Here is a 119386-nt window from a genome sequence, read left to right as displayed (position 1 = left end):
GTTAACAAATCTATAAGAATCAAAGAAAATAAGATAAATATAAGAAAAGTAACAAATAAAACTTCAGCCTATCCAGGCCATTGGGTTTGCAGTGGCTTAATGATCCAACAATCCCATCCAGCCATTTCTTGAAAGATATCAGAATTCACAACGTGGCTGAGCTTTTAAATTGCTACCCTTTCACCCTCAGCACACACACATTCAAATTACCAGCTGTTCGTCAACCTGACTTTACCATTACTCCTCTCATACCATCACATGGTACCTACAGGTGAATTTACTTCAACTGGAGGGGCGATGCAACTCTCACTGACAGAACTGCAGGCCTGCAGGTACCCTACCTACAGTAGCAAACCATTAGGATTACTGTTGCAAAGCAAATTTGGGGGCCTCAGTGTTCTGTCTCCTGGACTAGCCAAGACAATAGCTGAGGAATTCAAATCACAGTTGATCATAGACCAGAATTAAGCAGGTGATCTGAGGCTGTATGAGGAAGGTTATACAGTATATGATAACTCAGGAAGTGAACTGCTGTTTTTCACTTCAGCAAGGTGCTTCATTCAGGTTGCTTCAGAAAAATTCCCAACTATATAAATGGATACCAATGTTAGCTGCATTGGTTAAAAGCATCAGCCTAATTAATTGATTCCAGTTGCACCTGTTCTCTGAACAAGCACATCTATTGTTTGAGCCTTTGGGAAGCTGACCGAAGGTAATATTTTTAACCCTTTTTCCTAGTATTTCTAACTGTTTTTCTTGATCATAACATTATTTTCCAAAAATGAAAGAGATCTGCTACTCTTTTTTAATTAGCATCACAAGCGACACTGAACAGGGCTGTACTTTAGCCACAGAAACTTTAGGTCCTGCAGGAGGTTCAGTTGACTGATCAGTGTCAGAGGAATAAGAAAAAGTGGCTGCAAGATGAGGCAAAAGCATTGTGGATGTGGACAAAGATAAGCAGATGACTCAGAGGGCAGGCTTGCTTTTCAGCGTTAGTCCTCCAGCAGTGTGTTACAGGAACTGAACCACAACAAATAAAGGATTAGGGAGTTTTTTCAGATTAATTAGCCCATTAACTATTCACGCCATACCATACATTCTGTTTTTTTAACAATTGCATAATATGAGCTGAACACAGTGTATGTCCACCAGCTGTTCAGTATGTGTTCCTCAGCTTTGAATGTGGAGGGTATGACTGTACACGTGAAATGCCCAGGATTTCAACAGTGTTTCAACTAAACAGGCAGACACACATGGAGATAGAATGAGACATGAGAGCTGCACATTTCATCAGCTTGCGCGTGTCCCCAGATTATTAACGCCCTTCTACATTTAGCCGTTCCAGGCCCTTGACGGAGTCACATGCTCAGCAGAGTAACTGGGCAGAGGACGTGAAGTGGCCTACTGTACACGTTGCTGTTGAAAAGCACCTGCGATGCGTGTTTTTGCACGTGTTTGCAGGGCACGAACAATCCCTAATTTCATTTGACCCCCCACCCCCACCCCGTGAGTCAATGCAAAGCGAGAGGCGCGAGTCTGAGGACGGAATGTTCCAGATTGAACATCTGCTCTTTCACCTGCAGTTGCTGCAGCTGCACAGTCACGACCGCTTTCCCGAGAAATAAAAACATGCATATTTATTTAGAATGAAAGGGTTTGTTAAAATGGCATTTGGATTGGCTGTAGCATGACTTTTACATTTTACAATTATGGTTCTCAGGAGCAAATGACAGGCATTCCAAGAGTCAACATGACACATCACACCTCACAGCCTGATGGCGCCTCTGTTTGTACAACTGTGGTCCTTAGGGAGCCCGATAAAAACAGAATCGCAGCTGAAGTTTTCAAACTCTCCATTAAATTAAATTACTTTTAATTGTTTTATTTCATGTTAGGACATGTATTAATATTTTTGAGCCATCATTTTCAATCCTGCTAAATTGGAGTTTTTCACCTTTGTTTAAAGAGATTTGCAGGAAGCAGAAGGCAGCACACATTTTAATCACTTTACTCATCCCTTTCTCTGTTACCAAATTATACATGTGAGGCAGTAGTTAATTAAACTGCACTATCTGACAAGGTATAGCATCAATATATGCAGTGAGCTGAAGCCCATGTTGGTACAACAGAATAAAATCATGGTAAAGATGGTAAAGTGCAGATAGGTCTGATGAAGTATAGCAAAGACTGAAAAACAATGGCAAAATAGATGCATAGTGTTAGCTCAGACTCATGAGCTTTAAATGTTTCATAGAGTGTTGCTGTATATTGTGTCTTTCCTGGTACATCATCTCACGAAAATGAAACAAATCAAGCAATAGAGACAGGTATACGCAAATTTAAACAGTAAATGACTGAAAGGCTAGGGTATAAAAATGAGTTTTAAGACAAAATTTGAAGATATTGACATGCAGGATCTCACATGAACTGGTCATTGCACAGTCTTGCAGCACCAGGTCTGAAAGCACAGACTCCACAGGGTCAGAGTGTTGGTTTGGGAACTGAGAGAAGGCCAGAGTCCGAGGAGCTCAACGGATGTGCAGGCGTGCAGGGAGTCAGCCCGTGCAAGCCCTTTATGGGAGAGCAGCTGGATTTAAAATCGTGTTCTGAAATCCAGTGACAGAGACAGCGTATCTTCCAGCAATTTAATTTGTCTTAAAACCCAAACGTCTTAGTTCTGAACAGGCTTCAATTTGTTAAGGACAACAGGAAGCAATGTACTCCAATAATGTAGTTTGGAAAGGCTTCCACATAAGCAATGGAGATGTGTATGAATATGCACTATGAAGGATTAAAAAAGACACTGCAAACACACGATTAAAAAGGAAGGCTTGTGTCAAATATGACCCCAAGATTCCTCACCTGAGTACGTCTATTCTAGGATAATACATTAAAGGATAAAGCTCATGAATGTATGTCTTTTGTACAGTGCCGGATTATTTCTTTGTTTAAATTCTCACAGCATCTTGTTTTCCCCAAATCCCTCTCCTACTGTACAGCTTGTCTGCATAATCCGTTCAGCAGCCTAGTATCTCCACCAGCCTTGTGTCAGCCACAGGGCAGATACACAGACGTTGCCCCTCAGTGAGGCTCAGAGGCATTGACAAGCTGTAAAACTGACAGCTGCACACTTTTGGTGAGTGACTAGCTGTTAACAAATCCCGTGACGTCTATCTGCAACAGCAAGGAAGAAAGATCACAACGTGCTCGTTAGCTAGCTGGTTTCTCTCTGAATGCCTGCTCAGACAGCACGCCCTCTTTGTCTGAAGATGTGAATGACAGACAGAGTGCACCTCTTGCTAAGGCAGTGATAATAGTGCAGAGTGTAACGGTCTTATCTCTTGCTGAAGGACACATAAACTATCTCTGCCAATGCAAGATACCTTGAGATTTAGTGACCGGCAGTGGCCTGTGTATGTCTTTTTAAGACCAATTATATGGTCTCTCTGGGGGAGAGCAGATACGCAAACACACAGGCAGCAGGAGACCCCTGAAAAGGCCACAGAGCACAACAGCTGAGGTTTGTAAATCTCAATATATTGTTCCCAGTGGCCAGGCTGTTTCTGTAAGACTACCAAGCACACATTGAGTGGCAGGGATCTCACCAGAGGTTGGGAGGTGGGAGTGAGAAGGCTGAGAATGACTGGAGAGACAATATACCAGGATACTCCTGGGATTCCACAGACCACAGGGCACACAGCACCTGCTCGTTATACTGCACAGTGAGGAGCCCACCTGCCCCCAGCACACTGCACACCCTGCCACTACAGAATTGACCTGGATCACTGGGACCTGCTCTTGGTTGTGCTCTCATGTAAAAATTCACTTTGTTGCTTTTTCGATGTGCCACAACAAACCTTCTTTGTAAGGCTGAAAGACAAAATCTATGCAGCTGCATTCTTGCCATGCAAGCCGATCTACTGCAGTACACTCAATCTGACTAGGTAAGTCATCGCTGTGTCCAGGATTCAGCAACATCATGAAAAACTTGCAATTGAACCTGAGCCTGCGACGGTCCTACCACTAACCAGCACTTGGGAAAATTACACTCCTTAGCACAGTATTGCTCAAAGAGACTTTATTCTAACAAAACATCTTAATATACTGTACATAAAACAAAGACTTACTCTAAACACCCAACACCACCACCATGAGTACCTTTATATACTAAACTAGCCTGAACTAACACCATGTGAAAATATGTATCTGAGCCTCTTCGCAAATTATCTCATTGAGTAACCTGCACCGCAGGTGAACTTATATACAAAAAATAGAGGTCTTGATGATCTCTAGTGGCAGGTGAGCTGAAAATAACAACCTCATTACCACTGGCCTGCAACACTGTGCCATTGGAGATTGAGGTCAGGCTACAGTCATCAAGGCCGATCCCATCAGATCTTAGGAGCTCAGCACGGATATCCCTGTTCAGTACTGGGATACGAGACAGGAGTTCATCATGAATATCCCTGGTCTGTACTGGGACAGAAGACCTCCAGGGAAAACCACATTGCTGCTGCAGGGTTTGCAGAACTCCCAAACAGATGCCCAAGGGTGGTGACTGGGGACAGTGTGCTGTATTTCAGAGGTAATGTTAAATAGCTGGTCACTTGAAGATGCCATGGCACTGTCTGTAAAAACAGAGCTGTTAACTCTGGTGCTCTGGCTATCTTCCACTGCAGATTTGAACAATCAGGCTTCCACAAAGTTTCCTATTAATTAACACAATGCAGCTTTTCTGTTCTCTGCCTGATCTACAGTGTTGTGGGCTGCTGGTGCAGAGTGGGAAACTGGTTGCTGCACTTCCAGTAAGTAAAGAGCTTTGGAATGCCAAGAGCTATAGAAACACAAGGAAGTTTTTGATACAGTTATGTATAAGCTTAGCTTAGCTTTTTATTTTAATTGTGTGTACATACACGCGTTTGAACAGTTATTTCTGAAAATTTGAGAACTGAAATGAGTACACTGGAATTCAAATACGTTGTGTATTAATATCATTAATACACGAAATGGTAACACGAACTGGTAGCTGCTGTTGCTGGTTGTTCCAGTTGTCCGTGAGCGCCATCTGCTGACCTGACCGTGCTGTGAATTGAACCTGTAAGCAGCTGTTTGTATTAAAGTACTGTGACGAGGCATATACAGTATATCTGTTATTTATACATATATTAGTTTATGCATATATGTATATTGTGTGTACATATATACACGTTATGTGAACATGGTTATTTATGATTGGAATGATCACCGATTTAAAAAAGGAATTGCGAGTACGGTTTTGTAGAAATGAGTTAATCATTCTTTAACTAACCCTTTAAAACCCTTTAAAAACTAACCCTTTTTAGCCAGCAGCCATATCACCCTGCAACTCACAACTGGCAACCCACTGAAGCTAAGCAGGTGTGAGCCTGGTCAGTACCTGGATGGGAGACCTCCTGGGAAAAACTAAGGTTGCTGCTGGAAGAGGTGTTAGTGGGGCCACCAGGGGGTGCTCACCCTGTGGTCTGTGTGGGTCCTAATGCCCCAGTATAGTGATGGGGACACTATACTGTAAACAGGCGCCGTCCTTCGGATGAGATGTAAAACTGAGGTTCTGACTCTCTGTGGTTGTTAAAAATCCCAGGACGTCTCTCGAAAAGAGTAGGGGTGTAACCCTGGCGTCCTGGCCAAATTTCCCATTGGCCCTTATCAATCATGGCCTCCTAATAATCCTAATAATGAGTGTTCTGGCACACTATGGCTGCCGTCGCATCATCCAGGTGGATGCTGCATGTTGGTGGTGGTGGAGGTGAGTCCCCATTACCTCTCAAGCGCTTTGAGTGGAGTGTCCAGAAAAGCGCTATATAAGTGTAAGCAATTATTATTAAAACAATAAGCAGCCAGGCAACCTGTGAAGTGTTAGGGTGCTAAATGACCGCCAATTGGCGGCTCTCAGAATTTACATAACCTATAACTGCATTGACGCTCACTCCCCAGATGATGTCGCTGTTTCACAAATAACTCGGAAGGAACAGACACCATTTGCTCTGGAAAACCTAGTCTGAAAAGTGAGATCCCTTCCTGTGATTAAATGCTTCAGCGCTATTCCTTGCAGATGGTCTCAATGCTCATCTCTATGGTATGATATTGCTCAGACTGCTTGTGAGTTCTGTGGACACAAAGGCTGAAACATGTCTGGCGCTTGTCCTGCGCACATGCTGTCTGTTGAGGAGACTGCCCTGCCTGATAAACCGGGGCTCCCATCTGCTTCAGCCAGGAGCTAGCCTTGGCCAGGAGGGGCTCTCCAACTGCCTAGGGTGATGCCTCCCCTGGTCCCCGAGCTCTCTTCTTGTGCGCTGTGAGTGGAGCTTGCACCCTGCTGCCTCAAAGACGAACCAGAACATGATCTGTATCAGGCAGTTGCTAATTCACTTTGTGCTACATTTCTCAATAAAATACATTATCCTTCCTTTCATCTTCTAACCGCCTTAACCAATACAGAGGTGTGGGAGAGCCAGAGCCTATCCCAGCAAGCACCTGGCGCAAGGCAGGATACATCCTGGACAGGACATTAGTCCATCATAGGGAAGACAGACACATACACACTCACACTAGGGCCAGTTTTCCCAGAAGCCAGTTTACCTACAGTGGTGCCAGTGGTGCCACTGGTGTTTATGTATGTTGCTCCTCTGTTTCTCTGTATTGGATAAAGCTGTTAGAAAATGAATAACCCAATCTCGCTGGGGTATCTAAATCCTGGGGTATCTAGTCATTGAACAAAACTACAGTGTGTCCCGAATTCAGCAGCCAGAATCCTGACCAGGTGATCACATTATTCCTATCCTGGAGTCTTTGCACTGGCTTCCTATCAGTTTTTGTGTCGACTTCAAAATCCTCATGCTCACCTATAAGGTTCATCATGGTTTGGCACCTCAGTAGACGTCTGATTTACTATTGTTCAACTCCCCACCTCGCAACCTTCATTCATTTAATTCTGCTCTCCTGTCTGTCCCCCAAGCCTGTCTACACTCTATGGGTGACAGAGCTTTCTCCTGCTGTGCCCCAAAGCTCTGGAACTCTCTCCCTACGGATATCACAGAGTCACGGTCTGTGAGCTCTTTTAGACTCACAACCTTCTTTTCTAGAAGGGGTTTTATATATCTGGTTCTGTGTCTGCCCTTTGCTTTTCTACTGTGTTCCAAACCCTAACTGTACCTGTATAATTATACTGTCTCCTCTCATGATATATATTTTTTTCTATAAACTGCTTTGAGAAGCCACTATATCAAATGCTATAGAAAATAAAGTATATGATTATTATAGTTTCCCAGAAGTCTACAACCTTCAATCTTTGAACACTGTCAGAAAACCAGAGCACCCAGAGGAAACCCACGTGAACATGAGGAGAACTTACAAACTCCACGCAGATAGCTCCCCAAGTCCAGAATTGAACCCAGGAACCCAGTGCTGCGAGGCCCTGCATAGTGCCACCATAAATGCAGTAATTTAGTACCTATTTCACAGCAAGTAGTTGACATTTGCCAGCAGCCATATCGGCCTGTGACTCACAACTGGCAGCCCACTGAAGCTAAGCAGGTGTGAGCCTGGTCAGTACCTGGATGAGAGATCTACCGCAAAAAACAAAGGCTGCTGCTGGAAGAGGTGTTAGAGGGGCCACCTGGGGGGGCTCACCGTGCAGTTTGTTTGGATCCACTAACTTGTAAAAAGGAAGGTGCCATCTTTTGGTTGAGAAGTAAAACCGAGGTCCTGACTCTCTGTGGTCATTAAAAATCCCAGGGTTCTTCTCGAAAAGAGTACAGGTGTTACTATGGTGTCCTGGCCAAATTACCCCCTGGCCTTTACCAATCCTGTCCTCCTAATAATCCCCTTCAATGAATTGGCTTCATCACACTGTTCTCCTCCCCACTAATACCTGATGTGTGGTGAGAGTATGGCTGCCATTGCATTATCCAGGTGGGGCTACACATTGGTTGGGATGGGAGTCCCCATTGCCTGTGAAAGCGCTGAGTGGAGTGTCCAGGAAAGTGCTATAGAACTGTAAGGAATTTTAAATATTACATAGACATCAATGCTGAAGTCTGTGAAGGGTGGCAGACAGTGGCACCAGCAGCACACAGCAATCGGCAGCTGGCTCGTACACAACAGGGCATTGAAACCTGCGCAGCACTGAAATATGTCCTCCACCTCATTGCCTCACCTCACCCACACATTCAGGGAAACAGAACCCTCAGCACGGCACACAGAGAGACAGAAGCTGATTCACAGAGGCAGGCCGATGTGAGAGGATGACTGAGAGGCTTGATAATGGAGGTGGGGGAGCAGAGTACATCATCTGCCTGTCATAACAAGTATGCTTTCAGAATATCCGAGAGGCAAGGTGAGGAGCCCAGCCTTTTCTCTGTTTCCCACTTTCAGACATCTTCAGGGGTAGTTATTTAGTCTGTGGCCGCACCACAAGCCCCCCTCCCGAGTCCCCAGAACAGAACTTTCCAGGGCTCCGCACCTCCTCGGCCCGCCTGGTGACAGAACCGCGCTCGCTCGCACCCTCTTGGTTTCCGAAGCGCCGCTGCCGCCGCGGCGCACCTCGCTGTTCCGCCTGACAGGGCCCAGACCCCCGCCTGGCCCACGCACGCAGCTACCAGCCGGCGGTTTCGACGGAGCAGGAAAATAACAACAAGAAGGGAGAGGGGGGAACGATGTGCTCTCCCACACGGCTGTTTAGTCTACCGTTTATCTTGTATTGTGACTAAAAGTCCCACACAGCGATACCACAGCTCCCCTGAGTGCGAGAAGCTCTTGGCGGCCTACAGGTTTTTCTGCAGGGCCTGAGGCGGACAGGAGCGTTGGAGTGGGTGGCAGTTTGTCATCCGGCTGCCGCTGGGCCTCTCCTGCGCCGTTTGTGTGATTTTCTGTGGCTTGTGCTCCGTCTCGCTGCCTGTCATCCACACGAGCTCCGGCAGCCTGACTGTGGAGACGTGGGGGAAACGGCTGCTTCTGACGAGTCCTCGAGCCTGGCAGGAAGTGGAGTCGCCCTCTCTGCCAAGGCCTCTCGCCGAGAGAAGCCTGCACACCGGGGGGAAGACTGACCCCAGCCCGCCCTCTGCGCTTTCAGCCTCAAGGATTTTCTTTTTAAAGGGTAAGAGAGGTGACAAATGAGAGCAGACAGTATAGCGCATGTTGGTTGCTAGTAATTGAATACTCCTAGTCCTCCATCATGGCTTGGGAGCTGGGACCAAGCCTTCACAAACCCCATGTGAGGAGGTGTTTCCTGGGTTTTGGTGTGGATTCTTTAAGGAACCTCTGTTCCTTATCTTTCCATTACCATTTCAATTACCATTTACCTTTTCAACCATGAAATAAGCAAAAGTGGCCATCCCAGCAGTAGTAATACAGTGAAGCTAATGTTGGTATAAAAACAAACACAAAAAAGTCAAGACTTTTTCCTATAGTTTCTGTGCTCACACCACACTTTTGCTTTCCAAAGACCAAGCGTTTTTCACACCCCTTCTCGCTATAACCTTAATTTAATTTCGCTTGACTACTACTTTACTGTCGCTCTAATTTGGGGTACCACAGCAAGCCTGTAGTTTATACCGCAGAGCGCCACTGGAGGAAACTGCTTACGTTTCGCTTACGTTACTGGGCGTTTCGAAGAGACGCGGTATCAGGTGACGAGCAAGCCCGAGCGTGTTCTCTTCAGCCACTTCTAAAGACTGTGCCCTTCTGTGAGCACAAACCGGCCTTGCCCCACTGACAAACACTGCTCGCACTTCACGTTAAAGGCTGGCGCAGGCATATCAGCGTTTGCCCGCCGAGTATACACAGGCGTCGCAAACTCCGGCTGTGTGGTCACTCCGTGTGCCTCTGATCCCTGCGGCCGTCACGTACGGAGGCAGCATGTTCTTGCATGAAGGTTTAAGATTAGATAAAACACAGGGTTTTCTTTAGCCTACAAAGTCAGATCGGCAATCTGAGGCATCAGTCTAACATTAGTTCAATTAATTCAGCAGGCTGAAGTAAATGCATTTTGTCAATACATTCTCAGTGTATTTCTCAATTCATAACATCTCGATCATCGTTTACAGCATAGGAATGTTTGCAAACAACATGAGGCCATTCTGCCTACCTAAGCTCATTTGTTTGCTGAAAGATGGTATCGGTTTGGACAGCATGAACGTGTAGCTTTGTTCAATACTGTCACAACCCTGGTGTTTCGTTAGTTCCCGACAATCAAAGAAAACAAGGGAATCAAACTAACGATCTATTGGCGCAATAACCACATTTCTTTTGGCATTTGGATTTAAATTTCTTGAAAGGATACTCCGTGAGAATTCACGTATCTAAAAATATTTAAATTTAGCAGCGAAACAATAAGACAAAGCACCCCTCCCCCCCCCCTCATTTGCCATTCTGTACTCCGGACGAGGGAAGGGTGGGATACAGAGGTTAATTCTGTGTACAGTAATTGAGGAGTGGAACTGGTTTCTCAGGTGTGAACATTTGGCGCCTCCCTTTCATTTCCTCCCGCCGTGAAGATGAAAGCCCTGCTCCCCAAGACATTGTTAGACGACACTTGACCCGAGCCCACTTTGCGCCATGTGTAGTATAACTGTAAACTCTTCTGAGACACTCTGCCATTCACACGTTGGCACTCATGTTTGTACAAACGTCTTTCGACCCCCACAGCCTATCATTTAAGAAGATAGTCGTACCTCTGCCTCCAGACAGTATATTTTATTACAGCTAATCAAAAAAGACATTTTGAAAGAAGACTGTCATCTCGTAATTTTCCAACGCCTTCAATCTGAACTAAGTAAGGAAGAAGGCTTCACAGCCGAAACGTTGTGTTTTCTCTCTTCTCTTTTCAGCATGGATTAAACCTATTACTTCCCAGCTAAACCAAGTAAAGATGTGACGTGGACAGTTTTAAAAAAGAAAATCCACGTCGGTCTGGTATATTTTAAATATTTAAAAAATTAAAAAACATTGTACTTCAAAGAACAAAAATACATTGCTATCCCCTTTTTTGCGGTTACAAGTCCAGAGGTACGGGTTAAAAACCCAAATCCACACAGGAAAGAAATCACAGAGGAAGAGAAACCAGTGACCCGTACAGACGACTTTCGACACAGCCGGCCGGTCTCGTTGGAACTCAAACCAGAGACTTTCTTTTGCGTCATCCAGCCGAAAATTGCAGAGTCTGACCGCAGCTGGCTTTTATTTTAGATTTTTTTATATTAAGTGTGTTATTAAGCGCTCATCCCTGTGATTTGGGTGTGCCTTCGCCTGGAGTGGCCACTGATGACCGTTTCCCCGCTGTCTCTAATGGCAGGGCGAGCTGGCTGCTCCTCTGTACAATGCTTTTGGGGCTTCAAATATCTTAGGTTTTGTTTTTCGACTTCGGTCGAGCTCGGACAATGCCGTGTGGTCTGGTTTCTACCAGAGGCGGCGCCAGTCTCTTCTGGTGCCTGGAGGTGGTCTGGAATATGAACTACGGTGGGGGTAGGAAGCACATCTCAGGTTTGGAGAGACTATTTTCAAAATTGCTCTCTCCCCATTCCCTTACATCTAAACTTCCTCTGGCTTGCATGCTTAGCTGCAAATTTAGATTTGACAAGTTCCCAAAGCATCTAACACGTCGGTGGCGTACAGCGATATAGATAATCTGCACAGTTTGTGCTGGAAAGTGAGCCTCGGGGGGCGTCTGTTTACTTGCGTTCACCCCCTGAGCGCCTTTTGTCGTCAGCGCAAAATTTAGGCCTTGGCGCTGGCTCTCGGAACAAGCCCTCGGCTCCTTCCCAGCACACACTCAATCCCAGAGGCTGCGGGCCAGCTTCCTGCTGCTCACGCCGGCCAAGGCAGCGCGCAGAACAGCGCGTACCCCGAGCGGAATGCGCCGTGCGCGCCGCGCTCGTTCCGCACGTCACCTTCGCTCCCCGCGGCCTGGTGTTTTTCCACAGGAAGAGGTGAAAAGGGGGAGAGCGCAGTGGATGCGAAAGATATTATAGTTATTGGAAGCCATAGCAACTTGGCGCCGGGTCAAACTATTAACTCTGCTGGTGAAAACAAGGGGAATGCACTAATCTGGGTTTGACTGTGGGATCTGTTTATTAACCACGCTTACAAAAACAGCTCGTTGAAGTACTGCTGACTTCAGAAACCCCCGGAAGTAAACTGAGTGTTTAGTGATTTGTTAAAACCTCACGAATGTGGTATTTTTAAAAACAGTGTTCTGGTACTCGAAAGGTATTAACTATTTCCTAACTATTGCAGTAAATACAATTATGTTGTTGATGAAAATTGTGACACGTAGTTTGAATGAAACGTTATAACCTTGTTAGCACTACCCACTCTCTCCTTTTGAGTACAGTGAAATATATTTTTTTCAACCTTGTCAAAACCCGAATGAGTTGTCGGAAAGTGTTCTATGTATCTTGTATAAGTGTATATATAAAACCCAAGCAATTTTCCGTGTTCAGTCGTAGGTGATGTGTGTTCATTTTTCGGTAGGTATAACGGATATCCGCCCTAATCCTTCCTGTAAATGTAGTTGCTTTGCTTCAGTAAACAGCTTTTGTTACACAAATATCAAAATGCGATACGAAAATACTTCAAAAAGTGTAGTTTTACCAATTAGGCTGATGTTGTACAGAGAAAAGACCGAAAATTTTCTATATTTAAGTGTTAATGTCCTATCTAAACGCGAAAAGTATTTTGAAGACATACGTGTAAATAAAATATTTTTAATTTTTAATTTAAACGTGAAATAGAAGATATGTAACGCGCCAAGGACTGGTAATCTGATCAGCTTCGTGAGCAGATCACAAACATTAACCAGTCATCTCTCCCGAGAGACTGCGTGGTCACGACTTCAGCTGGAAAAATATTCCTTTGTGATCAGTAGAAAACGAGCTCGACAAAAGACGGGGGCTGTTGTACAGATTAAATCTTTGGCCATCATTCAAAAGACCAGACGCTATTGTAAATGAATCAGATACGCTGCGTTAACTTCAAGCCCCAACCTCACGTTATTATTTTTTTAAACTGACCACAGAAAAACAACAGCAGTCCCAAGGAATGATACTATTATTTTGCCAGGATAATTTAAAGAGCCCTTAGTATCAGTAGTATACTGTAAATATACTGAATATGCTTGTTTTCACCCGCGAGCAGGTTTTCAGGTTGTTTAAACAAAGTTATTTTGTTTTTAGTACGCTTCATTATAATGTAGTGTAGCGTTGATGCCGCATTCATTCACGCTGGCTGTGCGACGTACTGATAACTCGATCTTGAAGGATGCTGTATTGTACAACAAGGATTATTTATTAGCTGAAACTTGGGACACTTAATAGGAAAAAAAATAATTAACTATTTTAACACGACTCCTTCAAAATTAGATTTTACTGTGCTCAAATTGTAGACAACTAAAGTTGAACGCAGGCTTTAGGGGGTGTTTCGGTTTAACGCCTCCCTATAAGGTTATGTTTCACGCAAAAAAGTAAACTTGCTTTGAAATCTAACACGAGGAAAAAAAACTTCCCAGTAGTGTCGTCACCAAACACGTTGATACGTTGACGTCAGTTTCTCCACTCGGCCAGCGGAAGTTTATTTGCATAATCCCGCCCCTCGACGCTTCAGGGCATTTTCCGTAGTTCCCACGCCCCCTCGAACTCTACGGGCCAATCAGATGCTCGACACTGGTAGGTGGGTCAAGTTCCGAGATATTAATTGGCCCGCTACACACGCCTGTCACTGTGCCTCTTAGTTTATGTCACTTCTTTGTGTTCCCCTTTCATAAATAGGCGAGGTAGCTGCGAAGAAATTAGTCTTTCAGGCGGTTGTCGTCGTTGCACTTATTATTACCCTGTTTTTATATGTACAGTCTTTTTTTTAACTCATTAATTTCTTACGTCGGGGAGAAGAATGCACCTCTGAACCAGCCAAAGAGAATACTGTTCTTTTTAAAACTTCAAAACACGGCGGGAGGAAAAAGCAGACACGGGTTCGCGTCAAAGGAAAGGCCCTTTTCGGAGGAAAAAGAAATCATTTTCACGCACCATCGACAAGGCAGCGTGGAGGAGTTAACGAGAAGAGAAGCGCTCTAGCCCCGGCAAGTTTCGAAAGCTCTTAACCCGTTTCCAAACGTGGGGCAGAATAACCCATGGATCACCGCTACAGCACCAAAGGCGACATGATCCCCGAGCTGTCTGCCGCCGCGGAGTTCGTCACGAGCCTGCTGAGGACCCGGGGCTTCCTCCACGAGCCGCGGCTGCAGGTCTTCAGCGCGTGCCTGCAGGAGGCGTTGGCAGGTGAGCGGACGGTCCTCTGGGGTCCAAGGATTTGGCCAAGAGCTCGTAATCGCGAAACGAACGGGCGTCTGAAAGGAGTGTCTTTGTTATCCCCGAGGGGAATCATTGGTGGGGCCATTTAGTGGCAGCGGTTTGTAAAAATAATGCTTCTACTGACTATTTCGGTTAAAAAGAAAAAAAAATATGCTTGGGTTGATTTAGACGTACGTTCTGAGAGGCATTCAATTCGGGACCAGTTAGCCTTGCTTAAAGGATTCCAGTTTTTCTCGAATTGGTCCTCGTTGTAGACGATGACGTTGCTTCGTCTACTGCTAGGTTACAAAGTTCCCCTATTTACAATGCCTTTCTCAGACGTAAATATTTGCTTTCTTTCCTTGTGTGAGAAGTTTTCATTTCTGCTCGCTCTCCGTGGGTAATCGGCGTCCATCTCCAGATCTGAATGCGAGCTGTAGCCTCTGTCTGCGAGGCCGGTCCTGACGTACGCGGCTTTGTTGTTCTTTCCCCAGAGCACTACAAACAGCACTGGTTCCCCGACCGGCCGCAGAAGGGCTCCGGCTACCGCTGCATTCGGATTAACCACGAGATGGATCCGATCATCAGCAAGGCCGCGGGCCGAATCGGACTGAGCAGCCAGCAGCTGTACCAGCTCCTGCCCAGGGAGCTCACCCTCTGGGTGGACCCGTACGAGGTGTCGTACCGCATCGGCGAGGACGGGTCCATCTGCGTGCTGTACGAGGCGCAGCCGCCGGCCTCCAGCCACTCTCCCAGCGGCGGCAGCGCCGGCGGCGGCGTCGGCCCTTACAACCCCCTGTTCACCTGCAAGAACCAGTACCTCATAGGGCGCACCAGCCCTCCCAAAAATTACCTGATGACCGTTTCCAGTTAATGTGCATTAGAGCGTCGTGCAGGAAGAAGACAGGCAATGCGTTTTTCATAGGGAGGATTCAACCAGCGTTCACCCTGTAAGGAAGTGACTTTTTATTTTTCGTACAGCTGGGTATGTAATTCTTTGCCCCCCAAATAGGCCTATTTTCAGTTACTGGGGCTCCGTTACCCCCCTCCTTGTAGGGGTTTAGCTTTAGCACCCATTAAAAACAGCCCAGTGAAGAATAAATCAGGGGATTTTTTTGCATTAAGATGTAGCTTCTTAACAAAAAAAAATAGTTGCCTTGGACGGGCCAGTCCATGAGCACTTTTTGCACTGCCAAGGCATTTCGTATTTGTATATTTGTGTCCTTTTTAAAATTTAACTGCGCGAATCTTTTTCATGCTGAAGAAGCATTGTATTTTTTTATTTATCCACGTGATCTTGACACTGCGTAATATATCTGGGGGAGGGGGGGTAACATGTCTGTGCCCTCTTGAGGAGTCAAAAAAAAGGTGCAATAAAGGATAAAAAAACTCCCACAACACAGCTGTTTGCTAACGTGGTTAACTCCAGCAGGTGTGTGTGTGTGTTTTTAACAGTTTTGTAGTGATCACTGTAACCACGTAGCCCTCTACGCCACTTTACAGAAATCCTGACAGCGTGGCCTGTTTTTTTGGAGAACCGGGAGGTGATTGTAAAACAAAGAAGCTCGAGTAATGCACTACTGGTTTCAAATTTGGAACTGACATTTTTGTTTTTTGTAAATTGCACCCCCTTGTTTTACAGTCGTCGCGCCCACCTTTTTCGCTGTAATTTTCGGGTCGCGTGTGTGTGTGGGGGGGCGGGGGGTTACCGTTCCTGCTGTAGCTGCCCCCTGTTCGTTCCACGCAGCCTTAGAGCAAGCCAGTGTTGTGGGAGTTTGTGCTCCTCGAAAGGGGTTAAGAGAAAAGCTTTTCCTGCTGTTTTCTTCCGTGCAATAGGACCCCAGTTACACAAAGAGCCGCTCTCCGCGCTTGAGGGCGACCGGCACTGAACAGCTTTATTTGTTCTCCAGTTTTTGTCCTGGATGAAAACCTTCAAGGGTTCCTTCCTAACAGTTCTTGTGCTGTGAACCTGAAACCTGTTGGGAAGGACGATGGTTTGTCTGGAAAGAGCCTGATTTAGACTGGGTTGGGGGGAGAGGGGGGGTGGGCTGCTGGGGGGGGGGGTCACATCTATGGATATTGTGTCCAGTGGCCACTGAACTTCCTTTTGGAATCTCCATTGCCTGTTGGAATAAGCTGTGAGACAGGAGGCCGTTGTAAATTTGTAAGCGCCAAACTGACACGTTGTATCCTAATGCTGGAGTGTAATTATGTTCTTAATTTTTTTTTTGATGGGGCTGTTGACCAGCTGATGTTTACCAGTTTCTATTTTTTGGGGGATTGGGGTTGAGGGGCTGTAGACTTTCTAAGCTGCAAGAGGAGATGTATTCCATGTACATTTTTTTTATAGATTGTGTACATAGATAAATGTACAGTTTTGTACTCTACACAAAGTCATTTTAAGGAAATAAATTTTTACAAATTTGAAAATTACCCAGTCTTTGGAATTATTATTCCGTGCCATTTCTAAACGTCTGACCAAGTGATTGTTGAAACTGATATACAGATGCAAAAACCCCAAAACACATCCTGTTATGTTAATTTCCCTCAAAAGCCAACCTGGAACTATATCGATCTGTTGAAAAGAAGACCAGTGAAGGAAATACCTCTAGGAAATGGAGCTGGTTCACTTGGATGATGGATTGCTTTGGGGGAGCACTGTTTGAAAATAATCAGTTCTGTCCTGTAGTTATCAAATACTACTTAAAATTTTTCCCCCCTCAAAGAATGAATGGGAATAGGCCCCAGTTGGATTTGTTTTGGATAACACTGACATTGCAGCGTTTTTCCGAGGATGGCAGTTGTTTCCCTTCATGATATTGTGGGCATGCTGTACTGGATTCTCTCTGTGGATCCTTTAGTGCACCTGAAAACAATAACCCCGATCGTCCACATCCTTGCTCGGAATTGGGAATGGGGTTCGGGTTTTCTCTGGTGGACCACCAAGATCTTGACGCTTAACTCTTGCCTTGGTGCTCTCTGGCACACACCTGACCCAAACTGAATATAAAGGCTGTAGATTACCCAGCATCACACAAGCTGCTCACAGGGGCCCGACATGTCCAGGTTAAGGTAAGCAAGTAAAAAAAAAAAACAAGTTCAGTCACTCATCCTAGCAGAGGAGAAGCTATTTATTTAGGCCAGACTGACACTTCGCAGCAACAAAGCAGAAAGACCGTTTTTTTTTTCTTTTACTCCTCAGTTCGGAAAAGCCCCAGTGCATGCTCACAAAAGGACTTGATTGTTTTGTCTTTTGTGGTTAAACCTTTTGTATTGGAAAGTCCCATCGTAATCTTCGGCAAGCTAGTGCAGCTGGTATCATGCTTCTTGCTACCTCAGATTTTCGACAAGGCCGCTTGTCTTTAAAGGCAGGTAGGGTGTCTTTAACTTTTAGTAGTACGCTTATCAGTCCTTACCACACCTTAACGCTGCTTTTCCTTGTGATAAACCAGCTGAAACCTTTGTACGCCATAGACCACACCCAGTGTGCAAAAACATGACTTTCAATATAGTCTTGTGACAAAGGGAGAAGTTGAGGGACTTTATGTTTTAAGTGGATGGTTGTAGGTTCGAGTTCCTGAGCAGCTGCTACTGTTTCTCATGAGCCGGGTGCCATATTCCCAGTTGCTCCAGTCAACTGTAGGATTGGGTGCCAGTATTGCGGGGGGATAACCCTGTAATGGACAACTGTCCCATGTGGGGGTCACTCTCTCAGTCTAATAGCGCAGAAGCCAGGATAAGCTTTAGTCTGAAGAGCCTGCAGGCTGGAGTACAGACTACCACGAGAGAGAGTTGCCCCCAAGACCCAAGAGTAACTCATGTCACACATTCTGCAGTGTCGGCCATTGTTTATGCCATTGTCTTCGCTTCAAGGCCCCAGCCCTCTGTGTGTGTGTGTGTCATTGTGTTTTGTTTTCAGTAATGCTTTCTCCAGTTCACCCAGAGCCTTAAAATAAAACCGGAGAACAGGCAATGCCAAGGGCTGGGTTTCCTCTCCCGTCTCCTACAGAAACCCTGTCAGAGGAAGCAGATGGAGCCCTCGTTCTGATTGCTGACAGATATTCGGGTCTCTATCCACCCACCATGGACAGTGCAGCTCTGATCATTACAATAGCAGAGACACTATTGAATGACAAGATTAATTCACTGGCATGTAATACAGTGGGTAGTTGTTAAGGTGTACTTGTTTCTTAGTGCACTGATTTCCCAGGGCTAGGATTGTCCAAAGGTCTTTAAGATGTGCTCAGTTGTCAGTGCAAATGTTTATGTCCACAAGCTTACAGTTGTCTTAATGAGAAAGTTGTGCCATGCCATATCTTTAATTATAACATCTTACAGCTTAATCACTTGAAAGGTTTAATGAGCATTCAAAACTAATCTTGATTCCTGGGAAATTAAGTGTTATTTGGAAAGGGGTAATAGACTTGATAACAGGCCTTGGACTTTCAGGGACTTGCCGATATAGCAAAGGGTGTCACTGAATGATCCACTCTGGCTGGGCTAGTTTGTGAAAAGGCGTTCTTTTGTTCATTGTATCACTTCAAAGGCGTTCGGTTTTAAAATAAAACACTTCTTACACTAGTGGAAAACCAAGCTGTGGTCTGCCCCCATGCAGTCCCAGTTTTCTGAAATACTCTTACTCTTCATCTGAAATGCAAATGCTTTTACATGAGCTTTTTTTTTAAAAAAAACAACAACAAAACTTTCCTCTCCTGCAACATCTCTCATATCACCTCTATCCATGTCGAGTGGAGCACATAACTTAGAGCGGTATTCATGCCACAGCTAAAGTGTTTCTTCAAAGTGTGGTGAAAGGGCTTTTCTGACTTCTTGTAAACATAAAGTCTGAATCTGGCAGATCAATGCAGAGGGTTGGACTGTGGCTTTTTTGGTGGCACACAGGTGTTCCTGGCAATAAGTGTTCTTCTGCATCTCTTGTGATGTGATGAGGTTCGAAAGCTCAAGCTGCGACAGGCGCTGGAGCCTGTGCTGTCGTCCCACATCTTCTGCAGGCTTTGTGGCAGGATACTGACACACGGGGCTTAGCCCGTGCACTTCACAGCCCTTGTGAGGGCCCAGGTGGGCCTGGCACAGCCAGCCTTCGCGCTCTGTCACTCGAGTCGCACAGATGGTTTCTCACCCCGCGCGTCTGCACACACGTTAAAACGAGCGAGGTGATGTCAAGGCGGATTTCAGACGGAGAATGCTTCCTGTGTGTCATATGTCTCATTAGAGAGCACTTGCTGTGCAGCAACAGCTCTTTTCTCAACTTCCCACCCCCTGAGAACCGGGCAGGTGTGGTCGGACCGCTCCTGTCATAATCTCACAATGACCATGTTGCAGTCAAGAAAAACTGCAAGCCAGTGCCGTCAGACCAGACAGGGTCTGCCTCCAAGCACCTGGAAGTAATATTTAAGTCCAATAATTATCACCCCTTGCCACTCTGTAAATATGGCTGGGTTACCTGTCATCTGTAGATAGCATTTGACAGCTGCAGACTCTTAACCGCACAACAGGTGACAAATCATACCTGTGGATCGACTGAGACCTCACTCTGTTATTACATTAGAGCAAAAAGTGGAGCTGATGAAACCATTCCGGACTAGTCTGAGAAGAGACCATTCTGTCACAGTTTCACAGGATGGTCCCTGGCTGGGACCAGCAGCCCCTGCAGACCCTTTCCGAAACTCAGCTGGACACTGCACTGCAGTGCATCCTGTACAGCATAGGCCATAGGCAGTTTAACAATGGAGAGCAACAGGAATCATGAGGCAGACCTTGGAACGTGCGATTTTGTTCGCCAATAGACTCTCAAAGGAAAAACACTGGACAGCATGTTCTGATTAGCACTATTGTTGTTACTGTTTGGACTGCGTTTGGGAGTTTGGGGCCATCTTTTGTCTCTTTCTGTAAAATAAACATGTTGTTATGGGAAAGTTCCACCCTTTGAAAAGCTGGCTGTGGCGTAAACAGATGGAGGAGCTGCAGAGACACAAGGAAATGATGGCAGAGTCAGGGGGAGGTGTTTAGAGGTGCGGGAACGCATGAAAAAAATAAATGCAGTGAAAATGTGAAAAAACCTGGACGTCAATATGGTACAAAAGTATCAGTAACCAAAGAAGATGGGATAAAAATAGTAAGGAAGCATTTTTGTATCAGAGCCAAGTGACCACTGGCTTACTTTGGCACCAGGTCAGGCCCAGTACATGGGTGGGGCAGCTGAAGACATGACACCTTGCAAGTGGTGCTTTACAGGCAGTAGCATGATGCGGGTTCTTCTTGGCGCCTGAGGATGAGGGCTCAGCAGACCTGAATCCAGTAGGTCACTCAGGAGATGATCAAGCCCAGTTCCCAGCTCTTGGACCTTACCCTAGCGCATCCAGCTCAGCGCAATCTGAACAGCAGGAGAGCATTCCAGGGATGAAGCTCTTTTTTCCACCCTCGTTGTTAGTGCTACTTCCCTTGGAATCGCGTCCCATCAATAGCACATAACAGTAGCTGAAGCTCATCACTGCCATTTTTAGGCTATTCCTGTTCCTCCCCGAGTTTGTGTAATTTGTGGGTTTGGCTGTGCAACTGTGTGCTGATAGCCATGTTTTTCCAGTTGTTAGTGGTCTGGAATGTGCTTGGTGACCTGAAGTTTGTCAAGACGTGAAGCAGGGCCCCTCATTAGCAGTCTGTTTTCTTAAAGCCACACCTTAAACAGTCCCTTCTATTGGGGAAAGTGAATCTCAGGCTGGCCAGGGAACTGTTTTCACAGGCTCCCAGATAATGTCCTTGCCCTCATCACAGTACAAGATGAGTTCTTTGCATATTTCAATTTGAAGACTTGCGATGTTTTCCAGTGAGCTGTGGCAATGCCTGCACTTCTGTTAATTTATCTAGTGCGAAACTCTTATGTCCCGATGACTCAATCTTATAAGACAAGACCTAACAGCCAACCAAATGTGCTATTGTCGTTTTCTTGTGATGCTGGTAGAAACTTGTTCTGGGCCACAGAATTTGCTTTTCGTGTTTTCCGTGTTTTGGAGAGTTAGGCAGTTTGCTGGTTTTCATGCCAGCAGAGATCTTATGAAAATTTGTGTTATCTATCTTTTGGGTTAATAATTCAACACGAATGCAATATTTCTGCTATTGTTTGTGTGTGCTTATGAAGGTTCTAAACTTTGATATCACAGGATTGTGGTCATTACTGCAATGGTACTGGAATGGTTTATATTATTTATTTGCTATCACATAACAGTGAGAGACATTGTTCATAAGCATATTTTTTACATGTGTACACATATACAGTAAATATTTATTTTGAATTATTTTTGAAACATTAGATCTGGTTATTATTTTCTGGTTATTATTCCTATTGTTTTGTTATATAGTTATATATACAGTAATGGTGGATTTAGTTCTATCTTCTATACAGTAGCATTTCAATTGGACAAGATAATATTCATACTCATTAATTAATATTCCTACACTTAATCAGTTGTGATTTCATGCCTATATAGAAATTCTTAAAAAAGAAAATGGAAAAAGATGTGATAAGATATAGCAATAAATCATCCTCAATTTTGTATTAATGCATTGTAGTGTATCCTTGTCTTCCAGAAATCGTTAATGCTCTCACTAAAATAACTGCGATTAAATTTTATTTTAAATTCTCTCTAAAAACGTAAACCTTAAATCCAGATCTGTTTTAAGTGGCACTCATACGGTACATGATATGACATGCATCAGCAGTAATGACATTTTTTTTGTCTGCATCCCCGAGCAGATTATTACTAAACACCCGACTGAACATCTAATTCTTGAGCATTTGTCTTGATTTTTGTGTCTGGCCTTGCTTTGGTGTGGCTATAAAGAGGGGAAAATTGCAGGGCTTTATCCCATGAGCGTATTGGAGCCAGATAGCAGCTGCATTTATCTTCTGAACAGCCTATAACCATTTCGCAATGGGAGCAAATATCAGCCTGACTCATAAGTGACTGCAGGGTGTGTCCAGACCCACAGGGTTGTAAATTGCCAACTTGTCCTTTGTTATGTCCTATCAGAGCACCCAGCCTGTTATTAGACTTGCCAGAGTTTAGTAGGATCAGCAGAACAGACCACAAGGGCTCCTTGCCAAATAGTAACTGACAGATGTATTTGTGCAGCAGACTAGGTATGAGATTCAGAGATAAAAACTCAAAAGTGCACCAGGTTTTTTCAGATCCTGTGAAACTTCACACTGATCTTCATGGAATCTGAGGTGGCTGACCATAATCGTCGTGACAAGGAGGGTCGTGGACATTGCAAGTCTTAAAAAGTGTTCATTCTTTCAGTAAGGCCCCCTTGTCAGTGTTCTCTATACAAAACCATGAGAAGAGATGAAATCACAGTGAAATTGCAATAAATATGTGGTGAAGCTTGGAGAGAAATAGAAAGGCTTGATGTGAGCCATGTGAAACTGAAAGGATAGCAAAAACCTGCAAGGTGTAGTAGACATACGTAAACCACAGGGTGCAAAACACCATGGAAATTTTCTGTGGTAGTAATGGTCTTCCTATGTTGACCTTTCTCTCCAGAAAGTTTGGACTGTGAACTTCCCCTTCTTCTCCACTTGGATCAGTGCGGCTCATTATACTGATGATCTTGGTTTTTTTAAACCTTATTTTTATTAAGATGTTTCTCTCACACAACTTCCAGAGAAATAATGGGCTGCTTATCTGGAACTTCTTGATCTATCTCCAAAAATGACGTCTGGCACCGGTTTGGTGAGGTGTCTTTATGCTAATGTAAGAATGTGGAAGTTTAGTTCACCACGCATCGCCTTACGTGCTGAACTCCAGCGTGGATTTAGATTAGGAATAAAATCCAAAATGCATAACTACTGTATGTCCCTAAAGCTTGTGGAACCCATAACATGATATACAAATAATGCGAGATTAGAAGTCTCTTTACATGGTTCTGCCTTCATGCCATAGTTCATATCTATGTACATCAAGAGTTAGCTCATATCCATTCCTTTAATTTATACATGTCTTCTTTGGACTTGTTCACAACATAATAAGCACAAAACCATGAGATCTTCTTCACATTAAGACAAGCCGCCACTGACAGCTGTTTTGTCCTTGCTGCTCATCATTGTGGTATGGTTGTTTCTCCTTTCTAGCATTCTGAAACAGTCATGGGGACTAATTAACTTTCATATCTTCCATAGTTACTGCCTGTCTACAAAATGCCCTAGGATGCTCTAGCTTTTTAGCTAAGACAATGCAGCCTAACACTTGCATTAAGCGCCTCCTTTTCTTCGCCTATTTCGTGCCCCCGAAACTCTGCTCATAAAAATTAAAGAAGCAGACCGAAACATTTCTCCCTCCTCCCTGCTGATCAGGCAACAGGCTGTGTGTGTGGAAAGAAAGGAGCTGCCTGGATCAACACGTGACCAAAACAATTGGCGCTGGCTCCATGGGTTTTATGTGAGTGGGCATCTGGTGTTTTCAAGGAAGAAGACAATAAAATCCCCCCTCCTCCTCTTCCCCTCTCTCTCAGCCCCACTGCCATCTGTGCTACCACACTCAATACCCCCCCCCCCCATCACCACCAACCACCAAAAGAAGGAAGATGAAAGACTGTTTCAATAAGAGGGAGAGCGCTTTCCCCCAGACTCTGTCGAAACGAGTGAAAAACCTCGGGTTCTGTCATTAAAATCTTCACAACTTGCCACCGAGCAGCGTGTGCAAAAGACGCGCAGCGCTCCCCAAACTGTGTCGAGACAAAGGAAGAAAGGAGATTAGTTCGAAATAAGGAATCGGCGAATCACTGGGGGGGGGTCAAATCCAGTCCATTCTGAAAGCAGTCGCCTGAGGTGGGTGGAGGGGGGGGGGGGCATCTGGAAATCAGGCAAGACCCAATGCAGAGGTATTCAATTTCCTGGTGTGTTTGTCTTCGTTTAAACCAGGCAAGGCTTGAACAGGAGTAAAGGAAAACTGCAGCACAAAGACGTACATGCCAGGGAGGCATTGGAATTCTAATTGAATTGAATCATTTCAGAACCTTTGTTGGATTAGAGGCTAGACTAGTCAGCAATAAGAGCTACTGGACACACCTGGGAAGAGGAACACAGATGCTGGCCATGCAGGCCCTAGCTGTCATGGGAGTGGACAACCATGTAGACAAACAGCAGGTTTTGTTTGGTTTATCAAACCTGTTAAACCCCTTACAGTTTACAGCACAATAAACGGCAGTCTGAGTGTGAAAAATTTTCCCAGCTTCATTTGAAAGGCAGTTGGTCTTTGGACTATGAGGCAACCTTCATCACACAAACAACAAACCCATAGTTTTTACTTTAACCAGATAAGCACTCAGAACAATTTCTCATTTACCAACATTACTGTACTGTGAGTGAAATAGTTCCCTCAAGGATACAACAGCCACATCCTCAGCCAAGCTTCAAACCCACAGCCTTCCTGGAGTCCAGGACCCTGACCACTACTCCCCATGTTGGTGTTGTCTAAAATAAAGTAGCAAAAACATATTACAGTACCAAAACTAAATAACATTGCAGCAATATTTTTTCTAGCTCACAATTAAAGGTGGCTGGTTACTCATTTGAACCACTTTCAGGAAGGTGGTGGCGGGGCGCCGTTGTGTATTGAAGGCCAGAACAGGCCGAAAGGAAATTCTGGGAAGCAGTGAGTACCTGCAGACAAGGTGAAGGGGGAGCTGAGCGAGACTGAGATCAGGCAACAGCTGAGTGAGACTGAGACTTAGAATTCTTTTTGCCACATAGCAATTACTGGTGGAATTTGGTTTTAGTACAGCAAGAGAACACAGATGAAGCAGCCATACAACACATGGAATATTAATATTAAAAAAACGAATACAAACTGAAATGAAAAGACAAGCAAAACACAACCAAAAATCAAGGCCATACATAAACATTAACCTTACATTTGGCAAACAGATTTGTAGAAGAGAAGCTGACGGGAGGCTAAATATCTGAAGGGGGGGAGTTCAAAGCTCATAATGTAGTGGGAAAGGAGCTAAGGTGAGCATGGCACAACTGGGATATGTGACAGACAGAAAGCACAGGCTGGGGGAAAACACAAATATTTGCTTCAGCTCTGCTCCATTAATCTGGATGGGGGCAGGGGTATTGTTAAAGTCATTATTGTCTGTGTCTACCTCCTCCCCCACCCTATTAATTACCATTAGTCCTCCACCTTGCCCTCCCCCAGTGCCAGGCTCAGCACAGATACCCCTGTTATTATGCTACAAGTGGTTGAGTTGTCATTATTGAGGAGCTGATAAGATTGTTTGCCGTGTGTCTGTAAATCTTTTTTTAGAGTTTACTCACTGTTTATTCGCAGTGAATTTGGCTGGGTTACCCTTGTGTACAGAAGGAGCCAGACAGAGGGTCTGTATTTGTTCTCTGCGCACTTACTACAGTTCTCCATTTTAAACTAGAATCTGTCATCCCAAAACAGGCCCTTTTTATGGACCACTCTTGGAGTTGCTTTACTGTCCAAAAATGCCTTGGTCCACTAGAAAATTTATGTCTGGGAAATAAGTAATAATTATTAACCCTATTATTATAATTACTGTGGAGGGCCGATATGTGATTTTCTACACTACAAAGTTTTCTATTTTTATTTTTAGCTATGGTGATGTTGTGTATCCATGCTAGCTAAGTGAATCTAAGGATTTATTGGAACAACACACCCATTAAGGGTTGGATTGAAAATTTTTCAACCCCGTCTACATTATTTAACTGTTAATTGTTTGCTGGTAATGAGCCAAGGTATAAAACACAGTGACGCTCTGTCCTCAGTTTCTGCCAGCGTCTTACATGTTGGTCTAAAACACAGTTTCAGTGTTCAAAGACACAGAACCAAAAATAACTGGATGGAATGGCCACTCACGTTGCTGTTTTGCTTTGTTTTTCTAAAGCTGAAGTGATAAAATACATCTATGGACTTCTGACATAAAGAGCGTGGTCAACATTTGAGTTGACTTCCAGTTCTGAAACTGTTTTACAGTTCTAAGATTTTCTGTCTTTTTCTACACCCCTCAGTGCGCTAAGGTACATATATTGTGATGTCTTGACAGCGTAGCATTGAATCTACCATTTAGACCTATCCACTTCCAAAGAGAAAGAATGCAAATTCAACTGAAAATATGTTCTTTAGCACTGAAAATACAAAGAAAAGATGTCATGTGGTCTGTGTTTTCCTCCTCTGGCTCACTTGTTGAATTAGTTAATGGGTCTTGTGTTATTCTCTGGCACTGTTTCCTCTAAGATTGCTATCTGCCACAATAACAAAGTATCCCTTAAGCTATATCACCTGGAAAGACTGGTCCAGGCTGGCTGTTGGAAACTGTAAAGCAAACTGCTTAAAAGTAAACAAACACCAGAAGCAAAAAAAAACTTGTCAAACCTGAAATAAAGAGTGTTTTCTGGAGTTCGCGAATGCAGTGCAATATTGTTCTCACTTTTTTTTTAGTCCAAGTATTTGGAATAGTTTGAAGGTATAATAGAGGGACTGAAGAAAGAGAAATTAGAGGACTGTCTTGCACTGAAGCAAAAGACTTTGAATGACATCCTGATAATTGGACTGTATAAGAGCAAAACCTAAAAGAGGTTTTAGATGGTATACTCTATTAAAATAGAAAAATCTACAACATCTCTGTTTTTGTCTTGTTTGATCCTGAAAATCGTTAGCTCCTCTCTTTCCTTTTATTCTGTTAGGAATTAGGAATCTGTGGTAACAGTTCACCAACATTGCTAAAGGACTTCATCCAGCAGTTGTTTGTTTTTACCTTTTTAAACTGTAAAGGAACAAGTAATAGGTTTATGCCATGCTGAAAAGAGAAGAAAGAAAACGTAACATTTTGGCCGTGGAGCCTTCTTCGGGTGTAAGCTGCAAAATAGCTGCAAAAAGCTGCAAAAAAACTGCACATAACTGCAAAATAATCCTAGTCAAAAGACTAGTAGGTCAAATGCCTTCACTGTAGTACCTGAGGCTGATTTTATTAAATGTTAGATTTCGTCTGGACAGTATTTTGGTTTACCACGGGACATGCACCCAAAAAAAGCTTTTAGAGCACCTTTTTTTGTCCAATAAAATTTAGTTCTGATGAATCCTTCACCAATATAATGACATGTTGTTTCTGTAGTGCCTTTCTGCCTCATACTGAGTTCACCCTCCAATTATCCCTGATTAAAGCGGTTGGAGAACTTTGAAACAAACTAGCTGAACTTTGACCCTGGCAGCTGCTGCAGGGCTGCCTCCAAACTTTGTTTATTCAGTTCGTTCTCGCTTCTGATTGGTTGCTGTCTGTATCCAGGCAGGTTTTCTGCTCTCCAGCAAAAGTTTCCCTAAAGTTCAGGTCTACCAAGGCCGCAGTACATGCCAGATATCCAGGCCATCTGAAACTGGTTAAAAAGTGTAATTAAAAGAAAATGCTGCACAACCACTGTGGAACCAATTCATTCTTTTCAAATGCATGTCCGGGCCAGGTTGAGCATGAGTCTGCTCCAAGCACCACAAGAAACATGATTTTATCTGGAAATAGGATTTTAAAGAATTTGTTACAGTGGCATGGTTTTGTAAAAAAGAAAAAAGTCAATATCTGTCATTTTTAATTGCAGGCAAATATATGCGGTCTCCATATTACATTGCTCTATGAGGTGATAAATGAAGTCTGGACAAGTTATTGGTGGAGAAATACACCCGTATGTTCTAAGTCTATACTTCCTTGTAATTATTTTCTCATTTTGTAAATCTCCACTGGCCAGGAGTAACAGGGGATTTTACAAAGCATCACAGATAAAGTATGAGACAAAAACCCAGGCAGTGCGCTGTCTTCACTGATTTCCCCAAACAAAGTAACTCGGCAAGCTCTCTCCCTCTTGGCTTGAACACTGTAGTACTCCGAGAAAATGGAATAATCTGCAGGAAAGAGTGCGTACGTACGTGCCAGCTGACTGTCTCCCAAATCGCTTCTTTCAGAGGCCTGGCCCGGGCTTGGCTCGGGTTCGGCCCTGTCTTGGCAGGCGTCCTGCGTCACCTTGGCTGGGCTCGGCCCGGACTCGCCAAGGCCAGCCCCTCTAATCACCACAGCTCCCCCGAGGCGCCTTCCCCTGGGCTCTGTCAGCCAACTTCTCCCGTCCTCCCAGGCAGACAACAGTTGGGCCCTGAAGACAGATCTCCTTGTTGCCATTTGGCTAATCCTGCTTGCTTCGGCAGCACACATACTAAAATTGGCTAATCCTTTCCTCCAACTGTACTCTTATTTAACAGGACCCCACTTCTGTGCGGGGCTCAAAACACCACAGTACACCACTGTAAGATTTCTGAAGCAATCACAATCAAACAGTATGACGTAAGATGGGGCAGGAGCTTTGTTAACTTATTTGTTAGATTTATTTCAAGCAAAGATATTTGAAAAACAAAAAAACACCTCCTTTCTGACTTACAGGTGGTAGTTTCGCTTGTGAAGAATGTCTACGGATCTTAATGTGTTTCTGCAAATAGATTTTGACTACACGCGTGTGAGGACAGCTTTCATTGTCATCTGTGAGACAAAACTGTGACCTGCTGTCCCTTTTTTTGCAGCAGGGAACCAAAATGTACCAGTTTGTTGGGGAGCAGAATTACAGTTTAACACAACTAAGGTTTAGGAAGCTTAGAGGACAGTTGTTTGAAATGTCTGACGCCTGGGCCTTGTCTACTGCTTCAGCCTGGTTTGTTCTTCATGAACAGCCATTTGAAAGGACGTGTGAAGGCAGGCAGGCCCAGTGGTGCATTTATTGATTTATATGTGGCTTAAATTACAAAGAAAGGCCTCCTTTTCATTTCACCCACTGTTTATAGCTTCACAGCCCCCGTCACGCAGGAACTCACATGGTCTGGCGCAAGACTTTGATTTCAAAGAGCAGGGACAAATAAAAAGATTAAAAAAATAAATAAATTAAGCATTAAAAAAGAGAGAGAAGAAAAGAAGCTATGCTTTACACTCATTGGCTGGCTCTGCCTGTTGCTGTAGAGAGTCGTGACTTTTTGAGACCTAAAGGGCTCGACTCCCACTTACTTCCTGTGCAACGAATAGCGGAGCGACGCTGCCTCTCGCGGCCTGCCGCTGTCTCTGGGCAGAAAAGGCACACAGCTGCTCTGTAATCAACACCAGCCACTCCTGGTGCAGCTGAGGGGGTGTAAAAAGGGTGATTTGTTACATCTCATTCATACCTTGAAACTAAGTGGGTGAATAGATGCTTACAGATACATGGGTGGCTAAACTGCCCGTTTTTTAAAAAAGCAGGAGCCTGCAAGTATCTGTTTCCACCAGCTGTACTTCAGGGTTAGGCCCGGGGTTGGGTTACATTTAGGGTCACGGCTGGGACTGTGAGTAGATTCCTCAGGAGCCACAGCTGCTCCTGTAGAGACTGAACGTGTGTTTATGTCATAAACAGAACGTCGGGCGTAACTTCAAACATACCAAGGGAAGAGAGCAGAAGAAAAAAAAAACAGAAGTAAAACCCTGTTGCACCTACCTCTCTTCAAAAGATGCGTCTTCTTCAGCTTCAGAGGACATTTTTTTTAAAAGGTTTGAGTTGACTAATGGCGCTGGCTGTTTTATTTTTTTTTCCACAAGTTTTTAAACAGCCAGAAATGAAGCCTGTGTAAAGCTCTGAAAATAAACGACTGAGGTGGCTGCGATCTGAGTGTGGGAGGTGTGCATGCAGAAGGGCTTTGTCGTGGTTGTTTACCAAACGTTTTTTTACCCCCCACCCCCCCTTCTCGGAATACAGTGGCTTCAACAAAGTTCCCATTGTGTCTTTTCATTCTGCTGGGATGGCAGACAGGGATTCCTGCTCTGACAGCTGCCTGGGTGCCTGGAATCTGGATTACCTTCCCTCAACACTGTGCAGCCTGACCAGGGGAGGGGGGAGGAGACCCAGGCATTAACGCATGAAAATCCCCCTCCTCCTTCTCTCTCCCCTCCCAATTCTCTTTCTCTCTTTCAACAAACCGCAGCATTGTGACAAAACAAGAGGCCTTTCGCTCGATACCAAAACAGACAGCAGCTGTTTCCACTGAAAATAAAAAAACTGTCGCGCATTAACCCCTGCTCGCTTGGCAGCTTTTTAACTCCCATTCGTCCTGAGGCCTCTCTCTTTTCCTTTATTCCTTCAAATAAAAAATAAGAATTCCACTGAAAAATGATGAAAGTGATGAAATGGACTCGCCCAAGATAAACAGGCTTTCTCCCCCCTTTGTGACAGTTGGTACACTTGTTTTTTCCTCCCCTTCTTCTTCCTCGGCTGTGGCTGAAGAAACAAGTGACTGACTTCCCACCACCTCGCTCTGGGAGTTCTTGAGTCACAAAAGGGCAGCCATCATGTCCTGCAAAGAAAATAACCAGAGACGCACGAAAGGAAAAGGAAAGACAGAAACATTTAGCAAAAAAAAATTCTGTTGTGTTTGTGTCACTGGCACAGAGTGATTTCACAAATGAATCACTGGGCTGGGCCGGACACTAAGGTGCATAGGGTCCAGAATGCACCTCAGGCACTCTGAGTGGTGGATGAGCCTGCAGGGGATCAGCACCGAGGGGCATATTTACATATAGGTGTTGGAGAATGACAAGAGATTTTACTGAGCCTTAAGTCTGGTCCCACCCAGGCCCTCCATCAGCACAATCTCATAGACTGTTACTTAGTCACTCATTGCAGGAGGCAAGATAGGGCAGGAGATTAGATTGGGTGGCACAGAGGGCTCGGATTTCAGTAAGAGAGCAAGTCTTTATCACTCTAAAGCTGCAAATGAGTGGAGAGCATGTGGCCCATCTAGCCCATTGGTAGTTAATTGATCCAAGGATCTCATCCAGTGTTTCTTGAAGGAATCCGGGGTAGCACTTTTTAAAAACATGGCTGGGTAGCGTGTTCCAGACTCCCACACTGTAAAGAAGTGCCTCTTGTTCTCAGGTATAAACGCTCTTCCACATAGTTTCCTCTTGCGTGCCCTCTGGTTAATGGTTCAATGTTCACAACGGAAAAAAAATAACTCCACTGGGTTGACAGGTTGAGCAAAAAACCCTTTAGAAAGGCAGCAGTTTACAAATATAAACATGCTGCTGTCTGCTCATGTACAGATGCAAATGCTTTCTCTTTGCAAGGCGATATAATTTGCTCATTAGGCAAGTATTTGCCAATTGACCTTTAAGGAAGTTACTCATATACAGAGAGGTGGTTTTTGTGGAGACTTGATCAAAGCAAACCTGAATAAAAAATACTGACTGAGTGCAAAAAAAAAGCATGATTAAGAAATCAAACATGTACTTTTGGACCTGAGGGTAGGGCAGTGGCTGCTATTATACATATGAGTGTGCAGGAAATTCTCAGAAGTATTAGAAATGTGGAAGGACAGCACTAGCACCAGGGCACAGGCAAACTGCAGTGGAGCCGCATGGCTCCCTCTTTTGCTTTGTCCATGTCGCTTCAATTTCTGTTGCTTTTCTCCTGACTTGAGATTTACTGGCTTGAGGTGGCTTCCTGAATACAACACAAGACCCCTTTTGGTCAGGTGTCTTTATTTTTTTAACAGTTCAACGGTGCGAATCAGCATAGTGGCACTGCAGTTCGTTGTGCTGGAATGGGTGGGGAGTCCTTTCCCAGAAATATAATGTGTAACTTGGCTTCGGATGGCTAGCGACGGATTCATCACCCATATGAACTACACTAACCATACCAGTGCTGGGAGATGAAGGGGAAAAAAGGCAGACAATGTGATCTCTGTCTAACAGGGGTGAGGATGGGTTATCGTGTGGTCAGAGATTGCATACCGTTGTATGGACATATGCAAGCTGGAGGTCAGCTTTATATAGTGAGGAGATGCTAGGGTCTCTGATAGCAGGAAGCTCTGTTTTCCTCTCATTCCCTTTACCAAACAGCAATGTCTGTTGAGCTGTTTTGGAACAGAGGAATTTGCCAATTGTAATCTGTAATTCTTCACGGTCCTCTAGCGCCGAGTGGGGTGATGTTTTGGCGGTTAGTGGAATGCTTGGAAGTGCCGATGTATTTTTAAACCATCAGCTGTGCCAGAGAGTAAGACAGCTGCACCTCAGACTTTAAAGGATTTTACCAATCTTCCCTCCTTTAAAAGCATTTTAGCCCAGTGGCAGTTGCTTAAAATGGGGAAGAACCCGTTTAAGAATGAGTTCATTGCAAGTTAATATTCCCTGATTTCAACTTATTTCAATCGGTGTACGTGTCGATGCCGGTGCTGAAAATGGGAGTAGGGTGACCAGACGCCACCAGCATTGTTTACAGGACGGCTGCTCATTTTTCCAGATCCATTAATATGGTCGTTTAAGTTTAGTAATGGCTAAAAACAAAAACATGAACACTTTGCAGCTCTCATAGCTCAGGATTGACCAGAGCCCCCTCTTGACCTGTGTGAACAAGTCTCTGAAAACTGACAAGAAGTTTAAATCTGAGGCAGGCCCGTATAAAATAATGGTTTAGGTCAAGGGACTGATGATTCCTGTCCTTGAGGCCTTCAAGGTCTTCCGTGAACAAACTGTTTGCTTTGGATAAGAAGTCTAATGTTGTAGATTAAACTTCTAGGTCAACTATTGCTTTAGGTCTTTATCAGCTGCTAACTGGAAAACCTGCTGGTCTCTGTCCCTGGAGGTTTGGATCTACCCACCCTGGTTACCTACAGTGGTGGCTGGACTGAAAACCCGGAGTTCTTCAGGGCTGGGACTGGGACCTCCTGAGGTTGAGGTGAACAGTGAGGTGTCAGATCTGTCGATGACAGATTCTTGTGGTAGGATCGTACCTGGAGTGGAGGAAGTGAATAACAGAGGAGTGTTTCTTGTTGATATAAAAAATCCAAGAAATGGCTGTCTTATGCATTGGGCTCAACAGCCTGTTACACCAGCCAGCTCCTTAAAGGTTAGTTTGACATACCGTTTCTAATACTAACAATAACAATATCAGACAAGTACATGTACATAGCAGGGTGACGGTCATCTTATACAATAGATGTGACTATGACATAAATCTGGGTTGTTATTTCTCTACAGAAAGCAAACAAACTGGCAATATCTCCCCCCTTTTCAGAATGTGACGGTAAAGGAAGCCTTCATTGCACACCGCAATTTCATCTCTGTACATCTGCCCAGTACTTCCTCATTTTCCTTTCTTCTCTTGCTGCTGCTGCTGGTGGTGGTGATGGAGGGGGGGTGGTAAGCGTGTCTGCAAGCCAGCCAATCAGTGCTTTGTTGCTGGGGCAGGAATGGTCACATGACCACCACATGGGTGGAGTTTCCATTTGTTGTGAGTTTCAGAGAACCTGATTACCCAAACATAGTGTCCCAGTGACTGCAAGAAGCACCACCGAAAAACAGCAGATGTGAAGATGCTAGACTATGTTTTACAAGCAGGCACGCTTTCCTAAGAGCTATTGACACGATTCAGTGCCTTCAGCCACCCTACATCCAAGATCATTCATGTTAATTTGAGCACATCAGTGTTTGGTTTATACTTCATTTGTTGTGAAGAAGTAGTTATCAGAATGAATACACAAGTGCCCAAGCACTGAGCTTTTGTTCCTTGTGATAAAGGAGTCACCATAAAAGGCAGTGCAGTAGCCTAGTGTACGTGACTAGCCTAAGAAAAGAGCTGAACACAGAACATGTCAGTAATGATGAAAAACAAACCTCTCGACCTCTGGCACAACTGAAACATCGAGCACAACCCTGAGAGCCTGCTCTAGCACTTAGAAACACAGTAACAGGAAATACAAAAGCCTTCTAAATAGTGCGTGGGTGTGATGAGAAATGAGGTTTCATATTTCACACCTTGACTAAACTTATTTTAGTCTGTTTATACGTAAGACATTTTAGATTAGCACTTCTTAAGCATGTAACATGAGCACGGTACTGAAAATCGAACAAGTACAATTTCAAAAAACTTACAAGCCACCTTACCTCAGGTGTATTAAGGCCACATGCTCTGTGCCCTTTTTCTATTCTGTAGCTTTTGTTTCAGATGAGAGTTTTGTTTCAAAAGCTTGCATGCTTGCTAGCTCTGTGTTCAAAACACCCAAGGGGATGAAAGAAAAAGCAGGCCAGCATGAGGGATGATTTCTGGACGTGCCTTCTCAAAACACTGATATATTATTTATTCTGGTGGGTGAAACCTTGTTGCTTCACCATTTGATTAACACATTGTAAACATGAGATTGTAAAGGTTTGCTGAATAATCATTTCTTGAATTAGTGAAATGCTGCTTTGCTCAAAACCAAAGTCTGAGATAGTGCAGTCTTAATCTCTCATTCCTAGGTTAGCTATAGGAAAAACAACTCCACAAAGACATACTCCATTAGGCTCTTTTCAGTAATCTGGCAATCAGCAGATTTTTCTGTTCTTTATTAGTAGCTGTGGTTGTTAGGATTCCTCACAATTTGCAGAATTGCGGAGAGAATAGCGTGTAGTCTAAGTAACGATAAACATGCAGAGCTAGCCGAATCATCCTACTCTATGGTGTAAAAAAGTGATTTGCATGTTGATCTTATCTGAGCCCAAGAAGGTATCAGACTGAGATCTGAATTCACTGGAATGAGAAATTGAATAAGGGCTAGAATTGACAGATTTAGAGTTAATTGAATGGATTTGCATTTAATAATTAATCCCTTTACTTGCAGATTAGTAGCTCCGTTGACCTAAAAAGACTGAGACCAAGGGGTGGCTTGTAAAGAGTATTTTATATATGAACTAGCAGATACAAGGAAGAGCTCCTGTGAGTTGTTGCAGCTTTATACTCAGTAGTAAAGCGGGGGTGTTCAAACTCTTAGGCAGCTGTACTGGTGTCAGTACACTAACCAGGAGCCAGCTGCGGGCATTGGAGGGGGGTATTATCAGTACAATACTACCAGGAGAAGGACTAATGTTAGAGTGACAAGAAAAACCTGGGATAGCATGTTAAAGACCCAGTTCCACACCCCTCCATTACTCCCTGAGGAACCATTCTCACTCAGAGTGCAGCTTTGTGCCTCTGAAATTCAAATAAGATGGGGACTTTTTTCCCTGATGCAAATTGACCCCAATCTTCAAGCCCGACAGCAGCAATGCAGCCAGAAAAGAAAGCCTACAAGGAGAAGAAGAGAGGGGGCTCTGAGGAGGGGAGGGGGTGGCTGTGGCTTAGGGGCCCCTTCTGCTGCTCCGGTGAGATTGAGTGGGGATCCATGTGGTCAAGTGCTTAGACCATCATGCTGGTTTAGCAGTAATTTGAGCTCTAGACTGCACAGAGACTGGCTGGGATAACAATAGGCACTGGGGACTGGAGGGGGTCAATAGGTTGAAAGAATAGCCTGGAAGATAATGGGTTTCATCGCTAAAAGCTGTGATGGGGTGGGGTGTCTGGTAGAGTTTTATTGGTTAACAATTGAAATCAGTCTGGATGTGATGTTCAAAGTGAAAAAATGAGACCTTGAGAACAGGGGTTTCAAACTCAGTTTCTAGAGGGTCTTGTGTCTTCTGTTTTTTTTTTTCTAGCCTGAGTGGTCAATTAAGCAACAATTGTTTTCTAGATTAGACGAATGTAGGATTTTTCCTTAAAATCATCTACAGTGGATGACACATTAACTTCAATAAAGGATACAGTTACAGTTGTAAAGATATATACAAGTCCATGCCTGGTTAGAAGTATTATGATTATGCAGCTAATTCAATTATGTAACTAGGATTGTGGGTTGAATACAACTCAGAAGATGCTACTCCTTCTAGGAATCCTGCTTTAGAAGATGAAGTTTAAGAAAATGTTTTTTAGAGATTATTTTGTGCAGGAGATTGTGTTGGATTGAATACGTTGTGTTTTATTCTACAGGTAGTAAGAATAAAGCTTGCCAGAGACATGTGTCCAGAGCTGAGATAGTTAGAGGCAGATTGGGCTGTTTGCTAGGAATGTGAGAGAAACGACAGAGCGAAGGCTGCTTTAAGGTTTGAGAGAAAGGCCTGGGCCTGCAGGATGCAGTCAAGCCTAGGCTGGAGATGGAAGATTTGTCAGGGGAGCACAGACACAGACACAGCACAGACGGGCCTGGAAATGTCTGGGCTTCGTTGAGGCAGGCAGTCTTGTTGTCAAATCAGGGCAGCGTGGCCAAGAGATTAGATCAAAAAGGCTGGGATTGTAGTGGTTTAGTCGGGTTCACATAATGATTAATAGCTGTAATCCAGGGAAATTTCAGTAACTTCAAATGTAAATACGGAATACTGCAGGCTTTGTTCACCCACAACAATCGAGTTTTAACTGTAATCTTCTGGCGTTCCGACGCAGCATCAATCTGAGCCATGTTCTTGGTCAGTCGCTTGATGAACGCTTGAATTGAGAAATTCCCATGGGAGGTTTGCACAGTCAGTTTCTGTTAAGTCCAGGAATAGCTCAGTATTTCCCTTCTTTGTTTCTGCATACATATTTGTCACATTAAAAGAAGTGACCCGTCTCCATTTCTGTTGAGCAGAGAGACCACAGCACATGTTTTTTGCCCTGAAAATATGACTTTCTCACAATGGGCCCTTTTAAAAAGAGGAATGCCACGCATGCAGCTTAAAAGATACGTTACATCTTAAAATTTATACACCCTTGCAGCACAAAGATTTCAAGTCTTCAAACAGGATTTTCCACAAAAAATATTTATGCAAAAAACTAGATCAGATGTGCTAAATGGAGGAGCGTGAAAGTTGATTTTCTGAAGTAGTATAATGTGACAAAGCCATCCGTAGTTCTAAAACTTTGCGGGTGGTTCTTTTTAAAATATATTTTTTTCTTTTCCACTTTTCTATCCATGACGGCCAGTTTATGAAATATCCACACAGGGTACAAAATTGTCTTCAATTTAAAGAAAATAGGTGTTTCTGTTTTTTATGATAAACAGCCATCGTCAAGTAACAGACGTGAGAAGAAGTGATTGTTCCAATTTGTTTTTTAATCAGCAGCCTGTGTGCTTACTGTGGGCATTAATACGACTATGCCTTTGCATAACGTTTTAGCAAAACAAAAGCCTGTCTTTTCTATTTTGCTCCTCTGTGGGGTATCTGGCATTGATATTCAGATACACTCATCTCTTCAGATTTGGGGGACATCGTGTCTTCTGTTGCGCATGGAAACCGGTCAACCTGTCGCTGCTGTGTCTCTGGAGCGACCGGCTGTGGTGAGGCGACTGAGAAATAATAGGAAATGACAAAAGTTCGATTATAATGAGAGGACAGGGACGGGAGACAGGGTTGGGGGAGGGTGGTGTGGTGTCGGTGGGGTTGAGGACAGAGTGTTTCTATCTGGCGTTAAGTGTCATGTGGCTTTGTGCCAAGGCCATGCAAGCTGAGCTGACACAGATGGTAGCCTGGTAGAACAGTGGGCCTGCAGGCACTAACACGTAGCCTCTGGCACCCTGCATGGGCACCTTAGCAGGGTGTTGGGCTGCAGTCAACAGCATAGCAAACTCACCTGTGCCTGTTACATGACTTAAAAAACAGAATGTAACTTATTACCTTGGCAGAAGCCCTTACTTATGTTGAAGCAACTTCCAACTGACAAAATGTACTTTACGTGTAAGTGCAAGGAACAAATGTGCAGGTACAATAGAGTAAAAAAAAAGAAAACTGGAAGAGAAAAACAAGGGTCTTACAAAAAATGGTAAGAATTAAAACTGTTCAGATAGTGTGGCTAAAGAGCAGTACTAGTGGCAGGGTGCAAAAAGACTGCAATGCTAAGGAGCTGACACTAGAGGCCACCATATGCACAGCCTCTGGCACTTCACTTGTTAATAACCCCCACCTGGAGTACATAACACATCTGTGGACCCTGCCCAGTATAAAAACTAATCAAATAGGGGGGTGGTGTTGGTTGGGGGTACATGCTAGCTGATTGGGATGCCCTTGACATGGGGTCTTCGTCTGGATGAACACTATTCACAGTACTTTATTAGTAATGGCTTAGCAACCCCTTCAAGTTGAGCTATTCTTATCCCAGAGATTTCACAGGTGTGTGCAGGCCTGCAGAAAGCCACCACACTGAATGTGCATTGTTCATTTTAGACCTGACTCAGACGTCCTCATTTGCTAGCCGATTGAATTTTAATCCTGGACATGAATAACAAGAGCAACACCCTATACCCAGAAAGATGTATTCAGCTTGTGTGTTCTTGTTTTGTTTCCGTTTTGGACTTCTTTGTAATGGAAACCAGTGGAGGAGGTGTGAATCCACTTCATTTTCAGCTGCTACTCTGGGACTGAGACCAGAGAGACGAGACGTTTTTAGAGAAGAGTGTTCACATTTTGTCCTTTCAAGACAAGTCTGGATGAGATCTCCAATTGGTTAGTTGCTGGATGAGCCGCATGGCTCCCCTCCTTTGTTCTTATGTTGACATGTCCTCAGGCTGAAAGACTTGTTTGTGATCAAAGCAAGCACAATAGTACTGGGGGCAGTCCTACACCCCCCAGCCCAAAGCACAATAGATCTACCTGCGTCCTTTCAAAAGCGTTCTTGATATCTACAGCACTTCTGGTGTAAAATAACTTGCTGGCCTGCTTGTGTAAAATGGCCATCCTGTTTCAGCTGATCACAATATGTCATTTTATTTTTCAGACGTTTAATACTATTTTGCAGGATACAGGTCTGCAACATGTGAATCAGGCTTTGGGACAAACCTCTTGAAGAAGCTTACCAGTAGGTTGAAATAGGTTTGCTTTCTAAAGTATGTGTAGGATACCTGCTTTCTGTGCAACATTAACAGATCTTTTAATAAAGAGGAATTCACTTATTTTTGGAACTGATGGCTGTTAAAATTGACAAATTAATTCAGTTTGCTTATTTTGTTTGCTAATGCTTTGTTGTGCGTTTCCTCCATGGAGGAAACAACGCAGCAATTTGCTCTCTCTCTCACTCTCTGAAAAGTCCAGCCTACAAAAACACCAGAATGATAAAGCTCTCTACTATACATAACACAGAATGTCAACTCACAGGGCGGTGAAACAATGAGTTCTCTTCTTCAGCAACCTTAAGCACTGCGTTTTGAAATGTAATACAAAGATTACAATTGAGAGGAGGCCATTCAGACTATCTAGAGTGTTTTGTTAATTTTGATGAAAGGATCTCACCCTGGCTTCTTTCAATAGTTGTTTGGATCCCATCTCCAACAAAATGGTTGAGTAGCTTGTTCGTTTTTAACCCACTGAAGCTCAGCAGGTGTGAGCCTGGTCAGTACCTGGATGGGAGACCTCCTGGGAAAAACTAAGGTTGCTGCTGGAAGAGGTGTTAGTGGGGCCAGTAGGGGGCGCTCACCCTGCGGTCTATGTGGGTCCTAATGCCCCAGAATAGTGACAGGGACACTATACTGTAAAAAGTCTCCGTCCTTCGGATAAAGATGTAAAACCTAGGTCCTGACTCTCCGTGGTAATTAAAAATTCCAGGCCATTTCTCGAAAAGAGTAGGGGTGTAACCCTGGCATCCTGGCCAAATTTCCCATTGTCCCATTGGCCTTTACCAATCATGGCCTCCTAATAATCTCCATCTATGAATTGGCTACATTACCCTGCTCTCCTCCCCACTGATAGCTGGTGTGTGGTGAGCGTTCTGGTGCACTATGGCTGCTGTCGGATCATCCAGGTGGATGCTGCACATTGGTGGTGGTGGAGGGGAGTCCCCATTACCTGTAAAGCACTTTGAGTGGAGTGTCCAGAAAAGCGGTTTATAAGTGTAAGCAATTATTATTTTTGGATACTTGTAATACCCATGAGGGAAAAACCCATGTTAGCTATGGACCTGATCATACAGTATAAATCATGGAGAGCCACATTTGAAATTCAGTGCTGCTAACTAAGCCTAGACACTGGTAGAAACTGCATGAGTGCTTGTCCTTGGGCTTGTGTTCGGCATAACAAATGACTGTCTAACCAAGGACCCTCTCTACCATTGCAAGTCCTTGCTGCTGCTAGTCCCTAAGTTTAGGTTATCTGTATCACAAGGGTTTAACTAAACAATTAAGCAGGCAAGCCTTGAGATTTAATGGAACAGACGTTGGGCACACCGGGTCTAGCGAGGAAGGGATCTGCTTGGCACCTTTTACTCGATTGTGTGAGGGTTCCACCTAGTGGTGGCAGACTGTAAAACCAGTCTGGTTCGGAAAAGCGTTGCAGCTGCTCCAGATCGAAGCGAGAAACTTTTCAAACGGGTTTTGTCCTGGGCTTCTTCTTGCCTTCCGTTGGTAATCCACGATAGCATTGCATCTTCAGTGTCGTTTTCTGGGAAATAAAAGTTTGGAAAATAAAAGTTTATTTATAAATAAAATGGTTTACAAAAAACCCACGATTAAAGTAAACGCCTCGTTCCTTTAAACAAAACGAAATTTTTGCAAGGGAAGAACCGCACCGAGGATGAAGCCCGTATTTCAGACGTTGTCAGTTAAGAAGTTATATTTTCAGACGAATTTATTCTACCCTATCAATGTTCACATTAAATTATTGTTAATGTCTATAAAAATGCAACAAGCTGTGTAAAAAACATTTTTTTTCCTCCGGGTTTTCTCTGATAGTCGGTGCTATCTGCTATCTTATAACGGGACAGTAATAGTTTAATATCCCAGTACTCCTAATGGCTTATCAAACCGGAGATCCTGTCGTGTGTACAGTATTGGACATCACAGACTTCAATTCCCTATTCAATCACTCACTCAGAGCTCCAAAATGTGCTGTGTTACCTTGTGTATTAGTTCTGAACAGACTTGCATGTCATTCTTCACACCCTAGAGGTGTATGTAAGTCTCAACTTGATTTTATTTCTCTAGGCCCAGGGTCTCCACCTCCAGCAGGCTTTGTAGGTCACCATTTAATCACCAGTTTCTAAAAAATATGGAACAATTTCACTGTGTTGAATCAATCTTTAGATGCTTTAGTTAAGACATCATTTAGGCCTAGAATTGAGGTGGTCTTCTTGCCTCAAGGTCCACAACCCCTAAAAACTGAGCACTTAACTTGCTGACTTCGACTGCGTCTTCTACCTATTGCTCATCTTTAAAAGCAGCTGAAGCCTATAAGACCAAGCGGATCCTGGCTCTCCAGGAGCAGGGGAGAAATTGCCTGAGATGCGCAGTTGGAGCAGGGCCGTTTACGTGGGCAGGGGCGAGGTGAGCAGGCGGTGACAGTGCAATTAGCAGCATTATTTCAATGGAACCTTAAATTGCTCCAGACTTCCTCTTCCAGGCTCTGTTTCCTTGGCTGGGCTGGGGGTGACCCGCCTCTGCACACAGCACCCAGGGATCCATTCAATTTCCCTTTCATCTGTGAACAAATACAGCCAAAAAGGAGAAAAGAAAAGTGTGAGCTTTCAACATCCTATTGTCGCAGCAGGACACAAAGCAGTTTTGTGTCGTGGTGCAACAATTTTTTTTAATTAGCTTTGTTTTTGCTTTTGATGTTCATTTTGTTTTCCATCCCCTAAAGAAGTTCATTATAGTCTGTTGACTCTGAATTACAGATGGTGCCTGACTCTGCGTTTGTTGAGTGCCACAGTTAGCTGCAGCACAGTGGGAATTAATTAGGCCGTACAGAGTAGGAAACTCTACAGGCTTTGGAAACCTGTGATTGCTTATGATTCAGAGAAGGAAAACGAAACCTCCATCTGGTTCAAGAGTAATTGAATTCTAGCTCTTGAAGGCAGATTGAGCAGCAATTCACCAGCAATGAATTAAGCCAGGGAAACAAAAGACTTTCTTTTAACAGTGTCACCTGCATGTAGACGAGCATTTCATGAAACAACAGGATAAAGCAGATAATCAGCTCAGCCTGGTGATTACTTTATGGGATACAACTCTGAACATTTGGATCTTCAATGATTTAACTGCTTTCTCCGTCTCCACTGGAATCTGCTGGGATGCTAAGGTAAAAAAAAAAAGTAAAAATCCCTGGCTGTTGACAGAGAGAGCAGAACCCATGCTAATCCTTTACAAGGCATAAAACACTTTTATTCATTCACAAGTAAATTCAGCATCCTGGTTAAAAAATAAACTATGAATTGTGAAACATCCCTGCAAATCTGTTGGAGAGCCAGACTCAATCCCCAGTCTTTCACATGAGTGGACACTGCCTGCTAAGGCCAGCCAGAATTAGTTATATAAGTACTTAGCATCTAGTTGCTATCTGAGCTCTTAAGACAAATACAGCGTGACTACTGGCTTGACTATTTATCAGACCGTATTTTAAAATTATAATGGTGTTGGAATCTCGGATAAGCTCCTGCTAATGTGTGGGGTGAGAGAGAGGTAGGGCCACAGCTCCTGCTGGCTCTCTGTATCAGGTTAATGTACATGTGGTTTGATGAGCATTAGGAAAGCCCTCACACCCCAACACATACTACCCCGCCACCCAGATAGTCACAGACTCGGCGCCTAGAACATGCCGGGGCATGTTCACTTCAGTCCAGTTTATTGTCATTTGTACAAGTGCAATGAAATGTTTATTTGCACGTATGCTCCAATACACAGACATTAAGGAAGCACCAAAAACATAAACACAGAACAGCAGCAACAACAATTTAAATAACATAGATCTTAAGAAACAAAAACATCAGTGTGAGGCAGTGGTAGGGGTAGACCTCAGTAATCTGACAGTTTGAATTCAAGCCAGCTTCTGTGGGGAACAGTCAAGAATAAAACTATTACAAAGGGGAATTTGACCTGTTTGGATGGAAGAACAGTAACATAAGGCGTTGTTCGGAATGTTACTTAATGCATCATCGTTAATTGCACTCATGGGGGGCTCTTTCCTCGTAACGTTGAGGTGTGAGCTTGAGGGGGTGCACGGTGCTGGCTGATGTGTCCCCCCTGGTCCCTGGGATAGCAAAAACAGTGCAACAGGTATTGCAGTGGTGGGGATCAGCGATAGATGCTTTTCTGTAGGGCTGATAGTCAGAGGGAAAATTGAAAATTCTGACCTCTGGTTTTATCTTCATTTGTTGCTTACATTTTTGTCTCCGTTAGCAAACTGTGCCCTCTGTATGAATAAGTTCTCTTTGGTTTGGAGCTCTGGCTTTGCTCTGGGCTTTCTTAGTTAAAGGTGTTTCCTGCCTGCTCTGAAAAACAGTTACCAGCAGGGGAAGCTATATGTGAGCTGCCTTGACTTAGTTTCCTGTTGTCCAGATCAGATCACTTACATATCTACTTATTGACCTATCCAATGACTCCACGTCCATACCATGTTTAACGTATGCTCCTCCGAAAACTACTTCATAACAGACTAATAGTGTCACCTAATGTGTAGTGTAATGTCAGTTGTGCATGTCTTTCTGAACTGTTTTCTACTTTTTTTATTAAAGCATTTAAACTGAAGGAAGCAGACTAGCAACAACAATTGTGAAAGTTATCTGTATTAAACTTGTTTATCTTGTTTCCTCACTCTCAGCCTTCCCTCTAAATCACAAGGCAGGGCTGGAAGTCCTTCTCAAGGGCTGTACCCATGGCAACAGCAGACTCTGTCTCCACACAGACCTGGCAGGTTATATCAACAAGGCCAGCCGTGATCTCACAATGGCAAGAGGGTGGCTGGAATATTGGTGTACAAAGAGCTACTGTGAAATTTAAACGCTGTACTTTCTCTCTGTGGTGCAATCATCATGCAGTAGTCTGTCTCAAAACAACGTGTTGTTTTTATAATCAGGGAAAGGAAAAGAAAACAGGAGTTTGATGAACACGAGTCAGAATCTCCGCATCTTCAGTCTCTCTAAAGAGCTAAAATCAATTATATAGTGGCATTGCCTTTTTTAATGTGTAGGATGACTTACATTGAAGAAGCTTCTTGGTTCAAAATTGGGGTTATCTGAGGCATGTGTTGTTCTTGTTGTACAAGACAATACTTTGGAATCTCTACTCATGCATAATGCAGCACTGTATAACCAAAGTCCAGTGTGATTAGTAGGCTTACAAGGGGTCATAGCGAGTTATTAATAACTTAAGATGTAATCTTATTGGCTTGTATTTTTATAACCAGGCATCAATCTGCAAGTGATCATCTACCAGCCAGCTCTTGTCATAGAAGGCAACTTTAACATACCAGTTATTTTCTCAACTTGTCAGTTTTTATATTTCTAGATTAAAGTCAGCAATATAATGTCACCCACGAAGGGCAAAGTGCCCTTGTGAATTCGTATGCACAGCCCTGTAACCTAGTCTCAGAGCTGGTGTATTTGAGCTCCTTAATCAACCACCTGCTACTTTCGACCAGATAACCTGGTCGAATGGAATAAAACTGGAGCTCCAGGCTCTTGGAAGTGACTGACTCGAAAAGCGTGAAACAATCGATGACTGTCACGGAAGGGATTTAATTCCAAACAATTTGCTCTATTTGGAAAGAAAACCTTTTGGTTTCGCTGTTAGCTCACGGGCCGGCAGTTAGACAGTGAGCAGCTGCATTGTTCTCGTGAGCCATCTTTGCCTCACGGAGCTTGTACCTGCCACTCCAGGAGGGGTGCTGACGCAGCTCAAGAGTACTGGGAGGTGGGGCACTCGAGAGCCCCACCCGTAGCACAGAAAGGGGCCACTCGCACTGACTCAGTGACTCTCTCACTCTGTTTCCTCCTAGCCCCTTCCCTTTCTCCATATTGTTACATCTGTCCAGAGAAATGCAAATTGGATTCTGATCTGTGTCCAGAATTGCAGAAGCGACAGTCTAGTCGGACAGCTAGTCTTTGGCTCAGTCACACCTCTGACTGTAGACGCGCCTCTAATTCCTCAACCCATGATGTCAAGAGCCCTTGATTTGTCCAAGCGCAGAGTGAGTTAGTGGGTGAGAAGCAGACTTTTTACCTGCTGGTGAGTGGGGTTGATAGTCTGATCATGAGGGTATTGGATCCTCAGAATTAGCCAGTGGGATTCATTTTTATTCCTCAGACTTGTACTTGGTTATGAAGGGCTAAAGGTTACTACTTCCTTCTGCCTCACCAATTTCTTATATAAGGCAAAATTCTCTTTGGATCCCTGTTTTACCTCTGGTGCATCCATATTGCTGGATTAAAGGAAGACTGATTTCTAGTGGTAGTTGTTGAAATGTAGATGAAAAAGTAAAGGTTTATTCCATGCTGAAAAGAGAAGAAAAGAAACACAACATTTCAGCTGTGAAGCCTTCTTTGGGTGTCAAAATATGGAAATATAGACTCTCAAACATTGTACTCCTTAATGCACAGTTTACTACTATACCTGTTTCTAGGATTGGTAAGATAGTGTTACAATACACATGATTTATTTTAAAGAAATGTTATATTACTGTGTGTTTCCTTGGATAAAGAAGTCAGACGAATTTAATAACAGATGTTATAACCATGTATCCAGCTAGTTAGTGTTTTCAGGATTAGTTGCATCATGTACAGATTAGTATTGCGCTGTATTATGCATGGTTAGCTCACTGCAATGTCTGTAATATTAATGGTGACAGATAATTGGATAGGATGTGTCCCATGTTATAAATGTATCTTAGTGCATTGTCACTAATATTTGGTGGGAACCTCTGTATGAATGCCTGATATTAATAACCCTTCATAAGCTTCCTAGTGACAAATGCCTGTGTTACATTCTATTATACATAAGCATAAATTCTTATTCAGTGAATCCCAAAGCACATTCGCTCTTAACAGACATCAAGGCATGCATGAACTTAATCCAATTTTGAGATAAAATTATGTAATAATCCTATTTGAATATACAGTGCCTTGCGAAAGTATTCGGCCCCCTTGAACTTTTCAACCTTTTGCCACATTTCAGGCTTCAAACATAAAGATATAAATTTTTTATTTTATGTGAAGAATCACCAACAAGTGGGACACAATTGTGAAGTGGAACGAAATCTAGTGGATTTTTGAAACTTTTTTAACTAATAAAAAAAAATGAAAAGTGGGGCGTGCAAAATTATTCGGCCCCCTTGCGTTAATACTTTGTAGAGCCACCTTTTGCTGCGATTACAGCTGCAAGTCGCTTGGGGTATGTCTCTATCAGTTTTGCACATCGAGAGACTGAAATTCTTGCCCATTCTTCCTTGCAAAACAGCTCGAGCTCAGTGAGGTTGGATGGAGAGCGTTTGTGAACAGCAGTTTTCAGCTCTTTCCACAGATTCTCGATTGGATTCAGGTCTGGACTTTGACTTGGCCATTCAAACACCTGGATAGGTTTATTTGTGAACCATTCCTTTGTAGATTTTGCTGTATGTTTGGGATCATTGTCTTGTTGGAAGATAAATCTCCGTCCCAGTTTCAGGTCTTTTGCAGACTCCAACAGGTTTTCATCCAGAATGGTCCTGTATTTGGCTGCATCCATCTTCCCCTCAATTTTAACCATCTTCCCTGTCCCTGCTGAAGAAAAGCAGGCCCAAACCATGATGCTGCCACCACCATGTTTGACAGTGGGGATGGTGTGTTGAGGGTGATGAGCTGTGTTGCTTTTACGCCAAACATATCGTTTTGCATTGTGGCCAAAAAGTTCGATTTTGGTTTCATCTGACCAGAGCACCTTCTTCCACATGTTTGGGGTGTCTCCCAGGTGGCTTGTGGCAAACTTTAGACGAGACTTTTTATGGATATCTTTGAGAAATGGCTTTCTTGCCACTCTTCCATAAAGGCCAGATTTGTGCAGTGTAAGACTGATTGTTGTCCTATGGACAGACTCTCCCACCTCAGCTGTAGTTCTCTGCAGTTCATCCAGAGTGATCATGGGCCTCTTGGCTGCATCTCTGATCAGTCTTCTCCTTGTCTGAGCTGAAAGTTTAGAGGGACGGCCAGGTCTTGGTAGATTTGCAGTGGTCTGATACTCCTTCCATTTCAAGATGATCGTTTGCACAGTGCTCCTTGGGATGTTTGAAGCTTGGGAAATCTTTTTGTATCCAAATCCGGCTTTAAACTTCTCCACAACAGTATTACGGACCTGCCTGGTGTGTTCCTTGGTCTTCATGATGCTCTCTGCGCTTTCAACAGAACCTTGAGACTATCACAGAGCAGGTGCATTTATACAGAGACTTGATTACACACAGGTGGATTCTATTTATCACCATCAGTCATTTAGGACAACATTGGATCATTCAGAGATCCTCGCTGAACTTCTGGAGTGAGTTTGCTGCACTGAAAGTAAAGGGGCCGAATAATTTTGCACGCCCCACTTTTCATTTTTTTATTAGTTAAAAAAGTTTCAAAAATCCAATAGATTTCGTTCCACTTCACAATTGTGTCCCACTTGTTGGTGATTCTTCACATAAAATAAAAAATTTATATCTTTATGTTTGAAGCCTGAAATGTGGCAAAAGGTTGAAAAGTTCAAGGGGGCCGAATACTTTTGCAAGGCACTGTAAGTGCCCATTAAAACAATTTTGGCTGTATAAAGTGTGTAAGTGATAAAAACACTTAATGTTAAAAACTGACACGTTTTCTGGATCTACTGCACAGAGTTTGTTCAGAGCATGCAGGTGTGCCTTCATTAAATTAAAAGGCTCCCTAGATCTCTAACAGCTGTAGCTTATTTTCTTCTGGGACGTATTTTCCTTTTTTCTGCAGAATCCGGCTCACCTTGTTTCAAGGTCTCAGGTCCAAACAGGGACACAGCAACACCTTTATTTAAATAGAGCTTTTTATAATAGAAACACTGGAATAAAAAAAATAAAATAACTGCAGCTTTGATAAATCAGAGATGACTCAAGGGGAAGACTGAACTAATCGGAGGGGAAAGACAGAAGATATTTTATAACTGATATTCTCAATTTCAACAGACTAAGGCCATTAATATCTTGAGCAGGGGAGAGGGGATCAGCAAAATGGGGTTTATAAATGCAAAATGCCCTACCACACTGCATGCAGGCTCTGGAACCTGGGAGAGAGACCAGGCTTCCTTCATGGAAGGTATGAAGGAATTAGCAGTTTGAGGGAATCTGGAATGTAAGATGTCACCATCACCATTTAGCTTTTTGTGTGTTTAAGCCATGAAATGTTAGTTAATTCTGGTCACAGAGTTTCAGGCCTGTCTAATTAGTGAGCTGCAGCATTCTAAACAACCTATAACCTTTGCTTTTCATCCTGTTTAGTTCATTTAGCCTGGCTTTGGTCACTCAAGAAACAGTGTTGAGTCAGCTATATTCTGCACTCTGGCTTGTGGTACACCTCAGGTTGTGAAGCTACAGCAGGGCAGATGACTTGCAATTAGCCAAAGGACTCATTGTGTCATTCAAGGCCCAAGTTGAGCTGTTTTTCATGTACTCCAGCATGTGGCTGGGCTTGTTTGTAGGGCTTTAATCAGCATGCTGCAGAGCACGTCCTTTTGTACAATCAATCAACAGCTGTCGCTGTGCAGCGAGATGAGACCTGCGTGCCCAATCCCATGTGTCCTGGAATGATTGCTGAAAATTCTAGAATGTTGTCCCTTCCCACAGGTGTGTGTGTGTTGTCTAGCAACCTGTGTGGCCAATGTATCTGCTCAATCTCCCACACAAACAGTGTGCCAGTTCCACTAAGAACAGAGGCCTCAGTTTTCAGAAGTCAGGCAAGGTGAGGATTAATCCTAAATTAGTTGTGCAGTATGTAACCATACAGTGTGTAGTGCCGAAAGGTTTTCAAAAACAAATACTGGAGAATTTCCCAATGGGGGTGATATTATTCCAGCATTGTGTCTTTGGTAGACAGTGTAAATAATTAAACATCCATGCACAAAATAACAACAAGAATAGGAATATCTGCATAGCACTTACATATATAACTATTTTTGTTGATTAGGCACGGCTGCCATGAAGAGCAATTCATTTCCATGTTTATATTGGGGTTTCACAAACTTTTCTCAGTAGTGGAACACTTTTATTCAAGGAGCGTATGATGAATGCATGCATTGAGCAAAGTTTCTTTCGTTAGTTCACAGCATCATAACTCTTATATCTTCTACTGAGCTTGACTCAGTGCTACACTATCCATTGCAGTTGCAGAGTGCAAGTTTAGGAAGGCTTCCCAGACCTCGAACGGTGTCTGCAGATCTCCATTCCTGCTCATCTCTTAAGGACCCAAATCAGCTCGTTACAGGCTTAATTGGCTCCCAGCTCTTCAGTAGCTGGTGCTTTACAAGAGACCTAGAAATTTTACAGATAGACAACCCCTCCAGGACCACGATTGAAGGTGTCTGGCCTTATTTCTATAAAAGTACACATGCTCTGTGATTATTTGCTCAGGACTAAAATCAATTTGAACTTGTCTCTAAATCACTTTCTATCCACTCTTTCCGTTTTTATCACGCAAGATATTCACCCTCCTGTCAGCAGTCTTCCTTGACATGTCTTTGATCTGAAAATACGATCACTAAATAAAAAGTAATTGATTACTGAAGCCAACGAGTCTCTGAAGATTGTTCACCTTATTAAGTTGAAGCCTGAGAAAGCAATTCCATATGTGTTCTTACGTCGTCTAGTAAACGCAAATGTTCCTGATAAAATAATAATGTGTGGTACGCTGGCTTTCGCCGTTGGACATAATTTGTAGCATAGCAATGAAGCAAGTAATAAAAATATCGATAAACATAACGATTCCGTATAAAATTAGACATTAAAGTAGAAGATATTTTGTGGTCATTTAACTAGTAGGGCATCCTTATTTTTCTCTTTAAGCAGTATAATTACAAGGGTGGGCTGTTAGTCTACCTGAAAGTGGGATTTATTTTCCCCTTCAGTGCATGAAGAATTATAAAAGAGCTCTGGGCTATAAGGACATCACACGTCATGTCAAATGTAACCAACGAGGTAGGGCACTTTTCACCTCTTCTGTAATCTCTGGATTCTGGCGCGGGCTATTTCCGTGCAGCTCGCGACTCTAATCCCCACAGACCTCATCGAGCTTTGAGCAGGAGAGTCGGAGCAGAGCAAAAGGATTTGCGCTTTTTTGCTCCAGGTAAGCGAGAGGAAAGACGCTGCTAAACCGCTATACATTCACAACAATCGTCGCGCTGTACTAAGTAGACAGTTCTTTGGGAACCTTAGTAATCGCAGCACTCCCGTACGAAAGGTAATATACGTTAATTCCTGATTTATTTTTAATATCAATAATCGCAATAGATATCATTCCTAGACCACAGATAATTATGATTGCAAAATTGATAAATGGATGTATTGAACATGAATACGAGGAGCAAGTCTTGATCTAGTATTTAGGCGATAGGTCTTGACAGGGTTTTCCTGCTGCAAAAATAATGAGTTGCCCACCATTGTTTCTGTTAACCTAGAAAAGTCAGATACAAGTATTTTGATCATTTTTGGTGCGTAATGAAAAGTAAATTTCTTTTAAGAGATTTAAGATTTAAGAGCACGTAATTAAGTGCAGCAAGTATAAAATGGATGTTTGATTTAAAATAAACTTTTCCTCCTTCAGGTTTTTTGGTACTTTGGACAACCAGGGCGTTTCTTTCTCAGCAGATATTAGAAAATAATCTTTCCAATACCACGTACTTCGTTTTCGTGGACAGATGCTGAGAATTGACGTGATAATGCTCGTTTCTATGGGAACAATTTAGCATCGCCTCGTTTTCCCACTCAGACCTTGAAAACTATTGTTTCTTATTAACGCAGAACTTTCACGACTCATCTCGATTCGAACGCTATGAGCAGAGGCACAAAAAAACATTAAAATTAGTGTGTGTATAAAAAGTCAGATAGTTGTGTGTTTTTTAACGGAGCTAAGTTAATGCACATGAGTGCCAGAAATAGTTTTTTTTTCTGTCTAGTTCACATAGCTCTTTTTTATTTTAATTTTAAAAACATCGACGAAATTAGGGGGAAAATGTTTAATTATAATTGCAGCTAGTTGTAAAACGAAATTGACGTTTTATGAACTGTTAACTAGGTGCCTTTGTACTTTCAGGCTCATCCCCCTTCCCTCTTCTAGTAATAAGTGCCTGATCTTACTGCGTTATTACAAAGAGAACCTGGATTTACACAAGGAATTGCGTGAATGATGCTGAGCTGATCCTCCATTCTAGCTGAAAGCGCAAATAGGATGACAACTCACTGACACGCGCTGGGGCGGCTTAGACACGGAAAACAGTTAACAGCGTAGGGAGCGCAGTACTAGCGTGATCTTCACAGAGGAGGGAGCGCGGATCGATATTAAGTGGAGAAACTAAGCAGATGGGAACTGATGCTGGTATTGTTGTTGTTTGAATTTCAATGCTAAAAAAAGTTGTTTGCTGCTTTCCTTTTGGAATTTATTTTGTGATTTGTATTCTTTTAACTCGGTGCCAGAGCCTCATTGAGCCAGTAGCGTATTATTTCTGATGTGCCTATTTCAGTATCATGCTGTATTTTGTTTTTGAAAACCGTAACTTCCGCATATCTAATTGCATTTCATATCGAGCGCATCTAGAGAGGACGAAGGGTTCTATCATCAGTCCGCTCACTGCAAGTCACCGTCTGAATTCAAATCGCTTTCTAATTTTGTACATTGATCAGCGGTTTATCTAAAGGGTGGAGGTCATCTTGTCACAACCTGAGGAAGGTCTTTCTACAGCAGCAGGAAAGACGTTCTTGAAACGTTAAGCGTTTTCGGGTTCTTTTTGATCTGCGTGGTGTTATGATCCGCTGTATCTCACTGCTAGTGTGGTCTTTAATGTGGTTTAAATGTTTTGTTTAGCACAATTTACTATATTATGACGCAATGCAGTGATGAGATAAATTTTAAATATTTCATTTTATTTTGTTTATGCAATGCTGTACAGGTGGTTTAATCAATGGGCAACGGCCCCGGGATTTTAAGAGATACTTGTGAGTACTGAACAAATCGATTCATACAGTTTCTTCCAAGGCAGGAGTGTTGCACATTGTGAATCTTTGTACGCAAATGCAGTACAGCTCATAAAAGCATGCGCATATCCTAGTGAAGCATCATTGGGACCTGCTCACCCGAGACCTTTGTGAACCACAGTTCTGAGAAGGGAAAAGATGCACCAGAGCACTTTTTCTGGTGCCATCAAAACTGAAAATGAAGATATTGTGTTTTATCCCGGGATAGTAAAAGACCGCTATTTACCCAAGAGCATTAGAAGAACAGAGATCGACAAAATGCTATTCCTTTATAAAAACTCTGAGAGTGCTGTGTAAGGTAGTGATGCGCGGGTTGACTCACACCCGCGGGCCGGGCGGCCTCGGGTTAAAAAAAATTAGATCGGGTCGGGCGGGTGCGGGTAAAAAAAAAACCGACCCGCGCATCACTAGTGGAAGGTAACTAAATAGTGCCATTCCTGCAATGTTAATCCAGTTCTATTTCAGGATGTTAATGCAAATCATAGGTGTTAATTGCATGTTTGCACTTTTCACATAAGGTAGATTTGGCCAGGCTTTCTCTATGTCACTGGTAAGGTTGTTGTTTTAAAAGAGAAAGGTTTGCTTGGCAACCATTGACTAAGTAAGGCAATATTATGATGCCGTGTTAACTGTATGTTGGGGGGAACAACAGTCCCTTTGATTGGCCCAGGATCAGTACCACCTTCACTGTCAGTGTGTTGAATGTGGCAGGTGTAGGAAATTGTCCGCAGTCTCTTTCTTTATATAAAAGTTCAGAGTTTCAAGTTTTTTTTTCTCCCAGAGCTTCTGTTCCTAAATCATTTGCCTGCCTGTCAGTTCGTCAGGCTCAACCAGATAAGTCAAGCAGAAAGGAAAATGAAATAAACCCGCCTCTCTGCTGAAGTTCACTGCATCAGCTTGTCAGCTCCACCATGAATATTAGCTTGCTGCAGTGTGTGTGCGTGCTTATTGTCGAGCTGAGACAGTCTGACAGACAATGTCATCTGTCTGCGCAGGTGATTAGGACAGTGATTATACCCTTCATCCATCAGCAGACGAGAAAGTCCCAAACCCATTACACAAACTATTTGTAATCAATGTAAGCTCCTATTAAAAAAAAACCAGACAGAATGCAATTTTAAATATCAGTGCCAAAACAAATCTTGTAATCCCATACCTGTTAATTGTAAACTAACATTGGCATTACTAACCAGCCATGCTCAGTGAAATCCGAGAAACCGCATGGTAAAATATCATGCATGATACAAAAAGTAAAAACGCGGCATTCAGAAAACTAGAAGTGTCAGATGGGCTGTGTGAATGAAGTAAATCAGTAACTTAAAGAGCAGCTTTAGTTAGACCTGCTACCAGATACTGAGGAGAATAACAAGGAGGCCATTGAGGAGAGACTCTTCATGTTAAGAGATGCTAAATGGGCTTAGTGTTTTTGTAAAAAGCTGAAAAGGACGTTTTACTGTTCCAGAAAGTAAAGTGAAAGTCTGGTAATGCACAGGCAAGGAAGCAAAGGTACAGAGAGTCTTACATTTAGAGGGCCCGTAATCTTAAGGATGTGTGCAGTTTATGGAGAGATGAAATAAAATTTCCTTGGTGCCTTTTGAAGGCTCCTTTAAGACAAATGAAAAACAATTGCATTCCGTTCCCTACGTGTTTGAAACTGTGCGAGAAGTGCCCTAGAAACGGGCACTAAACATTGACAGTCTAGAGATGGAACAGCAGCCAAATCCAGCAGGAAAAAAAATACAGTGTATTGTTTAACTCCTGTTAAAACCCCCATTCTTCCTTCGACAGAAATCCCTGCAGAAACTCAAACCACAATGGGCCGCAAAGAAGGACAGGACAGCAGCACCTGGAAGAAAGTGACAGACAACATCCGGGATGTCTTCGAGTTCACGGAGGTGCTTGGATCGTAAGTACAGCAGAACCCCCCCCCCCCCCTTCTGCGCCCCCCAAATAAAAATACTTAAAAACACAGCAATGACTGTACCCCCCAAAATACAGAACTGGCAATGTCCAGCAGCTGGGAAGTGTAACCTTTACTCTTTAGAAGTGGATTGAGTATTTTAACTGCAAGCAACCAGATTCAATAACCGGATTTGTTGAAGACCTGCATGACAAGCACCCAGTAAAGCAGGCTTGGCTACCAGGTGATAATCTTTCACAGCCTTGATCGTGTCTGATAACCAGTCCCAATCAGACTGAAGAGCTCAGCTTGCTGCAGCAGGTGGACCGGACTGTGCAGGGGACTCCTGTCTCCTTCAGTGAGACCCACCAGTTAATTATACTGCTACTCTCAAGGGGTCTTCCACAGCTGGTCTTGCTCCTTGACTCTTCAGCATTCGCTGGTAGAATTTGATCTTATATGAATCAAAAGCTGTGGAAGGTGCTCCTTCACAGTAAGAAAGGATTGTGAAAATCAGCTCTACATCCACAGTAAAGTTGCACTGTGGATTTATTAAGCAATCATGGCACATTGTTCTCCTCACCTTTAATTCAATTAAGAGATTCCAGAGGTTGAAGCAAGTAATTCAAACCTAATTAATCAAACACCATATTGGTATGTACATTTTCTGAGACCAGGATGAGTGGGATAATAGAACGTTAGAGGAAGTTCTAATGTCTTGTGTCGTGCTGACAAAGACAGCGGTTCCAAGCAGTTCTTCAGCTCTTTCATTGTTTTGGGGATTTCACAGTCGGTGCCTCTCACTTCCATCAGCTCGTTGGTGTGGACTAAATGAGACCTGCAGACATTCGGTGTTTCCAAAGACGGAAACCTGTCTATACAACTGACACTGCCAGTGTTCTCGTCCTTCAAGAGCGGGGTCTGAAAACAGACTTTGATCATATTAGCAAAAGATAATTCATCTTATTCTTGCTAAAAGTGGCTTTCCCCTTTAATACAGAAAGTAAACATTTTTAGCGTGATTATTGAAAGGGATGCTGCTGCAGTTATCTATGTCAAACTCAATTATAGCTGTATTTGTGCTGTTGGTTCACCACATTAAAGGAAAAATAAAGATCTTTAAAAAAACAAATCGTTTAGGATTCCAGGAAATAGTCTAAAAACTATTTTAGAAAAATTGATATGGGTGATGACTAGAAATTGAATCTACAAGTCATCTCCCCTGCTAAATCTAAATGCCAAAATGACTCTGAGCTTTCTGTTAAACACGGATTTAGTGAGAGTAATTCTCAAGCTGTTGGTCTCTGAGTCTCCAAATTAAGGTTTCGATTTAATTTAGAGACTATGTAGTAAAGTCTTCAATTGCTCTTAACATCTGAAATGAGCAATCTACTTATTCCTTTTTTCTGCAGTTCCATTAACACAATGCCCAGATGCTTATCCAGATATTCAGTGGTTCAGAAAAAAAGTGTGCGACCTAATAAAACTGTTTGACTGTAATTCAAGTGCTGCACTGGTCCCTTAATGTTGAACACGAGGCTTGTAGAGTAGTGAACCCGTGTTTCACACAGACGTCCATGAAATAATCTCCGTTGGCTCTTTGACATAACACCTGTGTATTAGTATTTAAGAAACGTTGCTGTTGAGGCACAGGGGGGACTTGGTTTAGGCCGACGAACAGTCAAGTCAGCATTCGCAAATAGCACAGCCAGGAGGGAGACTTTGAGTCTTAACCCAATCCTGACACCACACGTCTTCCAATCTGCTGTGGGAACATGTGGGCAACATGTGAGTCTTTCAGCACACTGGCACACAAAAAGGATTTTAGAAAGGTTTTATAGTAAGAGCAACAGGTCTTGGCAGGTGTCCTGTCCCATAGCTCGTACTGTCAGATCATAGACACTGCCCATAAGATCCAGCTTGTCTGAATTTGGGTTAAAGGGAGTGCTCTGAGTGAGGAGGGCAATGGTCTGTGATTTTTAATAGTTTTTATACAATCCTTCATAGCTTCAAACTCTCAGTCCACTCTCCACGTCTAGCAGCAAGCACTATAGCATGTGCTATCTCATGAAATAAAAATGATTCAGAACTATTAAGCAGCCATATTAATTGACACATTTGTCGTCCATAGGATTATGACTCGTTGCATAACTAGTTGAACTTAATTAATGTCTGTGTTAATGAGGCAGATCTGGGTCGCCTGCCTGCTTTGTAGGTCTGAGTTGCCTTGAAGAGCACATCGACCCCAGTACCCCTGCCAGACCTCATTTAAAGTCTTCAAAAAAGATTTTAAAAAGCTTCAGTAGATGAATTTGCTCCCCCCCGCCCCCAGCACAATGTCACCCTCCACAGAATAAAGAATTGTAGTCAAGCTCCCCCCTTTCCACACCTCCCCTCTAGAAAATGATAAACAAATAAGCTGCCCTCCATAAAATACCCCCCATCCCAGAATACAAAAAATAACCTGGAACCCCCATCCCAACCCTTGGAATCCTGAATTTGATGACCATTCTCCTCTCATCCCCCAGAAGATACTAGTACTTACTAACTACTAACTACTAATACTAGTCCCCACTAACAGCAGTCTGTCTCCTGCCTGCTAGTTGGATCAATTGCTCTTTGTGCAGAACACCTTCTGCCAGAGCTTTACTAGCAGGAGGTTATGAATAGCAGAGTAGCCAGCAAGAAATGGCTCCAGACTCCTACAGGCTAAACCTTCAGGTCAGGTTGAGACAGGGATGACAGTGGGCTGATCGCCTTAATGAGTCAATGACACCAGAGCAGGGTCGATTAGCAGCAAGAACAGCTAACAGGATCTAAGGGACTTCATGGGCTTTGAGGTATATATACAGTACCTAACCTACTCCTAGAAAGGTCAGGGGTCAAGCCAGCCTATTTTTTCCCTGTCTGAGAAGTTGAACGCTGCACTGTCTCAAAGCAGATGAAGCAGAAGGGAGGAGATTAACGGAAAAAACAAGCATGCATGTGCAAAGCTCTTAGTTCAGATGCCTTTTGAATTCCATAATCTAGATACAATGCATCTAATTAATGTTTCTTTTGCTTTATATCTGTGTTTAGCCGTCCTTTTTGAAATTCTTAGAAGCAGTACAAGCAGGTTTCCCAGTTACCAGGGTGCTGAGGGACAAGGGACAGATGCTGCAAGAAAGCATTCTGAACAGTAAAAACCAATACACTAGAGGGGGCATGTATCAGATCAGAATGCAGTGACATTTTGAATTGCCGAACCCCCTGTACAGCTGACAGTGCCCATTGCGACTTGTGCCAGTGTTGTCTGCCATGTGCACCAGGGTGCAAGTCCCATCTCTCTCCCAGCTTCCTGTTTGTTCAGTCAAAGTTGCTGTGGGATTAGGGCTGCAGTAGTGTGTTACATTTTTATATTCGTATCAGGGGGCTTACTACAGAAACACATCAATACAAAAACACAATGATAAGTAATCATGCAAGGGCCAGGGGGCCAAGGTTCTGAACTGCTGGGAGGCCTCAGGGAATAGAGAAGCAATTATAATGCTTGTTCTGTAAAGCTGTTATGATCCAGCAGGATGTTAGCTCTGACTCTTGAGATACAAAAATGCATGAATGTGAGAAAGCTGTGTGTCACTGTTACCCAAGAGCACGTACACCGGCTTTCCTTTATGAATTAACACACTGTGAAACATTCTCATCAGTCAGTCTTCTGTGATCAAGCAATCAATAAACAGTTTTGACTCTTTGATGCTTTGAAAAAGTTTTCCACACGCTCTCTCAGCCAATCACAGTGTCAGAAAACTCAACAAAAGAGGGAGCTGAATTACATCAAAGAATGTTCCATGACATCACCTCCCCTGACGAGTTCTCTCTCTCCACAGTTTTATGCCAGTCGCTGTTTTTCTGTTTACAGAGCGCATGCGATTCTGTGGTTGCTCAGCTCAGTCTTCGGCTTCCCAGGGCTGAAGGATGCTGTGGTAGACCTGGGTTGCCTGCTCGCTTGTGTACAGCGTTCACATCCCTGAGCTCCTGACAGTTTCCGTTACGTAAAAGATTAGGGCCCTAATCCTTCCTGCTAGGACAGAAACTGCTCAAGATAGATCCAGTATACAAGATAAAAGCTCTTTGCAGTAAACACATTAACTGCTGATACTCACCCTGCTTGCTTGTTTATGTATGTGCCATGTTTACACCAAATGTGTCTGAAAGGTTCATGCTTTACTTGGTGGCTGAACCAGGTCCACAATAACTGCTAGATTTCATACCATACCACTTTCAAATCAATTAATTGAATTATTATTTAATTGATGTTCATTTTGCTTAGTTCAAAACTAGAAGGATTATAAATAACAAGAGGCTGTACTGTCCGTTGTTTGGCTGCTCACAGTCGGTCTATTCCAAAAGCTTGGCCATCTATTTCTCAAAGGATCCCAGAGTGCCAGCTTATCTTACTTGGGAGGGCAGTTTGATCCAGACTCCTGCCTACTGTTTATTTGTACCAATCCACATGTACCTCTTATTTTCATACCTAAAGTATTTTTCTCTTAATCTCATCATAAAAAGCTTTTATTCTTGTAGAAGTGGCTCCTTTTTCAAGATATTGGAGATTTCAAATACCCATATTTGTTCAAATACAAATAACAACATGTTAAAGGGTTCACTTGATTCACTGTTTGATAAGATATATGGTTAGAGACATTGGCCACCAGTTAAATCTAATTGATACCAGGATTAGTGTTTCTTGCATTGATCATTTTCTTTGACTCTGTGGTTAAAGTCTTTTTATTATGGAACTACATAATCAAGAGGTGGAATTCCTACAGCTACTGAAAGGTGCTCCTTTGCTGAGACTTTCCTGTCTGTTTGTGCCAGGGGGGCCTTTTCCGAAGTGTTCCTAGTTAAGGAGAGGAAGACGGGCAAGCTCTTCGCTCTCAAGTGCGTGAAAAAGATGCCAGACCATCGGGACAACAACTTGGAAAATGAAATCTCTGTGCTGAGGAGGTGAGCACCCATGCTAAGTAGGCCCAGGCGTTCCCAACATTCCCTGACAAACCTGGCTGGATGTGTTTTTTATCCTGATTTGCATGCAACAGAAAATGAGAAAAAAAGAGTCTTTTTATTCTAACTGCGTTACTCATGGAAAAAGGCGTGACTAGGATTTCATCATTCTTTAATGTCTTATAACCTCATCATCCTTCATTAGGACTTTAAAACAATATTTGAATTCTGAAGGGGGATTTTTTCCTTTTGGAGAACAGACACTGAAATTGTTTTGTAAAAACCTAATAACAGGTCCTTAGAAAAAGAAAATAGGGTCAAACACTGAGCTTGAAAGAAGTATATTTAAAAAAAAGACAGTGCAATTGTCAACGTGTTGCAAAGAGTAAAATCCATCTATGTCAAAGTTTCTTTATGTCATGCTGCATTTGAGACTGAAACACCATTATTTACAGTAGGTGTGGGGAGACGAGTGGGGGAGAGTTACTGTCTTTCTTATATGGTTCCAACATACGCTGTCATCAACATACGCTGTCATCCCTGTTCCACCAGGGATGGAACAGATGTTTCTGTTCCAACCCTGGATTTTAAAATTAAAAGAGAGATCTACAGAGGTTTGTTTCCTCCTTCCCAGAATCAAACATGAAAATATTGTGGCACTGGAAGACTTCTATGAAAGCCGGACCCATTACTACCTGGTCATGCAGTTGTGAGTATAAATACAATTGTATAAATCAGTTAGGTATTGGGATCTGTGGGTTAAAATTTGTTGTTATTTATTTATTTGGGGGGGGGGGGGGTTATTTTATCTTTGTAAAAAATGCACTTTCAACTTAGTACTGTGCTAAGGGAACTTACACATTATTCTTGCATATACAAAAGTGGTACTTTCACTAACGCACTGTGCATAACATAAGAAAAAGGAGAGGAGGCTATTCATTCTCTTGGGTACTTAGTAACTCATTGGTCAGAAGATCTTATTCAGTCATTTATTGAAAGAAACCAGGGTGTACTTCAACAACATAGCTGAGTAGCTTATTCCAGTCTCCCATAAGCCTTTTATTGAAGGAGTGCCCCATGTCATTGGTTTTCAATGCACTTACATATAGTCTCCATTTAGAACACTTCCAGAATAATTTATTCTGTGTATTTCATGTTGTATGAAAAGTATGAGCATTTGGAGGATATGTAGTGCCATCTGGTGTTGGATTGCTAGTTCGCCTTCAGTGTGCTGATGGACTGGGCTTCACCTTCCTCAGGGTGTCCGGGGGAGAGCTGTTTGACCGAATACTGGACCGAGGGGTATACACAGAGAAAGATGCCAGCCTGGTAATCCGGCAGGTCCTGGATGCAGTGAACTATCTGCACCAGATTGGCATCGTGCACAGAGACCTCAAGGTACTAGTTTCGCTTGGTTCTCTATCTTCATCTGTTTTTCTGTCTCCAATCATTGCCCTTACTGCCACTCCTGGGAACAGAATTTAGGGGAGAAAATTGAAAAGTATAGGCAGTACAGGCACTTCCTGTTATGACCCTGAGCTGAAATTCTTTTAAACATTATACACCCTCTCCTGTACCATTACCTCTGCAGCCTGAGAACCTGCTCTACTACAGCCAGGACGAGAACTCCAAGATCATGATCAGCGACTTCGGCCTCTCCAAGATAGAGGACAATGGCATCATGGCGACGGCCTGCGGCACGCCAGGATATGTGGGTAAGGACACTCAACTGGAGATGACCCAGCGGGAGCCTGTCTGTAACCATGTGTTAACTCAAATGAGTTACAGGCTGCACTTGGCACTGCATTTAGTTTAAATTGCATAAGCCAACCAAGTGCAATTCTTTGGAATGAAACAAAAGATACAAGTGGAAACTATGGGGGAAATCTAAGAACAGGAGGCGCTTCTTTAACAAGAGGGTTGTGAGAGTATGGGACAAGCTAGCCAGGTCCTTGGATTAAATAGCTGGTAACAACCAAAAGAGCCAGATAGGCAAAATGGCCTCCTCCTCATTAGTAAACTTTCTTATGTTCGTCCTGTATAAATACTGGGTGTAACTCAAAAGGAGGACTCTGGTCTTTCCCTGCAGCCCCTGAAGTCTTGGCCCAGAAGCCCTACAGCAAATCAGTGGACTGCTGGTCCATAGGGGTCATCACCTACATCTTGTGAGTACCTCCCTGCCTGTGCCCCCTCAGATCAGCCCTGCCACCTCCCTCAGCTTTATCCACTGTTCATCAGGGATAATGCTGATCTGCAATAAAGAAGGCAGAGTGCCACCCTTTCAGAAGTTTTTTTTTTGGCTCTATAGTCGATTCAATTGCTCGTTTATTCAGTAGTTTCTGTGGCCAGATTACACAGATAATGCTTTGCTGATCTGGCATGGAGATTGAGGAAATATATTTAAAATAGCACAGGATCAGCTTTTTATTTGTTTTGCTATGTAAATGGATATTTTATATATGCTCAGACAGTAATAAGTATATATCCTTTATAGAGGTTGATTGTCCACATTGTCAGGGCGGTTTACATGAAACAGGATCCCTTTGCGCTCTTCCAGATTGTGTGGATACCCCCCCTTCTACGAGGAGACGGAGTCCAGACTGTTCGCCAAGATCATGAAAGCAGAGTATGAGTTTGACTCTCCCTTCTGGGATGACATCTCTGACTCAGGTGAGTGCCTGAGCGAAGGTCTCCTCTCTCTGCTCCTTCTTCACAATTACGCAGGCTGTTAGCTACTTGGCTAAATCAACTGTTGGCTTAATCAATGAAGAGTGGAGCCTTGATCATCATCATCTGCTTTAGGAAAGTTTCTAATTGATCACCTCCAGAGATTTTCCCTTTCCCTTTAAGATAAATAAAATGGATAATGCTCTTGATCAGCTGTCCTTGCGCTGCAAAACTGTTATTGAATTCTCTCTTATTTTCTATAGCCAAGGATTTCATTCGCAACATGATGCGGAAAAACCCAGAGGTTCGCTACACCACTGAGCAGGCTCTCAGACACCCTTGGTAAGTGGGGTCACATTTCAGGGCTGTCAAGTACAGTCAGCATGAACTCTGGGGCATTCCGCCCAGGCCCACTGAAGGAACAGGACCTTTAAGTTTTTTAGGGCAAATTTGTTATTTATATAACACCCATGCCTGTGACAAACACTTACATAGCCCGAGACTGATTTTCTAACGCAGACCCTCTGCCTCACAATATTATTTTTTCAAAGTGAATCCTAAGGGAGGCAAGTTTCTTAAAACACCCTTAATTTTCTCTCTGTCTCCTTCCCTGCTCTTACACTTGTGTGGTTTTAAGACTTCCTCATGGGGGGACCAATCTTCCTCCACTGAAGTGCTTTCCCTAACTGGGTGATGCATAGTAGCCAGCAGACCCACTGTACTGGTGGAGAAGCGAGAAATTACTTTATTATGGTTTGATTAAGGGGAACTGTAGTGAGGCCAGATTGTACAAGTCCAAAATGGAGTTTAGCCAGGACATCAGGACTAACACACTTGTTATGAGCCATGCCATGGGATATTTTATGATGAAGTAGTCAGTACCTTTCTTTAACTTCTCTGATAAAGGATGACGCCAACCACAGCACAGATCCCTGTGACCATACTGGGGCATTGCTTTGGAAATTCTGCTCCAGAGGGAAGAAAGCCACCTACTGGTCCATGAACACTGCTTATTGCTTAGCAGCAACCTGGTTTTCTTTGGAGGTCGCTCATCCTAGTACTGACCAGCCTTACTTACCTTCTGAGGTCTGACAAGATACAGGGTTTTAATGCTTTGAGCTGATTTAAAAATCAGTTGCTATCATTTCTAGATAGGCTTGTTTTGATTTCATGATCAGAAAGGAAGCAATAACAGAATCTGGATTTGATTCCCAATTAGTTCCATTGCCTTTCCACTTTTCCCAAGCCAACGGCACTTTCTTTCCTTTGCTCTCCTGGCAGGATTGTTGGAAAGACGGCTCGCAGCCACGACATCTATTACTCTGTCAGTATCAACATCCAGAAGAACTTTGCTAAATCGAAGTGGCGGGTGAGTTTTCAGCACAGCGGTGCCATGATAGACTCCAGAGACAGCAGATCAGAGCACTAGGTCTACCTTAAGAATGTCCTGATCTTTCTCCTGTACTCACGCAGGTTACTCAACCAAGAAGATTTTGTAGGTCAACTTTATATCACAAATTTTCAATCACCTAGGACAATGGGATTTTGTTACCAAAAAACTGAGGTTTTTGAGGTTGTATAACATGACAGAAGGATTGCCCAGCAGCTTTCAAGCACTGTGTTGGCCATTCCTGGTCTTATCAATTGACAAATGAAATTGCTAAACATCTCACATGTGTTCCAAATCTTTTTATGTGCTCTAGTATGTAGGGCCATAAGCCCTGTTCCCAAGGGCACCATTCCAGCGGCATTTACATAACTCTTTAAATAACAGGCAGCAGAAGACCTTTTAAATTTAAATCGATCCAATTAGGCTAATAAGCTCTGTTACTTGTTTAAGAACTGAGGCTGATGGAGTCTTGGAAGAGTCTGCTGCTCTCAAGAACTTGTGCTTTAGTGTCTCTGAAGCATCTTAAACTGGACAGGCAGGGACGTTCTTATTATGATGGTCATGTAAAAAGGATGAAGGAGTGGTATATTTGAGTTGCGATTCAGCATTGAAATGGAGATGGGTGAGTCTAAGCAGAGTAATTAATTAAACCTCAATTTCCTGTGGTTGCAGCAAGCCTTCAATGCTGCAGTGGTGATTAACCACATGAAGAAGCTGCAACTGGCACACTCTGAAATGACCAACAAGACACTGCCCATGATTAATGTTACTGACGTCTCGGAGCCCCACTCCCCAAAGAAGACCCCTTCGGTGGAGCCCAACGGGAATGTGGAGAACTTCATCCTCGTCCCTAAACACAACCACAACGAGCCCAAGAGCCACTACCACGCCCTGAGGGTCAGCCATAGCGAGCCAGTGCACGGGCTCATCGGAGAGAAGGGAAAACCCAACTACCTGTCGGAGCCGGCCAACCTCAACGGGGCTGCCAGAAATCAGTACGTACACAACCCCAGCCCAGCGGTCTCCCCAGAGCAATCCCTTACTGCAGCCATTATGGTCACTTGTCTTCTAAGCTGACCTTTACTCCTGGCTTTCTCAAGCTGTCACTCACTCTAACTACAGCATCATGAGACCTGCCCCTCAGATCCGGCCTGCACAGGACTTGTCCTCCATCTTCATCCTTCTTAACCAAACCTCAGGGTACATACAGGGTCTCTCCCTGGCCTTGGAGCTGAGACCATTACCTCTCACTCTGTCCATAATCAGCACTTTACTGCTCCATCACCAACTCCCAGAGCTTCAGCTCCCACTAGTAGCCCGCAAGTTACCCTTCTCCCCCGTAAGTGCGGGCTAGCGTCTTGGCTGTGACCACTCTCGTTCACCTGAACCTTATCTTCACTATTTCGTGGTAGCAAGGAGCTGCTCCTGACCAGTTAGATTCTCGAGAGAGGTGTCCCACTCCTGTTCCTCATGGATATGGCAACTTAGTGTAGCAAGGTAATCTACTAAATTTCCTTTAGTGGGTTGAAGAAAACCAGAGCACCTGGGTGACCCACAGAAACATGGAAATGTGTGAACTCCACATAGAGAGGAATCTAGAATCAACCCTAGGACCTTAGAGTTGTGAAGTAACAACACTATCACACATCATGCTGCTTGTGCTGGCTACAAACATTAGGGATACCAACATTCACCCTCTGACTTACGGTGCCTACTCCCCCCATGGCCACTGTCTCCTAATTTAATGCTGAGGTGGTATTTGTTATTAATATTATTGCCTCTCGTGCTCTTTTACAGGAATGTTGCTCCCACATTGATCCTCCCTGTGAATGGCCAAAGTCCCCCCCTGCATACTGGGGTCTGCTCCATCATGTGATAGCCCAGCAGCCAATGACTGGGGACAAATTGACAGGTGGGGTTCCATCTCATTGCAGAGCATGGCGCGGTCTCAGTACCAATGGGAGTCAGTGTGCTGGCTTAATATTCTTGTCATTGCTACTCTTGTATCTGATTAGGATGTGCAGGAAACGACAACATGACAAAAGAGACATTTGGAATGTATGTTGAGCTAGGACAGTGCTAATTTAAAGTGGGTGTGATGTTCATTTGTAACTCTGCACAATCTTCAGTCCTCTCTCCTGTCATTTGGCTGTGTTTGCCACATTTTAAAGGTAATAACATTCACACACAACTTCATGAAGAATGGTAGCGATATGGCAATTTGGTACAAGAATGCACAGGGCAAAGAAAGTGAATAAAACATGCAGCTGATGTCTGATTGATAATATAGTGTTTCAAACTGCAGGTCGCCTTGTACTGACAAAACGTTCTATGTTTTCTTCTTGCAGAGCTGTTTTGCTCCAGTGTCTGGAGAGAGCTCTCTGGCATTCTGCAATGTACATGTGAGCCAGCCCACTGCGTGTTGTTCAGCTGAGCTGTTTGCCGTTTGTTGTTCAGCGGGAGTCACAAGTCTTACAGGCTGTGTTTGGATCCTGCATCCAAAATACCGAGTGCCTAGAAAACATCAGTTTTTCTTCGAGAAATCCTACAGTGGGCAGAACTGAAAGACAGATCGTAAACTGTCTAGGAGAAATAAGCGATTCTTGAATGTTTAAATCCCAAAATGTAAGGAAAAACAAACTTTATTTTTTATGTCTGCTAATTAAACCTCTGTATTAGCATTCATGGATAATGAATGAGTGTTGTATTGTCATGTGAATTCAAAACAAAGAATACATTTTTTCCTAAGTTTGCGCTCGTAATTGTGGAAATGCTTTGTGATGAGAACTGTATTTTGAACAAAATGTATCTGTGGAATATGGCATGTATTTTTTACACTGGTTTCTGTGTAGAGAATTATCATATGCCGCTGCCATGAATATAGTTAAGTCTGCTGCTAAAATGGTTTTTACAACCATTTCAAGACAAAATTTAAAAAAGTGAGTTACCGCCAGAGCTATTTTCTACTTCAAACTAGTTGCAGTTGTTAGTTAGACAGGTTTTAACTTCTAAGGGAGTTTAGTTTCTCTTTTCTAATTGTGAAGCTGAAGATTTCTGTTGTAATGGAGACGAAGTAGACAGGCTAATGTAAATCAAACTGTTATGAAACAGTTCCAGTTTCTAGACTTGTTGAGGCCTAGCTGTGCTGTCCTTTTCTAAGACTCCTAAAAGTCATGTGTTAAATATTTTTATATTATATGTTATGTTTTTTAAAATAAAAAATGACTGGAGTTTAAGGATGCATAGCAATTGTAGTTCTTATTAACTGATAACTTTACTAACTCGCCAACAGATGTGAATGTCTTATTACTGTAGATATGTCTTGTGATTTTACAGCTTTCTAGTGCCCACATCTTAAGAGCACAGAAAGAGAGTTGGGCAATAGATGTTCATATTTGTTTCTGTAATAAAAAGATATATATCTATATTGGTGATTAAAAATACTGCTAATGCAACCTGGCATTACAGACCTGTTAAAACTGTTGTTCTGGTACAACCAGGATGTCTCAACCTGGAAATCTGTGACTGTGTATTGTGTAAAAAAAATCTATACTTGGATTTTTTTAGGATCTTTATCAATAAAAATCTGATTGTGTACTTGAAAATTTGGAAGTTTGTTTTTTAATAAAAATGCTATAACTGCAGTCCCATATGATCGTCTTTGTTCTTGATTTTAAGGTGTGGAAGAGTAAGTGTGTCTGCTTTCATCCTGTCTGCTGTCTAAATCGTTGCCCTGACCGAATTCCATAATTGATCCCATTAAGAACTTCCTATTGGCTTTAAGCGGCTGGCTGATCTGTGCTGGTTTGGCGCAGGCTTCTCTCTCACATTGAACACGGGATATAGCTGGGTGAGCAAAGGATAAACTCAATTGCCAGAGGCAGATTAGATCATGGGCCCAGAAGTGCCCAGAGAAACGTGGTGAGAAAAAAACATCAGATTCTGTGGTTGCAATATTGCAGTACAGACCATACCGTGAACGGGGTTTTACTTGCATTGCGATATGAAAATGACTTGTTTCGTGATTGGTCGGTTGCCAAGAGTTACCCTGTCCACGAGAAATATCCGTCACCATTTTGAACGCGCTTAATAAGCAGGCATTATGGATCAACATCACTTAAGTGGGGTTGCTTAGAGGAAACTCACACAGTGAGAGGTTAAGGTTAAAGAGTGTCAAGAATAAATCATTACTTTAAAAGAGAGAACTGAGAAACAGCAGACAATATCTACAGCGCGAAAGGATCGACCTGCAACGTTGAGTATGACGTCAAGTCCTCAAAAAATAGTCAGAAACAGAAGAACGAAGAACGAAACGATTTAGAGAAACGCGATACATGTCCTGCATTAGGGGGAAAATGCTGAAAGGTTTGTTCGACTTATCAAAATGAAGTCGTGAAACAAGGGCCTCTAGTGGCGTGATAGGAGATGTGCAGTATTACAGAGCAAAGACATTCGGAGCCAAAGCACAATTGAGAACATACCTGATAAACTCGTGTAATTTAAATTCTTTGTACTGAATGAACCTCAATCGAGATGCTGCAGATTGTAAGGAAAGGTGGCCCACAACAAGGATAAGAAATGAACTCTGGTCCATAATATACTTTTATCTCTGCTGGTAATAGAATCGGAACTGGTGCACAAAACAGTTTTAACAACATGGTGCACGATTTTCAAAATAAGGAAGAAACTTGAAGGTAAGACCGTCTTATGATATTTTGTTCGTATTTCTTTTCTTCAAAATGCTGCAGTAGTGGTTAAACGTAGTACACGTAATCCGCAATATTATATGTAGTACTTATTTTTTTATGAAGGAGGCCTTAGTACAAGTGGCTTGCAATCTCGAATAACTGGCAGAATCATAGAACATAACCTCGATTATTTGACGGATGTGCTTACTGACATCATATGTAAAAAGTGCTGTTAACTAAAATAATTTATTACAAGAGCATGTGTGGTCTGTGATTTTTTTTGCTGTATGCAACATATTATTAATTCATTACTACTTGGGCAGTCAGTGTTGTTTTATTTTTGGCTTTTGTTGTGATGCACTAAATCGTTTTTTGAAGGCTGATATTGTGTGCATAATAAAACTGATTACATATGGTTGTTGATGCAATGTGTCAACAATAAATGGCATAACTGTATGCATGGTTTTGTAATGTTTTCAGTGGCTGAAGGGGATCTAAAGCTGTTTTGTGCCCAGGTTCCCAATACTGTAAATCAATCAACCCTGTTTACTGCCAGTTGGAGAAACAGTGCATCTATCCCTAACGTCGTCATCAGCATCTGGCGAGTTACTGCAGCTGCTCCTTAGTGGAAATCCGACACAACCCTGGCCCACCAATAACCAGCCAGTTGTGTTCCGCTCAGCATAGAAGCACACGGGCATTGTAAATACAAGGTTACACTCCATTAGATCTCGTTAATGCTCTTTAATCGGGAAGAAAATTGAAGGTGTGTAAAAAAAGTCATTGCAAAAATCCATTGACACAAAGCCGCTGTGATATATAAAGTACAAAGACTTTACAACATATTGATATCACAGATATATCTGTGTGCTTCTCTACAGTGTGATAGGATCTTACCATATTCCATATCAGAAGTAAACATTTTCCACCCTGCTTAACCATGATGGGCACAACTGTGCAAAGTTTGCCTTCCACTCATGGGACAGAAAAACCTCCACGTACATAGGAAATTGTCCAAACCTTCAGCTTGTAATTGCACTGCATTTTCAAGGAAAGCTTTTGTTTCCAGAAATAAATAAATAGAAAAGTGTCTCGAGCAAGAGTTGTGATAGGCCGAAGGCGTGGACAGGGACTTATCCCTGGCAGGTGTTCAAGACTCTGGCCTTTTGCCGGATGTCATCTAAGATTTTCTGCAGCTCCTCCTCCATCCCTTCCAGCCTGCGGGACTTGATCAGCAGCTCCTCGTTGGCCTCCAGGAGGGAGCCTTCTCTCTCTGTACAGGGGGGTGGAAAGTCATGGGTCAGGGCTTCCGTCCTTACAACCGTTTCCTTAAACATGCACCCTGATCGCTGCATATATAATCATCCGCTTTTTCACCCATGCCATGGTTAAGACTGATCATTTAGGTTTTAACCTTGAACTGAACTGATGTTGTTTGACCATCATTTGATCTACATTATTTTTGCTTCTGTGTGAAGGATTTATAGAGTCTATTATTCATGTTGTGCTGTAGTCAGATGCAGACTCGGCTCCGCACGTATTACCATGTCCTTGGGATCTTTGAAAAACACTATGTTGATGATGGATAAAATTAGGCACAGTCCCAGCCTCACTGGCAATGCCAGGGTGCAGGCTTTGATCCCTGTGGCTGAGGCCTGAGAAGTTGCTCTGTGCAATCAGACTCTATATCATCTTTTTACCTGCTGTGCATATTGCTGAATGAAAGTCTTCCTTTCTCACTCTGGGGAGAACCTGAGAGAGGAGCAACAGGAGGTGGGGCTGTCGCCTCCCGGTGGACTCACCTGAGAGCGTCCTCATCATGCTCATGCTTTGCAGGATCAGGTCATTGGCTTCCTGCTGCAGCTCCTGGAGTCTGGTGCTCGAGGCACCTCCCCCTGACTGACCAGCTCCGCCCAACCACTTCCTCATCAGCTCCTTATACTGGCCCTCCAGCAACAGCAGCTCCTGCACAGGACACAGCACAGCCCCGTGTTACAGATGCATGCAGGCCCCCCGGTTTGTGTGTCTCCTCTCTTCCCTCCAGCTGTCATAGTCTCTCACTGGACCTCTCCGGTGCCCGAGAGCAGAACTAGTGTGGAGTGGAGGAGAATGAGCCTCTCACCGACAATATTGCAAGCTCATGAGTGATGCTTTTCCAGGGGACTCAAATCCACAAAACCTAGGCAGGGCCAAACCAAATATTTACCTTTTCTTGGGGAATCCTGATCCAAACTGCCCTACATGGAGAAATAAGTCTCCGTATACACAGTCATGTCTGGTGCTGCCTCTCTAAAGCACCAAAATGCGTTTATCAAGCCAAAGGACACAAGTAGGGACTGCAGGTAAGTAAGTTTAAAACAAAGAATAGGAGGCAGTGTTGTGTTTTATGCAAAGCGTTGTAGGGTCTAGAACAAGCTACCCAGCTATTGAAGCCAGTACCCTGTTTTCTTTTAAGAAATGGCTGGGTGACATCCTCAGATCAATTCGCTATCAGCTACCTTTTTTGCAACCTTATGTAAAAAGGTATTACAGTTCTGCTTAAATGGACAGCCAAGAGACACCACAAGAAAAAAGCCTGGGAGCTTTGCATGAAGGGCTGTCAGTACCCGTGATTAAGATTCAGTAGGTATTTTGACGTTTTGCTCGTTCGAAGAATGAATGTGGATTGCAGTATGTGCAGTACTCCAATATCTTTTTATTCTGCCCCCAGCACAGGTGTAACATTCCCATGAGCACCCTCCCTTGCCCACCTCCCCTCCTTGTCTCACCTGTCCGGCTTCATTGGCCTCACTCTGAGCACGACTGACGTCCCCCCCAGCCTGCTGCGCCAGCTGCTGAGTGGACTGGACCAAGTCCCTCAGCTCCATCAGCTGTGGCTTTGTCTGGTCCATCTGCACAGCCAGCTCTCCCAGAGTTTTCTGTGCTGGGATCAGCAGGCCTTGGATCTGGAGAGGTCGAGAGAGAGACATGCTTTAAACTCTCTTCACAGGACCAGTCATCTGATATCCTGTTTGAGTCCTTGCAGATCTAAAGCTACTTTACTACACACTGAGGACAAAAACAGTCATGCACATATCCTACATTACATTACTGATATACAAAACACCTGGCAATAGGAGTACAATCCTACAAATGTAATTGAAATAAAACATAATTAGGGCATCAGGTGTGTAATAATTTGTATTTTCTATGGCTCATCATCTCAGGGTGCTTTGCAATAAGATAGAAATGCATAAACACAACTGAATAAACCAAATTATTAATATTAAAGAGAATTTAAGTCTAGTGTTTAAAGGTAAGATTAAGTAGTTATTTTAATCTACAATCTGCCTTTTCATGATGTCAATGTAGCAGCTCTTGGTGGTTATATTCTTGTCATTATTGGTTCTGTGTGCTTCACTATTTTTCTGAACATGTCACTGTGCTGTACTGTGATGAATTCTCATAATAATAATTTAGCATCTTTAAAATATTAAAGATGGAGCGAGTTTTTCGCTGAAGACAGTGTTGGATTCTGTGTTACACAGAGTACTGGTGCCTGAGGAGGATGAAACTAAATCACAATATTGTGTAGAGTGGAGATTCTTAAGAACTCTGCGTGAGTTTTAACATGGATGTAGGACACAGTCTTAAAAGGGGCCTTGTTCTTAAGCATAGTAAGCATGTAGCACATAGCAGATAATTTGACCTTCCAAGAGAGGAGAGATGCAGCTCTCCCTGACTACAGTGTATGGTCACCAGTGTCCTATGAGCTTAACCTGAACCTGTGCTTCAGGAGTCCCCGTACAGCTGGTTATTGAGATATTTGAGCTCCAGTTGCCAATGGCTGAGCAGCAGGGGCAGAGAGTTATGCCTTTACTGGTTGAGCTACCCTTGGTAGCCTCGTTTTGCTTACTTCATTGATATTATTCTTCACCCCATCCACAATCCTCATGGTGACCTGGACGTTGGTCTCCAGGCTCCTCAGAGAGCTCTCCTCGCTGGTCAGCGTGTCCAGCACCTGGTTCACATTCTCCTCCATCAGAACGGCCTGGGTCCTGCAACACACGGCTGACTGGTGACCCCAAAATCCATCTTAACAACAGAGCTGTAATGGACACTCTGATATGTGATTTACCCCTCCATGTAATTTCTGACCACTTCTTCCAAGTCAGGATTGTGGAGGAGTTAGAGCCTGTGCCAGCGAGCTGTGGGTGCCAGCCCATCACAGGGCAGACAATCACAAACACATCCAGAAGCCAGTTAACCTAGCAGTATGTTTTTGGAAGTGGGAGGAATCCGGAGCCCCCAAAAGAAACCCATGTGAACACATGGAGAACATACAGAGTCCATATAGATTTCACCCAGGTCCCCAGCACTGCAAGGCAGCAATGCTAACCTCTGTGCCACTGTGCTGCCTCTTGTGTTTTATGTCTAGTAAAAATCTTGGTATTGTATTTGTGCACTTTAGGGAGAAGTTAGAAAAAGTACCCTTTTATCTAAATGGATAGTGTGAAGTTCTGTACTGAACTATTCTGCACTGCAGAGATCTGTGCTGTGTTGTGCTGTACTGCACATTGGTGGCCTGTGTTGGATACTGCATTGTCTTTGTAATATGTTGTGCTGTAGTTTGGCAGCACTATTTTTCACTGTTTTATAGTCATTTAGAAAATGGCCTTCTGAAAATTTGCAGTGTTTTCCCTGATTTGTATTCCTGAAATATGCAGCATGAATTAAAAAAATAATGTCCCATAATAATACATCTAAACAGGGTGAGTGTCTTGCAGGTCCACTTCCAACTACAGGGTTGAAACACCATATTAAAACAATTCCACATGAATTCATTGTAATGTTTATATAATGGTACTGAAAACCATCTTTAAACTAAAAGTTCATTAATGTTTCTCAGCTTCATGTACAATGTATGTTGTTGTTGGTGGATGCTGAAAGATGTAGAGTTGTGCCCATAGCTGTGAAACCAGATTTATAATTTCAAATTTGTTTTTTTAGTTGATTAGTTTTAGTTTTGTGCAGTCATTTTATTTATTCAGATTTAGGTTTGATCTTTTTACTGTCTATAAACTGTTTTTATTTTTTTTCATGAAGTAGCTTGTTTTGGTTTATTGATTTAAATTTTTTATTTAACATAAACATAAAGTACAGACTGCAGCAGACCTTTTGTAGATGTATTTAGCAAGTGAAAGATGATGGGAGCTGAATGATTGCTGGAATGAGACAGAGATGGCCCAGCTACCTGAGGGTTACCCAAGCTCTTCCATTCATACCTGTGCACAATAGCACAATGTAAATGGTCTCATACCCTCTGCCAAGCTATCTGGTTCTGACTGTACAAAAGTGTGTTATGGTGAGCTCTAATTTGTCCTAAATTAAGAAGTGATATATATTCTTGAGGCATGGTAAACCAAAAACTCACAAAATACGTTTGCATGATTCAAAACATACCTGCATTTCTTTGCCAGGCTATCCTTGGATAATTTGGAGCAAATGTGACCATGATTTCAATGTGCTTTACCCGTGTGATGTTAGCCTGGTGTCCCACACTATCCTTTCTGAAGAGCACTGTAGTGCGCTTTGCTGTGCTGAATTATTCAGGGCTGTGGTGTCAGAGTAGAATGTCTGTACGGTCCGTCCTACCTGGCTGTCTCCGCTTTGCGCAGGAGCTCTCTGGCGTGGTCCAGCTCAGGCCCAGTGCTCTCCAGGACTTTCCTGCTGTCGGGCAGACCTGCCGCAATTCTCCTGATCTCGTCCACTTTGCTCCTCAGGGCATCCAGACTCTGGGGCAGCTTTGTGTTCAGAACTTCCTCGCTTACGGTCTGGATGGCTTCTGGATCTGTGTCAGGGTCTGAAGGACATGCAGACAGGAGGGGGTTTCAAATCAGCACCCTCTGTGGTGGGGGACAGAGCTGATGGGATACAGCAGCCACACTCTTTTAATCTTGATGAAACACTTCTTCCAACATGCCTCTTTCACAGAACTGAAAACAGTCTTTATTTAATCTGTCTTCAGTAATTACTCATATTTATCAGGACAATGTCAAAACTTTTCCTTATCCATTGCACTCCTCAAATAAAGTTCCATTGATTATTAATCTTATAAAACTATTGATAAATGGAACAGTTTCTCTTTTTCATCCCTGATATATTCTTGCTATACTTCACTTTCAAAGCTTTTTTTCAGGAAACAAGTGCTAATCTTGCACTGGACACAAAAGGTTCTGTAGCACCTCATAAGACTGATTCAAGCCTGAGTTGGAAGAGACTGTACAGCATGTTACCTGACAGGAACTCTCTCAGCTGCTGGACAAAGTCTCGGGTGTCCTGCATGTCCTTATCCAGGTCTCTCCGTGCTTGCTTAATCTGATTGGCCAGTTTGTCTGTGGATTGCCTGACACGATTGGCTGAATCCTGGGTGTTCTGGATCTGTGTGAAAAAACATTGACAAGTGAAGTGTTGGTGTACATCTAGGGTCTCTGAATCTGCATCAGATAAGCATGTACTGTGTTTAGGTAAGGGAACTATGGTGCCTGTGGGCTAAAGAGTATGCAGACTTTTGTTCGAAAAGATCTCTGAATTAATGTAAGTCATCATTAATTGATTTCATTTAAATTGTTTTGAACCTTTAGGGAATGAAAATATAATGACTACAGACAACACCTGTACAACTGTGTCTTTCCAGGTCAAGTTTTATGGAAGGCTTTAACCCGGAACTTCTGACATAGCAACTTATTTATAACAATACTACATTTATCACTTTACCTAATGGCAATGATTACAGATATTTATATGCCCTACCATTTTAACATACATCTTATTAACTAAACAGTAGGATGTGTGGACATATACCAATTTTAAAATCTGTAATCTGGGAATGTGAATCCAGAATGTACTTCTCTTGAGGTGAATCCTAGAGGTTTTCAAATAATAATCTTATGCTGGTGGTTTCCTGTCCTGTCATGCTTTAACAAGAAATGTCTCTTGTGTGACGTCTTTTGATACCAGCCTTGCAGTTTACATCATTCTTGTCCTTTGCAACGTGTAACCAAGCCTCTAGGTCTTGATATGATATATTCTTTAATCTGGGTGAAGTGATGCAGATAGGGTTAACCACTAAGAATATGTCTCATCACCTAATAATACAGTCTGGAGCTTTTCATGTTTCCAAATCTGTGAGACATCAGTGTAACCAAAATTACTATATATACAGGAATGAACAACATCCTAAGTGAGAAGGTGCTTGTGGTTTCTTTTCCCTAAAATAAAATTGCTACAATGACAATTTCACTAAATTTCTTTATCTGGATGCACTCCAAATTCAACAATTGAACTAGCTGGAATTTCTCATTTTCTGGCTGAAACACTTTGAAAGGGAACAAAGTCTAAACAACCTTTGAAACAAAAAAGATGAAGCCGAGTGAGAGCAGGCTGTAATGTGCCTGCCTGTGAGGATCAGGGCCCAGTGGTGTGGTGCCGTACCTCTGCTGCAGCTCGCTGGATCTTAGAGCTGAGTTCCCTCAGTCTGGATCTGGTCTCTTCTGTGTCTGCCATGGCCTTGTTCCCCAGCGGTAGAGCTCCGTTGCAGGTGGCTCTGTTACCACAAGGGGGAGCACTGGGGCCTGGGCATAGCTGGCCATCACACTGCAGGGGAGTACAAGGGGTGGAGCGCGTGCTGCCACACACCTAAAGTGATGAAGAGGAGCGATATTAATGATAGGAAATAATCAGTGATGCCAACGTCCTACATTCCCTCCACTTAAGAAGCTGTGAGGTCTGTCAGCATGATCCTACATTACAGCTGATAGACATTTTAACCATGATAGAAAAATCTTTGAGAACTTTTCTGTGTCACTAAAAGTACCAAATTACCATTTGTCTTTTCCCCCCTCATATTCCAACCTCTCTGTTCTGTATGATAACATCTTACTTTTGGAGTCAGATATGCATTTTAAGTGACTAAGATACCTACAATAAGCTATACTGTAGCATTCAAAGTTCAGTGCATTGTCTTTCACTTTTCCTCTCCCCTTACAGATCTCTCTCTCAGATGTGCTCTTTCTCCATTTCTCCCTCAGAAATGAGCTTTATCAGCCTGACCAGTGAATTAATGCAATAAAAATTGGCAAAGCAGTAACTTATTTGTAGAGGCATTTTCCCTGTTCCACAGGCTGTAATAGCAAGGTCATGTACTAGGCTGCCAACTTTTACTCCCACCCTCCCCCAGATGGATCCATAGGTGTTGTGATCCTGATAGATGTGGGAATTCTAGGATTATGTTGGGAGGAAAGAAAGTTTCCATGATCCCTGAGAATTTCTAATAGTACAACAGGAAGAGCATCTCTGTTAGTGTTCCTCCCTGCCGGCAGGGGAAGCTCAGCCTGGTTTCTCTGTCTTTTCTCTCTCGCCAGTTTGTCCCTTTCTCCTCTCATTCTCTCGAGCTGGTTCCCAGCCCTCTTTCTCTCTCGAACCTGCGCAGCAGTGGGTGTGAGGTCAGGGCGAGTGGCTAGCTGGCTGTTGAGTTTCTCCAGTGCTTTCTTGTTCCCCTGCTGGATCTGTCCCTCCAGGGCCGCTGCGTCTCCACGCTGGCTTGCCGACTGGTCCACCAGCACCTTGGTGCCTTCCGCCTTCTTGATGGCGTCCGCCGACTCCTGATAGGCCGACTGGATGGTGGACAGGGCACCTGGAGGAGGACAAGGGCCGGGGGGAGGCACATGTTAGCAAGTTTTTGATAAAGTTTACGGGTAAGGTGTACTGGACATTATTTCTGAAAACAAAGTCCTTTTTGACAACGCATGACAAATTCCTTTCAGACACCTATAAAAAATCTTTCAGCAGGCGTTCTGTTGCTCTTGTTAAGCCTTTCTGCTAATCTTATTTATATCTGTGTGAACTAAGGGCGCCACACCTGACAGCATTTTAGGTGCTGTGCAGGCTTGAATGTGTGCTCTTGCTGGACTAGAATCCTGGTTTTAGAGAAGCACTTCTCTGTGGGGAATTCTGCCCCCTGGTGGTGCAGTGGTGTAAGTAGACTCTCACCAGTCGGGATGCCGTTAAGGATTCTGTTCGCGGAGTCCCTCTTGGTGGTGTACTGCAGGGTGATACTTCCCAGCTCGGTCTGCAGGCTGTCTATCTGTCTGTTCAGTGACGTGCTCTGGTCCACCAGGAAGAAGTCAGGGTTCAGTCGGCTGGCTTGGTCCCTGGGAAAGAGGCTTGGATGTCACTTGGGTGGGGATTTAATTAATGCATTGCTGGGTCATGACAATGAGATAATCACAATCACTTTTCTTACTGTAGTAAAAGTCCCTTTTTATACCGCAAGTGTCTTATACAATGGAAACAAAAATTGGTCCTGGGCGAACCAAACACACAAACATTCCTAAATAAAATAAAAATCAGCTTACTAACATAGCCTGTCAACTCATGACCACATTCAGCAACCCTTTTTCCTTCTTTTGCTAGACTCACAATCTTAAATTCCTTTTGCTAAATTCACTAATAAACCTCTTCAAACCTATTTTTTTGATTGCTGAAAAAAGTTACTTTATGTACAGCACTGCACTGCATTATCATAGAAACATATCATAGTCATTGTTGGATGATATGCAGCTTTGAAAAAATAATTTTGCCTTACATACTGGCTTGAACATACAGTATATGTACATCAATGTACTGTATCTCACTAGTAGTGACATTCACAACTGATTAGATGTTAATTCAATGTGAGCGTATTATATATACACTGCACAATTCATGCTATACATTGCAATGATCTGTAATGCAGGGCTGATACGTGTCAATCTGGCTGTATTGCACACACGTGTGATTACTTCTGATTATATTCGCTCGACTTTATAAATGATGTTTTTGGAACACTTGAGCCAAAACCCAGCAAAAGCCATTATCACACCATGTCTTACCTCAGTCTGTGCAGGGTGCTGATGGCTTCTGTGATTTGCCCGTCGGAGGGAGGTGGGTAGGGAAGACGGTCCCTCATCTGCTGGAGAGTGGACTCAATGCTCAGAATCCTGGGCCCCAGGTCCTGGCCGGAAGAGCCTGGAAGGGTCATGGCCTGTTTGGACAGGCTGTCCAGTGTGTTGGAGAAGCCCTGCATCTCTCTGTCCAGGGAGAAGAAGCAGGAGGGGCAGAGAGGGCAGCTGGGGTAGCGGTCGCAGTGCCCGCGCTGGCAGTGGTCGCATCGCGGCCCCGTCACGCCCAGCTGGCACAGGCAGGCGCCCGTGGTCTTGTCGCAGCCGGCTCTCACCGTGCCCAAGGGGTCGCAGTTGCATGCTGTGCAGACGAGGAAGAGCCAGAGAGAGCCTGTCAGCTGTTCGCACGGACAGGATTGTCTTTCACCACAACAGTGGAAAGACCTCCTGACAAGACATCTGCTGTGGGTATGTCCGGAAGCACTGTTAAGGCATTTGTGTAAGATGACTCCTCTGCAAAGCCAGGAGAGATTTAGGCCTACACACAGATTGTGATTCACAAGCATTTTCCCAAAGGCCCTGTCGGGGAGAGGCCCAGAACTACAGATACAGATCTGTCCATTTTCTAACCACTTCATCCAATTTAGGGACGCAAGGGAGCCAGATCCTATCCCGGCAAGCAAAGGGTGCAAGGTGGGGTATGCCCTGGATGGGACACCAGTCCATCGTAGCCGGTTCCAGAGACTGTTATGGACAGTGAACTGACAGACGGACTCAGAGAAGTGTACATACGCAGGCAGCGGGTGCGCAGGTCTCCATACGAGTTGTCTGGGCACTCCGTACAAGTCCTTCCTCCGAAGCCTGGTCGGCACTCGCATTGACCTGTTAACTGATCAACGCACACAGAGCATGGAGTCAGTCATACTACCCCTGTTGAATGGATCTAAAGGTTTTCAATGTCAGTTTCTGAGTTCTCTATAGAAACCCACAGGTCCTTTGTCTCAGAACTGGGACATTTCTATTGAAACCCGTAGGACATCAATAGCAGGGATTCCCAACACTGATCCTGGAGGATCCCCATACCTGCTGGTTGTTGTTGTTGCAGCTGAGCTCTCGCATATGTGAGGGCTTCATAGATAGGCCTAATTACAACTCTTTGTTTTCAATTCCTAAACATGTTAAATGTGAGGATCAAAAGTGTGCTAGATGCTAGAATAGTCTCAAAAGTTTACTGGACGGTCTGAAAGGCCTCTTCTCATTTGTAACCATTCTTAAGTAACTTAGGATCTTTAGCTTTTGAGTAGAAAAACTGCCCAAGGTCCCAGAGAAGCAACTTGTTAGCTCCGTTAAGGATTCGACTGAGTATAAAGCTGGGTGCTAAGGAAAACGCTTGTTAAGAAGATTTCATAAAGAAACGCACATTATGTTGCTACATATCACGCACAATACATTGCATGATAAAATACATGGATCACATTTTCAGCTGCACAACCAACACGTTATCGAACACAAACACTGCAACACAGCATCATATGCTCTGTGTTCTAGACAACTCAAATATTGATTGATATCTCTACTTGTGAGAATGGGACTCCTGTGTTTCATATGTATGACCACTAGGTGTCCCCACAACACTCCAAGCTCCCTGGTACTGATGAGCAAGAGCAAGGCTCAGCCTCTCACACTACCTGGTTACAAGAGGTGCCATAGGAGTTGCGGGGGTCACATTTACATGGCTCACAGCCATTTCTGGAGAAGGGGTTCCAGTAGTTGGGTGCACAGCGGTCACACGTCAGGCCGATGAAGTTGGGTAGGCACTGACACTGGCCGGTCAAGGGGTCACAGGGCTGCTCACGCACCGAGCCCACCACACTGCAGGAGCACTCTAGGGTTTGAGATAAAGTAGATTCTTACAGAGGATTTTTTCAGTACAGTTAAACAGAGCTCTTCATGTATCCATGTTCATCTCAAACACCCACAGTTTCTAAATTGGAAATACAATTTTCATAATCATATAATTATACCTTTTTTATTATGCGTTTGCATACTTATGTGGCTGTTTCACAGCCAGTAGCAATATCACCCTGCAACTCACAACTGGCTTCCAACTGAAGCTAAGCAGGTGTGAGTCTGGTCAGTACCTGGATGTGAGATCTCCTGGGAAAACTAAGGTTGCTGCTGGAAGAGGTGTTAGTGGAACCAGTAGGGAGCGCCCACCCGCTCACTAAGATCACGTGTGGGTCTTAGTGCCTCAGTATATGGGGACACTACACTGTAAAAAGGCACTGTCCTTGGGATGAGACTTGAAACCAAGGTCCTGACTCTGTGGTCATTAAAAATCCCAGGGCGTTTCTCGAAAAGAGTAGGGGTGTTACCCCAGTGTCCTGGCCAAATTTCCCTCTGGCCTTTTCCAATCATGGCCTACTAATAACCCCCATCTATAAATTGGCTTCATTACTCTGTTCTCCTCCCCACTGATAGCTGATGTGTGGTGAGTGTACTGCCGCACTTTGGCTGCTGTCGCATCATCCAGGTGGGGGTGATGGAGGGGAGTGCCCATTGCCTGGAAAGTGGAGCTGTCCTTTGATTCTCCTGCATGTCTAAAGCAAAGACGTGCAAGGCCAGCTGTGTCTGCTCCATGGTGTGCTTAGTGTTTTGTCCCAGCTGTTCTAACACTAGTTCAGAGGGCACTTGTGTTGGTCTGACAGGGTTCTGTACAGCTGTGCCACCATCTCTAAGCCCGGAGAACCAATGAACAAACAAGCCCGGTAGGTGACTCACTCTTGCAGCCCTGAGGGTCCGAGGCGCTCAGCCCGTAGTACCCCGCCTTGCAGCGATCGCAGCGTGGGCCCTCCACGTTGGCCTTGCAGAAACAGGCCCCCGTCTCGGGGTCGCACTGCCCCCCCCGCTCCGCTCCCTCCACGCTGCACTGGCATCCTGTGGGAGAGAGAAGTGAGCAAACACTCCGGCACCACAGAAAAGGCCCGGCTCAGCCCGCCTTCGCTCCACAGCTGAGCTGCCACAGGCGGCCTGTCTCCAGCCTTGTGATCCTGAATCCACTAAAAAGTGTGGAACAGAACCTTGTAGCTGGGAGATATGCCGGCGCCTCTCAGCTTGAAATCTCTTTCAAGAATTTCAAGAAGTGAACAATGTTTTGGTGACCAAGTGGTTGGTGTTGATTTTACCCTGAGGCATTGATATGAAACTTGCCAATCTCTGTGTTCCGATGTCAATTGATGACAGTACTCTCATGCCACTATCGGAGGAGTATTTTTAAAATGGGGTTGCCGGATTGCATTCTACCCGCATGTAGGCATATTGCTGGGGCAAGTATTAATAATTGTGCTGTCAGGTATGTGTCCGTGCCTTGGCGGAAAAGTGATTCCCATATACCAAGGCATGGGTTGACAACAGCTCTCTCGGTTGTATGGCTGGACTGTACGTACAGATGCTACCTCCTCTGATTGGTGTTCATGGCAGTACCCACAGAGGCATTCTAGGAATACTCACGAAGGCAGGCATCTTGCCGGCTGATGGTGCTCTGGGGGTTGCGGTAGTAGAACGGGGTGCACTTCTCACAATTCCGGCCAGTGGTGTGGTGCTGGCAGTTTTCACACACCCCTCCGCTGACCATCCTGCTGGCCTCGTACACCACAGGGTCGAATCGACAGCGCTGGGCGTGGTTGTTGCACTCGCACTCTGCAGAGATAAGAGTTACTCTTACAACAGAGGTTTAAGGGGCCAGATCTCAATCCTGGGTCTTGTCGAAGCTTAAGAATGCTGAGAGGTCAGAGTGCTTTTGCACTTCTTCTGTTTTTGGCATATTCACTGTCTTGGTGCGGATTTTCATTCCACAGCACGGGAACATTTCAAAGGGAAATTTTGCAATTGTCCAAATCTTCAGTATTATTCCAACACACTTGTCTCTTAAGATATATGCATCAACACATTCTTACTTCTGTCTTTACACCCACAAAGCAAATCAAAGTTTAAGCAAAATCTCTAATGAAAGCACTTGAAAGCATTGGCCAATATAAACCAGCAACAGGACTGAAACCAATGCAGCGTTCAGAGTCACATGTTTTAATGAATGCTGAAGCGACCCTGTCAGCGGAGTATCACTGGCTGTTTATCTTCATGTTTGCTGGGTGTTTTGGTGACACGTACTCTTGCACTGGTGCGGATTCCTCTCCTCTGCAGGTCTCCAGGGCAGGTCATTGTACAGGTCAGCGCAGCGCTCACAGTTCACTCCCGCCGTGTTGTGTTGGCAGTCGCAGACACTGTGCACCTGCACCCCGGCACGGAGACAAACACACCTTGTTAGGAGCATCACTATGACCTATGTAGGGGTGTAACCCCGGCGTCCTGGCCAAGTTCCCCATTGGCCCTTACCAATCATGGCCTCCTAATAATCCCCATCTATGAATTGGCTTCATTACTCTGCTCTCCTCCCCACTGATAGCTGATGTGTGGTGAGCGTTCTGGTGCACTATGGCTGCCGTCACATCAGCCAGGTGGATGCTGCACATTGGTGGTGGTGGAGGGGAGTCCCCATTACCTGTGAAGCGCTTTGAGTGGAGTGGCCAGACAAGTGCTATATAAAGTGTTAGAAGTTATTATTATTATTATTCCCATAAAACATTTTGCACCTGTAGTGTAAAATATTGTCAGAATGTTTAAGCGCAGTTTAACAATGAGGGGGGCTTTTCACTTTCTTTTATTTGATTAAAGAGATCTTGGCCCTGCATGACAATAGGGCAGCATGTATAGCGCACCGTAGGTGAAGCTCTGATGTTGCTTGAAGGAGGTGTACCTGAATTCCAGGGAGCTGGTTGGCAGTGGGCACACAGCGGTTGGCGTGACCGTGGCAGAAACAGGAACCCTGGACCTGCATCTTATTCAGGGCATAGAAAGCACTGGGCGCGCGGGCGTTGCTGATACGAGGGGGCTGGCCCAGCCTGGTGAGGTTCAGCCGCAGGTTAGTGAAGCCTGATAATCCTGGGAGAGAGCAGGATGGTGGAGAACAGGTGTTTAGTACAGTGATCCTGCCCTCATGTTTACAAGATGCTCAGCTTCAGTTTGCTTCTGCTGGAAAACTGCTGCTTTCACTAAAATGACAATATTGCACCTCACACCCTGATAAAAGTTGAAGGATTTTACATTACCGGGCTTTTAACCATTAGAACAAAGGGAAGAAACTGAAATGATTCAGATCAGCATGTTTGAACACCAGGAATGTGTTCCTAATGATTTTGATGGTGTATGCTTGCAACATAGTGTAATGTGTTCAAATCTGATTGGATACTGTTACATACTTTCAATTTTTTGGCTCTGCGGCAGGTTGATGGCAGACACCTGGCGGATAGGACTGATGTGCACCTACAGAGAAAAGAAGAAGGATGCGTCAGTCTTCATGGGGATATTACACATGAGAAAGCAACCTCTGCTTGAATGAATCTAATTTTAATGCAGCTGTTTCAAAAATCATGCAACATTGCAGCCCTCTTTCAGCTTGTAAAGCTTCAAGAATAAAGGAGAAAGAACATCTGAACATTTTCATCATGATTCCCTTGCATGATGACATCGTATTGCATAGTTGAATAATTGTCTCTAAATATGTTTTAGTCTATATGCAGTTGTAAAAGAGGCAGTTCTTGGCGTAGGTCCCTCACTGTCTGGTCCTGGTAGGAGCTGTTCGGTGGGAGTGGAGGCATGGTGTGGCACTGTACGTCCTGCAGGCTGCGTGGGGGAGAGGTGCTGATTTGAGGGAAGGAGGTGCGACAGTCAGAGGCCAAGTACAGGAAGGGCTGCCAGGTCCTGCCGAAATCCAGGGAACGCTCCACTACCAGGGCTTCTGGGCGGGGTCCCTGCAACACACCGACCAGTAAATGCGTGGTTTCGCCACCCACAGATCTTCGAAATCATGTGACAGTGCCCCTCTCTGCAGTGAGCGGGTGCTGTGGCTTTACCTTGAAGTCCAGAACCAGGTTGTGCAGCAGGAACTTGCTATCCGTGTCAAACTGGAGAGAGACGGGGTTCACATCTGGACGACAAGGCCACAGGAATGCAAGTGAATATTCTAAACATTTCTTCTGCTCTTACGTTGTAGTGAGATGCTTAATGTGTGATTGTAATAATAGAAAACATGGTTCATCAACATCATTGTAACAACAATCATCACTGTCAATAATGCATTAAGCAGGCTTGCAGAAGTGCAGATGTTCTGTGACAGGTGTGTCAGTAAAGGTGCTGGAGTCCTAGTATGTCTGCAAGTTGTCCAGGTGAGAGAAGTGTTAATTTGGCCCAATAAAGCCAATAATGAGCCAGTCTGGGTCATTAATTGCTGAACTGCAATGAAAATGTACACATGCACCAGCCCTCCAAGACCTGGTTTAGACCGTTCCTGGCTGCAGGGCCCATCGCTGTCTCACCTTTCCTGGACTGCCACCACCTGTTGGGCCCAGCCTGGGCCACGACATTCTGGATTTGATGGGCATTTTGGCCATAGGGGTTCTTGGAGTCACAGGGGCAGCACTTCATCTTCCACTGGGAAAGACAGGGGATAAAGACATGTCACAATTCACAGCAAAACAAGCTAATGGTGCATTTTTAACCTGAAATAGGCACTGGTACAGCTGTGTGGACAAGCCTGCACATTTCACTCCAGAAACGACTGCTCTCCAGCATTCAAAAATAATTTTGAATTTTGCAAACCTGACAAATAGAAATGTAGGAGTAGGTGTCACAGAAATAGAAAACAAGCTATTGACATGGTGCCAAAAGCTCTCAATACTGCCCTTTAAACTTTTAATGTTGAACTCGGGAGCCAATGCAAACATAGCCTGCGCTGTTTAGGTGGGAGGAGTGATGTGTTGGAGTTTATGAGAGATGTGTAGACTGTTGGTTTCCAGCATGTACACATTATGTAAGGGCCTCTCAGCACAGCAAACTCGCTAGCAGGTATAGCTGATAAAAAAGTAGGCCAGGTTTGCTTCACCTGGCCAGACACAGCCTTGTGCTCATTTACAACAAATTATTGATGCTATTCACCAGAATGGCTTTTTCCAGATAAGTCTTGAAAAGATGTTGTACCATAAAGAGAAACACGTCTGTTTCTGCAGCGTAAAGATGTAATATGTTTGAGATAAGTATTGATTTAAACATTTATTGGCTATCAAATGACGTGTCGATCAACTTCCGTAAAAGGATGTGCTATAATATAATAGAGCCCAAAAAGAAACCAGGGGTGAATTCTGTCAAGAATCTGACAAACAAATTCAGTAAATCACAGGCCCATATCTTAGTGCTGATGTTGCACTGCCCATGAAGGACTGGGGCACTTTCTTTTCACTCAGTAATATAAATTATTATTGATAAGAAGTCAGGAGATCGGGAAGATGGTGAGTCAAGTTCGATGACTAACTGAGCTGAAATTCTCCGTTCTGCACACTTGTGAGAGCTTCCTGTTTTATCGATTGGCTTAGCTGCCAGTGATCCGTCATTGGAGAGTACGGTGTCTTGGCTGTACACTCTGGCCATAGGGCAAGGCCTACTCCATCTGGAGGAAAGGGCTTGGGTGACCGGGAAGAAAGCAGCTGTTGTTTCAACACAGCTGACATTTCGAAGACTTGTCCTTCCCCTGGCTATACTGCCTGCCAAATGAAACCACTGTCTGAGAGTGACAAGAGCTTATTGTATGCCTCCAGCCAACCCCTCCCCCCCCCCCCATAGATCCCCTCAAGCAAGAAGCAAAATGATAGTATTTTCTGCACTGATTCTCACCAAGGAGTGGAGGCTTTTCACAAAAATGTGAAAAAGGTTTGGAAGAGGAGAATAGGGGAAGTACATGTCCATATTATCAAATACACACAGACACAGCAATGTTCTTAGACTGAAAATATAACCCAAAACTAGTACAAAACAATACTTCTAGAATTTTTTGGCCCATCCATTTACCATGGGCTGGCATCCCGTCCGGAGTATCACCATGCCTTGACCGCAAAGATTTTGGAATAGGACCCCGATTACTACAACATTTCCTGGAAAGATCTGGCTTCATTTAATGTTTGATGCATTGCCTGGCTGACATGTCAAAAGGCTCTTTTTCTTTCTCTTCCTTGTTTAATGGCAGTGATTTTCAATGCCTTTTTCAATCAGATGCATTGTAATTTGTCCACTGCTTTAGCAGATTCCTGGGACTGGATCATGGATGAAAATGCTCTTTTCAGATGTGCTTTCTGTATCCAGCTGTAACCCTGTATTCTCAATCTTTTAGGTTTTTTTAGGCAATTAATGAAAGACAACGTAACGCACATGGTCGACATTGCAGGTTGTGCGAGCCGGCTTACCAGCGCGGTGACGTCACCGCCCTTCCCTGTGAATAGCAGGAACCGCAGCCGGAGGGCTGACGGGAGATTTCCCTTTAGCTCAACTGGCTGGGTCTCTGTTGAGTGACAGCGGAGGGCCGTGTTCGAGTCCCCAGCGGTGGGGGGCCGACCTGAGGCGGCAGCGGCGAGGGCGCATACCCACGTGAACCAGAGAGCGCTACAACATTTACAGTAACTACTATCTGAATCAATAGAGATGTTTGAGGCATTCATTTCTCTGTATTATCACGTGTGATTTTCAGGTAGTGATTGTTCACCTTCATTTGTAAATACTCAGGGGGACAAAAGACACTTAACAATAGCTTAAAGGCATGAGAGGGAGGGCAGGTCTGTATTTCACCTTCAGCCAATCAGAGGCAACTGGGTGAAAGGTTACGAGGACAAAGGTCCTTTGTAGCATCTATCAATCAAGTGTCCAAAGTTCACAGAGCAGGAATTCAAGCATATGGAGTGAGTGTGTAACATGTATCGACTTCTATGGGATTGCTACAGACTGGAGGCCACTGAGTATGCACTAGAGAAAGTAAAGCTTTTTACAGATAAAGAGAAACAAGCTGCTATAGTCACACAACCAGGAAGGGGTTCAATGATTATAGGTTTTTTTCTTTCTATTTGGTTAAGATGCCCACATTTGCCAAGTTGGTTTATTTGAAGATCTTCTGTTTTGATTATAGGAAAAGGAAAATATAGCAGAAGTTTTGAAAACTAAATACACTAAAGTACACAGTACAGAGCTCAATTAATAGATTCCTAGAGGTAATTGCCACGTTTTAAAACAGTGAAACATCCAGGTCTACCTATTCAAATATAGCAAACATATACACCAACTAAAACTTGAGCAAATTGTTTGCTACAGTGAGGGCTAGATGGTATCCATTTACTTAAAACAAAAGAACAAATATAGCCCATTCTAAACTGTAATAACCAGGGCTGGCTTATCGGTATCTGGTAGAGGATACAAATATAGAAATGAATACAAGACATTGGAAGGAGCAAGTTTTCATTCTCGTCAAGACATCTAGGTGGTCTAATGGCCGTGGTCAGTTTGTGGTCTCTTCTGGAGGTGCAGGTTCAAATCCCACTCCTGATTTTCTAACAGACACTGGTTACATTCAAGTAACATCTGGACTAGATCCTCAGATCAATTAGCCTCTAACAATGAGATGGGCTGGATGGTCTCCTCTCGTTTGTAACCTTTCTTATGTGTCATAATTGTTGACCGAAGGACAGCAAAATGCATGAAGGTTGGTACCCTTTGCACCAGAAGGCGAAAATGTCTGAGGGGACTCCCACCCGCATGGGGATGTTGTGTCGATGGCAAAAGTGTTGTTAACTTAATGAATTCTAGAAAAAGAAGAACCTCAGATTCCTTTCCAAGGGTTTTGGTTTAGTATTGAAGACCGTGAGGTGACATCACAGGATAATGCTATTCTAAACATGCCTGTGGTAGATAATCTGACTTGCCTTTAAGACTCCTTCCTGCTCTGCTGCTGCTCCCGGTTTCCATGGCGATCCAGAATGCTTGCTAATCATCAGTACCTTCCCTCTGAGCACTCTGGCTAAGTGGGTGAAAGGTTACTAGAGGAAAGGTCGCCCAAAATAAAGTGTCCAGTGGCCAGTGAGGGGGGGAAGGGTGCACGTCTCAGTCCATTGCTACATTCCACAGTTTCACCACTCCCGCCTTGGGTTACTGTTTCCAGAGGGCTGGGGCTGAAAAGTTTAGGCTATTATTTCTAAATATGGAAGCACTGGAAACCAAAGAAAATAAGTTAATTGTTATAAAACAGGTTTTCAATTGATTATTATTTATCAGATTTGCTCTGTCTTGAGGCTTCTGTAGTGATGTTTAATTTAATGGTGGATTGTATACATAGCCCGGTTCCTACTATTATTGGACATGGTGGGACAGACAAGTTTTGGCACACTGACCATGAACATTTTTATTACAGTTCCTGTCTGCCTTTCATTTTTCCATTCTGATTTAGTTGCTTCCATGGTATTCAGCTCCCTATTCTCTTCCCATTGTAAACACTAGACGTACAGTGCCTTGCGAAAGTATTCGGCCCCCTTGAACTTTTCAACCTTTTGCCACATTTCAGGCTTCAAACATAAAGATATAAATTTTTTATTTTATGTGAAGAATCACCAACAAGTGGGACACAATTGTGAAGTGGAACGAAATCTATTGGATTTTTGAAACTTTTTTAACTAATAAAAAAATGAAAAGTGGGGCGTGCAAAATTATTCGGCCCCTTTACTTTCAGTGCAGCAAACTCACTCCAGAAGTTCAGCGAGGATCTCTGAATGATCCAATGTTGTCCTAAATGACTGATGGTGATAAATAGAATCCACCTGTGTGTAATCAAGTCTCTGTATAAATGCACCTGCTCTGTGATAGTCTCAAGGTTCTGTTGAAAGCGCAGAGAGCATCATGAAGACCAAGGAACACACCAGGCAGGTCCGTAATACTGTTGTGGAGAAGTTTAAAGCCGGATTTGGATACAAAAAGATTTCCCAAGCTTCAAACATCCCAAGGAGCACTGTGCAAGCGATCATCTTGAAATGGAAGGAGTATCAGACCACTGCAAATCTACCAAGACCTGGCCGTCCCTCTAAACTTTCAGCTCAGACAAGGAGAAGACTGATCAGAGATGCAGCCAAGAGGCCCATGATCACTCTGGATGAACTGCATAGAACTACAGCTGAGGTGGGAGAGTCTGTCCATAGGACAACAATCAGTCTTACACTGCACAAATCTGGCCTTTATGGAAGAGTGGCAAGAAGAAAGCCATTTCTCAAAGATATCCATAAAAAGTCTCGTCTAAAGTTTGCCACAAGCCACCTGGGAGACACCCCAAACATGTGGAAGAAGGTGCTCTGGTCAGATGAAACCAAAATCGAACTTTTTGGCCACAATGCAAAACGATGTTTGGCGTAAAAGCAACACAGCTCATCACCCTCAACACACCATCCCCACTGTCAAACATGGTGGTGGCAGCATCATGGTTTGGGCCTGCTTTTCTTCAGCAGGGACAGGGAAGATGGTTAAAATTGAGGGGAAGATGGATGCAGCCAAATACAGGACCATTCTGGATGAAAACCTGTTGGAGTCTGCAAAAGACAATGATCCAACAAGACAATGATCCCAAACATACAGCAAAATCTACAAAGGAATGGTTCACAAATAAACGTATCCAGGTGTTTGAATGGCCAAGTCAAAGTCCAGACCTGAATCCAATCGAGAATCTGTGGAAAGAGCTGAAAACTGCTGTTCACAAACGCTCTCCATCCAACCTCACTGAGCTCGAGCTGTTTTGCAAGGAAGAATGGGCAAGAATTTCAGTCTCTCGATGTGCAAAACTGATAGAGACATACCCCAAGCGACTTGCAGCTGTAATCGCAGCAAAAGGTGGCTCTACAAAGTATTAACGCAAGGGGGCCGAATAATTTTGCACGCCCCACTTTTCATTTTTTTATTAGTTAAAAAAGTTTCAAAAATCCAATAGATTTCGTTCCACTTCACAATTGTGTCCCACTTGTTGGTGATTCTTCACATAAAATAAAAAATTTATATCTTTATGTTTGAAGCCTGAAATGTGGCAAAAGGTTGAAAAGTTCAAGGGGGCCGAATACTTTCGCAAGGCACTGTACTTGGCATCAGGAGATTCGGAATTTTAAAGAAATTGCGGTGTAATAGGCAAGATGTCTTTCCTTACAGTATAAAAAGTACAAACTCGGCGTCAGCAGAGGCAGATGGCAGGGCCTTAGCCACACTCCTGCTGCTTCTGTTGCTGTGGCAACTACAAAGCTGGTGGTTAAAACTGCTTCCTACACAACTGGCAGGCTGGTACTGCTGTCTTTCTAAATAAAAAAAGAAATGGATCGAATAAAAATTTAAATTAAAGAAGAATGGAAATCCTTGAAGGTGGCGGTTTCACAAGAATATAAGAAAGATTGAGTTTGGTAGCAGCTAAGGATCCCATCCAGCCGTTTCTTGAAGCCAGGAAGGAAGCCAGGGTTTCTGTTTCAACAGCATGGCTGGGTAGCTAGTTCCACGCTCCCACTACCATTTAGTTAAACATGTGCTTCCCCATAGTTTCCACGTGTCCTTTGGTTCCAGTTTCGCACTATGTTCTGAAGAAGCGTGCCGCATCTTTGCCCTGAAGGCTGCACATGTATAGTCACAGAACGACCCAGGCTTTCATTCACTTGACAACCTCCAACACTGACAAAGCTGGTGGAGACCTATATATACCTTACCTGAAATCTATAAATCTGGGTTGCTTTTGCTTAGTATGCTGCATTGTTTTTTTTTGTCAGTTCTTGATTTTGAATTCACTTGGAACTTAATTTGCACACCAAGTAAAAAAAACAGACAAAGTCTATTAAAGTGAATCGATCCCTGTCCTCACAGGGATACGCGTGCTGTGAGGACAACAAGAAAGGATTGTGAACTGACAGTACCACCTGACCAGCTCCCATGTTAAGCATGTTGTAAGGTTGCACGTACACCCCTTATCGGCACATTTTCAGGCCTGGCATAGGCCACATAATATAACCATGCCAAGTTTCTATTAATACCTGCTGTGAGGGCAGTTTTCTGTTTACTGATCGCATTCCCCTTGAACAGTGATTTGGAAGTATCCAACAGTTGATCCGTCAGTATTATAAAATAACTTTTTACCAAAATGATTCTTTTACTTCTCCAGGGTTGTCTTTTAAAGCCCAGGGGTTACAGCTGACTCGGGAAGAAAAATAATTTCAACCGTGCATATTGTGCAGTGTAAAGAAGGACCTAAAATCACGCTGTTTGAAAAATATTTTTTTTTTCCATGCAGCTTACATTTGCATTGGGGACAGCAAATGATTAAATAGAGACGGACAAAGTGTGTTTCTAATGCAGAAAATAATAATGTAGCTGATCGGGCTGTGCTTGGATAAAGTGTCCTTGCAAGAAATTCAGTGATAAATCACAGAGACAACACAGGGATGAATCACATTCCGAAAACCAGGAAGAACCAGGGAAATGGGACCTGAAAAGGGCTTCAGAACCAGATTTCACTTCAGAGCAGTGTCCTAGCAGTGTGGAGGGACATGACTGGCAGATCTGTGCCGCAAGAAAACTGTCTGTGCCACAACACTTCTCCCAAGGTGTTTCCCTTTTGCACTCTTTTTCTTACTGCCATTTTCCTGCTGTTCCCTTTTTTCTGGCTAAGAATCACACAAGTGGTTGCCAGAGTAGAAACAAAGGTGAGAGAGGAGACGTGCTGAAAAAGCACTGCCTTGGAGAGGTGCCTCCTTCTCAAAATAAGCACTCCTGGCCAGACTCCGCCGGTTCTCGACCTTGAACTGAAATGACATAGCCAGTGCCAGAGCTGTCGAAACACCAGGCCCAGAAATGATAGAACCTTTCAACACTTCATGTGCATTTCACTGAGTGACATGAAAAAGCATCTCTGGCACAGAATAGGATAATTAAAGCCAGCTGTATCAGAGGACGACTGACCTCACGGTGATGTCAAGATGCCAATAGATTTCAGCAAACTGACTTAAAAGTCTCATCTTGTCACCTGTTTGTTTTAATGTTTCACCCTCCTGGTAATTGAGTACAAAACAGAGAAAATGTTCAATCCAGTGCTACTTATTCACCTGAGGGCCTTCAGGTTGTGTGTCAGGAGTGACCGAGTGGCACAGTGTGTGTGGAGTGAACAGATCTCACCAGTTTGAGTCTGCCTGTGACTGTCAAGGTATTGCCAAGGTACTTCTTTCTACAAAATGCCACAAGGTGGAATAAGTTGGGGATTCCTGATTTCTTTGTCCTTTATTTGGAATAAATAATAATAAATATTTCAGTATACAATCACTGTTGTCTGAAAGAGGATACAGACTCTTATGTAGGCATTGAAGAACTCTCTAGAAAGAACCAGACGTTGGCTTGACAGTGATAGAGTTTTCAGAAAGAAAAAGAATGGTCTGGAAACAAACCCTCGCCTGAAATCATTAGCTTTCATGATGAGCCTTAGCTTGCAGGGGCGACGCCTTTTGCTCGTTAAGGGCTTTTCTAAATCCCAGTAGGAAGAGGGACGAGCCTCCCTCTAAGTGCTCGGGGATTGGTCGGGCAGCAGACAATGTGGGACGCTCTCCCTGGACAATTTCGTGCTGAGAAGATGGTCACTTTCTGCCAATAGCAGTCCAGCATTACTGCAGTGGGACTTGGCAACACAGCGGACAGACACAGAGGCGCTACTGTCTGCATTTGCTGCCCATTCCTAGTCAGCCCAGAGTCCCAGTTATCTGCAGCAGGTCAGTTAGTTCTGAGCAGCATTCCAGTGTCCTGCACAGACAGGGTTATTTCTGAAGCGTCTTTTAAAACAATACATTTGCTGCAATGCATTTTGCCTAACGTCTTTCTCTACACAGACTTGTATAGTTTAAGAGTGCTTCCCTCCAGGTGACTGCACTTTGTTGTGCACTGTACCGTGATGATGCCGGGATTTTCCACAGTTAGCTCTCTGTAAGGAAGGAGGATTACAATCCATGTCCTGGATAACTGGTGTGTCTGCAGGTTTTCAGTCTAACTGGGCTCTTATTGACCTGTTCGGTTCATTATTGAGTTAATTGGACATATTTCACAGGTTCTTCCAGCTCTTCCAGGTGCTGGTGCTATAAAGAGACCCTGAGGGCCAGCAGAATGGGGACCCTGGTCTAAGAGCCTCCTTCATCATCTCTCATCAGACCTTATTCCCTCTGCTGTCCTTACTGTTTGGTTTTAGTTTGTTGGGGAGTTCAGTGGCTGTCAAAGTTTCCCCAGAATCACCACGAAATCGGTGAAATATCTCACAGAAAATTTATTTCGAAGCCAAAGCAGCAGCATTTCCGATACATACCTCCTTCAACTGATTTTGCAGGAGACACGCAAAATTCTGGGTCTGGGAAATTACTCGGGAAAAGTGAAATTTATGTGGAAGAGAAAAACGATAAATGGAATTTTTGATGCAATACCATATATTGTATCCCACACACAGCTGTCAATCTGGTGAGAGAAGTGACCATTACATTGCATGAACTTCAGCTGGCTAAGTCCCCTAAGTCACTTTTCCAAAGGTTGGAGTCCTTTCTTTTGCAATAGATTACTTAAGCCTCCCATGCCCTCAATATCTGTCCACCAATATTTGATATTTGTGTGGCTGGCACCTGTCCCAGGAGTTTAAAGTTAGTTACCCCTCTCTTCGTCCCACAGTGCTCTAGCTAAGCGCTCGAGAGGATTTGTGTTACAACCATCTCTGTCTGCTTCTATACAGTAGATTGTTTGCCAGTCTGTCTGGGTCTGTCTGGCTGTGTGGTTTACCAGGCACTTGATTTTTTTATTTCTTTTCAGTTTGTTTTGCATTTTTAAGATGGTTCCATGAAAAACAAAACCTCAAGTATGCAAAAAGAAGATGTGCTCGTTACCACTGTGTCTATTAAATGTCTTCGAAGAGCTCATTTATTCCAGTTAAAGGACTGTACTTAAGTTTTTTGAAACAAAGTACAATAGAGTATGATTTTCAAAGCTCCAATCAGGTGCTATTGACACACTTCCTTAATATCACTTTATGAAGCTAAATGACCTATGTCTGTGTTAGTTATACATTTGGAGCCAAAGATGAAGAGCATCTCTGACTAGCTGTTCAATCGAGAACGGTGTCATTGTCCTACTATTAAGCAGTGTCCCAATAGTTTGGTGTTTTCTGCAAGCAGTGATATAATTAAAAAATATATGTTGAAGATTTTCATTTCAATAAGTAAGGGCACTATAGCTTTGCTCACAGGGGTGCCTTCTGAACCTCAGTAGCAGATAAACCATTCATCACTCAAAAGCACTCCCTGAAACTCTTCATACATACTGGAAGTGTTTTATATGGAAAACCAGACCAATACTGTATACTCTTCTGAGAATAGAGAATGCCCCAGTGTGGAGTCTGACTTTACGTAACTACAGCATTTCTCAACATATATCCTAGGTAAGAAAGAACTGGAGTGATCATCCTAATGTGAACCAGGGTTAGAAACTAGAACACTAAGTAGCCCACGACAGGCAAGATTCTGCAAGTCAGATCAATTATCAAGCACAATATATTTACAGATATTGCTGAGATGGCCAGAGCCTATTTCAGTAAATATTTAGATTGATATTGTTCCTTGTTTTAAATATCTGGATACATTGATAGGACACTAAACGTCTCAAACTACACAGGTTTATTAAAAAAAACAACTATGCAGAGATTATTTCTCCTGGGAAGGCTGGGAAGCTTTGATATAAGCAAACACACCCTAGAGCTGGCCTGCACAAGTCTGGAAGAGAGTGTCCTTTATTCTAACATCTCCACTTGCAGTGGGAATCTTAATGTCAGGGGTAGAGTTAAGTTCTAAAGGATTGCAAACAAAATTACAGAACCAACTGAGCCACATCTATACTAGGAGTATTTACAGGAAGGCAGTGTTAATAGAAAACGATGTCTCACATCCACTACACTCCAAGTTTAAAAAGGTGTGATCTGGACAGCATTTCAGAACACCAAAGGTTCCAAACAACATTTTAAAGAAGTTATTCATTCTGAGTGCCTTTATTCCCTTAAACTGTGATGTAAGAGCCCCTTTACAGAATTGCATTGACAGCACCCAGTTCCCACTCGAATCTTATGTTTTTGTATAATAATGGTATTTTTATTTATATTGATTGCATACATCTGTAACATTCACTGAATGTTTTATGTTCTCTGTATATATACTGTTTTTATTGTCGCCTCAGTGAGGCCAAAGGGAAATTCCAATTGTATGTGGACAATGAAGTAGAATCTGATTTGGATTCTGATGATGGTGACTAACAAGAATGCTGCATGTCCTTTCAAGTAAGGTTATATGAAGTTATGTGGGTAAATTCTTTACTGGACACAGACAGTTGCTGTAAATAAAACAAATTCTTTGTTGAGTTGAGATTCATTGTAGAGATCATTGTTGAGAAATTGGTGACAATTTCTTGACTTTTCTTCTTTTGTATTGATGTTTTTAGATTAGTTTTTATGTTTGAATGCTACATGGCAGTGAAATGAAATCCATGAAGTGTAGGCACTTCTTTACACAGGGTTGTGGAGTTGTGGAAGAAGCTACCCATCCATGAGTCAAGCTGAAACTCTGATTGGATGAAAAACTTGGTTTATTTAACTATCAAATGGACTAGATGGGCCAAATTTTCTCCTCTTGTCCGTAACCTTTATTATGTTACACCTAATATCAAAGACAATAATACATGTTAATGAATCTCTTTTCTTGGGGGTTGATTTCCTGTTGCCTCTGTGTTGTGGTTTTATTGCCTCAATATAAAATCAAAGTAAGAGGCAGAGTAGGTCTTAAAAATCACCAGTTCAGGCTTATCCACAGTTTGCATGTATCTGCAAAGCCTTTCAAGTCCATAAAAGGAGAGTGCAGAATTAATACAGCCCTCCCTGGTAATGACTTTATAGGTGTCTTGGTGTCAAAACAACTTTCTGATGCCTGTTGGCACAGGAGAGAATATGAAGTGTTAAGGAAACCCACCCTTCCTCTAACCACTTAACACAGGCTCTGGCAGATCAGTTTTTCATGACATTTGAAAAGGCAGAAATTGCTTGTGGTTAGGGAATATGTTCTCAGTAGCCCAAATGTTTATATCTGCCAGTCAGGGCTGGGCAATAGGCAAATTTCAGCATGAGGCTAACCATTAACTTCCTTGGCTAGATCTCAATCCTGGACAGAAAAGGTGGAATATGTAGGTCAGTTCCATACATCACTGATCTCGCCAAAACCAAATCTGAAAACCAACCTGCTACAATTATATTGGGCTGTACATATGTCAGAGCTTTGTGGAATATATGGGCCATGGGCCATGGGCCTACTTAAACTGTTCTTAAAGCTCACAGAGACTTAACATGCTATTTAGTGTATATTCCTAATATTTTGGCCCTTGTTCATAGAATTAATGCTAACAACTAATAATGACTGAACAGCACTAAACATAAGTATATACAGGAAAGTGCAAAAACATATCTGTGTTAATAATGCTGTCTCCAGCTGTGAAACTTTACCAGCAGGAGAAAAACCGGTTCTTTCAAAGCAGATAAACGTGTGAAGAAGGAAAGTGTCGGGGGCAGGGAAAGACAGTATTCTCCAAACCCTAACTTTACATTATAGGACGTTATCATGAATCCGTTTTTAAGGAGAAACCATTGCAAGAGGACGTGATGGGATACAGTGCTGTATTGGATCAGCCTATCTCTTCAGTGGCTTAGAGAGTCTTCTGCCATGGCAAATTCATTAATTAGTTATTTGTTATCTCTAAATTACATCCGTACGCTTGAGTCTGTGTTCCCTGCAGTGGATTGGTGTCCTGTCTAGAGTCTTGTCCTATCCTGAATCCTGTGCTTCTGACATAGGCTGTGAGTTGCTTTGACCCTTACTGGGAATAAGTAGCCTTCTGATATCATGTGAATTCATACTGCTTGCTTGATATAAAGATTAGAAATCTTTCCAGACACCCCAATAAAAGAGCCTATTGTGGGTGCCGAATTAAAGATATATAATTTGAGGTGAAAATGTTCCAGGTTTCTGGATCTGTTACCACATTTTCTCTGCTGAGCTTGGTGATATTCGTCTGGTGCTTTTTGTCTTTTTCTGTCTTTCTTTCCCTCCCTCCTCCACACACTCCTGTGCCTTTCCACCACAGTGCCGGGAAAGCCAGAATTGCGACACTTGGCCCCTGATGTGCACCGGGCATCATATCCAGACAATTTCCCAAAGCAGACAACCCCCCTGCACTCTGCACAAAGAGCACTCCGCTCTGTCCAGCCAGTATCCTCTAACACTTATGCCTTTTGCCTTGTCGTTACAGAATTGTAGGTCAGTTTACGACGAACAAATGGCAAATAAGATTGGCCTCTTTTATAATAAACAGTACGCAGGAACACAGACACTCGTGGGAGATGGAGAAGTGTAGGAATCTTGAGCCACTGAGGACACAAAGCACAGGTGGCTGCTCCATATTAATGGATGAGTGAAAAGGATGAGAGCAGGTCCTTACCTGCCCCAGAGGTGTGCAGAACACCTCAATTCCAGTCATTCCGCAGGTGGAGGAGGCTTTCAGCTGAGTGGCTCTGCCGATGAGCAGGTCTCCCGTGGAGGGGTAACAGGCACCCTGAGAGCAGTCTTGCTGGGCCAGAGCCAGGGCAGACAGCGCTGAGGCATAAAGAGGCATATCAGTGGTCAAGCAGGGGTAATACATGAATTCCTTAACATCTCCACTACTGCATTTCTCTACGGTCAGATATGCATTAACCACCCAATCCAAAGGACACCCTTTGCTTCCCAGAGAGGAGGGGGACCCACTTCATCCACCCACCTGAGTTGGACAACACACAGCCACCGTTTCGCACCGGGAGGCCCTCTCCACAGAGAGTCAGGTTTAGAAGGGAGAAAGTGCTTCACCAGTTGAGTTAATGGGGAACTGTAAGCAGGCTAAATTGAGCAAGACTAGAGTGGAATTTAGCCAGGACATATCGGTTAAAAGTCTGCGCTTATAAACAGTGTCTGTTGGTTTTTTTCCAGCGGTACTCTTGAATATTTGCTCGAAAATCAAACTTATCTAATACTTTACTCATCAGAACTTTAGGAATTATTTTCAGTTTTATTTTAAGTGCTGTATTAAATTTCATAAGGAGCTTTAAAATTCTGTGTTTTTTAAGTGCGGGGAACAAATGGTTCTAGTCTGCCAAATAATTAGTTCAGTTAAACAGTTGAAGGTCAAGACTGAAAGCCGCTGGTCATAAACATGCTATGTTTAATAAGCAGAGAATATTAATGTATCAGGTTAGGTCTGGTAATTCCATCACAGGCTAACAGTTGTGACTATTTGGCAAACGTTTAAAACTGAGAACAGAATGCACATCTTCACACAAAGTGTTGTGGGAGCCTGGAAAAAGCTTCCCAGTTATGTGGTTGAAGCCTATAGCCAGGTTTCTTTTAAGAAATGCTGAATGAGACCCTGAGATTGATTACCAACTGTACTGACTACCAAACTAGCTAGGTTTCCTGAATGTTCTTATGATTGGAACTGTACTTATTTCACACTCATAATCAAAGACAGGTTACATGTATATGTGATGCTCATTCCATCCATCATGTTACTATTAATCTAGTATCTGATTTGCACGAGTCTATATAGACTGCTCTTCGCTGACTTTATCTACAATAGCAAATTAGCTACAAACGTCAGATCTGAATTCCCAGATGATAGTAAAATTTGGAGGATTATAAAAGAAATCACTTACCTACTACATGGAGTAGAATCCACATCTTTATTTTTATTCTTAACCAACACCTGTAATTAAAGTAATTAAATCGTTAGTACAGTTAAAGTCACATGTTTTGCTTGTACTGCATCTCCATTTTTTAATAATTTAAAGATGGAAAAGTACAATTTGTACAGGCTAACCTTACTGAAAACCAGTAATCCCTACGGGATTAATAAAGTATTATCTATCTATCAAATTCTTATATAAACCTAGGGGACAAAATCTGGGATAAGAAAAAAAAGACTCTTGGTTAGACTAAGGTGTGAGTTTCAGTAAAAATGTCCCAAAATAAGTGTTTACATTTGTTTACAGTGATTGCAAAACTGGACCTACTGTAAAAAACAGAGGCAGAAGACAGATCCATACATACAGCCTAGGTATTCAGACACCTATAAGCAGATACAAAGCACTTACCAGCTCCAAGTGTTTTAGTTCCTGCAGTACTTGTCAGCAGTATCCTGTGAGCTTCTCAAGTATAGTGCTCCTCTCCACCTCCTGTCTGTATTTAAGACCAGCCTCACCTAAGCCAGGCACAGTGATACAGGAGTGTGTCAGAACCCAGCGCAGACAGACCCACCCTTCCTTCCAGCAGCCACACCCTGCCCAGCGCGATAAGGAAGACCTAAAAAGGTCCAGGACTCATCTCCAAAGCAGGAGAAAAAAAGGGGAGAGCAGTGTTATCTGTGCTTTTGTAGTCGTCTTTAAGGTAAAGGATAGCTCATTCGCTGAATGCTTACAGAACACCTGAATGTGACCAGACAAATCCCTAGAGTATGTAAGGCAGGTAGCATGCTTTAATATTAAACCCTAAAATTCCATGAAGACAAAGGATATTTAAACTGCTTGTTTCTGCTTAACCAAGCTGTTCACACCTCCCAGCGTTCTTGTGGCCAGACACACCCTGGCGCTGCTAACGCAGTCACACTCCAGACCCAGTTCAGACCTGTAGGTTGCAGCGTCAACACTGCGAACACTTCATTATCATCACAGCTAAGCACAATCAGGTCCCCGGAGGCCTGCCAGGAGGGAAGAGTTTTCAAGCCTATCTCAGCTGCCTTGTCTTGGCCTGTGTCTTTTGAGCTGATTGCTGCAATTCCACCAAGCTATTTCGTTTTCTTTTCAAATGAACCGTGGAGAACTGTCTCAAAAGTGAGACTACAGACTTGTGCCACATTCATCAAAAAATTCAACCAAAATGAAACTGGGACTTATAAAATGAGTAACAGTGTTATTTAGGTTTATTCACTGACCCTCGTCTTGAAGGGCCACACCCTCCATAACCCAGAAGAAAAGAACAGTGGTTGAAGCTACAAAAATCAGCATAGTTATAATTGGACAGGAATAAAAGTATTGCTTTAGAATTCCTTCTCTTTAGGGATGTAAAGTGAGACCTGCAAAGTGAATTTGGATGGATGTACCTATAGTTGGGCAGGCACAACAAACTCAAACAGTGTCGGTGTATCCTCCCTATATTAACTCACTGTGTACACAGTGCCTTGCCGTTTATCCAAAGGGAAGAGATCATATGAAAATGTTATCTTTGAAACACAGAAACCTTTTGATTATAAATCGCTGATTATAGGTTGCTATAGGTGATATACACAACCAATAATTCTGAATTGCTTTGAAAAACAATGCCTTTTGTATCCATTTATTTAAAAAATCAATAATAAGAGGATGAGCCAGGTACTAACATTCCCTCAGGATTGCTCATCAGCGTGTCTAATAAACGCCGCCTGGGGATAAGGAGTTTTCTATGCTAGCTTGCCAAGTCCAACTGATAAACCGTGTGCAGTTCCTGACTCACCTCCACCTCACTGCCAGACAGGCGCAGCAGGCCCAGACTTGGCCTGTCAGGAGGTGCCTGAAGGTTGCCAGGGCGACAGTAGCCTCTTTTTCATCCACCGCATCAGCGCCGTATCAAAGCCTCATTCTGACACGGCAGGGCGCTGTGCGTTTCCCCAGGGGGAGAGGCTGTTTACACTGGGAAAGAGGAAGCGAGGTGGGGAGTTTTACTGCTCATATCCTCCGGCACACCTCGATTCTGTAATGTGTGAAATACACTGTGTACACTTGATAAGCCTCACAGGCTGACTGCACATTGCACACTGCAGTTATCTGGAGAAAAACAGGGAAAAACAATCCAGCTGCTTTCAGATGCTCAGCCTCCTATCTTCCCCTGTTTCTGAGACCATCTACTTTCTTTTGAGTTATCTACTGATTTTCTTAAGTATTTAGGGCAAATGAAAGGGAAAATATAACAACTTGATATCTAGTAATGAAAGAAGTCTTTATGTAAAGGGTGGAGGGTGTTTGGGACAGGAAAGCCAGCCATACAGTTGAAGCAGATTCTGTGGAATCCATCTTGAAAGTGCTGGTTGAGATCCTCAGAACAATAAGCTACAAGCAGCTGAGCTTGTAACATTGGCTAGACAGCCTCCTGTTTGTAGCATTCATCATATTCTCAAATCATTACAGCTCTCAGCTGATTCCATGTTGTAAATAACCTGGTACCATTCTTGCACTCTGAAAAGTAATGTGAAGAAGCACAACAGATTTTTTTTTACATTACTTTGAGGCTTCATTCATGATGGCCAGCTCTTAGTTTTCATTGGAACCTTTAGGATTTCATGCAGCACTGAGTAACTCCATCTTCCACTCTCTGTGTACCTGGATTGTACTTGTGCACCTTTACATGTGATGAAGACAAACCACTATTTCAACTGCAAGACAATGAATAGCATTGTAGCTGGAATCTGTATTTCAAAATAATTGTAGTCAATTTCTTAACTGCAGCATCCTTCCAACACTGTCTTACACTGCACTGCATCAGGGACTTGAAAAACAAAGTGTGTTACTTTGTTCTGCATACAGGATCACTATATCTTTTATGCTACATTTCCAAGCACAGGCTTAATCAAAGATCTGTGGTCTGTTTATTAGGTATTACTGGCAATGGAAGGCTATCTGCACTTACTGAAAAGCCAATGAGTTCTCCGCTTTGTAAACACAGGCAGCACACAGCAGGCATTTCACATAATAAAGGGCCGTGTTATCAGCATGATTGCAGCTGCCTTGCAGTACAGAAAGGCCAGGCACCCTCACCTCATTCTGTCCAATGTGCACAAGAAGGTGTTCACGTTGCAGCGAGCCGACTCTCACGGTGTCTTTCACCCACACTGCAGGAAAGGCAAAAAAAAAGAACACTGTTTGAACTCCACAAGGACACAGTCGTCTTTGGGAAGGGGCCAGACATTAATAAAAAACATTAATCTTTCCAGTATGTTCCCTGTGGGCAAACGTAGCTCAAGTAAAGAAGATATTACATATGATTTGCCAGCAGTATACCCAAGAGGAAAACCAGGCCTACAGAATTTATCATGGCTGCCTGTACAGCTTTGTCTGCATAAAAATATGTTTCGAAAGTAGAGGGAGGAAGGAAATTGAGATTTATTGTGTTGAATAGCTTTATGCACAAACATCAACACAGCATGTCACTAAATAAACAAACCTGGACTATTGTAAGATATAGAAAGCTTGAAAGGACTATATAGGACTGCACCACAAAAACACTGCTGGGAAAAACTGAACCACATCAAGAAATCAGGCACTGAAAATCATCTGATTGCTGTCAATAAAATGATTGGCTCTGCTGCTGCTTTATGGGCTCTCAGTGGTGTCTTAATGTTAACATGGTCATATGCAGGGAATGTCCAAGTGTTTTTATTATAAAAGCTTCATTGTCTCAAAGTCCTCCCTTATTTCTTTGCTTAATTTCCTTGATCTGGGGACTTTCCCACTACAACACGGGAATTTTCTTACTCACATGTCTTAGGCTGAATCACTAACTGCATCCTGGGGTTAATCTTAATTATTCACAGTTTATTTAACTTTTTTTTCTAATGAATTCGTTATCCCATCATTTTATATGTTTTAGAAACTAAGGTGCCCTCCTCTACAAACGAAGAATGTCCAAACTAATTCATTAAGAGACTATTAATATTTTTCTAACTTGGATAAAACCCCAGGGTTCGTAGCACTGCAAACAAATAATTACATTAATAAAGTGCACTGTATCATCACGGCCGTGACCCTCACCATAAAAATTGAGCTGATGAATGAACATATGATGTCCTACTCAATTGTTCGAATTAAGGCAAACGCTAACTGTGTAATTTGAAACAACCACATAAGAAACACAACTTTAAGTGAGTTGGAATAAAGCAGCAGGCAATTGATCCAAATAAGAGCTGGCACTGAACAAAATTCCAATTTGAACATCAAAAGCAGGATCTTTTATTCTGCACCTGGAAATTCTGTGTCTGCAAAGAGTTGTACAGACTCCAGTTCATCTGGCCAGATGAGGTTTGTGAAAACTGGAAAGAAGCAGCTCAATTCGTTTCCATGCTGCTCTGTCCAGATAAGCTACTGTGCTTGTTCAAAACACAGGGCAGCAAATCTATATATGCTGGTAAGTAGCCTAGTTGTGCAGCCACAGACAGGACATGCTAGGAAGTTAGAGCTCTGACAAGACAGAGCCAGCCAATCCTGTTTGCTTTTGGTTTGTTTGCAATGCCCACACTTGTGTGTGTACCTTAATGAAGTGCTGGAGAATTCCAGGTCATTTTTTGACTCATTTTGGGCTTCTGTGTTATATAAACACCCTACCTTTAAAAGGCAATTCGAAACGTGACCCCTTATATGTCACAGAATGTTGGTATACTGTACATGAGATATCATGACATTTTATGGTACACAGGACAAATTTAGAAATAATGTCAAATTTTCTAGGTCTGACTGTAATGTCTTAATGCAGTTTTAATTGTGGTGCCTGTTGTAGATAGGAAAAGCTCTTTTAAGAACAGTGCCTAGGTTCTTGACATTATTGATATTAATACTTCTTTTGTGGTAAACTTTAGCACATGGCAGACAGAGATGAACAGCAGCTGCAGATTTATTTGGCACACGCTGGGAGAACACAACGTAATGACCTTGACCTGACAATCTCTTCTTGAAGTGGTTATGGGGTCAGTGCCAACCACTCTTTATCTCACGCAACACAAGGTAGCGCAGAGTCATTGAGCTTGAACTAGTTACACATATCAACAAATCATAAGGAAGGTTTTGCATTGATTGATTAGAATTCATATTGTGTAGTCCTAGGATATATCCATGACTAGAGACAAAGCAATGATAGGTCACTTGGTTTTTCTTGATGCCTAGAGGTGTTTACTCCTCTGTTCTTACTATGTGTGACTGTGATCAGAGACAAAGAACAGTCAACCGAATTGTCCATTCTTTTCATCATGCTGAATTGGCTAGCATCAAGGACAACTCTTACGTTGGCAAGCTGTAAACCCTCAGACCTTGTAGAGATGGTGAAAAGATTCCCAGCTGGTGTTTAGTACAAAAACAATATTCATCTTTCTTGTTAAATACTGTCAGTTTTCTAAAGGCTATCTAATTTACTACTTCACTACTGAAGGACGATGCCTTGGTCTTTGACTTGATGCTGCAGATTCAGATCTCATCATGCAGTTGGTGCAATATAAAACCTAGGTCAATGGGTTTGCCCAGCTGTCCTCCTTAATCACTGCTGACACGTGACCCCTCTCGAAAGACTGATTGCCAGCATGCAACACATGAGCCAAACAGAGAGGAGCACAGTGTATCAGCTTCTCCATACAGAGGTAATTGATTATTGCACTCAGTTGCATCTCGTTTTGCAGTGTGTTTATGAGTAATCAAGCCAAGGACTTGTGCTGGGGTGAATGGAACAGGGAGCAGATGGGCTGGTAGGACAGATGAACTGGCTGACTCTTTGGGTGGTTTGAATGATGAAGCCACATTTCCCATGTGGGATCAGGCTGGATTTGAGACTGGCGGAAACCAGCTCTGGGACACCTTGAGCATGAGCTTCGCCTCTTCTTCAATTAGAGAAAGCCATAAAAATGGGAGGCTTGAATAGTTCCCTCAAACCTTGTTTAAGTACAGTAGGTCCCTCAAACCTTAAGAAATCTTTATCATGAAGGGTATCTTCAAGATTTAGCAGGGTAGCTCCCTTTTATTTTATTCAGAGTCCAAGTTGATTTTTAAAGCATTTTGTACAAATGGCTAATTGCTAGACATGTTGGTACACATGAGGTCATACACAAGCTCTACAGCAGTATTAACATACTGTATATTCCAGCCATTAGAAGAAAACTGCTTCTTTCTGACAAGCGTCCTTGAAGCACAGGGTGCAAGCTCGGGTGCCAGTCGATAACAGGGCACATGTCCACACACAGGGACACATTCGAGAGCCCAAATTTTAGAGGACACAGAATACACCCCAGTTTTGTAACCAACCACATACCCCAAAGATGTGAGGCAGCAGAGATAATTGCTGTGCCAGCCAGTTTACATCTAGGTCTCCTGGCAGTTTTGTTAATATTTTAAATTGTCTCTACTAAGCTCTTAGAATTTAACCCCAAAGCAATCTGCCCAAACTATAAAACTGTGGTAATAAAAATAAGCAAGCCTCTATGGCACATTTGAAATAAGATAATCGTAACAACAGTGAAATAAATGTTTTTGACTTATTATCTAAATAGATCTTTCGTGAGCAGACCCACACTATGTGCAAAGTGGGAATTACTTATCCTGCAGACACCTGTCTTGTATGGTGCTTGTGGTATAGAGAGTGATGCTGGATTTTGAACCTCTACAAGAACAGAACCCCCCAACCGATCATTAAAGGACCTGGATTAGAAGATCGTTCTAATTTGTTACCTGGATCCTATTGTATCATAGCATACGTTATTTTGGATCTTAAGGTTTCTTACTTAAATCAAGATAGCCAGCCCCTATACTTTGAATTATATTATAGAATGAATCTAACATCATAGTAATAAACTTCTGAACAGAGTATAATTCTTGGTCTCCCATCCCTATCATTGTTTCAACACTGATCATTAGCGAAGAATTAAATGTTGTAATGTCTGCACAGCAGACCAAATCCCAGAGTGGTGACTGATCTTTTCCTTGATATAAAACAGACCATCCGGATATATTGTGTATTTATTTCCAGAAGCGTTCAGTGGTCATCGAGTATGGGTTTTTCCAGCCAGGATTCAAACAGTGGTGAAGTGATGAGGTTGGACACTCCAGTGCTAAAGACCATAACGTACCGTCCATTAATTGTCACCTGACGGCAGAAAACGTCTTGTACCACGTCTGTTTATGACTCAGATATTTCTTCTTCCCAAATAAAAGTACAGTGCCTGAAGAAAAAGAAAATCCTAAACTATAAATGTACAATACCGGCAAAAGAAAGGCCAATAGATGGATCACATGAAACATTTATTTGCGCAAGGAATCACACGGGGAAAAGGTTGCTCTGAGAGTTTACACAGGTACAATATAAGAAACGTCCTGCCCAATAAAGAGCAGTTGTTTCCATCTGCTGTACGTTTTAAGTGCAGCCTCATGCGGTACTGCCCGCCCGTGTATACTTAAACTACGGTCTTGTTTTGCTGCGTCAATGAGCCAGAATCCATAGGGACGTTTTTTGACGCGAACTGGGTGAAAGGTGAGCCACTTGTCGAGGGTGTCGGGTTTGTTTACGGCTCGTCTTTACAACTGGAGTCACCGGGTTTAAAGCCCGAGTGACGTCACCGGGCTTCGGGTTTCGCCGGGAAGCTCCTGTCCTGCGGAAGCTCGGGGGAGGTACTTGATGTACAGAACTAGCGGTGCAACAGGCTGACCACGTCCTCCGCGATTCACTTTTTTTTTTAAAAACAGACTAACAGACTAAATGGAATTTCTGCTATGCATGTTACATGCTGTACCACAGTAATTGCAGCAAAAACAAACAAAAAAAATAATGTTTGTACAAAGTAACGAGTTGCTATACAGTTAAAGAACAGATAAAAATGTGGCCTTTCTTAAGTGAAACACTTCATTTCCTTAAATTTCTCTTTCGTCTGTGTAACTGGTTGGGGAACACGTCACTCCTTATTAAAATGACCAGTTTGGACTTTTTTTCTTTATAAACCCCAAAAAAAGACGGTTGAGACTAGTAAGCCGAGTACGTGCAGCAACGATTGGGGAAGACCTTGTTTTACTGTTAATGGCTAGCCTTTAGCCTATAAATAGACGAGCGCACACCTGTTGCCATATATTTCGTTATAATAAGAAAGAAGGATACAGAGCGGTTTACACTGGCTTGTGTACAAGCAGGGGAATTAAACAGCACTTTGTATAAGGGAGTAACCGAGACCTTACGCGCATTACAATGAGGAATAGCCCGGGAGAGGCCGCCGGTGAAAACCTGATGGGCATCCTTTTACGTCTAACCTGATAGCCTGAAGTTCTTTCTTTGTGAAACACAAGAATAACAAATCTGTAAGATGTGTGTGTGTGTGTGCTATTGTGTACGATCAGAGAAACCTGTGGGGGTTACATCATCTGGATTCCCACTTCACTGGTGTTTTCACACGATCTTAGATTTGAAACAGGTCGCAAGCATCTGAAAACGTAATAACCGCGGATAAACACTGTTCTTTACCCCCTTTTTTCCATTCTTTGTGAAACGTACGCATCCCTGCTCCATTTGTCTTTAAGACGCTATGATAACCAGAAAACACAATGTAACGAGACTGTAGATGAACATCAACCCACAAAAACACTTGATCTGTATCTTGGTGGAACACATACGCTTTCGGGGTAAAAATGAAAAAAAAAAACACAAAATGTTCATTGACTGCTCTCACGCTGGCGCAGCTCCAAACTAGCATTTGACTGCACAAGGTTAGAGACAAGAAATTGTTACAAGACTCTCTTTGCCTGCGAAAGCTCCCAATTAATTCAGTTTATTGATTGATGTGTGAATTACACTGCACAATGATTTCACAGTGCACAAACAGGTAAAGGAGCAGTTTATTATAGCACGAGTTAGAATAACGCGAGAGATACGCGCCTGTTTCCACCACTTCGCAGTAGCTGCACGATTTGAAACAAAATGTATTGCCACAAATCGTAGGCCACCATATTAACCATTAAGACAAATATCAATATGTTTTGACCACCGAAAGCGTAATGCATGCCAAATGATTCCAGATCTATACTTTTTTTTTTGTTTGGCCGCGTTTAACAATTTATGGTTTGGAAATTGACATAAATATCCGAACACTGCACTTACAATATGATTACAGACTTATTATTACACACACTCAGAACGATGTTCCTTATTTTAAAATGTATTTTAAAACATCGTAACAGCTCGGGAATTCCTTTGTTTTCTACGTCCAGGCTTTCCCGAGGAGTGAGTACGTGAGCAGCTACACGTGTGCATACAGCCCCTTGCTGTTGAAGATCTTGCAGAAGGTGCTGTTGTGGAACAGGGGCTGAGGCTGTGGCGGTAAAGTGAGGGGGGTCTGTTTTCAATGCACTGTCCAACCAGAAAGAGATAACTTGAACTCTCCGTGTCCAGCAGTCGTGCGAAATGTCACTGAAACCGGCTCATGCAAACTGCGTGAACATTGCATGGCCAGTCCATACACCGCCCAACTCATGAATAATTGAGAGCAGCCTACTCAGTGGGAGTGGCCGGAGATCTCCAGCGCTTTAAATGTGAGAAGCTCGTCGGTTTTATTCATCATCGTTGCCAGCGATAATACTAGAAACGAGAAGGACATTTAAGGATCCAGGAATTATAGCAAGAAAATAACTGATTCGGTAAGTGAGAATTTTCGCATCGCCTGTTCAGAGAAAGATTCGTTATGTTCCGTTTATTTTTTAGTACGGCAGTCATATTGGGCTTGTAGCTTTGTAGGTTTCATTGAATCATTGAATGAGAGTACTGCCGTTTCCACGAGCTTTTAAAGTGATTGTTCCCACCTCCGAAGTCAAATACGAATGTTTTTTCACGGCGATGGTGGGAGAAATGCCTGGCACTTAACGCGCTCTGTGCAGCAGCCTGGTGCCCATTGATTCTTCTAGAATATTATAAGAAGCTCAGTGTTTATTGTGCACGTCGAGTAATTGTCTATACAGTTGTATAGAAGCCATGGCACTTTTTAAACTCTGCTTTCTCTGCTTGTCTAATGAAATCTCCCCCTCTTCTCTGCTTCTGCAGGTGAGCCGCGCCATCGCCTCATGGAGACCATGCAAGAGCTGATTCCCTTTGCCAAAGAGATGCTGAGCCAGAAGCCCAGCCGGAAGATGGTCAGGGTGTACCTGGTGGGCAGCGTGCTGGCCTTCTTCGGGGTGGTGATCGGGCTGGTGGAGACGGTGTGCCAGCCGTTCTCGTCGGACGCGGGCGTGGACGAAGAGATCCAGCGCCTGGCTGAACGGGAACGCCGGGCGCTGGAGGCAGAGGAGAGACGGGAGATGGAAGAGATCGCCACCTCGGAGAACGACCGAGTGGTGAAACCCAAGCGGCAAGTGATCACCGGACAGAGGAACGCTGCCAACCGGTTGCACGCCTCCTAAAGACTCGCTGTTAGCAACGAACTTCATTACTACTGCCATACCGCCCGCGATGCACAATATGTAAACGCACTACATAAGCTGAATCTTTCAAGTCCTCCTGACCTCCCCCGAACTGCAATGAAGACTGAACTGAAAGGTCGATTTGGGTATCTGATAGCCCCATGAGAGTTTTAGCTCATGTTTCCTGAATGAACAGAAATAAGATACGCCCAGCTCAGCCCAAATCAAAGACCACTTTATTATCGAACTGTCGCTGCTGTGCAGCAATGTGCATAAGAGTTGAGTTGCCATGATTTCATGGCCTTTGTGACACACGTCGGTACACGTGTTACCTATGCAGATGAAGATTTTTATACCGAAAGAGAAATATATATTATTTCATATGCTGTATTTGTATATTCTTGTTTTGCACAATAATAAATGCATATTTTTTATTTAAAATTGCGACTCAAAAGAGTGATATTTTGTTCAGTTAAAATATTCATGAAAACGTGGGCTTTAGAGAACTAATGCAACACTTTCACACATGTTTTCCTACTGTTTTGTACCAATGCCATTAGCAGTCTGGAGAAAAGATGCGCCTTTTTGTGTTGCTGAAAATGTTTTATCGCACTTAAGTAAGTCGTATTAAAGATGATGTGCTTTTTTCAGTATTTTGATTTAGACATTTTCGGAAAGCATTAGTTTCAAACATTTTTCAGAAGAAAGATATTTTTCTTAAAATGCATTTTGAGCAATCGCTAGTAAACTGTGTCATGCGGACCTCATCGCAGCCAAGCCTTTATTTGTCAATACTTCATGGGTTCTTTCTCCTAATGCTCGGATTATTTTGTGAAAACCCAGTACAATGTTTTAAGACCCTGGAGGAAAGCGAGACCCCCTAATGGAGTAAAAAGATAAAGCAGGATAGTTTCCTTCGAGCGTGCAGTTTCTGAACACCCCACTGGCTGCAAGACGAATTGCATTTCACTGGTGTGAGGAATGATCAGTTCCTGAAAAAAGGCAACTCAAACTTTTCTTTGAAAGTCCTTCTGAATCCTTCTTTCCTCCTTTTGCCTGCTTTTAAGGGTTAATATAGCTCTATAAACACGCAGAAGAAGACTGTAGCATCAGCTGAGTGTTTCAAACACTGGACAGTTTTTAGGAACTTTGTATTGATGATCACTCAAGGAATTGCACTTCAGTGCATTGTCTCAGGACCAGGAATGGAAAACACTGGTCTAGATTACAGCAAAAAGACCCACACGCTCACACACCAACTCCAAATTACACATCCAGTAGCAGGCAGAAATTATTCCATCAGACAAAAGAGTTTCAGTCCCACTACAACCTAGGGTGCAAACTGAGAACCTTCCATGTGTGCAATTTGTGATTTTGTGGGTGGATATAATTTTCAATTTGATATGTCAGTCTTGAACCTACATTTTTTATCGGTTTGTACCTTAATGTTGATAAATTCAGAATATGGTAAACAAATACGTGTTTGGAGGAAAGCCATTTTTAAAACATGTAAACTACCTTGTAGTTCATGAGTGTCCAATCCTAGTCCTAGTCCTGTCTGCTGGTCTTCATTTCATTCAATTAAGCGAAACCAGCTGTCAGCAGTTTAATTAGACTGGCTTAGCAGCATCTCCCAGCCGAGCTGGTGCTGTTCCTTGAAAGATGCTTTGACAACCGGTAGAGAGGAGAGGTAGAGAGGGTGTATCTTCTTGTGGACAGACATTTGTATTAGTTTGAAAGAATGTGAATCATGGGAAATGTTTCTTTTTTTGACTTTGTTGGTGATATACTTTGTCCCGGGGGATAAAAACAGCATTGATACAAAAAGAAAAACTCACATCAGGTTTTAGAGTCTGTTAGGTCTCAAGGACCAAAGAGGGTGATTCTGTAATCGGAGATTTGAATTCTTCTCATGTTTATCCCCTGGGAACGACCTTGAAAAAGAGCTGATGCTCCAGAGAAATCAATGGTACTACAGAGCTGCTAACTGTAGTACAGGGGAATAATGGGAAATGATCAAAATGAAATGATGATATTGCAAGCACATGCACCTTCTACATTTCTGAGCTGATGCCCTTGTCGTTAAGTTCATTCAATGGCCATACAGTTTTCTTAAACTACAAAGGGTGACGCAGACAGCCCAGGTGATCCCTGGTACAGAACTCCCCTTCATCCACACTAGCTACACCACCCGCTGCCTCAGAGCGACAAATAATATAATCAAGGATCAAACCCACCCTGGGCATGCACTTTTCTCTCCTTCCTTCTGGTAGAAGATTTAGGAGTATAAAAGCCTGAAACTCTAGGTTCAAAGAAAGCTTCTACTCCACAGCCATAAGACTCCTAAACTCCACCTCTTAAATCCTGCTGCCCCCACTTATACCCCTTGGTTTTTCAACCAGACTCAAAGTACTGGCACTACTTGATTTTGCACACCACTGCGATCTGAATGCTGCTGAAGATTATAGCTGCTAAAATGTTCCTGCCTCCAACAGTTTGTGATGTCATTGTTTTGTGATGTTCATGATTTATTTTGATATAATGTGCCATTTAATTTGATATGTCATTGTTATGTCATTTGTCACGGTTTTATGAAGAAATTGTTGAAAGAATGAGCTTCCAAGCACAGCTCCCCCACCCATGTGGTCTGTTTCAGAATTGTATCCTCTTTTTACCCGCTTTTTGTATTTCATTTTCAGGGCACTGGACAGCCTGCTGCAAAACCCTGAGTCTGACCTTCTGATTGTCTTGAAAAAAGATTTGTCCTCATGCCTGGGGTCACTGAGACTCAGCTGTTAGATCAGTCAGTCTTACCAAACAGCATGCCTAACCACATTAGTGCTTTTTGACAGACAACTTAAACTCTTATCTACATTTGACTATGATATATAAAAGGTAGACGAATTTCATTGTGGCAATGTTTTTGTAACAGGTCTGGTAGAAAATCACGGTCACCATGATTTGTTTAGACATCTTTTGAAGCAGGGCCTCTTTTTTAGTCACAGTAACATCTTGTCTAAAACTGATTTGGAGGTCACTTTGCCAACGTTTGGTCAGCCTGAGCCCCCTTGTTTGGAAGATGACAGGAATCGTGCCCAGGCTGCTATTAGCTGACTCACAGACATTGAGGAATTTGACAGCTGCTCAGTCTGGGTTTGCCAGCAACCTTAAAGCTCCAGAACGAAGCTCCGAAAATCTCTTCTCAGAAAAGTGCAAATCAGAATTTGCATGATTAGACCTGTGCTCAAAGCTGAGCTTTGTATCATTATTTTGAAAATTGTGGTTAGTATATTTGATATTTTTGCTTCTGTATCTTTTAAAATATTTACAATGGACCAATAGTTCTAAATGTTTTGGAAGACTGCAGGAAAAGTAAAAGTCACTGAGGAAACCTCACAAATTAAACTTGGCTGCTGTCATCCCTCCCGAACTTTCATTCTAAATGCCATTAAAAACTTTGAAGCATTAATTCTTTATAATATTTCTACCCAGTTTGGAATACTCAGGTCTTTAAAACTTAACTCTTTGTGTTTTTTAAGTATAGCTTTTGTACTACACAGGAATATTGAGGGCCTGTTATTTATGGAAGGCTGCAGGCACCAATAATTCAGGATGATCACTCTTTTGCTGAAAGTAATGAAGGCCATGACCTTCTATTGCCCAACCTTCTCCTGACAACAGTTTGACAATTGCTCTGTACTGTCTGAAGAAGTCATGGGCAGCCAGTGATGTGATTTGAATCAGTCATTTCTGGGCCATAGAGCTCAACCTGTGCTTTTTGTGTAAGTGCTTTATTACTGGTCAGGCCTTGTGGGAGTCGCCATAGGAGCTACACCATTAATCTGTTACCATCAGTAACCAATATATTATTAATCAATTACACCCCAGGTTGGAAGACAGGCTGCCTCTCAGGGACACTGAATGTGAATGGCTGGACGTGCACATTTAACTGAGAAAAACAGCAACAGGGTGCAAAGGAGGTGTCAAGGACAGGCTGTGGCATTCTAATTACTGAGTTATTTAAAGTAACACTGTGGCAGATTCAGAATCAAAAATAGGCATGAAAGCATGTGGCAGAACTAGGCAAACACGATGCATAGCGCATCCGTGTGTTACAGTGCACCTGTAGCTTGTCTCTTTTCTATAAATTAAATAATGCCAAGAAGCCTCAAACATGTGCTTGTGGGTTGAGAGTTTCAGATGGATTAAGCATGGAGCTACTATTGCTAGGATCTGGGGCTCATTCCCTCTGTGGTCCCAAGGAAGACGGAAGCTGGGCATCCCTCTTCATCAGCTTCTTGGAGGATGTGGAGTGGCTACCTGACATTGGCATAGGACTAGACATACACGCATGTGCTTTGGATCACTTGAGATGACCTTTCATGCCTCAAGTTTTTATTTCTTTATGTAGATTACATTGATGTAGAATCCTGGAACTGCCTCTTGCCTGATCTTCCTTCTAGATATTTGAAAACATCACTTAGATCTCATTTGAAAAATCAGATATGGCTTGGTGTATCACATATTAAAATCCGAAAGATCGGGAGTGTCCTGTCCTGGTTCTGGAGGGCCAATGTGTCACAGATTTTCTATGTCTATTTAAAACAGCAGGACCTGAAAAGCTGGAATAAGAAGATAACTGGTCCAATTGAGCCCATAACAAGCTGATTCATGTTGTAACAAGCCCAGCTGGACAGACAACCTGTAGACACACAGCCTGTCCAGGACTGGGAACCCTTGCAGCACGTGCATCAAAATGTAGCTGAATAAATGAAGAGGTTTGTAAAAGCCTCCAGCAGAAACAGACAGTGAGAGTGACAGACATGGAGAGAGTGACTTAAAGCTGGATCTTTTGGAAGTAGTATTATTGATGGTGCAGGCTTTGCTGTATAGTGTTATTAGTCCCCCCACCCTATCTATGGAGGGATGTTTTCTTTGAAAGAGTCACAGCTGGGAGACTCTCACCCCACCAGCCAGAGTTACCCCCATACACAGTAAAAGAAGGGCTTCTAATACTGGAGCTGTTTTGTGCTTGTCTAACCTTTTGCCTTATTCTGGGTCTGGAAAACCTTCTGCCTACTTCCACCTGAGGAAAAACAAAAACTCCCACTGGAGGAATTCTAGCTCATCCAATAGTAGCATCATCAACAATCAGCAAGTTGATACAAAAATAGTCTTTTTTCTTCGCTGGCATCCGATCAGGGATCCGTTACAGCTTCTGTGGAGAAACTGTTTCAGAGTCTCAATCCAGCAGGGATGTTGAATGAAAACTTTCACCAGCTTTCCGGATATTTCAGATGCAGTAAACAAAACACAGCTCCCATAAGGTTGTAGATCTATTGCAACAAAGTTAAAACAGTCAGCACAACAAAAAAACAGCGTAATCTCATTCTGCAAGTGCCAATAGAAGCCAAGGTGAATTAATTATAAGTATAATAGGCAAAATGCTGATGTGAGGTACAAAGGTATTTCGACGACACTCTTTTTGTACCCAATATAACTGATTCAGTCTGTTTCTGGTTTGATTAAAGACAAACACTTCTTGTTTTTGAATATTCAGGTACTGTAGGTAACTGCATCAGCATGAGTGGGCTGCAAAGGAACAAGTTCTCTTTTCAGTTTGGAATAAACCTTTACTTGTTTTTAAATATGTCAGGCTTAAACCATTAAATGAAGTGATGGTCAGATCAAACCATCTTTGCTTAAAGAATATACGTTAAAGGTTCATCTTTGCAGTATATGTAAGCTGGACTTAAAAGACCTGTATCCACGTACACTCTTCTGTAATTTTAGACATAATAATAAGTAATCTAACATTTCATTCCAAAAAAACAGAAAAATTCCTGTTCAGTTGCTGAAATACAAATGTTCGTCATACTGATAGACTTTCTGTGGTGTTTCGGAAAGCGTCATCAGACACATGATTATTGCTACAATAACGGCATAAACGTTCTTGCTCAATTTCAGGAACAAGCATGCCTAGCTGTCAGGAAATACTAGCTGCGTTGTTAGAATTAGGTTACTGCTATTTCCTCCAGCAATATCACCAGCGTAGGAGGAATCATTTGTCTTATTTTTATATGTTCCTGATTTAGATTTCCTCAAGTTAAGCCTATTGGTGTAGAATCGTGGAACAGCCAATATCAGTTTGTGTTCTGATCTCTGCACTAGACGTATTAATCATCCTTTAGAATGTTGCGGTGTTAAAAGTGCAACCAGCTCAAAGCACAGTATGAAGAGTCTCCTGTTCTGTGAAACCTCTTCAGATTGTGAATAAAAGTATTTGTTGTGGCCAAAGTGTAGACAGGCTGGGCTGAATTGGAACCGGAAGTCCAAGGGTCAGAGTCAGGCTTCATGAGTTTTTTTTAAACAAAGAAAAGTAAATAATTAGAAATCAGTGGAAAGATGTTGATGTGTAGTACAGACTCAACAGCAGTAATAAAGTTATGAAAACAATGTGTTGCCATTCCTCCTGAACCTGATAAAGACCAAGTTAAACAGGCTGGAGATAACACAGTGTACATTTTTCTCATTGGATTAGGGGACTTACAAAAATGTGTGAAGTTAAAGATTGCAGATACTCTCTCCACCTGATTAGTACTGTAATAAACATCACATTAGGCATTAATAAGCTGTAATCCAGGAGAGTCCAAAGTCCTGCTCCTGTGGTTAAACATATTACAGTGTAGGTCGCTTCTGTTGCAGAACTAATTTAAATGCAGTTTGAAAGGGCATGACCATGGTATTATTATTGAGAATTTCTAATTTCTCCACATGATCTGCCACCTACTGTTTGCATGGTTACCGTGCAATATCCAGGTGGGGGCAGGACTGTCGTGGTGGAATAAGGGTCTATTGCAACATGGTGGTGGTCCTCTCCCACACGTAAAGCATTTTGGGATCCCTGTGGGATGAAAGGCGCTATATAAACGACAATCAACATATTCTTAAAATGATTAATACCCAACTACTTATTAAGTCATACAACATTGAAGGGAGAATGACAGTTTTACTTTGTGTTCATCCATCCATTTTGTATCCATCCATCTTTTTTTCCAATTCAGTGTTGTGGAAAAGCTGGAGCCCTTAACGATAAGCAATGGTCTCAAAGCAGGATACATCCCAGATGGGATGCCAGTCCATTGCAGGCCAGACACACAGACACAAACACCAGGGTAAAATTTTTCCCAGAACCCAATTATCCTGACACTCAGATAGCACCCCAGGAATTGAATCCAGGACCCCAGCGCTGTGAGGCAGCAATGCTAACCACTGTGCCAGTGTGCCACCCACTTTGCATTCATTTTCCTCTGGAATAGAAAGAAAAGTTCTAGTGTGGAACAAACTGAGCTAAACCGCAGAGGGAGAGAGCTTTATGAGTGGACAGAAGTAAGACAAAATGAACTGTGTGAATGTTATTCTGGTCAGAATTTCAGAACAATTCAGCACGGATGGGGGTCTGGACTGGTGATAGTGGGGTTTCAGACAAGAACCGGTGCTGCTGCCAGCATCATCTCTACATCCGGCAAATCAGGCAGATGCAGACATGAACTCAGGCAGACATGAACTCAGTGAGGGACCAGCACCTGAAACATACAGTAAGCTCTGATTTCCAGCTGCTTTGTGAAAGAGTTAACCCACAAGACTCTGGTACAGAGCGGTCAGTGCTGTGGCCTTGGGATTTGCTTCACACTCTATAACAGACTGCTCCTATACAGACCACTCAAAGCCTTGTTCCCCTTGCATAGCAACTGGAGGTCACAAATGCAAACAAAGAGGAAGTGCATTTAAGACTGAAAACAAAAGTCTCTACTTTACACAGAGAGCTGTGGGAGCGCGGAACAAGCTGAGGAGCCATGCCGTTGAAGCCAATATCCTGGCTTCCTTTCAGAAATGGTTGGATGAGATCCTTTGATCAATTAACTATTAGCAACCAAAACAAGTAAGATGGGCAAAAAGGCGTTTTCTTGTTGGAACCTTAATTATGCAACATGGACACATTGCACTGCATGCTGAAAACTGTTGAAGTGGTGCATCATCACTCCACCCCCTCACAGTCTCACTTCTTATGGACTCTCAGGCTAGGAAAAGAACTCCATGCAGCCAAAAACTGCCTAGAACTGGCAAAGAAAATTGACATTCTCAATATAATATGTATATTATACAATACTAGGAGGTAATTTACCCAACTACAATGCTACCAACATTTTGCTCTGCTCTAAGTAACTATAACAATTCCCTAGTCTCTTATCCCTCAAGTAATGTGCACCATCTAATACATGCGTTACCTCTCCTTCACTGCAGGGAAGATCTAGTCCACAATCAGAGGATATTTCAAAATATACGATTCATATAGAGATGGTAATTATCACCTTATAACATTGTTCAATGATGCCTTGACCTTGCTTTGAGAAGCACTATCTTACTCTGTGTCATGTGCCTCCCTGAAGTCGAAAACTTGTTAAGTACTTTGTTGTTGAGCAGTCTACAACAAAACAGTTCCCCTTGCCTCCCTTTTCTGCTCACAGCAGAGCAACCCACTCGACAACAGGGCAGTGGAAAGCAGCCAGCAACTAGATAAACAGCATTGCATAAGCTTAAATGAGGTTTATTGAAGAGTGTGTATGTGTAGCTTCACTGGCAGCTGGAAGGAAGACTTTTTCTGGCTTATCATGTTAAGCGCACATTACTGATGCAATTATAATTGTATTATTTACTGTCTGTGGCTTAGACCTTCATATCAACAATTTACTATAATGGTACAGTGCCCTAACATACAGTATATTAAAGTGTTAATACATTATAGATCACCCAAGAAAGGTTAATAATCTGATGGAAATAAATGAACTGTTCATTATTAAGTCAACAGTATTATAGAACATGTGTATAAGTACAGCAAGGATTACATATTCTGAATTAAAACATTCTTACCAAGTGTCATCTCCACAGTGGTTGAGTCCAGCTATAGGGTTGAGCACAAACAGTGGGGAGAGATTCAGAACTACAGCAGCAGCGAGAAAGAAAATCACTTTTAAAGGACTTGGACAATAGTGTCCCAGCAGAATGTCCTACCTCCACAATCCACATCCCACTTTTACATAAGAAACGACTGGGGATATTCGAAAAGAGATTTTAAGCAGAAAATCCATCATGTTTATTTTAAATGAAAGAAAATAAATGTTAGGAATGATATGCAGGGTCTTTAAAAAATGGATCAGACTTAAATGATCCAGCAGAGCCTCCTAACAGTGTAAACATAGCACTGTTTCTAGTCACCATCAGAGAGACAAAGCAGGGAAAAGCAGTGCAACTGAACTCTTCAAAAGTAGTTTTGTAAGCCCTGGATGGTAGGTACACACTGAACTGATCCTTAATTGCTTATCTAATCCCAGTGACGCAGATCACTAATTAATTAAGGATAAGCTGGAGCAAAGACTTGGAATAGCATAGTATTCAGATGCCATAGTAAAATACCTCTAGCCTGAGTATTCAGAATTTTCTTCCAACCTAAATATTCTATTAAACAATTAACCTAATTATTTTCTTAATGAATTATATCACACATGTATAGGGTATTTGTAAGGTCTTTTACAGTCAATTACTCGAAACCTTCATTAAATGCACAATTACCTATTGAACACCTCAGGGCCTGATTGGTAGTATTCCAATTAGGCAGTTAATTAAATAATTAGACCAGCTATGTTACTGGGAATAGAGTACACAGAATCCAGAAAGAGATTTCTTTAAGAAGAAAACAGGCCAACACTATGTTTATTTCTGCTGTCTACAGCAGCTGGTTCATGTATAAGTCAAAGGCCTTGAAAATGAGACCCGTTGTCCTCTCACTGACCATCGCCTGTTGTCCTGAGAAGCACTCTTTTTGAGGGTTATACACAGGTCAGCTCCAGATTTGCACAAAGGAAATGGACAACATCAACTGCAAAATCGAATGCCTGCTGATCACAGAGCAGTGAACAGCGGGTCACACCAAATCTGTCTGTCTATCTCAGCACACAGGAAGCTTATTCCAATTAAAATAATGCAATGGATTACCAACAGACTTTCAGGGGTGAGCTTGTGACAGCTAGCCGTGGCATGGAAACTGAACAGTCCCAGCTTTGTGTTGTTTAATTCAAAATACTCCACAGTGACCTTGAGTATGCAGATTTGTAGAATTACATTTGCTTCTTCAAATAAAGGAATAAAAATGCAGCTCTGTGACCTATTGCAACCCAACTCATACATCACCAGTAAATACAGGTTCATTTGCATTTCATAGTGGAGTTCTGAGTTGCACGTCGTGTTCCTCAAGTGTTTGTTATATCATTTTTTTCCCTAGCTCTTGACATGTACTCAGGTCGAAAGCCTGCTTCAAAGGTGGGAGGGTTAGGATAAATTAACAGTTCTTTGGTGCTCTCTTGTGGATACCAGGAATACTACGTGGCTTTGGTCACTAAGATTA

At 43.0% G+C, this 119386-nt stretch overlaps 4 protein-coding genes and 1 long non-coding RNA gene across 8 annotated transcripts; 3 read left to right on the top strand and 2 right to left on the bottom strand.

Annotated features, from left to right (window-relative positions):
* The first annotated feature begins 13786 nt into the window (after positions 1-13786).
* Positions 13787-16754, top strand: btg2 (BTG anti-proliferation factor 2). Its single transcript, XM_088640230.1, has 2 exons — positions 13787-14309; positions 14816-16754. Exons 1-2 carry the CDS (start codon positions 14162-14164, stop codon positions 15193-15195), a joined length of 528 nt encoding a protein of 175 aa, XP_088496356.1. The 5' UTR covers positions 13787-14161; the 3' UTR covers positions 15196-16754.
* A 136-nt stretch (positions 16755-16890) lies between these two features.
* Positions 16891-66735, top strand: LOC148658711 (calcium/calmodulin-dependent protein kinase type 1D-like). Of its 4 annotated transcripts, none has more exons than XM_088640229.1 (13): positions 16891-17393; positions 53940-54057; positions 58909-59037; positions 59669-59743; positions 60294-60432; positions 60626-60749; positions 61124-61199; positions 61592-61704; positions 61965-62043; positions 62983-63070; positions 63764-64086; positions 64889-65003; positions 65440-66735. In XM_088640229.1, the coding sequence occupies exons 2-12, from the start codon at positions 53966-53968 to the stop codon at positions 64965-64967; spliced, it is 1317 nt and encodes a 438-aa protein (XP_088496355.1). In that variant the 5' UTR covers positions 16891-17393; positions 53940-53965; the 3' UTR covers positions 64968-65003; positions 65440-66735. The 4 variants fall into 4 exon arrangements, with proteins under 4 accessions (XP_088496355.1, XP_088496353.1, XP_088496354.1 ...); XM_088640227.1 differs by lacking the exon at positions 16891-17393 and adding an exon at positions 50104-50247; XM_088640228.1 differs by lacking the exon at positions 16891-17393 and adding an exon at positions 50209-50361.
* On the bottom strand, positions 24726-28797 carry LOC148658712 (uncharacterized). The gene is made up of 2 exons (XR_015940139.1): positions 28277-28797; positions 24726-24810 (listed from the first exon to the last, which is right to left on the bottom strand). It is a non-coding gene; the product is annotated as an uncharacterized LOC148658712 (long non-coding RNA).
* A 1773-nt stretch (positions 66736-68508) lies between the features above and the next one.
* On the bottom strand, positions 68509-100389 carry lamb3 (laminin subunit beta 3). Its single transcript, XM_088640225.1, has 24 exons — positions 100259-100389; positions 98866-98972; positions 98428-98477; positions 97182-97336; positions 84131-84245; positions 83669-83742; positions 83372-83566; positions 83015-83078; positions 82513-82697; positions 81867-81987; positions 81210-81398; positions 80481-80636; positions 79388-79584; positions 78492-78588; positions 77691-78060; positions 76810-76970; positions 76242-76453; positions 75253-75456; positions 74055-74199; positions 73414-73621; positions 71675-71816; positions 70548-70724; positions 69582-69744; positions 68509-69052 (listed from the first exon to the last, which is right to left on the bottom strand). Exons 3-24 carry the CDS (start codon positions 98450-98452, stop codon positions 68913-68915), a joined length of 3495 nt encoding a protein of 1164 aa, XP_088496351.1. The 5' UTR covers positions 98453-98477; positions 98866-98972; positions 100259-100389; the 3' UTR covers positions 68509-68912.
* A 7625-nt stretch (positions 100390-108014) lies between these two features.
* Positions 108015-109365, top strand: g0s2 (G0/G1 switch 2). Its single transcript, XM_088640224.1, has 2 exons — positions 108015-108168; positions 108569-109365. The coding sequence occupies exon 2, from the start codon at positions 108589-108591 to the stop codon at positions 108922-108924; it is 336 nt and encodes a 111-aa protein (XP_088496350.1). The 5' UTR covers positions 108015-108168; positions 108569-108588; the 3' UTR covers positions 108925-109365.
* Positions 109366-119386: the final 10021 nt, after the last annotated feature.

Source organism: Lepisosteus platostomus, chromosome 7 (assembly GCF_059453375.1).
Source record: "Lepisosteus platostomus isolate fLepPlt1 chromosome 7, fLepPlt1.hap1, whole genome shotgun sequence".
Lineage (NCBI taxonomy): Eukaryota > Metazoa > Chordata > Actinopteri > Semionotiformes > Lepisosteidae > Lepisosteus > Lepisosteus platostomus.
Note: the sequence above shows the minus strand (reverse complement) of the source record. Positions and strands in the feature narration are given on the sequence as shown.

What these genes read in the sequence shown, in the direction of transcription:
- LOC148658711 (XM_088640226.1), top strand. An exon ending in GGGGTCATCACCTACATCTT is followed by an intron (nt 61,200 to 61,591) that starts GTGAGTACCTCC and finishes GCGCTCTTCCAG; the next exon opens with ATTGTGTGGATACCCCCCCT. An exon ending in TTGCTAAATCGAAGTGGCGG is followed by an intron (nt 63,071 to 63,763) that starts GTGAGTTTTCAG and finishes CTGTGGTTGCAG; the next exon opens with CAAGCCTTCAATGCTGCAGT.
- g0s2 (XM_088640224.1), top strand. Translation starts at nt 108,589, where the DNA reads ATGGAGACCATGCAAGAGCTGATTCCCTTTGCCAAAGAGATGCTGAGC.
- lamb3 (XM_088640225.1), bottom strand. Translation starts at nt 98,452, where the DNA reads ATGTGGATTCTACTCCATGTAGTAG. An exon ending in GATTCTACTCCATGTAGTAG is followed by an intron (nt 97,337 to 98,427) that starts GTAAGTGATTTC and finishes TTTATGCCTCAG; the next exon opens with CGCTGTCTGCCCTGGCTCTG. An exon ending in GGACCCTCAGGGCTGCAAGA is followed by an intron (nt 79,585 to 80,480) that starts GTGAGTCACCTA and finishes CTCAAACCCTAG; the next exon opens with AGTGCTCCTGCAGTGTGGTG.
- btg2 (XM_088640230.1), top strand. Translation starts at nt 14,162, where the DNA reads ATGGATCACCGCTACAGCACCAAAGGCGACATGATCCCCGAGCTGTCT. An exon ending in CCTGCAGGAGGCGTTGGCAG is followed by an intron (nt 14,310 to 14,815) that starts GTGAGCGGACGG and finishes TTCTTTCCCCAG; the next exon opens with AGCACTACAAACAGCACTGG.